The following is a 144,179-nucleotide window of genomic DNA, read 5'->3' as shown; positions in this document are numbered from 1 at the left end:
TATATTAAAATTTAAAAATAAATTAAAAGAGCACATTAACAATAATAGCATTAATTAATTTTTTCATATATTATGATTATAAATTCCTAACAGGCCCAGGCCGGCCTAACAGGCTTTTTAAAAAGCCTAAGCCTGGCCTGTTTAACTAAACAGGCCTTCAAACAGGCCTGAGCCTGTCTTTTTTGGGAAACAGGCCAGGCCAAATGCAGGCCAGGCCATAGGCCCCTGACAGGCCGCCTGGCCTGTTTTCACCCCTACCTGTGTGTCTGTCATCTAGGATTTTTCGGTCAACCTTCAGCTGAGTTAGTAAGATAACGGTCAAACGAGACTTTTCTGTTAGCTTGGGATGTGGACGTACCGTTTTAATTAGTTTGAGACACTGGATATACAAAAAATTACTTTAGAACACTGAGCGCACCTGAAAAAATAGTTCTGGGTGTTGGGCGCACGTTGGCCAGTCAAAATAATACACATCAGACGCCTACGTGTCCGTTACGTCGGTCAACCTTCTGCTGAGTCAGCAAATAACGGTTAAACTTAACTTTTCTGTTAGTCCAAGATATGGATGCACCGTTTTAATTAGTTTGGGACACCGGATGCACCGAAAATTACTTTAGGACACTGGGTGCACCTGGAAAAATAGTTCGAGGTGCTGAGCGCACCTTAACCCATTTTTAAATTATACTTTTTGACATTTACCACAAGATTTTCATTAAATAGTGTGTGCGCGCACATAATATCCTATGTTGTTTTTCCTTCCCTTTTCAAATATATACTAACCCCGGTTCTTAATATAAGACTTTACTTGATTTTTATTTTGATTCTAAATATAAGACCTCAATCTACTTTGTCTCTCATATTTATGTATTTTTTTCTAAGATAGTTCTTCTAACAATAATAGTTTTAGTCAGTACACATGATTAGTAAGGATATTTTAGGAAAGACAACACCTATTTATTATAAATAACTAACTTAACTTTTTTCCTTAATCCCTTCAAATTAGTCAACTAACTCTTATAAATATGATCGGAAATAGTATTCTCTATGCAAATTGTGAGTTTAGAAATCCTCAGCATCAAATCACAGAAGAAGCCAGTGTAGAATTTGCCTTCAACTTCATAATCGTCACCACCCACAACGCACATTTAGATTCATCTTTTGCTTCTTCTCCATCTCTACCTCTTCTTACGACTTATTAATAGATTTTTATTGGTGTAATTTATGTTGATTTTCTCTAATATATATAATATTGATATATTGACGTTGTATCTTGTTATATACTTTTTTCGTATTTAATACAATTAAATATTTGTACGCATATAAACATGTTAATAACATCGAGGTCAAATCAGAATTTTATCTAAGCATGGTAAGTAGCATTAACTATTTTATTGTATATTTTTTTGGTTTTTAATGTAAGACATAATCAACTGATTTGAGTAAATTAAGAATATTAGTTAAAATAGTTAATATGATATTTTTTTTAAACATCTTAAATATCTTCTTTAATTTTTTTCTCCATATCCTACTTAATTATTGTTGAAAGAATATCAATAAAGTTAATTTGAAAAAAAATTTGATAAGCATGTAAAATAAAATAAATCTTATATATAAGATCAATATCAACTCCTTAATTAGGTACTATATTTAAAAAAGAGGGACTTTATTTGTGTGAACTATGCATATTATATGCCTAAGCGCGCACCAATAATTTCTGCATGCGCCGATCAATTTTAGTATCAAATCTTCTCATATGTCTCATTAAATCCTGACAATAATAATTTTTTATTAAAGAACATTAATATCATCAGCAACATTAAAATTTATATACTCCTTTATTTCTTAATAAGACTTAATTAATTAATTTAAGTAGATTAATAATGTTAGTTAAATTAGTTAATATATATGTTTTTTAAAATATCCCAAACATCTTCTTTAATTTTCTCCTCTTTCTCCTACTTATTGTTGGAGCAGGAATATCAATAAGATTATTTTGGAAAAAAATTAATAAACTTATAAAATATATCTTATATATAGACAGGAACAGTATTCTTTTTCATGGATCAGGGAGAATGTGGCTTACTTTGTATAAGATACCCAAAGAAATGTGTCTAATTTTTCAAATTTTTATAAGCACAGTTCACTTCTCTTCTCTTCTATTCCATATTTCCTTTCCATTTTGTTCCTGTCTGAATCAATGTCAAGCCCCACCACTTCAACCTGCTGATGATCGAAGAAGGAGAATCCCAATGAAAAAGCCTTTAAACGGCTAATTTAATGGATCTCATATTCCCTTCAACAACAACTATATTCTAACGGCTAATCATAAGTTACTATTCATTAATATTACTTCTTTAATATAAGAATTACTTTAATATTCAATTTTATTCTGAATATAAGGCTCCAATTCACTTTGTCTTTTATATTTATTTATTTTTTTCAAAATAGTTCTTATAGTAGTTGCACATATTTTATGTTCCATCAAATTATAGTTTTAACTAATACATATGATTAGTAAGCGTATTATAAGAAGTAAGAAAGATAACACATATTTATTACAAATAACTAATTTAACATATTTTTTTAATCTATTTAAATTAATTAATTAGCTCTTATATTAAGAATGATAGATAGTATATGAATATTAGTGTCTCAGTGTCCGTTTACATGCAATTTAGCCGCTTTTATACTATGCAAAGGGCTCTCTCGTCCTTTTTATTATTTAAAGTATAACATTATACTAATTGTAAATATAAGATCTAGTTGAGAATATAATTTATTTTATAAACTAGCTCTTATATGCTCTAAAATACTACTAGAGTACTAGTTGTTACTATTATTTAATTGATGTTGGGAAGTGAATTGATGGCTCAAGCAAGCATCCATTCCTGTGATCATATTATACATAGTCGTACAGATTCCCTGATACTACCTTCGTTCTTTAATATTAAAGTTAATTGAGGGGTTAGTTTTTATCTTAGATATAAAATATCAATTCACTTAGTCTTCTAAGATTATGAATTTTCCTTCCAAAATATCCCTATTAATAATTGTATATATTAAATGGTTCTTAGAGGTAATTATAATGCACGTGATAAGTTAGAAAAGTCAATACAAATTTATTACAAATAACTAATTTAATAAAAAATTTTAATATTTTTAAATTAGTTATTCAGTTCTTTTATAAAATTAAAAGTAGTTTATTCTCAAATACACACCCATTATCCCTCTTCTTGGCCAATATATTATAGACGTGCATACCCATTTCATGTGTGATTCAACCATTTCATCCTTGACTCTTGCCCAAAAAAAAAAAAAAACTGTTTCATTATTTACATACATTTATAGGACTTTAGAAAAAGCTGGAGATAAAATTAGCATAATTATGAGACTGGTACTTCATATATAATTATGGGCTTGTTTAGAATAACAGTAAAATCTTTTAATATTAATTTTTTAATTGTGATTTATAAAATATCAGATCAATATATGAGATATATTTTATTTCAAATTATGTGCATAAGTGTTTGTGTTGCGACATATCCTACAGCATAGGTCAGTGGGTAATATAATCGAAGCAATAATGAGATTCTATGTTAAAGAAACGAAATGGGTCCCCCCTAAAAGTTCCCATTTAATTAAAATCGTTGGCCCGTTGTGTGCTACCCGTGAACTCACCCAAATTATTGAAACCACCAATGCGTATGTGACCTAATAACTAATAAGATTATTGAAGACTGACACTTGGATTTGCTGAATTAGGGAAAGAGAATCCCCTTTTGGATGAAGTGAATTCTTGAAATTGGTGGGATCCGCATATGCGCTGCCACGGGGTGCTCGCAGAAAGAAAGATGAATAGCACTTTTATTCTTTCTGCATGTGGTGTGTGGATTATAAGTGAATGAGTTGTCCCTTTTAATAGTTTAGTTCTTGAGATTTGGTTTGACTACACTTCTATTAATAACAAATGTATTTTAATTAACATAATCTTAATAGAGATGGTTATTTATAGAGAATTATGACCAACTAGTAAGAGGTGGACTAAAATGCTGAGCCACTAGGGATGTTGCCTCTCAAATGAGGTGTGTTTATGAGTTTCGCATTAATGAACCCTATAAGTATTACTCCTTCGATTTTAAATATAAGATCCCTTTCATATACTATTCCGGTTCTAAATATAAGACTATTTTCATAGTGTAAATTACACTATGAAAATAGTCTTATATTTAGGACCAAAATAGTATATGATTTACAAGTTAAATAATTGAATTCTCTTTTTTGATGAGTCAGTCTTGTAAAATTAGGCTTTTTGTTTAAACTCATGTTCACATTAGTTGGATTTGCCATGAGAATGATAATCAAAATTTAAATTGGATGTATATAGAAAACCTTTTTAAAAGAGCATCTCAAAGTTTAGATTTGGTAGAAAATTATGCTGAGATTAGTTGTAGTTTGATTTCAGTAACCAATAACAGATTTATGTTAAATACCAATCTGTCATCGTGAACCAAATAATTAGATTCTTTTTTTTTTTTGGGCAAACAAAGAATTAGATTCATATTACATGAAATTTGAGAAATAAGTCACTGTTTATATCTTATAAATATTGTTACTTGTTAATGTTTTATGTTATATGTAGATAACACACACTAACCCAAAAATAAATTCTCACAAGTCAAATAAAATTGGACATATTTTTCTGTGCATATGAGAAATATCGCACTAATACTTGTAAATAGTCTATAAAATAAATTAGCGAATTATGCTGCAAATTTGTGAAACCAACCTCATAATATTAAATATTACATAATCGTATTAAACAAAATACACTACATTACGAATTCACATATATGTACAATGCATTAACACAAATAAATTAATTTAAGGTTATCAAACCTATAAATTAAAATATTACATCTTATCCTTAATATAAGACCTTATTTAAATTTTATGTTGGTCCTAAATATAAGACCTCAATCCAATTTATCTTTCATATTTATCTATTTTTTCTTCAAGGTAGTCTTTATAATAATGATAGTTCTTAATACGCTTAATTAATAAGGATATTTTAGAAAATATAATACATATTTATTATAAATAACTGATTTAATTGGTTTCTTTAGTCTACTCAAATTAATCAACTAGCTCTTCTATTAAAAACCAGAGGTAGTATATGTCAATAATTACAGACAAGAATTTTCCTCCCTTATAAGTAGACATTGACGAAAGCTATTCAATGCAGCCAATTGACAAGGTGCTTACAATATGTCATAAACCAATGAATAACTCGAAGACCTAGATATAAGTGTGATGAGTTTTGGATTTGCGTAAAAAAAGGTAAAAACTATACACACACATATTTTTGTGTGTGTTATATATATATATATATATATTTATACACACATATATATAAAATGAAGATCCTTGAAGACGTAAGTGTTTGATGATTATGTTGGATCGGATATTGTTGGAGAACTCTTTACAACTCAAAGCAAAACCATGAAAAGGTCGAATCATAGATTACGGTGTAAGCAAGCGACATATGCATGCTTGAGAGCCTCTGTTACACTAAAGAGTTAAAGACTAAAGTTTGATGCTAATATTTTAATATTATTAGATAGATTGTGACATGTGAGAGTATTAAAGTTAGATTCAATCAAATCATATTTTAATGTTATTAAACAATTTTTTTTATTGTGATTAAGGATTTTATACGGATACACTAGCGCTGATTTTTTCATTTCATTATAATTATTAATCTCTTTGAAGGTTTTTTATCCTCATAGCTGGCTGTGTGCGTGTGTGACATTTATGTTTGACTATTGACTTGCTTGAAAAGCAGTTCAAAAGCTCCCCATATTATAGCAAAATGGTAAAGATCTTTCTTCTCATCATTCATTACGAGAAAAAAAAGTTTTTTATACAAGTTAGAATAGGCATTTAACGTCAGAAATACAGTCAGTGTAGAAATTGGCGGTATTACAAATCCGCCCTTTTACACTGGTTTCCTAACTGGTGTAGAAAATTATGACATCAAAGGCGATTATTGTACCAACCGGTATAAACATTGAATTTTTTTTTAAAGTCCACTTTTATACCGCTGGTGGTCTAAAAGTGGTTTTTTTTTTTCCTTATACTAGCTAGTTCTTTTGATGACTGAATTTGTTTTGTCACAAACAAAAGAAATTGTGAAGTTAAGAACTAATTAGTGTTAGGGTTTAGGAAAAAAGCTCACTAGGGAGAAAAAAAATGAAGGAAAATGAGTTACTAGTGGTCAACGGGGAGGAAAAAATGAATGCTAGTTCTTTTTGCAAGGATAAATTAGATCTCTGACAAGAATTTGGTCATTCAAGGTACTACAACTTGAGCTGATCATACTTGAATGACAAATACTTGTCAGAGTTTCTCATTGTCTTTAATGAACTAAATACGACGACAATGTCTCAAGCCTCAGATAGCTTATTGCAACTTTTAATGGACAAATTCAAAACTGATCTCGAACAGAAAGAGACTTATATTAGGGCTTAGGCAAATAGCTCAGTGAAAAAGTAAAACAACGATGATGATACCTACAGTGAGACTAGAATGACAAAGGCAACAAACGGTGACAATAATGGTGAGTGAAGGAAGACGACTTGAGTACTCCATGCCATCTTCACATAGCTCCAGAGGCGAGAGCGTGCCTCTCCGTATTCTAAGATCACAAAACTAAGGGCGGGAGGGCCTTATTTATAGCCAGGGCAAAATTTTGACACTGGTTGACATAGAAACTGGTGTTGAAAACTCATTTTACATTGAACACAAGATAACTGCTGTAAATTTTAAATGTTAATTGTTACCAATTCTTTTCTTTTTTTAAACTGGCCTGCCAAAAAAAAAAGACAGCATTTTTACCAGTTTTAGGATTTGTTGTTAAATATCGAAGAACTAAAAAATGTGTTACAAATAAAGGAACAACAAAATATCATTAAATATTTATATTTGGTGGGGGATGTAGAGGCCACCTTTACACAACATTTTTTTTTCAAAAAGACTACATTTTTACAATAATAAAAAAAACTAATAGTCGGAAGAGAAGGACAAGGTTTCTTTATTGGACGAAGAGGAGGTAGCAGAGGGATTGTCCATATGATCATACTCGTTGTGTTTATCATCGAGTAGGAGATTGACCTAGTTGTTGAGGGCATCAAAATGAGCCACTCTATGGGAGAGGCTGCAATCAATCACAGCTACTCTTTCAAGTAGATGATCTAGAGGAAGAGGAGGAGGAAGGTGCAACGGGAAAAGCAGGGGAGGGAGGTAGGGAGGAAGAGGAGGAAAAGATGGAGGATTGATTGGGATGGTTTTCTACCGTTTTGGCATTGTAAGGCTGCTAGTTGTAGTAGACAAAGAAGATGGAGAATGAGAAGAACAGTTGGCTTCTGAACTTAAATAGACGGTGACAGGACATGACTGGTGACTGTTCGAGTTCAGATTACTTCAGAAAAACAAAAAGGCAAGAGATTGGCTGATGCAAAGATTAAAAACATCGATTGTCTACAATTACCAATGTCATTTAATTAATATAATTCCGGTTGGGTTAACATTCAGTGTAAAAAGTAATAATGACACAGAGCATTATTATAACTGTTTGAATATTGTATTGTTATTTACAACAATGCCACCACCTTATTTATTAACTATTGGCGCAATAACCAGTATAGATTAAGTGGTATAAAAGGATGTTTTTCTAGTAGTGATTGTATGGCTTGAATGGAGTGCGTACAATGTATCCTTTTTCAAAATAAAATCAATAAAAAAACTATTTACAATTATAAATTTTAGGGTTAAGGTATAAATTTGTTCCAAAAATTTTATTTAGGAGAGTTGGGCATTTTGAAGTTTTTTTGGGTGTAAATTTACTCTAAAAGTTTAAAATTATAGCAGTTTTTTTCTCTTACTGTTAAAAAGTTAACATTGACCATTAATATTTTTAAAGACATAGAGTAAATAGCTATGATTTTAAATTTTTAAAGTAAATTTAAATAATTTTTTTTCTTTTGAATGCCCAACGGTACTCAACACTCCTGTGAACTTTAGCCCAAAATTTTATTAGCCTGGAAGACCTGAAATCGATTACGGGTGCTTTTGGGTATAAAATCCGACAAAGTATTTGACACTTTTTGGGTATAAAAATGCATCAAGTCCTTTTGGCCAAAAAAATTTTCAAATAAAAGTTTCCCATTAAATTTTCCTTCATTTTTTTAAGTTGAAGTATAGGAGACGCTATTTTTGGTCTTTAATACCACAGTTAGTTAGGAATTGACTTATTTAACTTATTCAAATTAGTTAAATAGTTTTTATATTAAGGATCAGAGGAAGTATAATGTAATTCATGACTAGGCAAGTATAAATTAATCCTTAGAAAAAAAATTTAAATCAAATTTCTTATATCTATTATGTTAAATTCTCCAATCACACATGACCATGTATTTTTGTTTGATTTCATGTGGATTTATAATTAAATACTAATATTTGAAAAATAAAATATATGATCATGTGATTGGAGAAGTTAATATATATATATATATATATATATATATAAAGAATTTGATATAAGTATTGTCCTAATTTATATTTATAATCTCTACTAAATAGTTTAAATACCCTAAAATGATTTCAGGTGAAAGGAGGACATATTAAATATTCTAAAATCATTTCAGGTGAATGGAGGACATAATAAACACAAAAGTGTGCCTACACTTTATGAGAGAGAAATTTTAGGATTTTGAGTCAGAATATTAGGCATTGATTAATTATGAGGTTTTAAATGAATGACACCTAGCACGTTAATCTTAAAAACTTAGTTGATCAATTCTCCTTCATCAACTTGTGTTGGATATTACTCCCTCCGTTCCTTATTATAAGAGACAAATAACCGAAATACGTTGATCAAAAAAACAGTTAAAATTAGTTAAGAACAATTAATGTGTAAAAAGTATAATTTTTTTCCAAAAATGCCCTCATTAATAAGGAGAGAGAGCATGAGAGAGAACAATTAAATTATTAAAAGAAAGAGAAGTGGGAGGGAGAGAGAGTGTGAGTTGGAGATAATAAATATGAGTAAAATAGTAAATCAACACAAAAAAGTAGAGACAACTTGTAAGTGTCTCTTATATATAGGAACATGTCATAAGCATCAAATGTCTCTTATAATAAGGAACGGAGGGAGTATTTAATTTTGGAAGTATGATCACCCGTAATGATATGTATATGCTAAAAAAATATATAAAAAAGATCGAAAATTATCTTTTTGTATTATCTTTTGCTTAAATATACAATGGTGTGTGGTGCACCAGATGACACTAAAGGAGGCACAATTTGAGAGGAACAGTATAATAATGGAAAAGGGAACAAAGAGAATTTTAAAAAAAAATAATTTCAAAGGAATGTGCATCCCACTTAGTTGCCTTGGTCATTTTCTTGGACTCTCTCTATTCACATCCACATGTGCACCGTTCTTTCTGATCATTATTGTCTTCCTTCTCTCAACTTTCGTCTATTTTTTCAATTATTACATTCGAGTATTAGTCTAATTAAATCATCATCAATTTTTAATTAATAATTTTCAAATAAAATATCATAAAATTTTAACGCATATTCTCTTCTGATGTTTAGTTATTATCTTTTTGAATATTTGAATATTTTATTTTTCTATTTTTGCAGCTTTTTTTAGAAACTATTTAATATTATTTCCGATCCTTAATATAAAACCTCGTTTGACTTCTATTTTGATCCTAAATATATGACTCCAATCCATTTTGTCTCTTATATTTATTTATTTTTTCTCAAAGTAGCACTTCTAATAATAGTAGTTCTAACCCATATACTTGATTAGTAAAAATATTTTATAAAAAACAACAACTATTTATTACAAATAACTAACTTTAACTTATTTTCTTAATATATTTAAATTAGTTAACTAGATCTTATATTTAAAATGAGAGGCAATATATAAAATTATTGACTTATTCAAAATTTTAGCCAGCTTGCTCCAATTAAAGAGAAATCTTTTAACATGATTTTTCTATTTACAAGGCTTCAAGAATTGGAGACTTGCATGAAGACAAATGAATAGACATTGAAACCCACAGGCATAGACCCAAAAGGCAATCTATAGTGAATTCCACTGTGGGAAACTTGGGCTACTGTCGGTACGTTGGCATCTTTAGAATGAAAGAAAAGGAGCTAAAAGCCCTGCCAACAAGACTTAGGAGGTATTTAGGTAAAAATAAAACTATAGTTTTAAAAATATTTTTACAATATACAAAATAAATACGTGGAGGAGTTTGCTTTGATTTGAGAAAAAGTACTTCTGAGAAGTGTTTTTGGAGTTACCCAAACACTCTTTTAGGAGGTATTTAGATAGAAACAAAACAACAGTTTTAAAAGTACTTTTACGATATATGATGAAATATGTAAAAGAATTTGTTTTGATTTATGAAAAAATGTTTTTGAAAAGCACTTTTATATTCATTCAAACACCTCTCTAGTTAAGTAAGAAATCAGTTTATAACTCACAAAGTCATGAGTTCGAATCTTATTATTGATGTTTATTTTACTGTGACACTTTGATAACTTTCCTATAGCAGTTTATTGAGGGTATTAGAGCCTGAAAAAGAGAGAGGCATATATGCCCAATCTATATGCACGCCAGCAATGTGGCGACAGAAAATATCATACAGCTTGCAATCCACTATTTTGATGCCCCGCAGGACCATTAAAGTTTGTTTCTGACGAAGTTTTTCGAAGTCCTAGGAATATTTGCAATTTGTCTTACAATTTTTTTGGGGGAATATATAGCTGTCAGTTGGCATTACACTAAATAAATAAAAAAAACAAAGAAATAACACAAATATTAAGCATGTTTTTTTTTTTTGCTACAAATATTAAGCATGTTTTGGTTCTTCCGATAGAACTACATCTTCTATGGCCTCATACAATTTACAGTTTTTGCCATTTTTAATGAGGTTTTTTTTTAAAAAAATTGCAAACCATTAATTCCTCATTATAAATAACAACTATATACCTAAGACGGCTCAAGTTATTACAGTTATATTTAAATCCCTTGACATTAGGTGATACAGCGGCAGACTTAATTAGTAGGATGGGGGGAAACTATTGTCTAAATTAAAATATATATTTAATCGTCATTTTAATTTATCCCAAGTCTTAAACAACTATAACATAAAATTGACTGTATCACCGAACTTTTAGACGTCTCTCTTTACAATCGACACTTCCAGATATACGCAGTCGTCAGCATCAGAAAATTGAATTATAAAGACAGCTTGCAAATGATGTGAAGGTTGAAGCTGGTAACTCTGAAGTCTTAATCAAGAGAAGAAGACAAGTAACCAATCAAAAGCCAAATGATGTCTAATGTTTTGGTCATTCCACAATTGAAGACCAATATAATTATTGAGAATTAGTGAGTTACAAGATGACCAAAATGACGTTTCAATTCATTAATTACTTTTCACATGTTTGCCGACACAATTAACACATATGTATGACTTGATGATCATTTTCATTATGACCATTATAATTTTCATGGGTTAAGATGTAAATTTTTTTTGAAAATTTTTACATAAAAATGTTGGATATCTGAAAATTCTTTTTTGAATTTAATGTCATCTTGAAAGTTTTCAAAACATAACATTTTCGTCCTAACTATTACTTAGGCCAAGTTTAATTGTTAATTGACTAAAAATACTGAGATAGTAGGTTCACGTGTTATTCACGTTATTTTTAGGTTAAGATACAAAATTTTCTTTCACAATTTTCACTCAGAAACATTAAATATCCAAAAGCTTATCTTCTTGGGTTTAATATTGCGCCAAAAATTTTCAAATCATAACAATATTGCATCAACTGTTATTTAGGTTTTTTTTTTTGGGCAAAAGAATTCTATTGAGGACAACTTTAGTAGAAATACAAATAAGGACTCAAAATATTGGAATATACGTTCCCATATATATGATGATGATGAAAAACCTGTGTCTATCGGAAAAAGTATTATACATAAAATGCCCCTCAACGTTTGAAATCAAAATCCCCAAATGAAATATTATTTCTTTTCTCCACTCCAGGAAATGTTCCTCTCAACGCTCTCTTTATTCTCTGCTGTCATGTTCGAGTTCCCATCTTGAAAGTTAGTTTTATAATCTTGCTCTTGTCGTCTGTTTACATATTGAAGATCAGATCTGTGAAATGTAGATTGAAAGATTCGGACATATATGAGACGACTTAATTTAGTGCCATTTGGTTGCAGTTTAATTTGAAACGTCTCAGGTTTAAATACCACCTGCAATAGTTAATATAATTCCTAATTAACTAATTTGAAAAGATTCAAAAATATTAAATAAATTGTTTAATGATAGTAATATATGCTATATAATTTCCCTGAAATAGTTATTATATATTATTTCATAAATCAGGTAAATTAACTTGGAGAAAACAAACAAATATAAATATTTTAAATTAATTTATTTAGCATTTTTAATCTCCTATATTTAATGAACTGAGTTTTATATCAAAAACAAAAGAGAGAATATTAATTGAATGGGTAATTAGGTTTTTGGTTGTAATCTAGGCCTTGTATAGTAATTAATTCTTGTCTTGATGGACAAATAGCTAGATGTAGAGTCGGTAATACGGGCCAACCCGCCGGTTATGAATTGGCCAGTGGCGGGCTCAAGGATCGATGGGCCGGCTCTAGAAAGACCATTTCTGGTAGGCTGATATTTTTCCAACCCAGCCCACTAGGATGGTTTGGAGGGTTAGGCTCGCCAACCCGCCACTTTTTTTTTTTTGAAATTTTTTGTGCCTTTTGTTTTCTTTTAATAAAATTTATTCTAATTCTTAAACACCTAAAATAAAATATGCATATAGAAATTATCATAAATAAAATATGAAATCCAAAGTTCCAAACATTCCAAAATACTACTATAAAGCATACATGATACATCATCCTAAATGATTGAACATATATCCCAAATTAAAACATAAGAAATTTAAATTAATAATAATACAAACACAATGTTACAAATCACCATCAAATGCTCAACCATAAGCTACCATTCAATGTTGATATAATTTAAAGAATGATATGAAGATGTGAAATTATTTGGTTAAGCTTCATAAGTAGAATCACTTTCTTTTTGCTCAACTAACTTTGCCATAAGTAAAATTCATAATACAAAGTAAAAGATATATTACATTATGGTAATTTTAAATAATAAGAATGAGATAAAGGACCAAAGAAGTAAACATAATTATATTTGAGGGAGGGAAAAAATTTTTAAAAAATAAAATAAAATAAAACGGGCCGGTCCGTCAACTTTGCGGGTTAGCTCGCCACGGGTTTGATTTTGGCAGTTACGGGCTTAAAAGATTCGTTTCAAAACGAGCTTGATTTTCATCAACCTAAACCGTCATTTCTTGGCAGGTTGGTTGGTTGAGCCCGCAAGCTCAATCCATATTACTGGTGATAGCTACATGCACTTGAGTTTTATGAATTTGTATATGGAATGGTAGAATGTCTACTTATAAACATGAAAAAAATTAATAAAATTAGTTATTTGTAATAAATATATTTTGATTTTTCTGAATTATCATATTTAACAACGTGTATTATTAGAATTACCCTTTCTAATGTAAGTATGATATGAAATGTGTGAATCATATGATACGGTGCAAGTAAGCAACATGCATGGTATAGAGCCTTTGTTACACCATATAAAGACTAAAGTTTGATGCCTACTCATATTTTTAATATTATTCTTCAATTGTAACAGGTGGGAGTATAAAAGTTAAACTCAATCAAATAACATTTTATAATTATTAAATTAATTTGACTAGTGAGTGAGTGATGGAAGGACATTACAAAGAAGAGAAAATTAGCTCCCCAAAAATTTCTTCATGGACATTTAAATTTATATAAATGCAGAAAATATTTTTAAGAAAATTGTTAGGACCTAATGTGGTTTAAATTACAATTAATCCGAATATTCGGTTTCTTAAGTGGAAAATAAATAAAAGAGAGATCCAAAAATTATGAAAAAAATTACATTTTTTTTTTGATACAAGGGAAATTTATCGCTACGATAAAATTGCACTATATTCGAAATATACCTCATATTTATGGGGAAAAAGCGGAAATCCCATCTCTTCCTTTGCTAGGCCCAATTTGAGGCTTCATGGGGTCGCTATATTGATTAGGAGGCCCATAAATGAATCCAATCGACATGGGAGGGGAACTGAAGCGATTTTTCAATTTTTAAAAATAAATGCAAATGAGACGTTTCATTTCCGGACAACGTAACGGATCGATTGAGGAAATTCGAAATTCTTCTGAATTCAAAAGTCGCTACGCACCATTGCAACGGCACTATTCTACAACGACTTTATTCGGCTTCCATATTGTTCTTGCTTTTGCTTGCTTTGGTTTCTCCACTTTCTTCAATCCTTTGATCTTCAGTGCTTGAACATCATCTTGCTCTCATAACCAGGGATTGGATTGCGTTCGACTCCAGCAACTATATCTGCGCTGCAGGACTCTCATGATTCGATTCTTGAATTCTTCTCGGTACGCAACTTTTCTCCTCTTTTGCTCTTCTGGTATTCTGTGATTTCCCCCCTGTCGCTTTCGATGCCTTCTGGCGGAACCCAGCTGCAATAGTTTTCACCTCCTTCATTGGATCCTGATCGGTAATTATTTTTCATGCTTGTATTGAAATTTGTCTTCATTTTTCCAGTGACTTGCTAAAGTTTCATTGCTCTGTATTTATATATATATATATATATATATATTCATAACTTTTTATCTTGAAGATTGGAGATTCCCGTGTCGCGTATCGTAAATCTGATCGATGGACATGCTTTCTATTTAGAAACATTTTTCCATTGCTTTTTTCCCTATCATTGTCATTTTCTTCTTGAATTTTCTCGTTCCTCCGCATGATTGTGATGTCTAATTGGAACGGGAAGAGAATAATCTAGAGTTCTAGAAAATGAAAGAGAATCCCAAGCATGATTCTGTTGTTTCTCTACGCATTTGACGTTGATTTTGGCATTGCGTTGTCGGCATATGAAGTTGAAATTGTTTGCTTTCTTCCTTGTCATATTTTTCGTTATCAAGGTGATGAATGAATGTTTTATTTAGGAAGCATAAATTTGATCTGGATTTGTACTTAATTTCCTGATCTGTTTCTGGCTGTACCTGGCTGTACATATATATGCTATTAGCCCATTACATTACATTTGTTTTAGTGATGTGAATGTTCTTATTTAGTGATGTGAATGAACTATTTAAGAAGCATAACTTGATCTGGATTGTTAAGTTAATTTCCTGATCTGTTTATGGCGATACTTGGCTATACATAGGATGGTCTCGTCTAACTCTCATTGGCATTGAAACTTAATGGAATTATTGAGCTAAGTAATTCAGCTGGTGAAATGCCATCTAATTTGTCAGCTGAATTGTAATATAGCTTATAACATGATGCTAGTAGAAAAACCGGGCACCAGTAGATTTTTGGGTGCTAGGCTCCTGATTCAAATCTTACCCCAATAGTCCTGGACATTATATGCTGTACAATAATCATTTGATGCTCGATTCTGTCGTCAAAATGAACATTGTAAAACAACTTATAGTAAAATAATAAGAAAAATGAAAATAATAATAATAACAATAACAACAACTGCTAATCCTAAAAAATAAAAACTAATCTTATGTCATTTTCCTTGGGTTGGAGGAAATCGACATTGAAGAGTTAGATTGCTGGTATATAGACATTTTTTTAGGCTTAGGCCTAAACTTTCATAAGGCTTAACCTAGTGGTGAGCCTTTCTAAATGCCTACATTTTAGTGCCTAACTTGGCTAGAAACATTACAGTAATGCCTCGTTTGGTGGCATGGAATTGGAGGGATTGGAAGTGGAAGTGGAAGTGGAATCGGAACGCAAAATTTGGGTGTTTGTTATGCTTGAAGCCACTTCCATGGAAGCGCCAATTTCATCAAATTCAAGAACTGGCAGTTCCTTGCTCCCCCTTAAGAAATCAGTTACATTTCATGGAATTGGAGAGCTCTGACCATGTTGCCCCTCCCCTTCCTATTAGCCACCTATCTCTTCTCCCTCTATCCTGGTCCACATCCACCGTAAGCTAGAGACAACTTTGTGGCAAAAACGGCTACCCATATCACTTACTATTGCACGTGGCACTCCAAATTGGCTAAAGCTAAACTTTAGAAATTTGTAAACCATGAGTGCGTCATCTTTTTAGGTCGGGATTACTTCAACCCATTGAGAGAGGTAATCTACTGTTAGGAGAATATAATTATAGCTCTGGGAGGTCGGAGTGGCCCCATGAAATCTATTCCTTAAACATTGAAAACCTCATAAAAGATATTGGGACTTTTGCTTAACCCCCAAATCTTTGGCACTTATCATATGTGTTAGTGATAGGGAGAAAAGAGAATATTTATTTCACGAAAACCAATCAGGGCATATTACAGAGTATATACTACCCTAGCCACGTCTTGTCTGACATTCTCTCTCTATAACTAACTCTAATAGTAATTTACTTAAAAGCCCTCTTTCCGTCTAAATACATATATCAATACTCCCCCTGAGAAGGATCCTTATCCACAAGGATGGTGTTACTAGGCGGTGCTGCAGACTGGAACTGAGGAAACTGTTGCTAAATGATAGAGAGGTCTTCCCAAGTGGCTTCTTCAGGCTGTGAGAATTTCCAACGAACCAGCACTTGAGTCACAGGGAGGTTATGGCACTTAATCAGCTTGCGGCCCAATATCTCCTTAGGTTCCAGCATAAAGTGGCCCTCATTATCAAGAGGTGGCAACGCAGGAGCAAGTATAGCTGCTGGATTGATATGTTTTTTAAGCAAGGACACATGGAAAACAGGATGAATCCTTGTACCATGAGGCAATTCAAGTTCATAAGGGACAACTCTGATTTTCTTCAGTACTTTATAAGGACCAAAATACCGAGCGGCTAATTTATGAAGGGACGAATTATTTAACAAGTTCCTTCTAAAAGGGTGTAGTTTAAGGTAAACCGTATCACCTTCCACAAAATGACGTTCTGATCTAGCCTTATTAGCTTGCTGGATCATCTTGTGTTGAGCTCAAAGCAAGTGTTGTTTCAAGAGTTGTAGAACCAGTTCCCTTGATAAGCAAGTACGGTCTATGAGGTCATTAGGAGAATCCCCAACAATATAGGGTAAATGGATCGGAGGTGGCATCCCATACATAGCCTCAAAGGGGCATATGCCAGTAGAGGAATAGTAGGTAGTATTATACCATAGTTTAGCCAGAGACAACCATTTCACCCACTGCTTAGGAAAATCACCAGTCATACAACGGAGATAGCACTCTAAACATCTATTCAGCACTTCGGTTTGGCCATTCGTTTGAGGGTGGCATGCAGAAGAATAATGCAGTTTAACACTGTATAAACGGAAAAGTTCTTTCCAGAATTTACCACAGAAAATTGGGTCCCTGTCAGTCACAATAGTCTTTGGAAATCCATGTAATTTCACCACATTATTAAGAAAAACCTGAGCCACTTCCATAGTTGTAAATGGGTGTTTAAGAGCCATAAAGTGCATTGCCTTAGATAAGCGATCAACAACTACTAGAATAGTGGATTTAAAATAGGATTTAGGGAGACCAATAATAAAATCCATAGAAAGATCAGTCTACACATTTTCTGAAATAGGTAAGGGTTGGAGCAGGCCAGGTGAGACAATTAATTCAGGTTTGAATCTTTGACAAACTGAACATTCACGTACAAAATTTCTGACATCTTTTTCCAAGCCTTTCCAATAGAAGAAAGAAGAAAGTCTTTTAAAAGTAGGATTCATACCAGAATGTCCACCAATGCTGTCAGCGTGGAAAAATGACAATAAATCAGTGCAAAGATTACGATTAGCTCCTACAACCAGTTTACCATTACATTCCAGTAAGTAATGCTATCATGAGAACTTAGGATGAGAAGTAGGATCTTTTTCTAAATCCTTAATTAGCTGCTGCAAGTGTTCATCAACGAGCCATGAATCTCTAACCCTTTCATATAGTGGAGAAACTGGGTTAGATAAGGCTAAGCAAGAGCCATTAGATCGCCTAGATAAAGCATCGACCACTATATTTTCACTGCCTTTTCTATATACAATATCAAAATTCAGCCCCCATAATTTATGTGGCCATTTGAATTGGTCCTGATTCAGATCACGCTGCTCCAATAAATGTTTCAAGGGTAGATGGTCAGTTTCAATTAAAAACTTGTGGTTGTACAAGTAGGACCTCCACTACTTGACAGCAAAAATAATGGCCAATAATTCACATTCATAAGCAGACAGAGGTTTCTTTTTAGAATGTAAGGCCTTGCTAGCAAAAGCTATGGTATGCCCGTTTTAAGACAAGACAACCCCCAATCTAGTACCAGAGGCACCTGTTTCTACAACAAAGGTGTCATCAAAGTTTGGTAATGTCAAGACTGGTGGAGAGGTCATAAGCTGCTTCAATTTGACAAAAGCATCACGGGCAGCAACTGTCCAATGAAAGGGAGTATCCTTCCTTAATAGCTCTGTCAAAGGTCTACTAATTGCCCCATAATTGTGAATAAACCTTCGATAGTATTCCATGAGGCCCAAAAAACTCCTCAGTTCTTTAATAGAAATCGAAACAGGCCAACAAGAAATATCCTCGAGCTTCTTTAGATCAGCCTGAACCCTTTTTGCTGAAATAATATGACCTAGATAGTCAATTTGGTTCGCAGCAAAAATACATTTGGAGGCTTTAGCAAATAAACGATGGTGCCTCAATGTCAATAAGGCAATCTCCAAGTGCTGTAAATGAGAAACCCAGTCTTTCCTATACACCAATATGTCATAAAAAAAAAACTAAGACAAGCTTCCTTACGAAAGCTTTGAATACAGAGTTCATCAGTCCTTGGAATGTGGCAGGGGCATTAGTCAGCCCAAAGGGCATCACCACAAATTCATAGAGGCCCTCATGTGTCCAAAATGTTGTTTTGGGAATACCATCTTGCTTCATTCGAATCTGATGGTAACCAAACCTTAGATCTAGTTTAGAAAAACACATAGCCCTGATCAACTCATCCAGAAGCTCCTCAATAATTGGTAGGAGAAATTTGTTTTTGATTGTAGCTTCATTTAGCTTCATGTAATCCACACAGAATCGCTAAGTACCTTCCTTCTTCTGAACTAGAACAACTGGGGCAGCAAAAGAACTAGTACTTTCCCTTATGATCCTAGTACCGAGCATTTCTTTCAACTGTCGTTTGATCTCAGTCTTTTGCAGAAGACCATAACAGATGGCCGGCAGCTAATTGGTTGATCATTTTGAAGGGGAATGGCATGATCAAATGCACGAGAAGGAGGTAATTCTTTACGTTCCACAAAAACATCCGTAAATTTGTTTAAAAGCTGAGTCAACTCATGCTGCTGAGAACCAGCCAGCGAAGAAGTAACATGCAACCCGAGTTGTAATTGAGATGAAGTTTAAAGCAGGAAGACATGTATAGCAGCTACTACATCACGATTAGACGTAATTTCCCTTGCAGGGGAGGGTGAGTAGTAACCCAACCTGTGCAATTCCACTCGGGTGCCCTTATAGTTAAACTAAAAATTTTTTAATTCCACATCCATAGAAAATCTACCAATAGTTCTCAACCATTGGGTACCCAGAATCATATCGTAACCCCCTATTCTTATTGCCAAAAAATCAGCAGAGGAAACAGAATTCCCCATTTCCCAAGAAAGATTTGGGCAATGCTTAGAGACTGTTACCTTACAAGTATCCGCTACTGTGAGACAGACAGCGCTGCGTTCTTGGGCTTTCAGCTGTAGACGCTTGACAATGGAGGCATCAAGTACATTATGGGTACTGCCCGTATCAATCACAATGATAACCTTTTGGTTTTTAATCTAACCCACCAGTTTCACAATAGAAGCCTTATCGTCTCCTTCTATGGCGTTAATCGTGCCCACAGCATCAACTTGAGCATCCCCCATGCATCCTTAAAGCAGTCTTCCTCTTCATTCACCATTAAGGTAAATAGATGGGAATCCTTACACTTATGGCTACTGGTATATTTCTCAGGGCACCAATAGCAGAGGCCTTTCATACACCTATCGTCCATCTCTTTTTTTGACAGTTGACGTGTGGGTTTAGCAGTAGATGTTACCTGGGAAGATGATGCTGCAGAAGAATTCGTAGGTTTAACGGATAACACCTACGTCTAAACTTTGGGCCTGTCCTGTGCAGAAAAGTCCAGAAAAGCCCACTGAGTAGCCTGACCTAGAGCGACGAGTCATTGCTAGGGAATGATCATGGAGTGCCTGAATGGTTGCTTCATGTAGCCGAGCAGGGGACATCGCACTGGCTAAAGAAGATGGCTTTGAGTTGAGAACAAATTTTTGGATGTCGGTACACAGTCCCCCAATGAAGAGATTAATAGCGACCTCCTCGAGAATATCCACTTCCGATAAAAGCTCATCAAATTTCCTCTCATAGTCAGCAACCGAATTGATAGACTGCTGCAGTTTCTTTAGGGCAATGGTTGGGTTCTCCTCCCTTACGTCTGCAAACTTTATTTCCATATGCTTGAAATAGTCAGCCCATGATATATACACAGTAAAGGAGCAATGGCGCATGAAGGTGTGATGCTAACACAAAGCGTGACCCTCTAGATGAATACTCAGAAGTCGAATGCGATGATCTGGCAGAGTCCTATCGACAGCAAAAAACTGGCGAACCTAATAAGCCCAACCACGAAAATCCGTGCCATCAAACTTAGGGAAATCTACTCAGCTTTGCCATGCTAAGAAAGGGATGTTTAATCCAAAAAATTGAGTAAAAGAGATTTATCTCACAGATATGTGTTTAGTTCTCAACTCACTTGTTTTGGGATTATTTCACTCCAAGTCTGTTCAGTTCAATCTCTACCATAGGCTTATAATAATTCTACCTCTCCACCACAAGAACCATAAATTGCAAATCAAAAGGACTTAGGGCTTGTAAATCTTAGTGATGGTCAAAGGAAATGGATGGAATAAAAGAGAGAGTGAAATTTGAGTACAAGCATAACAATTATTCTATCCATGCAATAAACATAAACCTTGTTGAAGAGAGAAGCCAATAATAGTAAAATTTTTGTTTTTTTTAAATCAATGAACTTCATTAATGAAAACATTGTTAAGCTTACCTAATGTGTAGTTTCAGAATGATTAATGCAAATGGTTCAATGTAACAGAAAATCACCTCATCATCAAAACATGACCATGCAAGATGAAGAGAATCAAGAGAGTTACAAGGAACATATATGTGACTACATATATTTAAGCATAGGATTCAACATTAATCAATCCAACTATAAATGTAAATCATTAACTAATGATTACAGAATCAACCAAAGTATCTCACTAAGAATTTACAAACCCTAGACCTAGTATAAATACATAGCTAGAAACTAAGATGAAAATGAAACTCCCCTTTGAAGCTCTTAGAACTCATGCCAATCATCCATCTTCAAGAGCTGGAAGAAGCCTAGCCACTCATGGTATACTGAAGCATCTCCAATGAAATTGACTCAGTGTTTCCCATGGGAGAAGGTGACAGTGGAAGATGGAGGAATTAGGGTTTGGTGAGAGAATGATGAGAGAAAAAAATGTAGATGATGGCTGTGGTTGTGAATGAATGATGTCACTTACACGAAAATAGGGTTTCTCAACCGGTAATGGGGTGTATTGGGTCGATTTATGAGAGTGTGTAGGTAAAATTTCCGAAAATGGTTCGGATCTGGGTTGCTTATTCGAGGAGTTCGCCGCGGCGAACCTTGGCCGAGAGCACTTTTGCTGAAGTAGTTGGCTGTGGCGAAACCTGGCAGAGGCGTCAATCCGTCTTGTGTGCTGGGCTTCCTTGATCTTCACTCTTGGCTCTTCTTCTTGAGTGTCCTGAAATAAAAAGAAATAGTTTGAGGCATCGATTGTCCCAGAAATCACTTAAATATAATTAGTAAATAAATATGATAATTTTGCCCTCAAATAGCACTAACTTAGAACAAGCACCCTCAATCTCAATTAAGCACAAATATCATTAAAATGAGCCAAAAAGTGTAACAAAAGTATGAAAAAAGTCATTAATTAGTATAAACGATTTGAGCTCAATCAAATTCTCCCACACTTAGACCTTTGTACTCCTGGACAAAGCTCAAATGATTCAAAAAGATACAAATGCAATGAGAAATACTAACATGCTTAAAGATGATAGTAGAAGATTAGCAGGAAATTCCCACGGAGATTGACAACGGTAAAGTAAAGACATGCTAAGAAAATAAATACTATGGACGTTTAATCTAAAAAAAAATCCCATACCTACCCTTGCTTGACCTGATTAAAAAGATTCCTAAATATGTTAAGGTCTTAAAAGAATTATGTACTCAAAAGAAGAGATTTAAACCTAATGAAAGAGTCCAATTACCCTCTAATGTGTCTGCATTGTTTAAACCCCAAATTCCTGTGAAATGTTAAGACCATGGATCTTTCACTATCCCTTGCACTATAGGAAAGGTTACTATAGGGGGAGCCCTGTTAGATCTAGGTGCAGCCATTAATGTTATGCCTAAGTCTGTGTACACCTCTCTAGGAGTCAAGACTCTTAAGTCTACTACTGTTATGCTCCAACTAGCTGATAGGACTATTAGGTATCTTGAGGGCATTATAGAAGAAATTTTAGTCCAAGTTAAGGGATTGGTTTTTCTTGCTGATTTTTATGTGCTTGACATATCTTCTGAACTTGTAAATGACACTACACTCATCCTTGGTCAATCTTTCTTAAGGACTGCTAATACCATGATTAGCATGAAAGAGGGCACCATAACAATAGAGGTGGGCGATAATAAAGCTTCTTTTAACATGTATGAAGTAATGAATCATCCTTATGAGTTGCTGTAGAGGGATTCTTATCCATGACATCTTCCTCCATATCTAAAACAACAACAGGAAACCTTTCCCCAAGGGAATCATCACTGACAATAGAGGAATCACAGTCCAACTTGGAGTCAAGGGAGGAAACAGAAAATGTATGTGGGATAGAAAGCATGCAACTAACCACAGTACAATCAAGGCATGTAACATCACCACCACATGAACAAGTAGAAAGTGTAGAGTAAAGAGATGAAAAGGAAGAAATGGATTCATTCTCATCAATAGAATCATCAGTGTAAAGATCAGAATAGAAAGAGTCATTTTGGAATTCAACTTCAGAGCAAGCATCCTCAACAGCAATGTCTATCATGTTAACCCTCAAAAGTGAATAGTCCTCATAAGGATGTTTCATTACTTCATACATGTTAAAAGAAACTTTATTATCGCCCACCTCTATTGTTATGGTGCCCTCTTTCATGCTAATCATGGTATTAGCAGTCCTTAAGAAAGATTGACCAAGGATGAGTGTAGTGTCATTTACAAGTTCAGAAGATATGTCAAGCACATAAAAATCAACAAGAAAAACCAATCCCTTAACTTGTGGACTAAAATTTCTTCTATAATACCCTCAGGATACCTAATAGTCCTATCAGCTAGTTGGAGCATAACAGTAGTAGACTTAAGAGTCTTGACTCCTAGAGAGGTGTACACAGACTTAGGCATGACATTAATAGCTGCACCCTCCCCCTATAGTAACCTTTCCTATAGTGCAAGGAATAGTGAAAGATCCAGGGTCTTAACATTTCACAGGAATTTGGGGTTTAAACAATGCAGACACATTAGAGGGTAATTGGACTCTTTCATTAGGTTTAAATCTCTTCTTTTGAGTACATAATTCTTTTAAGACCTTAACATATTTAGGAATCTTTTTAATCAGGTCAAGCAAGGGTAGGTATGGGATTTTTTTTTAGATTAAACGTCCATAGTATTTATTTTCTTAGCATGTCTTTACTTTACCGTTGTCAATCTCCGTGGGAATTTCCTGCTAATCTTCTACTATCATCTTTAAGCATGTTAGTATTTCTCATTGCATTTGTATCTTTTTGAATCATTTGAGCTTTGTCCAGGAGTACAAAGGTCTAAGTGTGGGGGAATTTGATTGAGCTCAAATCGTTTATACTAATTAATGACTTTTTTCATACTTTTGTTACACTTTTTGGCTCATTTTAATGATATTTGTGCTTAATTGAGATTGAGGGTGCTTGTTCTAAGTTAGTGCTATTTGAGGGCAAAATTATCATATTTATTTACTAATTATATTTAAGTGATTTCTGGGACAATCGATGCCTCAAACTATTTCTTTTTATTTCAGGACACTCAAGAAGAAGAGCCAAGAGTGAAGATCAAGGAAGCCCAGCACACAAGACGGATTGACGCCTCTGCCAGGTTTCGCCACAGCCAACTACTTCAGCAAAAGTGCTCTCGGCCAAGGTTCGCCGCGGCGAACTCCTCGAATAAGCAACCCAGACCCGAACCATTTTCGGAAATTTTACCTACCCACTCTCATAAATCGACCCAATACACCCCATTATCGGTTGAGAAACCCTATTTTCGTGTAAGTGACATCATTCATTCACAACCACAGCCATCATCTACATTTTTCTCTCTCATCATTCTCTCACCAAACACTGTCACCTTCTCCCATGGGAAACACTGAGTCAATTTCATTGGAGATGCTTCAGTATACCATGAGTGGCTAGGCTTCTTCCAGCTCTTGAAGATGGATGATTGGCATGAGTTCTAAGAGCTTCAAAGGGGAGTTTCAGTTTCATCTTAGTTTCTAGCTATGTATTTATACTAGGGTTTGTATTCTGTCTAACTGCAGAATGACCTAGTTCAAAACGCATAGTTTCACTAAAAATATATCCAAGCCACGACCTGGGAGCCTTCTGTCTAACTGCAGAATGACTTAGTTCAAAATGCACAATTTCACTAAATATGTATCCAAGCAGCAACTTGGGAGCATTCTACATCGCGACTTTAACTGCAGAATGACCTAGTTCAAAACACACTGTTTCACTAAAAATGCATCCAAGTCATAACCTGGGAGCATTCTACATCGCGACTTAGGAACACAGAGGCACTTCCAGTTTTGCGTTTTGACTCTTCTCCTTTTAGCCCTTTTGAACTTGTGGCTTCTTAAATGTTTTATCTTGGGCCTTTAAGCCTCCTTCAAATGCTTATAAACAAAAGCAAAGAGCTTTCTAAAAATTAAGCAAGTTAAATATCAAGGCATTTATTGATTGGATGAGATAATTGACAATCAACATAATCAAAAGGGTATAAATGCATGCAAAATGAGGGCAAAAGTGTTGTAAAACACTAGAAAATACTCAAATGTGGACGAAGATTTGGATAGATATGCCTTCCAAGCTCAAACATCTGATGCTATTTTAGGCTTCTACCGGTGCGCTAGTGTACTCCCTCGTGGAGAATTATCCTACTGATTTGGTCATTAGTACCTTTTGCACTAATATTGCTCAATGGCAATGACCCTACCTTACCGGAATATGTCTTAAAAAGTCTGATTTCAAGCTGGCAGCACGTTACTGGTTGCACTTATTTTGCAACAACATCATGCCCGTATCTCACCTTTACCAAGTCCCTAAATGCCATGCCCTTATTGTTTACCTTCTCATGGCCAACCAATGGTATCTTATGACGCCCTTTATCATTACATCAACACCTCCACCTCATCAACACCTCTACCTCATCACTAATCTTTTGTGGGTTGTCAATGCTCCTGAGGAAGACAAGGACAGGTACTTTGACATATACCCCCCTTCAAACATGACCGTATTAAGCAAACACTACCCGTGCCGTAACCATCACTTCCAACAATGGATGTTGGGCTAGTTCCAAATGTAAATGCACTAGCACCTGTGGATGTTGCTTATGATGATAAGTAGATTACTCTGGAGACCTTGTCTAAGGACCTTGTCATTGTTTCTGATAACCTTAATTCTTAAGAGTCTAAGTTGATAAGGAAATATGGTATCGGAGGACATGAGATGCCCTATATGATAACCCTATATGACAAGGATATGCGCTACAAGAGAAGGATGGATGCACTCATCACTCAACACTTGGGTTTTCAATTGCTAGTAGATGAGGACAAGGACACTGGAATAGGGACTTCTCGAGCTAGCACTTTAGGGGTTGGGCTGGTGCTGCTAATATGTAGAGCTGATTTCATTTTGTCATTGTTGTTTTATTTCTTTCCTTTTAGTTTTTAGTTTCTATGTCAGTTACTTCGGCTGGATACTTTGTTAACTTTGCAGTGTTCCTTTTCTTTGGATTGTTTTTGACTTGCATTTCCTATGACTTGAATGGTTTCAAGGCTGCTGATGGCATTGTTCTAGTTGTTTTCTTTGTGCTGTTATTGGTTACCTCTTGTGCTTGTTTTATTCATTGCTCTTTACCAAACGTTCAAAATTGAATATATTGGTATTACCAAACGTTTAGATGTCTTTCATTTCAATTCCACACTTCCAAATATACGTAATCCTTAGCATCAAACAATAGAAAGATAAAGACAACTTGCAAAATGATGTGAAGGTTGAATCTGGAAAAAAAAAACATGTAACCAATCAAAACTCACTAATTCTTAAAAGTGAGTTGGTGAGAATTGGTGAGACCAATATAATATTATTGAGAATTAGTGAGTTACAAGATGACCAAAATGAAATTACTTTTCACATGTTTGCCGACAAAAATAATACAAATATATGGCTTGATGATCATTTTCATTATGGCGATTATAATTTCTATGGGTTAAGATATAAATTTGTTTCAAAAGTTTTTACTAAGCATTAGATATCCGAAAGCTTTTTTTTTTTGGGTTTGATGTCATTTGAAAAAAGTTTTCAAATCATAGTAATTTCATCTTATATGTTATTTATGTCAAGGCTAACGGTTAATTGACCCAATGTGCTAAACTGACAGGTCCACGTGTTATTGACGGGGTTAATATATAAATTTATCCTGAAAGTTTTCACTTAGGAGCATAGAGTATTCATAATATTTTTTTGGGTTCAATAACATCACGTTGAAAGTTTTTAAATCTTATCAATGTTTTTTTTTTGGTCAAAGAATTGTTTTGGGGACAACTTTTATAGAAATACAAAGAAGGACTCAAAATATTAAAATATGCTAGCGTGTAGATCTTTGAAACTCCAGGCATTACAGTGCAAGTAAGCAACATGCATGGTATAGAGGCTGTATCACCCCATACAAAGGCTAAAGTTTGCGCCTCTATTTTTAATATAATTCTTAAATTGTGACATGTGGAAGCATAAAAGTTAAACTCAATCAAATAACGTTTTATAATTATTAAATTAATTTGACTAGTTAGTGAGTGATGGAAGGATATTTACAAAGAAGAGAAAATTACCTCGCCGACAAATTTCTTAATAAAGGTGTTTAAATCTGCATGAATAAAGAAAATATTTTTAAGAAAATTGTTAGGACCCAATTTAGCCAAAAAAAATATTTTGGTTCAAATTACAACAAATCGGAGTCCCTTTGTGTCATGGTTTTTTAAGTGAAAAAATAAAAGAGGGATCCAAATATTATGGAAAAAAAATTACTTCCATTATAATGGAAATAGTACTATAAATACCACATAGTTATTATGGGCAAAAAAAGAGGAAACCCCATCTCTTCCTTTGCCTTTGCGTGCCATAGAGTGGTTAAAACGGGCCAAGTTTATCGAGCCAGCCCTTTTAAACTCTTTTAAATGGAGAGCCGGACTTGTATTTTAGCTAGTTTAAAAAGAAATTGGACTTAAAGGGGCTAGTCCTATAGGGCTTAAAAATAAAAGGGCTAGTCCTTTAGGACCAAGGGCTAGCCCTTTTAAGCCCCTTTTTTTTATTATTATTATTATCAATATATTTATAAAGTTATAGATTAATCTTTTATGAATAAGTTTAAATTAGAAAAATATTTAGAAGAACCAATACTCAAGCTAAATAATTAAAAAGAATTAGATGTCTTGGACTTGTGGAAGAACAATTAAAATCAATCTTCAATTCTCTCAAGAATGGCAGCTGATATTCTTAACATTCTAATCACCACAATAGCTAGTAAATCTTCATTTACTATCAGTTTACATATCTTAACAAAGTGTAAAACTTTTCTTGTTCGAACAAATGTTTAGGCTTTTATTTGTACTTATAACTACTGCATAGTTTTATTTTAGATAAGGTAAATGAAGACAAAAACCTTAATATTTTTATCACTGAAGAAGAGATCACTTGTAGTAAAGAACAATCAAATATTATTGATCTTGATGATATTGATAAAGATGAAGATAAATATAATACTCCTTTGGTCCTTAATATATGACCCAATTGTTGAGTTGGTTTTGATTCTAAATATAAGACCCATTTCTCCTATTTATTAATTTTCTCTAAATTATCCCTATGGATACTCCCTCAACCATAATCAAATAGAAAAAGAAGATGGGGAATTAAGAAAGATGATTATGGTATTTTAGGAAAAATGTGTCACATTTCTTATAACTAACTAACTTACCTAATTTCCTTAATCTAATCAAATTAGTTAAATGAGTATTATATTAAGGATAAGAGGAGTAATGATGTTGATATTGTTAATCTTTAACTGCTGGGTTTTTATCTTTCTGTTTTTCGTGTTTTGTTAGATTTTGATTTTTTTTATTTTGGACAATAGTTTATTGGCATTTAATTTTTTTTATACACCATTAGTTTATTTTACTTATATTTATAATTTGAATAAAAAATCTTAGAAGTTTTGTTGTTTTATTTTTTATTTTAAAATAATTAAAAAGAATTTAAATTTTTAAAAATAACATAAAAGGGTCAGCTCTTTTAAGCCCTGAGCCTGTATGTCCAAGGGCTAGGTTTTAATAATCAGATAATTTTAAAATATGTGGGCTTTAAAGAGCCGGTCCTTTTAGGCCTTGCCCCTTCAAGAGCTAGTCTTTTAGGGCCGGACTGGCCCTTATTGATAGCTCTAGCGTGCCATGCTAACACACGAAAAGAGAAAGGCCAAAACCAAGTAGTTTCTTTTCATTTTGTTTTTCTCTTGTAAAAATACAAAGTAGTTTTCTGCGCATTTTGTATTACCAAACACAGACACACATTTTGCTAGGGCCACTTTGCTTAGGAGGTAGGAGGCCCATAAATGACTTTTGAAAATTTTTTTTCTTCAGTTTTTTAAAAATATTTATGCGGATTAGCAATTATTAAAGAACAGGACCAGACGGTCGAACCGGTTGAACTGTTAGCTGGGCTCCTCATTAACAGCTTGGTTTCGACAAAAAAACTGTTTACATGGTTGAGCCGGATTGGAACGGAGTTGAGCCGTCATTAAGTCAGAAACCGGAGTTGGATCGGGAACCGAAACGATTTTCAGAAACCTTGACGGTTTTTTAGTCTGACTAAAAAAATACTAAAAAAAGTAAAAGAAAGTAAAAAAAAATAGAAGAAAAATAAAAAATTAACCCCCTTAAATATCCTAATATATTTTTAGACTATTTATAACCATATAGTATTATTTTATTGAAAATTTCATATATCGTGATATTAAAACTGTGAGTCGCTAGTCTTTTTGTTTCGATATCTGGTCCATCTTTTAAAACAATATTTTGATTTGAATGAATTGATAATTTTTAATATCATTAAATATTTTAAACAGACATAAATTTAAATATATAAGGTTTTAATCCATTTTTAATGATTTCATTATAATTTTAGATTATTTAAATACATTTCTAAATCTAATAATTTGATATTCTTCATATATATATATATTAATTATATGTATATAATATTATTTAAATTAATTATTATGTTACTGGTCAGACTGAACAGTCCGACCGATGAATCATTACCTATTGTTCTTTCCGGTTCAACTTGCGTTCAGACTTTTAAGACATTGCAAATTAGACGTTCATTTACAGCGGACAGCGTAACTGATTGATTGAGAAATTTTGAAATTCTTTCAAATTCAGAAGTCGCTTCGCACCATTGCAACGGTACTATTCTGCAACGGCTTGATTGGGCTTCTATTAATCTATTGTTCTCTCTTTTGCTTCTCTGCTTTCTTCAATCGTGTGATCCTTGGTGGGCGAAGATCATCTTGCCTTGGTCTTCAGCTATTCTAATAACAAGGAATTGGATTGCGTTCGACTTCAGAAACGACAGCTGCACTGCACGATATTCATGATTCAATCTATATTTTGATTCTTCGATTCTTGGTACGCAGTTTTTCTTTTCTTTTGCTCTTCTGTTATTCTTTGATTTTCCCCCTTCCTCTTTGGATATCTTCTGGCGGAACCCAGTTGTTATAGTTTTCATTTGCTTCTTTGGATCCTCATTTTGGATGCGTGTACTGAAATTTGTCTTCATTTCGCCAGTGATATGCCTTATTTCTTTGCTCTGTATTTTTTATATATGTTCATAACTTGTTAGTGTCTTAGAGACTGGAGATTATCCTTGTTGCGTATTGTAAATCTAATCGGTGGGGTTTTTTTTTTTCCCCCATTTATAAACGTTTTTCCATTGCTTTTCCCTATCCATATTATTTTCGTCCTCAATTTTATCCCTCGTCCGCATCATTGTGATGTCTAATTGGAACGGGAAGAGAATAATCCATGGAGAAAATGAAAGAGAATCCCAAGCATAATCCAGGGAGAAAATGAGAGAGAATCCCAAGCATGGCTTTGTTGTTTCTGCGTGCATTTAACACTGATTGCAACATGGGCATTGCTTTGTTGGCATTGAAATTGTTTGCTTTCTTGCTTGTCATATGTTTTCGTTATCTAGGTGATGAATGAATGAACTATTTAAGAAGCAGAAATTTGATCTGAATTGGTACTTAATTCCCTGATCTGTTTCTAGCGGTAGATCGCTGTACACAGGATCTATATATATGCCATGGAATTAGTGATCTAAGTAATCTAGCCTGTGAAATGGCATCTAATTTGTCAGCTAAATTGTTTAATACAGCTTATAATATGATGCTAGTAGAAAAACTGGACACAAGTAGATTTTTGGGTTCTAGGCTCCTGATCATTTATTGATCTTACCCCCCAATAGTCCTGATTGTATGATGTAAAGTAGATATGAGAGGAACAAAGAAGAGAAGCCAAGAGATAAAAAGTAACTTCAATCATTTAGTGCTCAAGTTTGTGGTCAAAATGAAAATCCTAAAACTACTTGTAGTAAAATAATAAGAAAAATGAAAATAATAATAATAATGAGGGACAATTAATCTTTTGATTCCTCAAGTTAATCAATTATAACACAGTTCTTCAATTGTGACTTACTATGACTTAGTGTCTAAACTTTTTAACTCGTTAAAACTCAGTTCTTAATCTTTTCCAATTTAATAAATCAGTCCTTCCAATATCCTGTGTGACATGAAACACGTACAGCGATAATCAAGTTTCAAAATATTGTTGGACAGCTTAGATAAATCACAGGACAGTCCAACTATCGAAGAATAAAAAACTCTAAATCACATTATACAACTATTTCAAAAAAAGTAGCTGAAGAAAATTGATATTTAGTAAATAACTTAATATTGTTTTAAAAAAACACGAAACATGTACAGAAATAATCAAGTTTCAAAATATTGTTGGATAGTTTAGATAAATCACAGGACAGTCCAACTATTGAAGAAGACAAAACTCTAAATCACATTATACAACTACTTCAAAAAAAAAAGTAGCAGAAGAAAATTGATATTTAGTAAATAGCTAAATATTATAACTAAATAATGTTAGTATTCTCTTCGTATTATATTTTTCTTGCTTTGGACAGAGGCTCCTAGTTAGTGTGTGTACTCTTCATCCGAAAAACAAAAAAATAAATAACTAAATATTGCAACTTTACCACAAACCTTGTCAATGTTTCATAGTCTGTGACCCACTTCTTTTGAAAATATTTGCGAGAGAGGGAAAAAAACAATATTTGTCAGAATGAGAAGATTGGTCCACCTCTGCTTTCTGTTTGAAAAAAACAAAGATAAACAGAGCCAAAACTCAATACTCCAACTCTTGCATATCATAAGTGATATATTTATGCACACTCAAAATGACGAAAGAAGGGGAAGAAATCCAAGTACACATTATATATGAATGCAAGATGGGATGGCTTTGCGTTTAACAAAATAAAGCATTTTTCAAGAAATAAACAATTCAGAAACTCAACATCAACAGTGATTAGAGGTTTCCTTTCATTTGACGTCAAGTATACATCTAGTTGTAGGTTTGAGCTTTGACTTTGATTTTCCACTTCACGAATCCTTTGGGTTCGAGTCCACTCACCAATTCTAGTCTTCTCCAAGACATGACAATAAGTCTGGTCTCTAGAGAGAAATTCCTGGCTTGTTAATGAATTAGAATAGACGATATGCTCCTTTTTCCTCCTCTTGGACAAGCCATAACTCACCCGATGTGTTTCATCATAACATGACTGAATGATCTTTTTTTCTTCTCTAGTTCAAATTGTTTTAGACATATCATCTTCTACAAGGCAGAATTTATCCACCTACACGCTTACTCACCACCCATATCATATTCCATTAGCCACTTCAGCATATTTCATATAAGTCTTTTGCCACATAAGACATTAAAATCATTGATTTATTAAATTGGAAAAGATTAAGGACTGAGTTTTAGCAAGTTAAAAAATTTAGGTGTTGAGTTATAGTTGAGGGATCGAGTTACAACTGAGTTAAAACTTAAATGACTAGAAAGATTAATTTTTCCTAATAATAACAACAACTAATCTTAATTAGAAATTATAATAAATCCTAAAAAATGATAAGTCCAAATAAAATCTAAAAAATAAATGAAAAACTAATGAGATATTGCTACATCATTTCCCTTGGGTTGGAAGAACTCGTAATCGGAAAATTAGATAGCCGGGAGTAATCGATGAAGGCAGGTCTACTTGGCAGAAATCGTCCTCGATGATCCTGTAGCATTTGAATCGACACGGCCTTTCGAACGGATGAGGTAGTGGTGGATAGGACTTGCTGGAGTTTGCAACTAGTACTTATCATGCTAATTTATGCCTGACCTCACCTTGAGTGTTGTGAAAACAAAAGGAACAATGTCTTAATGGATTTAGTAAGGTGAGTAAACAAAGGGGATAAGTATAAGGTCAATAGGTTGCTGTGAATTGTATCTTTGAATAATTTGGAGTAGGCTCATGATGGATCGATTAACTGATTTATTATAATTAAATTCTGCTACAAGTAAGACTAGATCCCAATTATTTTTGGAGGTATCTCCAATCAAGCTTTGGAATAGGTCACCTGTGGTTGGTCACCTCTATCTAACCATCATTGGTATGGGTGAAGAGCGAATGAAAATTGCCAAAGAGGCTAGAGGGTTTTTCAAAAATAGCTCATTGTCTAAGGTAATGGTGCTAGGTAAACCATGAAGACTCACAATTGAATAGCTTGGTAAGATGAGAGGCATCAGTCGTCCTGCTATATGGCACGAAGCAAGCCATCTTTGAGAATCTACTAATTACAACATTAACTTGTTCAAGGCCACGATCTAAGAGAAGTCCAACAAAACATGCCATTTAGTAAGGTTGTGGCCTTCTAGATGTTGAAATGTGAGCAACTAAGAGGAGACGCTCAAGTTTCTTAACTCCCATCTATAACCTCTTGATACATGAGTCTAAAATTAGGGCACGACATATACTCATTTCTTAACCTATCAAAACCAACAATGCTAATAATCCTCAAGGTATTGAGGAGGTAGACTCGCGTGCTAAAGGACATCGGTTAGCTTGTTCTTAACCTTTGGGCAATGTCACAAAGGTCAATCCCTAAATGAACTTGACCCATTTATCATGCTTGGCGTTTAAGTGCTAGTGGGGGTTAAGAAACTCGACTGCTTGGTGGTTCGAGTGTAGGGCGAATTACTGGGGTAAGATGGGTGGACTTCTTATCATGTGTGGACTAAAAGCTTTGCGTCATTGGGCTTCTCATTGAAAAAGGCTATAGGATGGTCGTCTGGGCTAATGATGACCCAGTAACACTGTACATCAAGGATTGACCATTTGTGAAGTTAACATGTATGTTGAATAAGATCCTTTGACAAACAAAGAACAAAAAAAAAAAGAAGAAAAAGAAAAAGCAGTGGTGAATTAATGAAGGTGTCAGACCAACTCAGCATAAGGAATGTTAATTGGATTGCATTGTCGGAGCAAAGTCTAAACATTAGTGTTAGAATTTGAAGGATTGAGAGTTGAGAGAAATAAAGGGTTCAAAATATTATTAATTCTTGAATAATACGAGTATAAATGAGTCTTTAAAAGGCAAACCATAACCTAACAAGCTAATCCTAGAATTTTATCTAATCCAATCTAATCCTACTATCTCAGATTTATTCTTTTATGATATGATAATACTATAATCCTAGACAATATCCTAATATAATTCTAGATGACTGAATGATTACTAAAACATAATATTAATTAATTCCAGTATATTTTCACACTCCCCCTCAAGTTGAAGATTTGGCTTGAGCACGAGATTTAGATGTGAATTGTAGTATTCAACTTAAGTTGTAGATGACCAGTTGACTGGAAGTCGGCATTGGAGCAAGATGATCCCAATGGGGAGGCATGTGATAGCAAAAGCAACGTAAAGTGGCGTGGATATAGATGGAACCAGGAAGAGACTGCAAAGGCAAAAATCTGAATGGAAGTAGATGTACTGTGAAGGCAAGAATCTGGGACAAAACCGGATAGATTGCAAAGGCAAGAATCTAGATGAAACTGGATAGACTGCAAAAAGAAAGAATGTGGATGGAACCAGAATGATTGTGAAGGCAACAACACGTGTGACAACATGTCAGGCAAAGGTAGGTAGATGCCAAAAAGATGCAAACTGGAGGGAGAAAGTCTCTATGGCTTGAAGCTTAGGGATTTTTGAGGCAAACAATGATGAACATGACTATCCAAGAGTGATTTTGATCACGAACTCAATTCGGAAGCGACTGGAATGCATAAGCAAATAGGTGTGACTAGACTCGTTACCAAAAAAAGACTTTAGGCGACGACTTTCGGCGGTGATAAAAAAAGTCGCCGCTGAAATTCTATTTTCAGCGATGACATTTTTGTCTCCACTGAAACTTCTGGCTCAACGGCAAGAAGATTGGACACGAAAGAAGGTGGTCACGAGTTCGGACCTTGAAGAAGACACATTTAAGATGAAAATATTTGGATGATGACGTGGTGGGGAGGATTGATGTGGCAATGACGCGGAGGTGGCTGGTAATGATGTGGCACTTGTTCGATGATGAGGTGGAGGTGGCTTGTGATGATGTGGCAGCCGGCGACGATGACGTGGCGGTTGGTGGTGATGACGTGGCGTTGGTAAAACCAATTCTTCTTAGGCATCACTTTCAGCGGTGACTTTTTGAACATCTTTTTTGGTGGTGACAACAATGTCGCTGCCTAAAGTGTCTTTTAGCTACAATAAATATCGCCGCTGAAACTTCTAAAAGCCACCGCTGAAAGTGTCTTTCAGTGGTGATTTTTTTAGCCGCCGTTAAAAGTTTTCAACCACGGCTACTACGGTAACGACTTTTTAGCGGCGACTTTTATATTTTCAGTCAATTTTTTTGTAATGATTAGAGTGAGCATGTCCCTTTTTTTCCTATTTCTTTTTTCACAAAAGTTGTGAAAGAACCTGGCTTTGATACTATGTTTGAACTTGAAGAATTGAGAGTTGAGGAAAATAAGGAGTTCAAAATATGTAGACTCATATGCACTCTTATTAGGTAAACTATAACCTAACAAATTAATCCTAAAATCTTATCTAATCTTAATATTTCAGATTTATTCTTTTTAGATTATCTAATATTATAATCCTAGCCAATATCCTAATATAATTCTACATGACTGAATGATTAATAAAAACACAATATTAATTCTAGTATATTTCCGCAATTGGAAAGTTCTCAAACTTACAGTCTGCTGTAATAACAATCGTAGAGCATAGCCCATGCTAAGAAAAACTATTGTTATAAGACTCACCCGCATGTGCAAAACCACTCTCTAGATCTTCTAATGATGTAAAGTGGCCATAATAGGATTAATAAATATTTTATTTTACAAGAATATTGTTTCATTTAAACAAACATTGTTTTTTTTTCAATTGAAAGTGTACTTATTGCAAAAACAACAAAGCAAATCAAAACAAGTAAACTCTCATCACCGTTCGTCTCTTCCTAAAAAAGGTGAAGGGTACAAACATTCTATTTTAGCCCGACATTTAAACAAATGTTAAAATAAAACAAATTAAGACATTAGTTCTTAACATGCCAATATATGTATATTCTTGGCCTGACATTTAAACAATCAAATCACAGGTTTGACTGATGTTAGTTCTCGAGTTCCAATCCTTTCGATGCCTTTTTCCCCCCCTCACTCGCTTATCTTCCTGTTTCAGTCGGTGAAAACATAGAGAGAGACGGTGAGAAATTTCTGGAATCAGAGGCTTGCGCACGCATTCATGGAAGAAAGGAAAGTCTTCTTTCCGTCGCTGGTGAGTGTCAGAATCACCGCCATCATCTCCCCCTCTGCTCAAAATCTTGGGTGACTGTTTATTTCCCTTGATTTGCTTCTTCGATTGGTCTTCGTTTGTTCTATTTGTTGATTGTGGGTGAGCTGTAATGAATTCGTTTCTTCTTTCTTTCGTTTCTGCAAGTATAGTTTTGGCTGTTGTGGGTTGACATTGGAAGGAGATTGAAATTCAAATAATAAGTTGGAGAATTGGAAAAAAAAAGAAAAGAAATTGTTTTGCTAATTCCATTCGTATGCATGATAGATATTTGATAAAATGTCTATTAGGGAAATTAAAGTTAGAATGTACTAGAAAGGATTAAAGGACATAATTCCTGTTATGGATTTGAGATAATCTTGTGTGCCCACTGGGTGTTTTGATGGATGTTTGATAGAGAAGGGACTTAAATTGAAAGTGATTTTCTTAAACTATCTTGATCGTGACAAAAAATTGAGATATGTTATGTATGATTGTGATGCAAATCTTATGTAACGGTAAAATTTGGAAGTCCTATAATCTTACACTAATTGTGCTCATAGTGGAATGCCCTTGAAGTGGTTGTTTAATACTTGAAAAGGAGACCTTATGGAGTTGGGAATAAAATCTGTTGATGCTAGTTTTAAGGGAAATTATAATGTGGGTATTTTTGTTTATTTTTCTGCATTGAAGACTGATATATGCTGCACGCTTGAACAAGGAAAATGTTTGAGATAGACTTGTAATAAAATGTATGTAACAAACCATTCTAATGGAAATATTGATTTGATTATTGTTTTTCATTGTTCATAGAACAGTTTTGTTTCAATACACACACACCATAAAGCCTATGAAAGGAAATTTTAAAATAAAGCTTGTGAATATTTTGCAAAGACTTTACAAGTTTGAATTTTCAAAATATGCAAGATGAATTTTTTTAAATTGAAAGAAAAGATTTGTTATAAGATTATCGGCATGTTTTTTATTCAGAGGAACTAGGCACAAAGCGCCAGATATTTGTGACCTTTGGGTTGTGTCTGTTATTTGTAGCATTTGAGCTACGTTGGATATTCGTGACCCTCGGGCTGTGCCTACTATTCGTGACTTTTGGGTTGCGCTTGTTATTCGTAGCTTTCAAGCTACGCCGGATATTCGTGACCTTCGGATTGCACCTGTTATTCGTGGCTTTTGAGCTGCACTTGTTATTCGTTTTGTGTTAGTTCCTCTGACAGCACAAGCTTCTAGGAAAACATGTTTTCCTAATCATTTTGTTCATTGAAAACAAATTTGTTTATAAGATCTTGCTTAAACTGAATTTATAGTTATTTTCTTTAGTTTTTATTGTTGTTGAATACAAGTATGGTTATGATAAATTCATAAATAATTTTTATACGTATATCATGATATTGTTTATTTATTCTGTATTGTGAAACCTGCACGGACATACAATTGCGCACATTTAGTCCAAGTATTTTATTATATGTTTTGGAGTATTACAAAAAAGAATGACGAAGGTGTCTCGAAACTTCAATGTTTCAAGAGGTTAAAGTTGAAAATTTATACTACCTCCGGTCCTTAATATAAGACCCTTGTTTGATTTTTATTTTGGTTCTAAATATAAGACCCCAATCTACTTTGTCTCTCATATTTACTCAATTTTCTAAGATAGTCCTTTTAATAATTATAGTTCTAGTCAATATACTTATTAGCAAAGATATTTTATGAGAGACAACACCTATTTAGGACATATAACTAACTCAACTTACTTCTTTAATCTTATCAAATTAATCAACTAACTCTTATAATTAGGACTGGAGGTAGTACAAGGGTAATATAATAATGCTACTTGATATTATATTAATAGAGTGATCTTTTAGATTGAAAAGGGGAAAAATGGTAAGATTAAAAGGCTTATGAAGTGAGGACACCTTGCACCTAGTGTCAGTCATGCTTTGGTTTGTTGGGGCTTGACAGAATTTGTCAACCTGGCTTTGATACCACTGTAAGGAATTGAAAGACACGTAGCGTAAAATAACTTTAAAATTTTTTAATCCCTTGTCCGGATCTACCGATTGTGTTTAAGTCAAGTAGTAAGAGATGTTACCTACGGTATTCGAATCGTTGGTGGCTCGGGGATTCCGAAGTTCATCCCTATGCTCTCCTTTTGTTCGTGAGAAGTCGACAACTCAGATCGGCTTTCTCTACCGGTATTCACACGAACAGCGTTCCAATCACGAACGACGTGCTAGCGCCTCTTGTCCTTCTAGGGCTTTTTCGAGAATCCGTCCTCACCGTTTCTATTTTGGCCGTTTCTTATCTGCAAACCTTTTGCTCTCTCACACACCTAAAACCCTAACTCCTAAATATCAAATATATAGGATGCTATCGGTATTATGAAGGATATTGGATTTCAGAATTAATCCTAAATTAATTCCGAAATTAATACAATATCATAAATACAGTTTATATTAAATCCGTCCCACAGATTTAATTCACCTATTCATTTAATTCAAAATAAAGATATGACGGAATTATATTTGATTTATTCTAATAAATCAAATTTGAGATATTATATTATACTATATCAATCTAGAATTGATATAGATTTAATTTATCCCAATAAATCAAATCTAAGATAGCATATCAATCTAAATTTCAAATTTAAAAGTGATAGAGATTTAATTTATCCTTATAAATCAAATCTTATAAATATCTCTTATATCATATAATATATATACGCGAATTTATATATATATATATATACACGTCCACCCTAGATTATTCATTGAATCTGGACATATCTTAGATTCAATGAATCCGGACATCAGCTAAAGCAGCAACCCTTGCTCTGTTTCTAACTCGTAGGTCAACTTCGCCCTTCTTTCAGCTTCCTATTGTCCTTTGGATTAGTTCTGCCCACTGGGCTTTTGTTAGTTTTGAATAATTGCTATTATGTTCCTGCCTTGAGTAGTAACATTGTTTCTTTTTCTTATTTGGATAAGGAAGGTTATACTTCCATTGCTGGGAATGGTAGATGTTCTATTTATCGTAATGATGTTTTCTATGCTCATGGTGATTTGCATGTTGATCATTATATATTGAATTTGGAGCAACTCAATCATGGAAATATCTATAACATAACCACTAAAAGGGTCAAACCAAACGATTTGAATCCGACATACCTCTGGCACTGTTGTCTGGGCCACATAAATGAGAAATGCATTTCTAAACTCCATCAAGATGGATTTCTCAACTCATTTGATTTTGAATCATATGATACTTGCAAGTCTTGCTTGTTAGGAAAGATGACAAAGTCACCTTTCACTGGGCACAGTGAGAGGGCCACTGATTTGTTGGGCCTCATACATACAGATGTGTGTGGACCGATGAATACAAATGCCAGAGGAGGTTATTCGTACTTCATCACATTCATAGATGATTTTAGTAGATATGGGTACATCTATCTGATGAAACATAAATTCGAATCTTTTGAAGTGTTCAAGATATTTCAAAATGAAGTACAAAACCAACTTGGCAACACAATTAAAGCCCTTCGATCTGATTGGGGTGGTGGATATTTGAGCCAAGAGTTCATTGATCATCTTAGGAGTTGTGGGATAGTCTCCTAATTGACTCCTCTAGGAACACCACAATGGAATGGCGTTTCTGAACGGAGGAATCGAACACTATTAGATATGGTTTGATCCATGATGAGTCGAACAGATCTTCCACCGTCCTTTTGGGGCCATGCCCTATAGACAGCTGTGTTCACATTGAATCGTGTTCCATCTAAGGCAGTTGAAAAGACTCCGTATGAGATATGGACTGGGAGTAAACCTAGTTTGTCTTTTCTCAAGATTTGGGGATGTGAGGTCTATATTAAGCAACAAGCCTCAGATAAATTAGCGCCCAAATCCTCAAAGTGCCTTTTTGTGGGATATCCTAAGGAAATGAAGGGATACTATGTCTACAACCCAGCCGATAACAAAGTGTTTGTTGTCATAAATGGTATCTTTCTAGAACGAGAATTTATCTCTAAACGAATCAGTGGGAGCAAGGTACATCTCGAAGAAGTTCGAGAGCCACAAGACACCACAGAACTACAGATGGAAAACAGAGATAACTCACAACAAGTTGTTGAGACTCCTCAAGTCACGCAAGGTCCACGGAGATCTAATAGGACACGGCTTCAGTCTCAGAGATATGGATTTCTGATTTCTGACAATCGTGATGTGTTGCTCATTGAGCATAATGAGCTGACTACCTATCAAGAAGCTATAGTGGGACCAAACTCTGAAAAATGGCTTAATGGCATGAAGTCTGAGATGCAATCCATATACGACAATCAGGTTTGGACCTTAGTCGACCCGCCTGAAGGTATAAAAACCGTCAGGTGCAAGTGGGTTTTTAAGGAGAAAACCGACATGGATGGCAATGTAAATGTCTTCAAGGCATGACTGGTTGCAAAAGGATTTACTCAAACTCATGGTGTACACTATGATGAGACTTTTTCCCCGGTTGCAATGGCCAAGTCAATCAGAATCCTCCTTGCCATTGCAGCATATTATGACTATGAAATATGGCAGATGGACGTCAAGACAGCCTTCCTTAATGGAAAGCTCCTTGAGGATGTGTACATGACACAACCTGAAGGGTTTGTGCGTTTCGAGGACTCTGGTAAGGTGTGCAAGCTTCAAAGGTCCATTTATGGATTGAAGCAAATATCTTGGAGTTGGAATCATCGTTTGATGAAGTAGTCAAAGGGTTTGGATTTCTTCAAAATATTGATAAACTTTGTGTGTACAAGAAGGTTAGTGGGAGCACAGTTGTGTTTTTGGTACTCTATGTCGATGACATCCTACTTATTGGGAATGACATTCCTACCTTGCAGATTGTCAAGTCTTGGTTAGGAAAGTCTTTCTCAATGAAAGACTTGGGTGAAGCCACCTACATCCTAGGAATTAGGATCTATAGAGATAGATCTAAAAGACTTCTAGGACTCAGTTAGAGCACATACATAGACAAAATACTGCATAGGTTCAGTATGCAGGAATCAAAGAGGGGTTTCATACCCATGTCTCATGGTATTCACGTCAGCAAGGATTTGTGTCCTAGTACACCTGATTAGCGAGGTCGCATGAGTAAGGTTCCATATGCCTCGGCCATAAGATCTATCATGTACGCCATGTTATGTACTCGACCGGATGTCTCGTTTGCCTTAAGTATGACTAGCAATATCAACAGGACCCTGGTGAGGGCCATTGGACTGCTGTCAAGAATATCCTTAAGTACTTAAGAAGGACTAAGGACTTATTCTTGGTCTATGGTGGATTGGATGATGATGCAATTGACCAAGACGACCTTAAATCGCAATCGAGATACATATTCCTCCTGAATAATGGAGCAGTACTATAGCGGATTCTGCAACGGAAGCTGAGTATATAGTAGCATCTGATGCACCTAAGGAAGCCGTTTGGATTAGGAAGTTCATTACTGAACTTGGGGTGATACCTACCATCTCAGATCCAATAACTTTGTTCTGTGACAACAGCGGTGCCATTGCACAGGCCAAAGAGCCTAGGTCACATCAAAGGACCAAGCATATACTCAGGCGATTTCATCTCATCAGAGAAATCAACGATAGAGGTGATATAAAAATATGCAAAGTAGCAAGAGAAGACAATGTTGCTGATCCTCTAACAAAGCCGCTTGTGCAGGCAAAGCATGAGCGTCATGTTAGGTCAATGGAAATTAGACAAATTAATGATTGTACCTAGTGCAAGTGGGAGGATGTTGGAAATTGTGCCCTAGGGGCCAATCATTGTGTTATGAACATTGTTGATTTATGAATTTCTTAATTATGTTATCATATTATTTATATGTTTACTGTGATGATTATCCTTGGATAACTCATGATTTTATCCTAAATGTCCCTGGTCGGTCATCTATGTGGGAGCAGAGATGAAATAAGACCAGTATGACCTTGAAGATGTATAGAGATATAAATCAAAGTCATAGGCACACGTAAGAGTACAAGGTGTTAGACCGACCCGCTATGAGAGAGCTGCATGGGTTAAGTCATAAGCTTTTCTCATATACAAACCATGTCCCTATGCCCTTTGACCTGAGATCATTATGGATTCCTACATGAGAAACGCTCAGCTTTGACCTAGTCAAAAGTCACTTTTGATCGAGTGATCATAAGGACTATGTTTAGGCTTAGTGGTTTTTCAATCTAGGGTGGACGTGTATATATATATATATATATAAATTCGCGTATATATATATTATATGATATAAGAGATATTTATAAGATTTGATTTATAAGGATAAATTAAATTTCTATCACTTTTAAATTTGAAATTTAGATTGATATGATATCTTAGATTTGATTTATTGGGATAAATTAAATCTATATCAGTTCTAGATTGATATGGTATAATATAATATCTCAAATTTGATTTATTAGAATAAATCAAATATAATTCCGTCATATCTTTATTTTGAATTAAATGAATAGGTGAATTAAATCTGTGAGACGGATTTAATATAAACCGTATTTATTTAATTGATTTCTTATCAGATTACGCAATATATGATATTGTATTAATTTCAGAATTAATTTAGGATTAATTCTAAAATCCAATATCCTTCATAATACCGATAGCATCCTATATATTTGATATTTAGGAGTTAGGGTTTTAGGTGTGTGAGAGAGCAAAAGGTTTGCAGATAAGAAACGGCCAAAATAGAAACGGTGAGGACGGATTCTCGAAAAAGCCCTAGAAGGACAAGAGGCGCTAGCACGTCGTTCGTGATTGGAACGCTGTTCGTGTGAATACCGGTAGAGAAAGCCGATCTGAGTTGTCGACTTCTCACGAACAAAAGGAGAGCATAGGGATGAACTTCGGAATCCCCGAGCCACCAACGATTCGAATACCGTAGGTAACACCTCTTATTACTTGACTTAAACACAATCGGTAGATCCGGGCAAGGGATTAGAAAATTTTAAAGTTATTTTCCGCTACGTGTCTTTCAATTCCTTACAGTAGTATGTAAGGAATCTTTGATGAAACATAAATCCGAATCTTTCTATTGTGGTATGTTTTCTTTTCCAAGAGGTTCTGAATTATCTGCTTTGGCATAATTTTTATTGAAGTATTATTGATTGAATTTTCATTTCTTTTACACATATCTAAAACATTTATTTTGTGAAAGTATTTCTTGTTTTTTTTTATTTTCTTATTTATCTAATATATCTTTTGTGGAACAATAATTTACTATTTATCTCTCTTTTCTTTTTTTTTTTAATTTAATAACACCCCTCCTAAGTCAGTTAATTCTTTAATTATATATCATAAACCATAATGGATACTAAATTCCAAAATAAATGAATTTGAGGATGTTACATATTTTATAATACACTTTACACTATGCAGCATGCAGTACTATTTATTCCCGCGGCCATGAGGATGATTCTCGCCAGCCAAGGGTACATTTCGCTGAGGGATCAACGACCCACATCTCCTGTTGTGCAATGAAAGCTTCGGAATCTTTGATATCCTGATTCTTTTGACGGCAGTAAAAGATTCCAACACTTTGGTGTTTCGATCGATTCTTTGGCCGGTGCGAAAACGTTCCCCATTAGATGAGTAGTGAGTGTATGGCTCGGCTCATAGAGTGCCATCTTATTCCATTCTGCTATGATCAGGAGAGCCCTTTCATCTCCCTTTCAACTCATCCATCTATTGCAAGCATGTTCTGCTTCAAGAGCTCTTATTCAAGGAAAGCAGGTTCACCGACAAATAATTCTCAGTGGTTTACACCAAAACCCCTTCTTTAGAACCAAGTTAATCCAAATGTATGCTGATTGTGATGATTTGAATTCTGCTCAGATTTTGATCCATAAAATGACGCAGCCTAATGTGTTTGCATTGACTGCCTTCCTTGGATTCTACTCGAGGCACCGTTTGACAGAAGAATGCATTAGAACTTATTGCCAATTAAGATTGATGGGTATTGTACCTGATAGCTATGTGTTTCCGAAGGTGCTTAGGGCGTGTGCTCAATCATCATGCTTGGATGTGGGTGCTCAGGTGCACAAAGATGTCATTATATTTGGGTCTGAGGTTAATATACAGGTTTGTAATTTCATTATAGATATGTATTCAAAATGTGGGAACACTAAGAGTGCCAGACAGGTCTTTGATGAAATGTCTGAAAGAGACGTTTTATCTTGGAATTCAATTATCTCAGGGTACGTGGGTAACTGGTTATTTAAGCAGGCTGTGGAGATGTTAGGCTATATGAAACTGGAGGGCTGTGAGCCTGATATTGTAACTTGGAACACTATAATGGATGCTTATTGTAGGATGGGACTCTCTAACGAGGCCTACAAAATCTTCAAACAAATTAAAGATCCTAATGTCATCTCATGGACAACAATAATCTCGGGCTACACTAGTATTGGGAAGCATGAGATTGCGTTGGAGATTTTCAAAGATATGGTAAATAGTTGGACAGTTTTACCTGATGTGGATTCTCTTTCCAGCATCCTTGTATCTTGCCGGCACTCAAGGGCTTTGGAAAGGGGAAAAGAAATTCATGGTTATGGAATCAAATCGATAGCACAGGACACATTTTACAAGTCTGCTGGTGCTGCCTTGTTGACGATGTATGCCAGTTGCTGTAGAACTCGAGATGCTGAAAAGGTATTTCATATAATGGACAAATCTGATGTTGTGACGTGGAATGCCATGATATTTGGTTTCATTGAACTAGGTCTTGGACATTTGGCACTTGAATGTTTCAGAGAGATGCAAATGAGAGGAATTAAGAATGATCACACGACAATATCAACCGTATTGCCTATTTGCGATTTGAGATCTGGAAAACAGATTCACGCTTACTTCATGAAAAGCAGTTTCAATTTTGTAATTCATGTTTATAATGCTATAATTCATATGTACTCAATATGTGGATGCATTGCATATGCACATTCCGTGTTTTCTGCTATGTTAGCCAGGGACGTGGTTTCATGGAACACAATTATTGGAGGCTTTGGAATGCATGGGCTTGGCCAGACTTCTCTAGAGCTGTTGCAACAGATGGATGGTTCATGCCTTAGACCCGATTCAGTGACTTTGTCTTCTGCACTTTCAGCTTGCAGTCACTCAGGACTCGTGGATCAGGGGATTGAACTCTTCTACAGAATGACAAAAGGTTTTGGAATAACTCCCGTAATTGCCCATTATTCTTGTGTTGTTGACATGCTAGCACGTGCTGGTCGGCTTGAAGATGCTTATAATTTCATTAACAAAATGCATCTGAAACCTGACAAGCATATTTGGGGAGCTTTACTAGCTGCATGCCAAGATCACCAGAACGTTACTGTTGGTGAGCTGGCTGCAGAGCACTTGATCCGTTTGGAACCTCATGATGCTGGTCATTATGTGACACTGTCAAATATATATGCAAGGGCTGGAAGATGGGATGACGCTGAAAGAATAAGAAAGCTGATGGAAGACCATGGATCGCTGAAGCCATCGGGAAATAGTGTGATCGCCCCATAAAGTTAAAGTAGAAAGGATTAAGAGTTAGTTGAAAACTGATAACTTTCTAATTACCTTTAAAGCATAACAGTGCACTCACTGTCAAGAAATTCCCCTAGCTTGATATTTCAGCTTTAATTAGCATGATGGAGAGAATTGAAATCAGAGTTAAAAGGAAAACGCATACTACCTCCAGTCCTAATTATAAGAACTAGTTGACTAATTTGAGAAAATTAAAAAAAAAGTTAGTTAGTTATTTGTAATAATAAGTATTGTGTTTTCTAAAATATCCTTGCTAATTAAGTGTGTTGGTTAAAACAACCATTATTAGGAGGACTACCGTGAGAAAAAATGTATAAATATGAGAGACAAAATGGAGTAGAGTCTTATATTTAGGATCAAAATAAAAGTCAAACAAGGTTTATATTAAGGACCGGAGGTAGTATGATATTTATCTTAATGATTTTTCATGATAGTCACTTTTGCGTGTCCATTTTGCTGTTTATTCATTGAAAACGGTGTGCAAGAATCGTCTTATGGTTTGTCACCAGAGAGGGAGGATCGCCTGAGCTCATGTTCTATAGGCTTGTCTCTCATGGGCTTCTTGGTGGATCCAAAAAATCTACCCCAGGCCTAACTATTAATCAGTAATTACATCCCGTAGAAACTCCTGGGTTACATTCTTTCTGGCATTTTCTGTGAATTACCCAGAGAACGTAACTAAACGTGTTGATTAACACACGCAGGTCGAGCTAACGGAGGAGTATTTTTGTTGTTTTTTTTAAATGTCAAATTTTTAATTTGAGTTTGTTTTTCTCTCTGTCATTTCTAGCTTTTAAACGCTTAAACTGGGTAATAATAATTTCAGGATTTTTTTTTTGAAATTTTCCTACATTATATTTAACTACACAGATAGGGGGAGGAAAGGGGGGTTAATGACTGCATTTTGGAATGAGTTAGAGGGGGAGTCTAGGATGTTTAGGCTAAAGACGGTCAAGAATTAAAAATATCACACTCGTTATTGTAAATTAATTGCAATTTATTATCGCATATCAAGAAAAATGGCAAATTGTACAATTTTGGGAAAATTAATTTTTAGTTCTTCAACTTTTAATTCATTTACAACTCAACTTTTGACTTTTTCCTTTTCATCTTTTCTAAGAAAATGATCCTTAACAATTCAACTCACAACTGAGTCATTCTAAGTGGAAATTAATTAAGAGCTAATGTGTTTGCCACCTCAACATCTCCATCATCATCAAATAAGAGTGAAATTAAAAAAGGACTATTAAATATCTTACAAATGACTTGTAATAAAAATCAGAATCAGAGTGGTAAAGCTTCATGTGTGTGTTATTAGATTCATGATGTTGGATGAAAATGGAAGAGGTTGGTGTTGGTTCAGCCAAGCCTTCCAGTGAGAGTTTGTTTTGAATTAACAACACAGTTACTGCTAATTATGAAAGTTGGGTTGCTTTCAATCTGTCTCTATTAATATGTTCAGGTTCCCAGTCCCACGGATATGCTTCTTCCCATCGATTCATGCATTTGCCAGTTTGTTCTAACAATAGCGCAGATCTTCATGCAAACTGCCTTGTATACTCCAATCTTTGGAAAAGCCACCCCTCCCTTTCCCATTTTTTCAGTGCTGCTTCAATACTGCTACTATCTGGTTTCCTCTTTACACGTACACTAGAGCCCCGCTCCTTTGTGGCAATTTTTCTTCTCTTGAAAAATTAAAATGTCTGCCCGTAATTTCCATAGTACTCATTACAAATCCACGTCATTCTCCTTGGACGATATTATTCCTCCTAATCCTCCAATAAAGACAACTTGCAAATGATGCGAAAGTTGTAGCTGGTAATGCTAAAGTCTTAATCAACAGAAAGTAACCAATCAAAACTAAATGATGTGAAATGTTTTTTTTTTTCATTCCACATATAATTGAAGACTAATATAATATTATTGAGAATTAGGGAGTTACAAGATGACCAAAATGATGTTTCTCTTCATTAATTTTCACATGTTTGTTGACAAAATTAATACATCTATATGGCTTGATGATCATTTTCATTATGGTCATTATAGGATTGAGGTGTAAATTTGTTTCAAAATTTTTTTTACTCAGAAAAGTTGGTTATCTGAAAGGTCTTTTGGGTTCAATATCATTCTCAAAAGTTTTCAAATTGTAGTAATTTCACCCTAACCGTTATCTAGGTCAAGTTTTTCTGTTCATTGACCAAATATGCTAAATTGACAAATATTATTTTTCGGGGTTAAGATATAAAATTGTTTTGAAGGTTTTCACTTAGAAGCACAAAATATCCAAAAAAATTTTGGATTATCACCTTGAAAGTTTTCAAATCTTAACAATATTTGTTTTGGTCAAAGAATTTTTTTGTGTGCCTATCTTCTTAATATTATTCTTAAATTGTGACCTGTGGGAGTATAAAAGTTGAACTCAATCAAATAACATTTTATAATTATTAAATTAATTTGACTAGTGAGGGAGTGATGGAAGGACATTACAAATAAGAGAAAATTATCTCGAAAAATTCTTAATAAACACGTTTGAATTTATATGAATGGAGAAAATGTTTTAAAGAAAATTGTAAGGACCTAATTTGGTTCAAATTACAAAATTAAAGGGAATCCTTCTGTGACAGGATGGCTTTTTAGGCGAAAATAATAAAAGAGAGATCCAAATATTACGAAGAGAGAAATTACTTCCATTATATTCGAAATGTAAAATACCACATAGTTATGGGAAAGAAAAAGGAAATCCTATCTCTTCCTTTGCCTTTTCATGCCACGCTGAAATACCAAAATAAATAAAGGCTAAAATTTGTAAAACCACAAAGCAGTTTTCTGCACCTTTTTGTATTAAAAAAAAAAACATTTTATATATATATATATATATTGATTAGGAGGCCCATATATGATTCTTCTTCAGCCCAAAATCCAATCGACCTGAAGGCTGAAGCGATTTTTCAATATATTTTTTTAAAAAAAATGCAGACAGCGTAACAGCCGTAACTGATTGATTTGAAATTCTTTCAAATTCAGAAGCAAAATTGCAACGGCACTATTCTGCAACGGCTTAAATTCAATAAATTGGCTTCTACTAAATCTATTGTTCTCGCTTTTGCTTCTCCGCTTTCCTCAGTCGTTTGATTTTTAGTGGATGAACATCATCTTTCGTTGGTCTTCAGCTACTCTAATAACAAGGGGTATGCATGATTCGACTTCACGTTCGACTTCAGCAACAACATCTGCACTGACGATATGCATGATTCGATCTATATTTTGATTCTTCGATTCTCGGTACGCAATTTTTCTCCTCTTTTGGTCCTGGTATTCTTTGATTTTCCCCATTTCTCGTTCGATGTCTTCTAGCGGAACCCAGGTGTTATTGTTTTCATTTGCTTCGTTGGATCCTGATTGGTTATTATTTTGGATGCTTGTATTGAAATTCGTCTTTATTTCGCTAGTGATATGCCTTATTTCTTTGCTCTGTATTTTTATATATGTTCATAACTTGTTATTAGATTATCCGTGCTGCGTATTGCAATTATAATCGGTGGGTATTTTTTCCATTTGTGAGCTTTTTTCCGTTGCTTTTTCCCTATCCGTATTATTTTCGTCCTGAGATCCCTCGTCTGCATCATTGTGATGTAGAATCGGAACGGGAAGAGAATAAATCCAGGAAGAAAATGAAAGAGAATCCCAAGCATGGTTTTGTTGTTCTTGTATGCATTTAACAATGATTGCAACAGTGGCATTGCTTTGTTGGCGCATGAAATTGTGAAATTGTTTGCTTTCTTACTTGTCATATTTTTCGTTATCAAGGTGTGAATGAATGTTCTATCTAAGAAGCATAAATTTATTCAGAGTCGGTACTTAATTTCCTGATCTGTTTCTAGCTGTACTAGGCTGTACATAGGATCTATGTATATGTCATTACATTATCATCTGTTTTAGTGATGGTCTTGTCTAACTCTCTCATCGGCATCGAGGTGATCTAAGTAGTGATCTAAGTAGTTTAGCAGGTGAAATGGCTAATTTGTCAGCTAAATTTTGTAATATAACTTAAGTGAAAAAACTGGGCACAAGTAAATAAATTTTGGGTCCAAGGCTCCTGATCATTTATTGATTACCCCAATAGTCCTGACTGTATGAGAGCAACAGAGAAGAGAAGCCCATAGGAAAAAGGAGTAACTTTAATAATTTAATGCTTAAGTTTGTGGTCAAAATGAAAATCCTAAAACTACTCATAGTAAAATAATAAGAGAAATGAAAACAACAACAACAAATAATCTTAATTAGAAATAATGGTCAAAATGAAAATCCTAAAAAATAATGGTAAATCCAAATAAATTGTAAAAAACCAATGAAAAACTAATGAGATGTTGCTGCATCATAATTTCTCTTGGGCTGGAAGAACTCGCCATTGCAAAATTAGATAGCTGGTAGCCATTAATGAAGACGGGGTTTACGTGACAGAACTTCTCCTCTATGAATCCATAGCATCTGAATCAACACAATCTTTCCAACAGATGAGTTAGTGGTAGATGGGACTTGATGTGGAGTCTGTAACTAGTACTTGTCATTGCTTAATACTAACTTGTGCACATTAACATGAATGTTGTGGAAGTGAAAGAAAAAAGTTTTAACGGATTCAATAAGGTAAGCAGACAGGGGAATACGTATAAAATCAATAGGCTGTTTCAAATTGTATCCTTGCATAATTTGGAATAGAGAGGCTGTAGACCCGTTAATAGAGTCATTACAATTAAATTCTGCTACAAGACTAATTGTAAGGCATATCTAAAAAATTCTGCTACAAGACTAATTGTAAGGCATATCTCCAATCAAGCTTTGGAGTAACCATCATTGCTATGGGGTGAAAAGTGGATGAAAATTGCCAGGGAGGCTAGAGGGTCTATCAAAAATAGCTCATTATCTAAGACAATGGTACTAGGTAGACCACGAAGACTCATAATCCAATAAGGCAAAAACCATCTTTGAGAATTTGTTGAGTACAATAAGAACCCATAAATAAGAGAAAACTAACAAAACCTGTCATCTACTAAGGCTGTGTGGTCTTCTAGATGATGAAATGTTCGGCATCTAAGAGAAGGCAGTCAAGTTTCTTAACTCCTATCCATAACCTCTTGATATCCAAAATGAGGGCATGATGCATATGCATTCTTTATTTTGTCAAAACCAGTGACGCTAATACTCAAGGTATTAATGAGGTAAACTCTCCTACTAAAGGCGTCGGTTACCTTGTTAGAGTAGAGATAGTGTTTTCAGTGCTCTAAACAGATTATGGTGTACTTCTGCTTTGTGTCATTGAGGTTCAAACTAAAAAAGGCTATAGGATGGCTGGCCAATGAAACTTCCAATTCCTACACTTAAGGCATCACAAGTAACCTAGCATTTATTACAATCAGGTAACATGTGCACAGAGGCACATGATAGCTTGTCCTTTATGATTTGGATAGCTTGAGAGGTAGTAGGGATCCAACTAACCAGATGACAGTGCCATATATAAACTGTCGATAGAAGGATGCTAATCTGTGACAGCTTGAATGGCTTACAATGATTGTAGTTCTGGTTACTCTTGAATGGCTTAAACCTTGACAAGATCAAAAAATCGACCTTGTTTAGAAATAATGAACAGAGAAAGATGACTTAATTTTATAAGAAGTTTTGAAGTAGGTTGTAACATTTATTTGTTAAACTGGAAGGCATAACTAAACTATTCATAAAGTCAAATACTTGACAATTATTTTGTTGATGGCTCAGTTATCTACACACATTCTCCAGGAGCCATCTTCCCTGGGAGTATTGAGAGGATAAGAAAATCATAGGGATTGAACCTTAGAGACGACAATGTCCTTAAACTTGCTTAAGAGTCACTACTAGGTAAATTGCCATCTATTAACGTAGGTAGGGTAGCAAACTTAGAGATGATAACAAGAATTTAGTATGCATTTATGTTGGCAAGATCATAAAGCTAAAGGCATCCTAAAGGAATATGAAACATGTTTGACATAGGAGAGGGGTATGTGACACTGTTGGGTGATCGATAGAGAAACCCAAGCAGCAAAATGGGTTCTTTTCCATGTGTCATTTGGTAACGAGACAACCAAGAGGCAACTAAAATGTTTTGATGGAACTTTGTTTGCAATGATCTCTTCATTCACATCTAAATAAAGTCAAACTATCTTATTCTTTAACTTGTTGAGCTCATTAATATATGGATTTCTCTAGGAATTTGAAAAATACAAAATAAAATGAGATTTGGAAATAATACAAGTTGATTAACTAAAATCCTAGAGGAACTAGTGTCTATCTTTAAGTTATAAGAAAACTTCACAAAAAGTTGATCAAATTTTACAACAAAATCATATTATATTTCAAACATAAAACACAAGCAAATTCTTATTCATAACTTTCAATCTCCCAAAATAATTGAGTAACACTTTTAAAGAGACAAATTTCCCTAAAAATTAAAAAGTATTCTAAAGATATGCAATCTGTTGAAATTTTAAATCAAGGATATATAATAACATGATATAAAATAATATCCTTGAGGCTCTATTTAGAAGTTCATATACTTAAAGTAATATTTTATACATAAAAATAAAAATAAAAATATGTGTTTCTTGGAAGTTGAATTATAAAATTGTCTTTCCTATCAGTATTCCTCCTTTTGAAAAAGAGTGATCCTTGACCTCGTTTTTATGGGATAGAAGAATCTTTGTTATATGTGAAAATATAAAACAACCTACTAGAAAAAATATTGTTAAACTCTCTTGAAGTTTTAATTTAATCTTCACATGCTTGTTATAACAATGAAGAGACAAAAAGGTTGTAAAATATAATAAGTTTGCATTGGCAATACATCATAAAGATCACTGGCTTTATTTAAAGATAAAAGAACTTGCATAGTGGTTGGTAAACTAAGCTTAACTAATATTTTATACATAAAAATAAAAATAAGTGTTTCGTAGAAGTTGAATTATAAAATTGTCTTTCCTATGCCCTCTTGAAAAAGAGTCATCCTTGACTTTTGAGAGTTTTCATGAGATAGAAGAATCTTTGTCATATGTGAAAATATATATCAGCCTACTAAAAAATATTGTTAAACTCTTTTGAAGTTTTAATTTCATCTTCACATGCTTGTAATTTTATTATCTTCACATGCTTGCTTATAACAATAAAGAGACAAAAAAATTGTAAAATATGACAAGTTTGCATTGGCTGATAAAGATCACGGGCTTTATTTTGTTAGTATGATTTGATTTATATTGCTTTTCTTGCGTATATTATTTTTCTCTTTTTTTTTTTTTTGGTGGTATCAAAGCCATTGTAAAGGTAGAATGCTCAATAACTCTTGATTTATATTTTTATTAGGATTTATTATTTTCTTCTCTTGCATAATTAGTCATTTCTATATAGTCTTTAAACCTTAACCTCAAAACCCTATAAACTCGTCATAAAATCATTACTATGGTAGAAAAGGAAAGCTGTTACAACAAACTACCATAGTAGAAAGAAATTTGCATAATTGTTGAAATTAACATTTAAACTCGGTTCAAACTCGAACTCCGTTGCATGCAACTAAAATCATTCATTTACATCCACTGGGCCTTCGAGCCTCAGGCCTGGGTAACAAAAGACATCACATCAGTCCATTCAAATGGTTTCCAACAAAATAAATTAGAGTTTCATAAGACACTAGAAATGGCCTCTGACCAACCAAAATAAGGAGATAACATTCTCTCCAGTTTACAATAAGGCTGGGTAATTAAAATATTTCAAAAGGGGTCCTAAATGTGGCAATATACAACTAGCTATACATATACAAGGGTTAGAGGCCTAAAGCTAACCAAGCTTAAGCCTCTGCGTCTCTTCCCGATGACACACGCCTAGAACCTTCACCTGAAAACATTGTAAACCACGGGGTGAGACAAACGTCCTAGTAACCAACTTTTCCAATTCAAGGTACTACTAAATAGGTGCTCGTGAGGTGTCAAGTGGGGCAGTTCACAAGTAATATGATAAATAGCCACAACAAGTCATGCAAGTGCAATGATGCAATCCTATCAACCATATCCCTCACTTTGGGGGATTTTCAAAAGCCGAACCCGACCTATCCCTCACTATGGGGGACGTAAGGAGCCAAAAGGCCTATCCCTCACTATGGGGGACGTAAAGAGCCAACCATCATGCATTAATGGAGGCCTTACCACGTGGTAGTAACAATCAAAACTCTCACCAATTCCCAATTAATGCATTATGCTCAAACCGTAATTAAAGAGTAAATGATCATTTCACAATTAACTTCTTTCAGTGGCCTATCTTTCACAAGTTCCAGATTCAATCAATATCAATTTAAATCCTACAAGACGGTTTTCCTTTTCAATATACAACATACACTTTGAACACAGTTGTTACTCGGAGCATAAAACATAAATCCACTCACAATACCACAAAAACATGTACAAAGGATTGGAAAGTGGTTACCTCTTGCTTGAGCAAGGAATAACAAACCAACAACACAGCCCCGTGCACCAACAAGGCTCACAACTGGTCTACACAAGCACACAACCATCATGTATTAGCTTTTAACTAATAATGTGGCCAAAACAACATTTAGGGACACAAAATTCCTAACTCCAACCAAACTCTACCCAACTCAAAAGGGTATAACCACCAAGGTAAACACTCCAAAGTCATAAAAATCCGTTAAAACCTTAATTGCTTTCTAAACGTCAATTAAAATTCATAACCTCAAGGACCCACTATAGGAACCCAAACGTCTCATTTGAACAATAGAAGTCTTTATAACATTCTAAACCGATTAAACATCCAATTTAACCCTCCTTAACATGACCCAAATCACAAAACTCAAAATCAACCTCCACATTATCATCCTCAATCACAAACCTCCCATTTCCATAAACCCTAATTTCAAAACTCAAAGTTCTTCAAATCCAAGAAAACTACACTGATTGAATACTTAGACTAACCCAAAGTAATCAATTAAACTCAAAACAATCGGTTAAAAACCTCAATCCATAACAACATAGAAAACTCTAGGGTTTCACCATAAAAACATGAGGTAATGGATCCTTAGAAATACCCCCTCCAAGCCAAAAAGTCGAAACCCTAGCAGAGCCTCTCTCAGTCCTTCAGATTTTCTAATTTTCGCACATCTGACCCCTCCAACGACTATATAGGTTCGACCCCTTTCATCGCGGCGAACTAATCCCGAAAGGGATTACTCGCTTGAAAACCTGACTTCGTCGCGACGAAAGCTTCCAAGAGGAAAAGCTTGCTCACCTGAACAACTTCGCCGCGGCGTCCCTCTGATTTCACCGCGGCCAAACCTTCCCGCAAACCTTCCCGAAAGAACACTCCCCCTGGAACTCCCGGAAGGATGGTACGGACAGCCTCAAGAGAATGAGGCCTTTCTGAGACAAATGAGGGAGATGATGACAGCAGTGGTAGATGAAAGATTGAGAAAATTTGAAGAAGATTTCACAAGGAAGCATTAAGAGTCGATCAATCAAGAGGACTGAGAGAACGAGGTGACTATAGAGGCACAAGGAGAAGGAGAAAGGGGGTTTAGAGGTGGTGATCGAGTTGGAGACTTACCTCAGAGGGAGGAGTATTGAGCAGTTAGCCAGGGAGGAGATACTTCAGATGGTGTGATTTACCCTCCGCTACTGAATGACATCACCAAGGTATGGAGAGAGGTGCACCGTCATGATCCTCCACAGTTCAAGGGAAGTTTGGAACCGTCAGATGCAGAGAAGTGGATTGAGCGGATGGAGACAATCTTTACTGCTGTTCCTTGTCTTTCCCCGCTCAAGGTACAAGTGGCAGTCACTTATCTTGTGGAGCAAGGAAGGCATTGGTGGGATAGTGCAAGACCTTTTGATATATCTCAATTAGACTGGGATACCTTCAAGCGGATGTTCTATGATCATTTCTTTCCGAAGGAGTTGCGAATGGAAAAGCAATTCCTGTTCTACTCCTTGAAGCAGGGAGAGATGCATGCCCAGGCAGACAGAAGATCATTCGTTTTGGCTAGCTCAATAGTTGATGAATCCTGCAAGGCCAGAGTTGAAACAGCAATTGGTCCTGTTAGAGACATACCTTTGAGGAGATGTGTGTGAAGCTGCGGGTTGCAGCTAGAAGGATGAGAGAGGTGGTAGAGGCAAGGAGGGCTGAGAACCAAGCTAGAGCAGCCCGTTATCAGTACAGCTCTGGGAGCTTGGGTAGCTCAGGGAGAAACAGGAATCAAGGGCAGAATCAGAGGTCGAACGCTCAGAGGGGCTTTATGCAAAGGCGCCAGAATCTAAACAATCAAACTGGCGGGGGGACAAGGCTCCCGTCGAGACTCATCAGTGACCACCTCGAGTGTTACTGGACCGTGCCCCAGATGCAGGGGTAGGCATGCAATACTGGGAGTGCTTTCGATGCCACCGGTGGGGACATATTGCCAGAAACTGCCCAGAGAGTCAACCGACACCTCAAGCTGGCCGTTCTACTGTTTTGGGACGTGTCTATGCCAAGACAATTGAGGAGGCTTCTGCATCTCCAAACTTGATTCGAGGTAACATTCTACTTGAGGGGCATGTTATTTCTGCTTTATTTGACTCGGAAGTTGAGTTTGCCTGTGGTTGAGCTACCTTATGATTTGAGAGTGTCTACTCCTGCGGGAGCCACTGTCGTAACTGGAAAAACGTGTCTAGAAAGCACTTCAGTTTAAGAATCGAGATTTTACAATAGATTTGTTTTGTCTACCTCTGAAAAGGTATTGATGTGATTATTGGCATGAATTGGTTGGTGACGATTATGGTAGGTGCCTTATGTGCTGAAATGTTAGGTGGTCCAGTTTTGTTGTCTACTCAAGTAGAGAAGGCAGTGAGGAAGGGGTGCCATGCCTTCATTGTCTTCTTTTCAATTAGTAAGGATGAGGCAGGAGGAATTGAACAGATAGCTGTGGTGAGGGACTACCCTAAGGTGTTTTCAGACGAGGTTGCAGGACTACCTCCAGAGCGGGAAGTGGAGTTCTCCATAGAATTGGTTCTGGGAACCACCCCAATCTCAAAGGCTCCCTATAGAATGTCTCCTTCAGAATTGGTAGAATTGAAAAAGCAGCTAGAAGAATTGTTAGAAAAGGGACTTGTCCGACCAAGTGTGTCGCCGTGGGGATCACCGGTTTTGTTTGTGAGGAAGAAAGATGGTAGCTTGAGGCTGTGTATTGACTATCGACAATTAAACAAGGTCACAATCAAGAACAAGTACCCGTTGCCTAGAATTGATGACTTATTGGACCAATTAGTCGGAGTGTCAGTTTTCTTTAAAATTGATCTGAGATTAGGATACCATCAGTTAAGGGTACAAGCAGATGACATTTCAAAAACAACCTTTCGAACTCGTTATGGACACTATGAGTTTTTGGTGATGCCTTTTAGACTAACAAATGCTCCAGCTGTCTTTATGGACTACATGAATCGGATCTTTCGACCTTATTTGGACAGATTTGTGGTAGTGTTCATCGATGACATTCTGATGTATTCTAGAAGTGAGGAAGAACATCGAGAGCATCTTCACATTGCACTACGGATTTTGAGGGACCACCAATTGTATGCTAAGCTGTCAAAATGTGAGTTTTGGCTAAAAGAAGTGAAGTTCTTGGGTCATGTAGTGTCAACTCAGGGAGTAGCAGTGGATCCTAACAAGGTGGACGCAGTACTTAAGTGGGAAGTCCCTAAATCGGTAACTGAGGTGCGGAGTTTTGTGGGATTAGCTGGCTATTATCGAAGATTCATCCAAGGCTTTTCTCAGATTACAATGCCTAAGTTAACCAAGAAGGATCAACCGTTTATTTGGACCGAGAGATGTGAATCAGCATTCTAAGAGCTAAAGACCAGGTTGACTACAGCTCCGGTGCTTACACTTCCGATCCCTGGAGTACCGTATGTTCTTTACATCGATGCGTCACTAAAGGGTTTGGGTTGTGTGCTAATGCAGAACAATAAGGTGGTGGCATACGCTTCCAGGCAGTTGAGGCCATATGAAGAAAACTACCCAACCCATGACTTGGATCTAGCAGCAGTAGTTTTTGCACTAAAGATCTGGAGGCATTATCTGTATGGCTCCCAGTTCGAAGTCTTTCAGTGACCATAAAAGTTTGAAATATTTGGTGGATCAGAAAGAGTTGAACAACCGGCAGCGTCATTGGATGGAATTCCTGAAGGACTATGACTTTGAGACTAATGTGGTAGCAGATGCTCTGAGTAGAAAAGCAGTGCATGTGTTCTATATGAGCTTAAAGGAACAGGAATTGCTTTTCCATTCGCAACTCCTTCGGAAAGAAATGATCATAGAACATCCGCTTGAAGGTATTCCAGTCTAATTGAGATATATCAGAAGGTCTTGCACTATCCCACCAATGCCTTCCTTGCTCCACAAGATAAGTGACTGCCACTTGTACCTTGAGCGGGGAAAGACAAGGAACAGCAGTAAAGATTGTCTCCATCCGCTCAATCCACTTCTCTGCATCTGACGGTTCCAAACTTCCCTTGAACTGTGGAGAATCATGACGGTGCACCTCTCTCCATACCTTAGTCATCATTCAGTAGCAAAGGGTAAATCACTCCCTCTGAAGTATCTCCTCCCTGGCTAACTGCTCGATACTCCTCCCTCTGAGGTAAGTCTCCAACTCGATCACCACCTCTAAACCCCCTTTCTCCTTCTCCTTGTGCCTCCATAGTCACCTCATTCTCTCGGTCCTTTTGATTGATCTTGATGCTTCCTTGTGAAATCTTCTTCAAATTTTCTCAATCATCTACCACTACTGTCATCATCCCCCTCATTTCTCTCAGAAAGGCCTTGAGGCTGTCCGTTACCGGCTGGATCTGTCTGATGTATCCGTACCATCCTTCCGGGAGGTTCAGGGGGAGTGTTCTTTCGGGAAGGTTTGGCCGCGGCAAAATTAGAGGGACGCCGCGGCGAAGTTCTTCAGGTGAGAGAGTTTTTCCTCTTGGGAAGCTTTCGTTGTGGCGAAGTCAGATTAAGTTCACCGCGACGAAAGGGGTCGATATAGTCGGGTCAGATGTGCGAAAATTAGAAAAATCTGAAGATAGGGTTTCGAATTTTTGGCTTGGAGAAGGATCTAAGGATCCATTACCTCAAGTAAGTGATTTTAACCTCTAATCTACTTTCTTACTTGGAATTTCTAAGGATTTATCGTGAAACCCTAGAGTTTAATTGAGGTTTTTGACCGATTGTTTTGAGTTTAATTAATTGCTTTGGGTTAGTTTATTTAATCGGTGTAGTTTTCTTGAGTTTTGAAATTAGGGTTAGAATTGAGGTTTTTGACCAATTGTTTTGAGTAAAACTTAGTCGCGGCAAACATACCCTGAGCTATTCCTCCAACATATCTCAATTCTAACCCGAACACCAAGATCAGCATTAAATAACTAATCTATCCTCAAAATCAACCAAAAAGAAGCTATTAAAACCCGATAAAACTCAGGATGTTACATACAGGGTATCCAAAATACGAATGAGATAAATGAGATGGATGTTTGTTGTCTTAACCATTCCTTTTAGTCCCAATAAGAAGGTGGTGGGGTATTCTTTTTCTAGCAAAGTTTTCGTGTTGTTGATTCCTCAACGTAGTACTAATGGAGTAGAGTTAACCTAACCTTTTCTGTGGTATCAATAAGGTAGAATGCTCAATGGTACTCAGCTTAATTACTAACAATTTTAGCATAAATACAATGTAATTGTCATATTACAAATTTTATTATTGATGTAGCATTTTGTTCCTTTCTCATACTTAATGACCTGAAAAACACAAAATAGAATTGATTTAAAAATAATAATAATTGACAAGCAAAAACCCTAGAGCATATTAATAAACAAAATAGAATTGATTATAAAAAATGGCTGCAACCTAGAGCTAAGTACCATATTAATAAACAAAATTTCTAATCCTAAATTTTATTCTAAAAACTACATATGCTACTACTCTAACCCTAAATCTACATATGCTACTAATATAAAGGATATAATAATAAAATAAATTTAAAAATAATAAAAGTAACTCAACAAAAAATAGACAAAAAATTTTAAAAATTAATTTATAAATAGACAGAAAATAATTTGGTTAGAAATGAGATAAAAACCTCTTAAGGTGCTATTAAATAGAATGGCGAAGCCTAAGCCCCATGACACTTCTTGCACCCTAGTAAAGCTTGGCAAGCTTTATTCTTAACAGGCTAGATTTGTAAAATATACATACTCTATTTGAAATAAGACTAGATATAAGTACAAAATAAAATTAAAATAAAGACTAGATATAAGACTAGATCCTTTTGAGACAGGCCGCCTGGTTTCCACCCCTACTACACGAATGGGATCTTTATCAGGATCTCTATTAGGAAGCAATAACGCAATAAGGAAAAGTCCAATCTCTATTATTAGGAAGCAATAACGCAATAACGCAATAAGGAAAAGTCTGTTATTGGGATTTTATGTCTCACTTTCGTATTTGTAATTGATAACTTGTTGTGTGCTCTGTTGACATAGATCTACATGCTGAAGGAGTATGAAGGAGTATGATTGCATGCGTGGGAGCATTTGATTGACAGTCTAGTCTTTGGGGTGTGGTTGAATGAAGGTTTAGGAATGGCTTAAAAAAAATTACACTAAAAAGATTCTTGTTAGGTATTTGGGCCATTTGGCTCTCCAGGTGTGCAAGGCTGTTTGACAATGAAGAAACCAAACATGGCTAGTCCATTGCGAAACTCTTGGGAATCATGAACAACATATCCATTTAGGAATATCATTGATGATAGGTTATTGTGCACAAAAATTGAGTTTGCTAAAAGCACAAGGGTTAGGAACATGTTAGGGTAGCTAACTACTTAGCAAAACTCTCTCACAAGTTAGATAATTTTTGTATTTTTAATTAACCTCCACTTTAGTTCCATGCAAAAAAAAAAAAAAACTATAAGCATATGAAGAAGCAGAACATATGTAAAACATTGATAGGTGCAGAGCAATAGATATAAAACAAACATATGACCAGAGAAGAAGAGAGGAGAGAAAAACAAGAGAGAAAAAGTTACATGCTGTTAAAATGAAAGCTCTAAAACTACTTATGGTAAAATAATAAGAAAAATAATAACAAAAATTGATTGTAATTAGAAATAATGATAAATCCTAACAAATAATGGTAAATTCAAAAAAAAGTTCTAAAACTAAATGAAAGACTAATAACTTCTTTTAACATATGAAATAACTTTGCTTTACGGTTTGCTTTTGATGCTTTGTTTATGAAACTTTTAGAACAAAAATATTTTTTACTTTTCATTTTTTGAAAAATATATACGCGAAAATTATAAAAGGCGATTTTTCGTTTTATAAAAGCATATAAAATCTACAACGTCTTTCATTTTATTCAAAAAAAAAACCTGAAAATTATAAAAGCACAACTTTAAATTTGATTTTAAAATAATTATTTTAATATATTTTATTATTTAAAAATATAAAATCATCAGATTCCGTCTTTGGAGATTTAAAACTTAAAAAAAAAAAAAGTTAACTTATGTAATCTTCAATAAATATAAAAACTCTATGCAATCGACCCTGAGATTAAGAATCCAAACACCCTTTCTCTAGAAAATTCATTTCATCAGTTAATTAGATCCCTCTCTTTAGATCTGTCACCAAATTCAATTGATAATATTATTAGCCAATTAAACAGTAGTGATAAATTTATGCTAATTTTTCTCTCTATAATAATATCTTGAACGTGTACTGACTACTGAGTCCGATATTATCAACCAAGAATCCTTCCACATTAAACTGAATAAATTTTCAAGAACAACAACACACCAGAGTTGAAGAAACATAGCTTGCAGTTTGAGAGAGAAGAGAAATGGAATGAGAAAGAGAAACCATGAAGATGAGAAAGGGAAAGACGAAGAGCAACGAACCTGCCAGAGGTTGAAGACGATGAGCGGTACATGGAGGCCGGTCGGAGGTTGAAGATATAATGGAAGGCCGTTGCCAACGCCGACGATGGGACCTCGTTTGATGGATGGACGCCGCACCGATTGAGTTGAGAAATAGAGTCGTTGAGATGGGAATTGATCGGTGTTTCATTTATAGCCGTTACAGGTGTCTAGCTTTCGGTGATATAGCCGTTAGATTGTTCACAAGGATTGCCACGGCATGATGATTATTATTGGATATTTAATTTTTTTTAATTTAGACTAAAGCAATGCAATTATGTCGAAGCATTAACAGATTTGACAATTAAATTGATTTAATTTTTTAATTTTTTTTAATATTTAATATTTAATATTATATCTTTTAATTTAAATTTAGTCGGTTTTATTTTTGAATTCAGTTGATCTCCATTCTCCATACAGCTACAGTCTGTCAATTACAAAGCCTGGGTTATTTTGTGAGATTGTTATTTTTTATAGTCCTTAAATATAAATAATGCTTTTGTCGGGTCATGTAATGTCATTTTCCCCAAAAGAAAATGAGGAAAGGGTGGTTGCGGTGAAAGGATGAAAGAACAAGCAAGAACACTGGATGCGAAAGCTCGATTCTACCGATAATTTGATTCCGTTGATAAATATGAACAAGAAAGCTTTGGCTATTCTCATGCGTGCCAGAATGAGATCAAATAATTCCATCAACCCTTCTCTCTCCCCTCTGGCTGTAAGTTCCCTCTCCTAATTCCGACAATTGTGTTGATTAGCGTCGAATTCTTTTACTTTATTCTGATTCAAGGTGTATTAGAGTCTCTATTAAATCGTTTCGGCTCAAGAATTTGATTTCATTTTTTATGACGTACCTTCGAATTCAATTTTCCTTGTATTTGATGCGCAACAGAGAGATTTGAACCAAATGAAGCAGAATTCCCCGGAAAACCAGTCCGCTGGACATGCTATTCGACATGATTCAGAGAGTAAAATGCGTACTGATGACGCTGGCAATTGTGAGAGGTTCATAGTTTGAAACACTTAGAATTTTCATACGAGGACAACATTTTTAATGCAATGCTTTTGTAGCTGATTTCTTGCCTGTCATTTTCATTTGCTTTTAGAGAATTTGAACTTGTGCGCACATCAATGCATTCCGCGATTTCCATGAGCAAAACAGAAGATCTAGATACGGCACTTGATAATTTCTCTGAGGTAGCGTTTAGTAAATCAGTAAAAGATTGCAATTTTATTCCGATGTTATCAACGTTTGTTTGACTCTGATGATCTGATAACAATGTAGGGTTATGCTAATCTCTCTATTGAAAACCGCCGGAAGTTGCTGCTTGTGCTTGCCAGAGAATATGATCTGAACAGGGTACATGTTCGTGAACTAATAAAACAGTATCTTGGACTTGAACTTCCTAGTGGTGAGATTTTGGTGGATTTATACAGCAAGCTATTTGCATTGTAACTTATGAATGTTTGTAGACATTTGATTGGAATATTATGGTCTCAGTGGATAAAGCTCAAGGGAATTTCTCTGAAGAGGGCTTATTTTCTTCTTTCTACCGCATTGAACGGAATTTGAGGCATGCACTAAGGCCACTTTATGAAATTCTCTTTGACCGTCTCAACACTCACCCTGGAGGGCTGAGATTTTTATCCATTCTTCGTTCTGATATCTTATCCATTCTCACGTAAGGTTATGACCCATGTGCCATATTTTACTTATTGGATTTTTGTGGTATTTAGTTAATTTTTGGGACACTTCTCGTTTGAACGAGTCTTGTTGAATAATTGGACATGCGTCTCCACACATACATGATAATAGATTATAAATGTTTCACAGCCTTACTCTTATTGGAAATTGTGCATGTTTGTTTAATGTGATTCTTGTAATGAAAGCGGCAGCAGATATAGAAATCTTCAATTACTTATTACTTCCTTTAACTTTCAGTAAATTCAATATCAGAGAATTTATCTTGATTGTTCTACAAGCCTTTGCACTGTGATTCTTGTATGAGGTCCTTAAAATAAATTTTGGGATGTCTTAAATTGAGTGCATACAGGTTATAACTTGCTTCATTGGGAGAAAATTAAGAAAAGACGACAAAATTTTAGCTTTTCTTTCCTGAAAGTTTCAATTTGATACTTCACATATTCAATGGTATAGAGAGGAAAATATTTCATCTCTGAGAGCGCTGGATTCATATTTAAAGGAAAAACTGAGTACGTGGCTTAGTCCTGCTACCTTAGAGCTTCATCAAATTACTTGGGATGATCCTGCTTCTCTGTTGGAGAAAATTGTTGCTTATGAGGTACTTCCCCACGTGGGTTTCTTTGCATCGCTTGTCTATCTTGCTGTGCATAATCTTCAACATCATTTGTAGGCCGTGCATCCTATTAGCAACCTTCTGGATCTTAAGAGAAGGCTTGGTGTTGGCCGTCGTTGTTTTGGATATTTGCATCCAGCAATTCCTGGTCAGTGATTCTTCTAACTTTTGGTTGCTTAAACATAGCTCTCTTGTTGGCAGTACTACTGGATCCATTTAATGCAGTTTTGTTTGGAACCTCTGCAATTTATGCTATTCATACTGTTAAGTAGCTGAAATTTCACTGATATAATGAGATGATCCCTTTTAAAGTGGATTTACTACATGCATGACCATTGTGTCTTAAGATAAAGCCAATGGACTAATATTCACTGAGGAATAGGTGACAGTGTTATCTAAAGTACATGAGTCACTGATCAAGTAATAATTATTAATACTATACACCCAATAGTTGCTTATGGTCAGCATGTGCACTTGTTCTCTGATCCAGTTCTTATGTGAGGTAACATGGAAATTAAATTTGGTGTCACCGTTCTTGCATATAAATACTGACTGACTGAATGAATTTGAGTTGTTTATCATATAATGCATACATGAACTTTCAATGTATTACATTATTTGACGTGTGATTTGTTTTTCCTCAGGAGAACCCTTAATTTTCATTGAAGTTGCGCTGCTTAAGAATGTTGCTCGGACTATACAGGTTGATTTTCTTTGGACTTTATGTAACCTTCGGCAGCACATTTTCCTTCCGTCCTTCCTTCTACGTTATGTACTTTATTTTTCCCTCCCAGGAAGTTTTGTGGGATAGTCCTCCCATACCTGAAAGTGAGGCAACCTGTGCATTATTCTACTCCATTTCATCAACTCAGGTATGGCATATACTATATAAGGAACACAGTAGGATCAAGTTTAGTATATATTATGGCAAAGTTTAGTTGGATCATTCTGAGTGAAATGTGAGCTGTACCTTATTATCTGTTTTGATTTAATTTTCCCTTTGTTCATGTTTTCTGACTTGTTTTGTTTATGCTTGTGCCAAAAACCTCTGTGTTTGCTTTATTTGGTAGATGAAATCTGTTTGCTTTTCTATTTATCCCATCTGTGGCCGTTGGTCTCTTAAAAGAAAAGCGAAATACTGGAGATAGTTCCAGATATTGAGAATTTTCTTTCACATAGCTGGATGGTCTAATTCTGAGATTTTGCAGCCTGGATTATCGGGGATCAACCTAGGTGAGTTTCTCATCAAGCGTGTCATAACACTGGTGAAACGAGAGATGCCCCATATCTCTGTAAGTATTTTAACAAATTCTTGGAGCTCTGAATTTGAAGATTGTGATCGAGTAAAGTTTCTTGCTTCATAGACATTTTAATATTGCATATCTGCAGTAGAATAAAGTTTCTATTTGTATATAGCACTGTCTGTTGATTGTGTTTCTTTCTACTCTTTTTTCTTCATTTTTGGAGAGCAATTTCTACCCTTAATTTTCTTCTTCTTCTTGAGACGAAAGGTATTTTCATGAATATTTTTAGCGTAAAGATCACATCTAGGAATAAAGCACCTTTCATTCTGAATTAGAAATGTTATTCAGGGCTTCAGCCAGCCGAGGAAATCCATTATATTATTATGCAAGGGGATTGGAATGGTTGATTCACTGAAAATGGCTAAAACCTGAAGAAATTATAGAATAAATTGGCCACAGGATTTTATGGAGAAATATGCTAGTCTCAAGATGCGTGTGACTTTTTTGGTTGCATCCTTAAATTTATTACCTCATTTCTTTTCTTCTATCCAAACCAAAATTTATCGGACTAGTTGTACTCAAGGGAATACCATAAACAAAATGATATGCCAATATTTTTCAATAACAGCATAATTAACATATTGCTTTCCTCATCATAGAAGAGTAAATTCTACGACTGATATGTATGCTCAAGTCCAACAATTGTTTGAACACGTGACATTCCTTGACAAAAGATATGTCTTTTCCATTATTGTCATACTTTATATGCTAAATCATTGTCATCTTGCTTTACCATTCAATTATCAATTATTGCTTGCAGACATTTGCGACTCTCAGTCCAATCCCAGGGTTCATGCAGTGGCTTCTATCCAAGCTAGCATCGCAAACAATACTTGCTGAATCAGACACGTCAGAGTCACTGGCTGAGGGATCCAGTTCGACCTTTAGGGAGAACATACTTAAGCCAGAGGAAGAAAAAGCACTTATGAGTATATCAAAGTAACCTACATACCGTTCAATATATTTTCATTCCAAATTTACCCGACGATCAATATTTTACTATCCTTGGAGAATAGTGGATATCTGATCTGGTTGTCTTTATTGGGACGTAACTAGTACATGGCCAGTTGTGCTGTGCACAGTTCAATTTCAACTTTTAGCAGTGAGAGGGAGAAAAAATATAAGAACAAAACCCGCTGTGAAGCATGCCTGAAAGGAGACAGTGAAATGGGCTAATATAAATAGATGGACTGAATAAAGTGGAAATGAAGGGTCAAATTAATAAGGTGAATACATTGAAAAGATGCCCACCTCTACAAGCGGTCGTTACAAAATGATGGAGTTTACAATGTTGGAAATAGCTTTCGATACTGGCCCCAAACTCTCAGTCTCTCTTGATTGCATGCAATGCATGTACTAGCGAAATGCAGAGGTCCTTAGTAGCCTAAGTCAATTAATACTCATTATGGCTAATCCTTTGGGAATACTTGTTTTTGAACTCTTGCTGTTGAGGAGTTACATTTCTGGCTGTGAAGCATTCAAAATTCTTCCATGGGTTCTTTAGCTATTATCATCAAGTGAATGATAAATATTGGTGTTTGGGACGTTCTTATACTAGGTTTAATGTATTCTTAACATCTGTATGAGCTGCAGAGATATTGCCACCGGAAAAAATGGAATGGAAGTGATGTTCAACTTGCTTACTTCTACAGACCTCGAATGGACCAAATCACCAGAACTGCTGTGTGTATTACAACCGCTTCTGATGCGATTATGTGCTAGGTATCACAAACATTTTAGAGAGATTGAAAAATATGGGAATATTACAGTATTCTATGTTCATCAATTGTTTATTTATTCAGATTTTCCAAAGAATGTAAAAGAGTGTTGGATAACTTGAACTGAGTTCATCAAGTGGCGAGATAATATATTCTTTTTTATATTGTAGATACCTTCTTCGAGAGAAGAAAAGAGGAAAAGCGTTAGATTCAGTAGCAAATTTTCACTTGCAAAATGGAGCGGTATGTCATGCAAGCCCATTGAATAGTCAATCAACTTCTCAGTTCTTGGCAACTCTCTTTGTGAAACCAGTTGGTTCCTTTTAATACGTGATTTACTGTTGCATGTTTTCACATTCCTCACGGTCTTTTGACTGCGACCTGGTATGAGCTGATTTCTTTACAGACGTTTTTCCTAAAGCAGACAAACTTCTCATGAAGGGGTTCAATGTTCTAGCCAAAAGTTACTTGCGGTCCTGATCTAAATATTTTCTATTTCAAAATTTAATGAAGGATTATGAATAATTCTGATAATTTCTTAAGACATCTTTCCTGATGAAAATCCTTTAGACTCGAATATGTAGACAAAGCGCAAACCCACTCTGCTTAATTTTTAATTAGGAGATGAGATTTTTTTTTGTTTTTTTTGTTTTTGGTTGGGGGTGGGTGGGTATTGAACTTAATGATAGAAAACTTGACATGATGTGAAGAACTATTTCATTTTAAAAGCTTGTGTTACTAAGAATGCCTAGGAATAGTTTAATTTTAGTTTCTATCAGAATTAATAATTTTATGCTTCTCAATTTGGAATAGATGATTGAGAGGATAAACTGGATGGCTGATCGATCGGAAAAAGGCCTATCTCAAAGTGGAGGCATCATGGTGAACTATGTGTATAGGTAATCTTTTACCCTAGTCACCTTTTTATATAAAATGCCAGCCTACTTTGTGTCATGTTGACTAAGATAAATCATGTTACATTCTTGATCATTGAACTTCCTCTTATGTGGTGTAATTTTTTTGAAGTTTACGTATTTGAATCGTATGAATTCATGCGTGAATTTCACTCCATCGATGATTTGACCCTAATTTCAGGCTGGAGCACATAAATGAATTCGCTCATTCATATTTCAGCACTGGTGATATTCATGCTTCGAGTGATCTCCGTTGTGCTGTTGAGGTAATAACTTTTGTTGAATCTCTTTATATAAACAGCTGTGCATATGTGTGGAGGCAAAGTTCATTGATTGCATATCAGCTCACCACTATTAAGCTTGACCTTTTCCACCATTGTTCTTCTGTCTTGTTAAGTCTCTTGAATGTTATTTGCAGCCATGAGAGTCGTGGAGTGACGAGAAATTTTGATCTCTGCTTGAACAGAATATGGCGGGAACGTTTCATTTCAAGGATGGTTTAATTGCATACAAGTCTAGATTATGAAGAAGCTTGTTACTAGTAAAATTTGGTCACATCCGTCCAGAGAATAATCGGCAGCTCATTATTATCCAATCCAAGTTTCTGGTAATATGAAGGGAAACTCCATGCAACACCGAAGAATTGCTCTGTTTGTGGAAGGCACTGATCTTTCTTGCTTGGGTTAAGGTTTTATAAGATATATAAACTGGGAGTTATGTCCATCAAATAATGTAAATATATCTGACATTGGCATTTTTCAACCAAGCAGGCTATATATAGCGGTTCTTAAGAGTATTATAACATATCAATTCAGTTCGTAACACAGACATGAACTGTTCTTGCAATATATATTATATACAGAACTTGGTCTTTACAAATATGAAGCCCAACCATTTATATCTAACTGTCTTCTTCTACATGGCTATATCAATGATATAGGGACATATGGATGAGAGAACAGAGGGGGCTGTGGTAAAGCAAGGGAAAGCAAGGCATCATCATATTCCCGTTTCAGTTTCTGCAGGACTTGTTTCTGAGACATACTCTCTCATAAGCTCCTTGTTTGATTCATTCACCATCTGCAACATATAAGGACAGCAAACAATACTATGCATTCACAACTAGCAACTAAATAGATAAACTAGATTCTGGCCTAACCAGACCACTCCACTTTCATGAATAGTTACATATATATAACTCCATGCTTATTGCAGGGATGAGCAACGCGGGAGGTTCTCATCCTTGCAGTGAAATTTGAGGTGTAATTTTTAATATATAATTTTTAAATAAAAAAGATTTTTTATAGAGTGATAATTAGAAAATTATCTTTAATTTAAATTCTGCATAAATTACAACATATAAAAAATAAAATAAAAATAACATTAAATATGGACTATTCGATTTTAATTTGGACAGTCCATATCAAATACCAAGTGAATCTGAAACCATAGCCATCTTTGTATTTCTCTAATACTTCTAAATTTCATTTGAATGATTTAAAAATTATCAACTTTATTCTTTACATTCTTTGTCTTTCAAAATGGAAATAAATATAAAAAAATTCAGTCTCGTTAAATTAGATTTGAACAATTCCAGAAATTTAAAAGACCTTAAGTTACGATCAAGATACGATCGTAGACACACGAGGGTATTTCTTCATCACACTGACAAATTGACTTGGACTTATCGGCAATAAATTTTCTTTCAACAAGATCAACCTTCTAAATAACATGTACAATTTTGCAGGATTAATTAATTACCTTCACAGCAACGCGCTTTAGGTTGTCCCATTCAAAGTCCTGTTTGCAATATGCTGATCTCACCTAAAATTATACATCAAAGTCTTTAATCGGCGTTTAGCAAACGGGAATATTGAAAACCACATAATAACCAAGAGATCCACTAACCTCCAGTATGCGCAGAGCTATTCAGGTGCAAATCATCGTTGCCCAGCATTAATTTCCCATAGATTTCAATCAGCAAAAGATTATTAATCCAAATACTAAGACAAAAACATATTTTTTTTGGCATAAAACTGAATAACTTTTGTTCACAGTGGAAGAAAAATATGCAAGAGATTACAAAGAAAAACTGATTTTGGAGTAACTTGTTGATTGCAACGTTGGACTTACCTAAGTTCTTATGTCTCGATGATTCTCGCATCATGCTGGCACAGAACTTGTCACCATCATTCAAAGAGTGTCTACTCAAGAATTCCATCAATTCTTCGTATGCTTCACGATTGTAGCTCTGCTTTAGGAAATAAGCTTTGACAGATGGCATTGTTCACAAAATACAATAACAATAACAGTTCGAGCTTATCAGAGTATCATGTGATAGTAATTCAAAACTCTCTCATGAAAATTCAAAAAAAGCTATAATTCATATTTCATAACATCTAATTTTCACCAGAGATGAGCGCATGGTGTGTTACTTTTAGTGTTACTTTTAAGATGAAAGCAGGATTCTCTGGGAAATAAGGTTTTAATTTTAAACTGGGAGAATTATTTCACTCTTTGACTTTGTTTCTTTCAAAATAAAAATATCAAAATTATACATAAAACAAAATGAGATCTAATCCATCAACAGACCATTCACATCGGATCATCTTTGAGATGATGGGCTGAGAATCTAATTTTTATAAATTATGACAATTCTTACAAGAAAAAAATTACAAAAATCCAAAACTGTATGCAGTGAAGATACAACACATTAAACAATGCATGACACGGATACAGGTCCTGCTTGGAGAATGAAATAAGGAATATTAACTTACTACATAGTCAACAATTGTAGGGTTATTATTTATAGATTAAGCCATAAATTGGTTTCGAATTGAATAATAATCTTTATGAGTATATATTTTATAACAATGTTCTATAGTTTCTTTTAGAGTGTGACTGAATAAAATTACTTTTGTTTCCCCATCTTTCTTCTTTATATCTCTATTCTCTTCTCTCTCTGATTTTCGAATTCTTTCTCCCCAATAAACTCTAATGCTCCAGCTCCTATATCCCGTGGCAAAAACACAATCTCAATTTCTTTTTTAGAAGGAAAAAAAAAATTAATGTCCGTATCTTGTATGTAATATAATTCACAACTACGAAGTAACAATTCTAATAGAGCCGGAATGAACCAAACCAACTCAAATTTTAGCATGATCGCACTGGTTCATTTTAAAATGGAACAAACCCGAGCTTTAATTTTTTTTACATCTTAGAAGAAGAAAAAAATCTGATGAACTCAGCTCGTTTAATAGATAAGCCGTGCCCATCAAAAAGATGTTGTAAATATAATATTTAATATAACTAAATAAAGAAATTATGAACTTTTATCCTATGTATGCGTTTGTGTACGAAAAAATATATATTACTATGTTTCAATGATTATAATATTAATTTTCATAAAAAAGTTTACATGACTTTATATATATAATATGTGTATAAATATATATTTTCTCGATTTGTGTGTATCACATATTTTAAAAATATAACATGACATTTTATTATTATCCAAGTTCTTCACATATTTTTCATGAGCCAAATATGAAATTTTCAAGTTTGGATAATTTAGTTCGTCGAACTTTAAAATACTGATTAAGCTCGTTCATTCAATAAATGAATCAAGCCTTTTCTTTCTTTTCTTTTTTTTTTTTTGACCAAAATAAATGAATCAAGTCTATTCCAAACTTTTAAATGAGCTGGATCTAGAGGTCATCCATAAAGTTACACAATTAACTTCCATTCATGAGTATTACTGCAAGTATGGCGAGAAAAGAACCGCAAAGTCTAATATGAAACCGTTTGTGAATTTAACACATGACCAACACACACACACACACACAGACTCATGATAGCATAGTTGTTATCCAGTGGATTAGCAAAGAGATAGTATCAATGGTCAAAAACGTAAAGTTGTCAGCCATGACAAATACGTGAAGATATACGAAATAAGAAAACAGTAAAAAAGCCTTAAGGTCCATGGAGTTGGAACCTGAAGTTGTGCAGAAATAATCTTAACGGCGATGTAGGTGAAGAAATGGTGGAGGTTCTTGGCAGCCTTTGCTTCCGGTGACGCTTCTCCATATCCTGCATCATCTCACCATAGCATGTTATAATTTTACACTCTTCTCAGCACAGAAAAAAAAAAAAAAAAAGAACGAGAGAATAGAAAGCACCACTCAGAGAAAAAGACGACAAGAGAAACAGAGTAGTGACCCACCAGGTACATACATCTTCTGGCAGTGTATAGGGGTGGGTTGAGAAATCCTTCGCTTCAATGGTGAAGAAAAAGGATAAACTCTACCGTGGTGGGGTTTTATGGGATAAACACAGGGAATTTGAGAGAGAGCAAGAGTTGCAGAAGCTTCCATTGATCGCACAAACCCTTTAAGAGTTAAAGGCTTTTATTAATGGGAAGATGAAGCGGAAATCCCAAATTATCACGGTGGGTTGTGGTTTCTCCAAAACAAAAAATATCTCCAAGCTTCAATCCGTAACAGAAAATATCTCTGAGCTTATGTGGAAAAGGCAGGCACTTCTCAACGAAAGTTCATTTCATGGTGGAACCCACCATTCCTTCCTGGCATTGGAGATATTTTGTGATTTGCTACAGATCCCATTTTTATCTGCATTTTGATGGAGTGACCTTCAAATTAATTCAACCACCCACATAGTTTCTCCTTCATCTTTTTTCGTCATGGAATACTCAACGATCAAATCCCAGACATTCGCTTGCTCGACTGTACTAATCTTCATTTCTTCTACAACTTTCTTTCCATAAATTACTCAAAAAAGGGGTCAGAAAATTGATCAAAGGCCAGTTCGAGGAGCTTCAAGGTAAATGCTTAAAGCTACGCATAAGTTAATATAAAATGTTCTGCCAATATGTTCAGGATTATTCGTCAAATATAATAATCCAGCGACCTTGACCTCACAAATCAATAAGTTTTCATAGGATGATAGACAGTGACATCATTCTTTCCTTATATAGTTCTCACTTTGTTCTTTAAAACATATAAAATTTGAGGTTTTCCACTTCGAGTCACCATCCAATTGGTTTTCATGGAAGCTGCATCATTCAACTTCTCTGGCAATATAATAATCGAGCGTAACAATGATTCAAGACGGAACAAAAAGCCACAAAATATTAAACAAGAAAATAAAACAATGGAAGAATGGTTCAAACTCTTACCAAGTTCTTCTCTCCTCTGAATTACCTCATTCTGCATTTAAGCTGTAACTTCAAGTTCTCCCAAATTTTCTCATCATCGTTCCTTTTCAACTCAAAATGACCATAAAAGCAAACACCAAATTCTTGGTTTGTCTTTTGTTTCTTCCTCTGACTCTGATTCTCAGAGTCGAAGCTTACTGTAACTCTGGTTGCAAGCTTGCTTTAGCTTCGTACTACGTCTGGGAAGGCGCAAATCTCACATACATAAGCCAAATCTTCGGCCAGCAAATTTCTGAGATTCTTAAATACAATCCAACAATTCCCAATCCGGATTATGTTCGGAGCGCAACCCGAATCAACGTGCCGTTCACGTGCGATTGCTTGAACGGCGTCTTCTTAGGTCACACTTTCACTTACAAAACCCAGCCTGGGGATACGTACCGTAAAATTGCTGAGCAAGATTTTTCTAGCCTGACGACCGAGGATTGGTTGGAGAGGGTGAACATGTATGAAGCTACAGAAATACCGGTGGACGTTGGGATTAACGTCACCGTCAATTGCTCGTGCGGCGATAGGCACGTGTCGAGGGATTATGGATTGTTTCTGACGTACCCACTCCGGAGTGGCGACAACTTGCCGGATCTAGCAGCGGCTACCGGTGTGCCGGCGGGGATTATACTGGGGTATAATCCCGCATCCGATTTCAACGCGGGGAGTGGACTAGTGTTTGTGCCGGCCAAAGGTTAGCGAATTTACTTTTGGCCAGTAACTGTAAATATTTTTTTAAATTGTAATCTTTGTTCATTAATTACGAAATGAATATATGATAATAAAATATTTTAATAAGTTTATAGTATTAAAATAAAGATCTAATTTCCTTCAACACAAATTAGATCCAATGTTTTTCTATTTTTATCTTAATTTAGAGCTGATGAAAGGGAATAAATTTAAAATAATAATAATAAATTTTGGGTCAAATTAAGTGATATAATTGGGTTATTTTAAGCTAGCTAAATATTTTTGGCATGAAATAATTAAAATCCTTTGAAATGCTATATAATATATTAACAGGGTTAGATCTAATAGAAGGGGTTAGTCCCCGAAATATGGCAAATTATGTACAAATTTTCGTTAGGAGAGGTATCAACATTTAATATTCAATAGTACATAAAACAGAATTACCTCTAATAGAAGGATACATGTACATATCAAAAAAGAAAAGGCTATAATATATAATGAAGTCTCAAGAAAAAAATATAATTATTAAAAAATCTTAATAAATGAGCAATATATACTTATCGTTATTTTTTAATTTTTATATTTACACATAACTTATCATTACATATTATTTTGTTATTATTGGGATTTCTATTAATTATAAAAATTAAAAAACCATATAATTTGTTTATTATATAATTTTAAAATAAATAAAATTGTTCCAGGTCAAATAAATAAATAAAATTGTTAACAAAAATATTTGAATTACTTTACCTTTAATTTCGAAGGACTAATTTAATGATAATTATAGCTTACAACAATCTTTCTTAAAAATTGCAGAAAAGTATTTACAAAGTATATTTTATAAAATTGTAAATAAAAGAGTACTCGTTACAAATAATTATTTTGAAATAAGTTTATTATTTTTCATTAAAAAAATATAATCATCATTAAATTAATCTTGTGAGATTAAACTCTCTTGTTTTCAGACAAAAGGTCGCCTTTCATGCACTTTTTCCCTCTAACGTCATCATTTGAATAATAAGGAATATTATGGTCATTCGCCTTTTATTTATGTTTTAATATCATTTTGCCTATTCTTAAAACCCCCCGGGGGAGGTTTCTTAGGTAAAGAATTTGATTTTTTATATATTAATTATTTTATTTTATTTAAGAGAAGGAACCTTAGGGATTCTGGCATAGCATAAGCATATTCCCTCAGATAGAATTGACATTACACATTAAATAATGAGAAAAAATTAAATACTTTAATGGAAGATAATTTTTTAGTGGTGAAACAAAATGGTACACGTCAGTATCGGTCCGTTTTTGTCACTTTCTTAGGATATATCAATGGATGAATTAAAAATAAGGACCTGCTCATTACTGACTAAATTTTTATTTGTTCAAAATGGGAATAATTAATCGGATATAATTTCAGCGTATAAGAAGTCCGCACAAATAGGCATAGTTTAGGTAGGAGGAACATATTATTATGGAAACATGAAAAAAAAAACCAAAAAAAAATACAAGATAAAGTTTTTTAACAGAGAATCTTAATGCTTTTATAGGCATATGATAGGCATACTACACAATTATTGTTTGACTCAATTTTATTGAGCTTTTTTAAAAGTGAACCTCCCAACGTAATAATATCAGCAAATCAAATATTAAATTTTTTTTTTTACTACTTCGTTAAAATTTTATATTCCCTTCCTTACTTACCCCAACCAAGAAACCCCATTTTGAAGGAGCAATTATATTAATGTTATAATTTTTTTATTAATCGGACAAAATCCGGTTAAAATAACTGAGATAATTCGCTCAAAGTAGAGAGTGAGTCCCTGTTTTGTAGACCAATAACAGATTTTGGGTCATGGACCCAATGGTGAGTCCGCTCAATTGTATTCCATGGGCTGGGTCAGTGAATTGACTCAATTTTATTCCAGTTAAAACTTATGAAATTGGTCTGTTTAGAGAATTGATACTGACAGTAAATTATGCCTTTAATGAGTTTTTAGGCCCAACTCACCAAATTTTTGTATTAAAAACAAAGAGTAGAAATATAAATGACATGAAATAATCATATTTTATATGACATAATTATATTCAAATAACTAAAACATTTTACATTCAAATTCAAAACTAATTAATAGGAATAAAATAAAATGCATGGTTGAGCAACGATAACAAATGCAAAAGACTTGTAAGTAGCAAATTGGAAACAAATTACACGTTGGTTATTAAGATTCTATTTTGGTATTGTACTAGTTAAAGTAAATAGGTTGGTATATATTTGCTAAACTGGTCCAATCATTCCTCAATTTTCGCAGTCCAATATTGTGATTTTTTTTTTTTAGCCAGCCATTATTATGATTAATATAATATGAAATTAAATTCCTCTCAATAGTTCAGCCAATTTAAAAAAAAGGTTCGGCCAACCTTTATATCGTTTTTACCAGACTTGACTTGTGTTACATTTTAATGGCTAGAATTGATTTAACATTGACTTGACATTTAGGAATAATAAGTGTGAAACTCAATCTTTAAAATTACATTCACAAAGCCTTCTTTGAGATTTCTTTTACTCCAAGTGTATATATTACATATAACAATTTCTACAGCTTTAAATTCAATTGATGTCTCATGTCCTGATTTGCATTTGCAGATGACAAGGGAAGCTTTTTACCTCTACAAATGAAGTAAGTTGAAATTTATATCTCATTGTAAAAAGAAAAAAGAAAGTAATAGTTATTGAACTCTTTTAAGCTGAAAATCTATAGCTGCTACAATATTTTTCCTTCCTCTTGCAGATCAGGTGAGTGGATTCTGCGCACTGTTTCAATGCTGTCTCATGAAAATTTCATTTCTCAACATTTGAAAAGAAAAAAGAAAAACAACGGTGGGAAGTTATGAGATGAGAATCAGAAACTTTGTGGTGCTGTTTGAAATAGGAATATCTAGGGGAGCCATTGCTGGAATATGTATTGGAGCAGTTTTTGGGGTTTTACTATTGGCACTTGTCCTGTACTTTGTTCTATATAGAAGCAAGAAAGTGGAAGAAGCATCCCTTCTTCCTGCACTATCTCAAGATCAGTATCTTCATATTGGACAAGGTAAATCTCTATGCTTTTCTTCCTTGTATTGTTTGGGATACTAATAAATAAAGGCCAACACTTTGTTTGTTTCAAGCTCAAGTTTTTGGGATTGTTTTGTTGGTTTGATTCTATTATGCACTTTGAGACACTTTCAGATGTCATTCTTCGTTCAAGGAGAATACTTAGTTACAGTTTTTAGATATTTGTTATCAGGGTATTGGAAAATCTGATAGAAAAGGCCTATGAAGCTTTCACTACGTCTAATCTTTCTTCTCATGAACTTGATCAATTAACACTGAACATGTTTTTCCTAATTTAAAAGCCTAAGTTCAAAGTCTTAAATTTTGAAGTAAAATAGGATTTGATAATCTATGCATGATCAAGTCAACCTTAAATTTCAACAATGCATGACTAATTTTTCCTATGCTTCACCCCCAAAAGACCTTTGGGTGGAAGGGATGTAAGATATAAAGTATTCTTGAGGCTTGACTTGGACTTGTTAGATGATGGTTTCTTGATATTAAGCACGCAGGTCATTGAAAGTCAAAGATTAGGTTTTTTGATGTTATTGGAAAAGTCCCACCTTGGTCTAGAGATTCTGATGTAATAATGTGAAAACCTGTTTCATTCCAAGAACTTGAGATTTTAAGTAAAGGTCTATAATCAGTGAAGTGTGATGACTTTTTCGTAATATTGTTGAAACTAAGGGTTTTTTTCCTTTGAAAAAAATTGAGCTATAATTATTATGAACTCAAAGGTGAACTATTTTCTGGATTTAGTTTCAGGAAGCAGCTTGGGGAAGGCTTCAGAATCTGTTGATGTGGCTTCTCCAAGGTTGACAGGAATCACAGTGGACAAGTCAGTAGAGTTCTCATATGAGGAGCTTGCCAAAGCTACCAATGGTTTTTCTATTTCTAATAAGATTGGTCAAGGTGGCTTTGGATCTGTTTACTATGCAGAGCTTCGAAATGAGGTATGTCAATCTCTTGAATGATTATAATCCCTAAATATTGTGTATAAATCAAAGAATAATGAGTTATCTCTTTGAAGTAAAAGACATCATCCCTAGTTGCTCATGTCTCCTCTTAAAATTTCCTTCTTGTTAAAGAAAATCAGTTGAATTTTTCTTCTTTATTAACTTTTATGTAGAAAGCTGCAATTAAGAAGATGGATATGCAAGCTTCAAAAGAATTCCTTGCTGAACTCAAGGTTCTGACACATGTTCATCACTTGAACTTGGTATGAGATTTTCCCTGCTGTTTAATCTGCTAGAAATTAATGCAGAAGCATGAACATCATGCTGAATCAATTATTTTCCAAAAATATTGTGTAACTCGCACTATTTATGACATTAACAGATACATAGGAGGTAGATATAAGTAACTTAGACAGTACTTAAACATCAGATTTGGATATTTAGTCCATGACATTTCAATTCAAAAGACAAGGTTTTAGGCTTTGATTTTGGGAATTCTCGTTAAGTCATCCTATTCCTGGGATCCTATGATAAACAACTAGCAAGAAAGTCTTGTCCTTGGTATTGTTTCTCTCAATCACGTGTCATAATTGTGATTCCTTGCATGTGTACTCTATTTTTGTGCAGGTACGCTTAATAGGATATTGTGTTGAGAGCTCTTTATTTTTGGTTTATGAGTACATTGAGAATGGAAATTTAGGTCAACATTTACGTGGGTCAGGTAAAATGTTCTCTCATGATTCTGTGGTGCAAATCTACTCATACTCTCCCATGCGCATCTAACACCAGAGTTTTCTTACCTAAATAGAGAATAAATGTCATATTTGTTACCTATGCCTAACGTTAGTTACTTTAGTGTGGTGAGGCTCACTTGGTGTCTAGCTATCATAAAGTAATGGACGTTAACAACACTTAACGGGCATGACATTTTTGCTGCATTTGGGAACATTCATGTGTGTTCTTGCAACCAAGGAAGCTTTATGGTGTCAGAGATGCTCATTCATAGGTAGATCTGCACCTTAACTGCTGATTTAAAGACTCTTAACGTTTTGTCACTTTCAGGAAGAGAACCACTTTCATGGTCAACTAGAGTTCAAATTGCCCTGGATGCAGCAAGAGGACTTGAATACATCCACGAGCATACAGTTCCTGTCTACATTCATCGAGACATTAAATCAGCAAATATTTTGATTGATAAGAACTTTCGTGCAAAGGTTTGCAAACGTTTCTCATGATTCTTGATCTGAGAAACATGTCTGTTACAGAGTTTTGAAGTCCCTATGTTTCTTCATAGCTTTTGATTGAGACAAGTTTGAACAATGTTGAGTCTAACTTTTTTACAGGTTGCAGATTTTGGTCTGACAAGACTTACTGAATATGGTAGTTCTTCATTTCACACACGACTTGTTGGTACATTTGGCTATATGCCTCCAGAGTAAGATTTTTTTTCCCCCCCTTACACTTTTCATTTGGTCTAACAAGGTGCACTTAGATCTTGTTTGGTTACCATTGTTTTTTATATTTCGTGTATTAGTTACTACCTCTGGTCCTTCATATAAGATTCACTTTAATGAAAAATTTAACTTCAAAGTGAATCTTATGTTAAGGTCTGGAGGTAGTGTTACGTACTCAAAAAGATTGTTTAGGAAGATTAATCTACAAAAACTATTGTTTGTTCTACTTTATTCATAATTTACACTAAGAATCATAAGGCAGGCAGAGAGAATGTATGAAGTTTGAGAAACTGCAGAATTTGTGTGCAGATATGCGCAATACGGCGACGTTTCGGCGAAAATAGACGTATATGCTTTTGGAGTCGTGTTATATGAACTCATATCTGCCAAGGAAGCTGTTGTGAAGACAAACGACCTTGTGAACGAATCAAAAGGACTAGTTGCCTTGGTTGTCTTCCTTTGTTCTGTGTTATTAACTCACTAATACTCTCAAATCTTTTTTTGTTTTTTTTTTGCTGTTGCGTTTCTGATTATTTCCAGCTTTTGGTCGGTGAAAATATTGCAGTTTGACGAGGTTTTAGCGCAGCCAAAAGAGGAAGAACAGCTTCGTCAACTTGTTGATCCCAGCCTTGGTGCTAACTACCCCTTTGAATCAATATGCAAGGTGATGCCATTATCTTTTCTCATTAGCACTCAGTATTCAATCCTATGTCCATCCGGTACTTAATAGAAGATCTAGATAACTAATTTTTAAATATTAAAAAATTAGTTGAATTAGTTATTTGTAATAAATATATATTGTTCTTTCTAAAATATTTTTGTTAATTATATGCACCAAAATATCTCTTTCATGAAATATTTAATATGTGCAATTACTATAAGGATTACATTAGGAAAAAATAGATAAATATAAGTGACAAAGTGGATTTAAGGTCTTATCTTTATGATTAAATTGCATCTCCAACTAGTTCTTATATTAAATATTAGATGTAATGTAATATACTCCCTCTGTGGTAAATATAAGACCTTTTTTAATCCGATCTCAATTAAGAAAGTTAGTTAATGATAGTTAATAATCTTAATCTTTTCAAAAATCATACCTTTCCCCAAGCCTAACTTTATTTAATTTTATTGAAAAAGTGAAAATTTGTATAAACTCTATTTTCTCACACACTTTTACATGAAACTAATAAGAGTATATTTGGCAATGGCTAATAAATATTGTAGTGTACTCCATAAATAGATTATATACATAGAGCCAAAGGAACAATAATGAGGAAATAGTCTTATATTTAGAGTCAGATGGAGTATAAAATTTAAAAATGTACTATTTACAAATTATGAACACTACAACTTATTCCTAAATGTCAATAGTCTTATAACCTAGTGGTTTGAAGACTCTCTGTAAGTGAGAGATCATGAGTTTAATCCCACTTGTAACATCAAATTATTAGTATCTACCCTTGTAATTGGGGGGAAGGAGAGGGGGAGAGAGAGAGAGAGCTTATTCCTCAATCTCAGTGCAATACACAAGGACTCACCTAGTTAACTGTCATCATTCTGCATTGCTCATATACATACATATATTTATGTGTATGTATATTTGTATGTATGTAGTTCTCATGGTTGAGGGTAAAAAAATACGTAGAGAATATCACACACACACAAATATATAAGGTGTAATATTGAAAAGTTGATTTGCAGATGGCTCAGCTGGCGAAAGCTTGCACACATGAGAATGCTCAACTAAGGCCAAGTATGAGATCAATTGTGGTTGCACTGATGACACTTTCTTCTTCAACTGAGGAGTGGGATGTTGGCTCCTTTTATGAAACCCAAGCTATGATGCATTTCATGGCGGGAAGATAGCTTCTTCTTCATTCTAATCTATCCGGTCAATCAATACCCTAAAGTTACAGGAGGCAAATATATATATATATATATATATATATATGGGTTTTAATGGCTTCAAAGCTCCCAGATTGCATTAACAATACTCTGCTTCTATATGTTTGAGTCTTCATGTTAACGCTGAACTTACATATAGGGGATTTCTTGACGATGATAGGGTCTGAAATTTTTCAATTAAGTATATGATTCTATCGTCATCTGAATTTGTAAATAAACTAGTGTTGCCTTTCATTTATTAGTTTTGTTTTCTCCTTTATATTTTTCGGCCGGCTTCTTCTTCTTCTTTTTTAATTAGAAAACAATTTATTAAAACAAGATAAAATGATACAATACATAAATTAGGCCCCTAGCTATATATCAGAAGATAAACTCAACAACTATGATGAAACCCAATCCACTCAAAGCAAAACAAACACATATATACAAATATCGAAACTCATGAAAACATAAGACAACACATTACATATAAAACCATTGAGTAGCCTAAAGCAAGAAAATTTATATATAATTGCTTAAAAAAATACTCACACGTTGCAAGAAGTATACCAATTCTAAAGCAAATTAGGCTATAATTAATGAGAACCAGGCAAGAAAATAGCCATATCATTAAATAAATATTGGACCTATCACTTACTCCTCTGGTCCTATTTATATGGCAGAGATAGGACATTTTTAGTTCTATTTCAAGGATACTAAGAGATATAGTTGTATAATTTTTTTCTTCATTTATTATTGTGTTGATTTTGTTTACATGAGATATAACATAAATATAATATATGTTAAATAGGAATAAAGTTGAAAAGTTGTTGAATTTTAAATAAAAGTTAACAAAGTTTAAGGTTTTTCTTAGTGTATGTAAAAAATATTAAAAATTACTTATAAATAGGAATAAAGAAATAGCTTATAAGACCGATCTAAATGCGATGCCTTAAGAATTGATTATTTCACATTGGCGATGTGTCGACATGATGTTGACCGGGTTCAAGTTCCGTCTCACAGCTGATTAATTGTTTAAACTTCCTTGTTTGTTTTTTTTTTTCCTTTTTTAACATACTAACCGATTTACGAAAACTATATTACATCTCAACTAATTTAGATAAAATTAAATTAGATATTGATGTAGATTTTTTTAATTGACATTGCTTTCCTTTAGTAGGATTTGTACCCGATACCAACACCCGGACCCTGAACCAATTGTTATGGATGGATTTTATTTTCTCAGTACTTTTTTTTTTGGGGAAAATTTATCTTCTTAATACTTGATTTCATGATTTATTATTGTAATGTTGAGAATATTATATGGTTTGGGTCATTTTCATTCACGTATTCTTTTTCAAAATCTAATTTTATCCAAAATAATCGCTTAGAGTTTGGTACAAACAAAACTTTTGTAGCAAGTGAGATGTAGAAGAAATAAAATAAGGGGAAAATCTCATTTGAATTCCGGCGTGTTTGGAATAACTTTTCAAAAATAATTTTATAGAGTTCGAGGTAAATATATTGAATAAGTTTTATCTTGACAAAAATAAAAAAAATAAAAAAGCATGCACCTTAGCCAGCCACGACAATCACCCCTTCTCTGGTGACTAGCAATCAATGCTTAGACTAGTGACAAATTTTAAAGGTGCATTTGATATGAGGGATTTGGAAGAAAAAGGAGGGAAGAAGAGGGATTTTTCTCTCCTCCCCTTATTTTGGCAATCCAAAGTTGCAGAAGGGGAGGGAAAATTTCATAAAGTTTTCCTTCCCCTCCTCTTATAACTCTCCCCTCTAAAATTGGGGGGTTTAGGGAGCAAATGTGTATTTTTATCTTATTTTGACTAAACTGTTCACAATTGTTTTAAATATTTTTATCATGCTTTTTTGCCTTTTTCTTCATCACATCTCACCCAATTTATATATAGTTATATATTTATTTGCATTCATTTAACTGTCAAATTTTTTAAAAAAAGATTTTTTTCAATTAAAAATTATCAACGGAAATGTTAAATTAAAACATTAAAAGTTTAAATTGTATTCCAATGCAAAAATACTCCGACCAATATTAAGCAAAAATTGTTCACTAAAAACGTAACAGTTAACTAATTCTACTAGAAAAAATTGTTAACTAACAGTGCCATAAAAGCTAATTCTTTCAATGAGTTATGTGTGAGCGTGTGTGTATATATTAAGTTTATAGTTATAGTATTTATAATTATTATGGTACATATACTGTAAGTATGATTATAAATGATTAAATGATACTTTTATAATTTATTATTATATTTTATTAAACATTATGAAAGTAGGAATATAAAAACAACTTAAATAAACAAGGATAAACTTGTCCTTATAAAATATTTTTCCTCCCTTCCCTTCCTAAACCAAACAAGGTGATATTAAAATCCATTCCTTTTCCTTCCTTCTGATCAATCCAAATGAGGTAATATTAAAATTTCTCTCTCATCCTCTCACCTTCCATTCTTTTCATTAAAATCCCTTTCCTCTCTTTCCTTTCATTGAGCAAAACAAGAACTGGTGGGATTTCATTCCACTAACTTTTAGCTTCAATGGTTCTATAGTTACAGATTATTCTGTGTAATAAAAGATGGTGGGATTAAAATCCACCTTGACCAACTCTGCTGAAAATTGTCTAGTCGTCAATGGCTATTGGTAGCCAGCTAATTTAAGATTTGGAAATTCTAAATTGGTACCTTAGAATGATTTAAGATCCTATAAAATAAACCTTAGACTATAAAATTAGCTTGGGGGTTTGAGTCAAGATTTGGTCAAACGGTGCAATTACTATTTTAGACTTTGTGCAATGTACATAGAAATATTTCTGATTTTGATGCCATGTTTAACTTACTTGTTCAAAAAAAGTAATTATGGCATTCAGTACCGATACATTGATCTCTACTAATTTTGTGAGGCTGCCATCCACTTATATTACCTATAATAACATATATATTTTTCATGTCTATTATATATTGATTTTTGTGTGTTGTTGACGTGGACATAGATTCATGAGAGAAGAGGTCAAAATCACCCGGCATCATCATGGATTGAGATTAGCTCCCTGACAAACTCCTTTGTTTTAAATATCATTCATACTTCAATTCCTTGTCTCAAACCGAATACATTATTGTTGTTGTTGTTATTGCTATTATTATATGTTGCTACTGTCTTTTCGTTTCCTTTGACGATTATTCCAACTTTCACTACGCTAGCCCTTCTATTTCCTTTCAAGCTTTCAACACAAATCGGTAAATAATTTAAATTGAGTTATTGATAGTTATTACTTTTCTCGTTTTATTTATAAATTATTTCTAACATATTTTACACAAACCTAAAAAAATTAAATTTCATTAAATTTTATTTAAAATTTAATAAATTTTCAATTTATGCCTATTTATTATATATTATATATATATGAAAACAAAATTAACACAATAATAAATAAAAGGTAAATTCGCATATTCACATGAAAAATTTCTCTTTTCACCCTATAAATAGAACCAAAAACTCTTCTCTTTCTCTACTCTATAAATAAAATTAGAGAAGTATATAATCGTGGAGATAGAAAGACAAAAATTAAAAATATATGAAAACCTCTATCCTTACATATAAAATAATCCCCCCCGGGGGGCCCCAAATTTCTATTTACGAATCATTTTTGTTAATTTTTTTTTATATAAGGATCGTTGAATAACTATGATGAAGATAGGGATTTATGGTTATGAAAAAACTGGGTTTAAGTTATAGGCAAAATCATAGGAAAATCTCATGTAACAATTTTAATATTGGCTGGCGACATCTAGTGCAAAATGTCATAAGATAAAATAGACATATAAATGTGGCAACACCTACAAAAATAATAAAAATATGATTTGAATCGTATCTAAGAATACTATTCTTAAGAGTTATTCCACCACGTAAAGTTAAGATAAAAGGCGGTATTTTCTAAAATTAAACGAACCCTTTATGCATAAAATAGGGTGACAGAGTAACAAAAATTTAAAACTCAAGAGAAGAGAGAGAGGAGGAGAATTCGGGGATAGAATTCAACATTCTCTAACCATGCGCCACATATTGCCTTTTATAGGTAGATAATATGTAATTGTTGGGCTGCCATGTAGTGATTAAAGACAGTTTTAATTATAATTAAAATGGTGGTTTTTCAATCATGAATTAAAACATTTGAAGACCATTAAATATGGTCAATGAAATAATAAAATTGACCAATTAAAATATATAAACTCTTCTGCGGTCATTTTTAATGGTTAATTTTAAAGACTTCTTTTCTTAATCATTTTATTAACTCAAACTTACATCTTAATAAATGCTAAGGTTTTCTCAATCTTAAGTAATATAGAACTTTTTTTGACACGTTCACACGCTAAAAATCCAATAATAAATATCACAAGTTTATATATTTAGAATAGAAAGTAAGTCATGTTTCTTAACCATATTTTGCCGTATATCTCATTAGTAGTTAAATTTTTGTTTGACATTTTCTTATAATTATATTTAGAATTTATTACATTTAAGAACACATTTTAGTTAGCTTTTTATTTATATGAATTAAGTTAAAAAATTCTTATAAATAGAGAGCATGAATGAATTTGAATCCGCAAGAATGAACAAACCATTTATTTATTATCCTAGCCTTCCCCAGAGAGGAGTTATTCACTCACACACTCCTTTCGTGGGGAATAGATGCCAGTAAAGCCAATGCTCTTTGACAGACCATTTTATTTAGGGTAAATGTACATTAGCATTTTAATTTAGATTAATTTAGTATTCTAATTTTATTTATGATATATCTGTCATCTTAAAAATCAAAGTGCTAGATGTAATTAAAAACATAATATCAGAACAGTGAACGCACCAAGAAAATGACACTAAAATACTGGATTGTAAAATATTACCTCCAATTCAAGTGTTAGGTAACTAATATATGAATATTAAAAAAATTAGTTAAACTAATTATTTGTAATAAATACATGTTTTCTTTCCAAAAACACCCATACTTTAATGGAAACTCCTTAAAATATTGAGTTATTATAAAAATTACTTGGAAGCACAATAAACAAATGTTGAAGATAAAATCGATTGATATTTTATATTTAGGATACAATTAAATATTTCACTAGCTCCTAGATTAAAAATCAAAGGCAGTAAGACGAGGATAGTTACTTTTATTTTTTTATATACGAAGAGCATAAAAGGGAATGTTGAGAATTGATGGCATTAATGGGATAAAGGAAAGAAGGCATGAAATATTTGACAAAAAATTACAATAAGATCTTAAAAAAAAAATAATTATTAAAAGGTTTTAATAACAATCTAAACAGCTTATAATTATAAGTTTTATAATAAAAAATAATAATTTCTGAAACTTATTTTGTAATTTTTTTTTTAAAATCTCATTGTAATTCTTTTGATATTAAATCTTTAAACCAAAAAAAGGAGAAAACCGTCGACAGGCATGTTTCACTGTTTCGGAATTGGGGCAGTTGTCCACGTGTCTCACTCCCACGCTCTCTACGCTTCTCTTACGCGGATTCCCCATGGCACTTCTTTGCTTTCGCTGTCGCCAGTTCATCCTCCTGACGTGGACCCCTTACCCCATACGGCTATACCTCATTCGCCCGTGGCCCCCACGCTCTGTCATTGCGCGCTTACGCCACGCTTCTTTCCCCCTCCACAGACTCATAAATTATTCCTTTCAATCCTGGGCACTATTCAATAAGATCCCGTTTATGGAGTAGAAACAATGTATTATGATTAGGACCTAATGTAGTATAGAATAAAAATAGCTGATTTGCAAAAAAGATTAAAAATTAATCAAATTAGTTAAAAAATCCTTATTTATTCAGAGAATTCCTCTGGAACCATTTGGGTTCTGAATGATGAGCATCGTGATGATTTTGTTGTGAAATTTGAATTATTCATATTTAATATAAACGGTGTAATTTTTTTTGTTTTTTAAATTTTTCTCTTTTGATTTGTGTAAAATCCTTAATTGTTATTTTTTTTACAAAAAGTAATTTTTAATTCAGAAATTATTAGTTAAAAATTTAAACTGTTTAAAGTGTATTTAGATAGTGTAGATCTCATAAGCACTATAATACTCATAATTGTAATAATCACCAAAACTAGTTCGGGTGATTAATATAGTGGCACTAATGGAGAAAAAAATTAAAAAAAAATTGGTTAAAATTTGTATCTTATACATAGCACATTATTTATCCAAATTAATCCACAAGCCAACGAAAAAAGTAACCGTTGATACCCACTTGGCAACTTGCCGACGCAGAAATGTATGCTATGACTTTTATAACTACGAGGAGTCCACAACAAGAATAGGTTAACGTTGATTATTATGGAGCTTAAATTGTACTCCTACGATGTTTCACATAGAACCTAATTATTGAGTTGATTTTGATTTTAAATATAAGACCTATTTTTCATATTTATTAATTTTTTCTAAATTACTTATATGAATACTTCCTCAACCATAATCAAGTAGAAGAAGGAGAGGAAAAATTAAGGAAAATGATTATGGTGTTTTAGGAAAAATATGTCATATTTCTTATAATTAACTAATTTACCTAATTTTTTTAATCTAATCAAATTAGTTAAATAGATCTTATATTAAGGACCAGATGAGTAGTATTTTTTTAATCTCTAAGAAATGTTCACCAATCCATTTTAACGTTACTTGTTACGTATTAATTAAATTTTAAGTACTTTTTGACAAAATCAGATGCAGGCTTATAAGTAAAATGGAGAGAATAGTACTTATACATGCAGTTCACCAGCTGCAACAACCAAACCAACATAGCCATTCTCTTCCTTCTCTTCCAAACCATCGAATATCTGTGAGTTTATCTGGTTTTTTGTTCTTTTCTTTGTTTATGTTTCCTACTTTAATAATGTGTCTGTAAGAGTGTTTCGTGTGTCCTACGTTGGAGTCACTTGATGACAAGTTAGCAGTCGAATCATCGTCTTCCTCCTTCTGGTTTTTGAAGAGACATATACTTAAACTATACACCCTTAACTTCATTGAACTTTTCATCTCCTAATCTGGATTTATTTCCCCTGCCGACTTGTGTTCGACAAGCAGAAAGTACGATCCTTTTTTTTATCCTTCCTCTATCATCCACTTTTTCTTTTCATTTTGCTTCCTTCTCATGATCTTTTTCTTGTCTGCTGATCTGTCATGATTCTTTCTCTTAAAAAGTAATACACTTCATTCAAGTCCTTAGCACGGTGATAAATTTGGTCTTTGATTTTGAATAGGCTCAGTTTGTTATTGAACTTTTTGTTGGCTTGCAGGAAGCTGAGAGAAGGTGACTCCATTTGGTAGAAGAGAAAAATGGCGACACTGGGAGATATTGGGCTTGCAGCTGGAATAAATATTCTGAGCGCATTTTTGTTCTTTGTGTTATTTGCTATCTTGAGAGTTCAACCTTTGAATGACAGAGTCTACTTCCCAAAATGGTATATCAGAGGTTTAAGATCAGATCCTGCAATTGGAGGAGTATTTGTTCGCAAGTTTGTCAATTTAGACTGGAGATCCTATGCCAAGTTTCTCAATTGGATGCCACAGGCTCTTAAAATGCCTGAACCTGAACTCATTGATCATGCTGGTTTGGACTCTGCTGTTTACTTGCGCATTTATTTGATCGGGTAAGAATCAATGCAATGAGTGACATAATGAATATGTAATTCTTGTTTGTTGCAAAAAAATAAGGATTCTTTGTGGAATTCTACGTAGGAAAACGTATTTGTACTATTTAGCTGATATTGTTGTTCTTGTGCAGGCTTAAAATATTCGTTCCCATAGCTTTTCTAGCATGGGCAGTTCTGGTACCTGTAAATTGGACAAGTAATGGCTTAGAGTCAGCCGATGTAACAAATGTAACTTCAAGCGATATTGATAAACTCTCAATTTCAAACGTTGAAGACAGATCAAAAAGGTCTAATAAACCCAAGTGCTTGCTATTCAATTTCACTTCTTGATGTTATTCATTAAATTCTTCACTCTTATCCTAATTTGCTAGTGAGTTTAGTTAGTGAGGTTTTGTTCTGTATCTCAGGTTTTGGGGACATATAGTGATGGCTTATGGCTTTACCTTTTGGACATGCTATGTTTTGTACAAGGAGTATGGGAAAGTTGCCTCCATGAGGTTGCAGTTTCTCGCTGCAGAAAAACGTCGCCCCGATCAGTTTACAGTAAGTTTGATTCAAATCAAATCATCGTTTCCATCATCCATACACAGAAATAGCTCAAAAGGGCTCTCTAATCTCTCTTCATGTTCATAATGAGATAGTCATATGAGATTATCCATCATGTGGATTTATCTTCTCATAAAAAGGTATTCTTCCCAGGTGCTTGTTAGAAATATACCACCAGATCCTGATGAATCTGTGAGCGAGCTTGTGGAACACTTTTTTCTGGTCAATCATCCTAATCACTATCTCACTCACCAGGTTGGTTTCTGCTTTATTATGAATTCATTTTCATATAATGAAATGGAAACAAAATTAGACAATCAAGTACCAATGCAGAAGCAAATTATCTTTGAGGGAGCCAAATGATAAGGGTAATGTTTTGGATGACCAAAACGAAACTTTACTCTTACGTGGGGAAAAAACTTGATTACTCTTTGGTATTTTATTTTTCCATGAGAATGTTGAGGGAAGGTGGATGAGTCAAAGCACTTTCATTGAAACATTTCTGCAGGTTGTTTATGATGCAAACAAACTTGCAAAGATGGTGAAGAAGAAGAAGAAGTTGCAGAATTGGCTAGTCTATTATCAAAATAAACTTGAAAGAACTTCTATAAGACCCACTATGAAGGTATTTTCATTTGATCTAAATGTCTTCAAACTTGGATTTAAGGCTACTACTAGGTGCTAATTCAGAAACCTCCCTTTTTCTCCCTCTCACATGTTTTGACTAGACTGGTTGTCTTGGTCTTTGCGGAAATAAAGTGGATGCCATTGAATATCACACCACTAAAATTGATGAACTCCTGAAAAAAGTAAGTACCTTGTTTCTCTATCCACTTATTTGGAAGTTTTATCACTCTGTCCCTGTGAACAACGCATGAAAGAACATGAAAACTATTCGTACATGCAAATAAAATATTGATTTTAGAGAGTTTATGTTATAGTAGAGTTTGGTACTTGACATAGTTTTGAGAATTTTTGTTTTTCCATTCTTACATCAGCAGGATTATCCTTCCTTGGTTTGTTTGTATTGTTTACTTAGGAACAGACATTGATAAATCTGAAAAGATTTCTTCAACACATTGTCTTTTGGGGTTCTATATATCATTATTATGAACAATGAACCAGAAATCAATGTACCACATTCATTAGCCATTAAATAAAACACTGCATTGAGAAAACATTAGTCATAAATTAAATCATGAAAATATGAAACTTCACTACCAGATCAACAATATAACTTGTTTTTCTGATAATGGTCAGAGCGATTGAAATAGATTACTTGTTGCAGATAGCAATAGAGAGGGACAAAGTTACAAATGACCCGAAATCCATCACGCCAGCTTCATTTGTTTCTTTCAAAACTAGATGGGGTGCTGCTGTTTGTGCACAAACACAACAAACCAGAAACCCAACAATGTGGCTCACTGAGTGGGCCCCGGAGCCACGAGATGTGTATTGGCCAAACTTGGCAATCCCTTATGTTTCCCTCAGAGTCAGGAGGCTCATCATAGCTGTTGCATTCTTCTTTCTCACTTTCTTCTTTATGATTCCCATTGCAATTGTTCAATCCATTGCAAGTATTGAAGGCATCCAGAAATCAGCACGTTGGCTGTTACCACTTGTAGAAATGTAAGTGTCTTCTCTTTTGTTGTGCTACAGAGCTTAGAAGTTAACTCTGGCTTGACCTTGGTGCAGTCTGTTTTCATCTCTGAAGCTCAAGCCTGGCTAGGCCCTGACCAGGGTCAAGTTGGACAATCCAAATCTTTTGAAATTGAAGTTTCTGAAGTTTCTGAAGTTATACTCCACATTTACCTTTCTTTATACATACAGCGCAAAATTTATCTATAACTGGAAGTACTGGTTACTTTCTCCAGAAAACTTTTAGAACTCTCACTTCATAGGATCCGAATTTAAGGTCAGATTAGTATAATTGGTGACTCTTAAACCCAAGTTTGGTCCTGTTTAAAAGAAGACTTACTTTTGACTGATTTTTCGGGCTAATTAAACCGGACTAAAGACTGATTCAACAATTTGTTTTTATTGAATCAACCAGCATAATCTAGTTATCATTTACCTACCTTAGTGTACTTCATTGTGCAGACCCTTCATCAAGTCATTCATCCAAGGCTTCTTGCCTGGTATCATATTGAAGCTTTTTCTGCTCTTTGTGCCAACAATATTGTTAATAATGGCAAAGCTCGAAGGCTTTGTGTCTCTATCATCTCTTGAGAGAAGAGCAGCTTCCAGATACTATATTTTTAACTTAGTTAATGTATTTTTTGTGAGCATACTCACTGGAGCAGCATTTCAGCAATTGAAAGCTTTTATGCACCAACCAGCCAATACGTAAGTCATTTTAGACTTCATTCAGTACTGTTTAATCTACTCACATTTTGCTTTGAATCATAATCAAATTCTATATCAGATTCATGTTTTCTGTGCAATTAAGTTTACAAGTTTATCCTATTTAGTAAAATTTAAACACGTAATCAGTATAATTACATAAACAAATTTTATGTATATGTGCTCAAAAATTTGTTTAACTTGATGTTCTAAAGTAGATTATATTTTCCTCTCCTAAAAAGTCCCATAACTAATTTTTATTAGGAAATTGCTTGAGTTTTATAATCCTGCACACATTTCCTCTAGTTTCAATATACTACTCTGACCACCCTTATTTAATGAACTTTTTGTTATGCTTGTTGGCAGATACCCTGAGACAATTGGAGATGCAATTCCAATAAAAGCAACGTTCTTCATTTCCTACATAATGGTTGATGGATGGGCTGGTATAGCTGCAGAGATCCTGATGCTGAAGCCACTGATATTTTATCACTTGAAGAACTTCTTTCTGGTGAAGACTGAGAAGGACAGGGAAGAGGCCATGGATCCAGGGAGCATCGGCTTCCATGCCCGAGAACCTCGTATTCAACTCTACTTTCTGCTTGGTCTGGTCTATGCTGCTGTCACACCTGTTGTTCTCCCTTTCATCATAGTTTTCTTTGCACTGGCCTATGTTGTGTTCCGTCATCAGGTAAAAACCGGAAATGATCCTGATCTTATTATTATTTCTATTGAAGTTTGATATTTTGTTCATTTTAACCGAAACAATCTTGTGCTGTTAAGAGTATGATTTCTTTATACCTTGAATAATAATAACCTGTAAAGGGGTTACTGTTGTGAATTTTCCGGGATTGTGTAGCTTTTAACTACTGCAGAAAAGCATAGTTGCTTCTGCATAGTAAGTTCAAATGTGCATAATTCTAACAATTATATATCATTCTGCAAATCTTCTCTCTCTCTCTCTCTCTCTCTCTCTCTGTGCGTGTGTTTATGTATAACCTGGAGATTGATCCTACATTCTTATTGCAGATCATTAACGTTTATAATCAAGAGTACGAGAGTGGTGCAGCATTCTGGCCTTATGTCCATTTACGTGTCATAGTTGCATTGATAGTCTCACATATAGTTCTGATGGGACTATTAAGCACCAAGAAAGCTGCTACATCAACCCCATTTCTCATTGCTCTCCCAATACTAACTATTTCGTTCCATTATTACTGCAAAGGCCGTTTTGAATCTGCCTTTGTCAAATATCCCTTGCAGGTATGTCAATTTATCATTTGTTGCGTTTTATCTTACATGACCTCAACTATAATCTTAAAAAGTGTCTTTATTCAAACGTCTGACGTAAACATGTCTGTTCTTTTTAATGTTTGCTTTTAAAAATATGACACAGGAGGCAACAATGAAAGATACACTAGAGAAAGCAACAGAACCAAATATGAATTTGGAAGGTTACCTCAAGCATGCCTATGAGAATCCAGTTTTCAAGGCCAGCATGGAAGATGATGATGAAGAAATAAGTGCTGAAAAGTGGGAAACTGACTGTGTTCCTGTGCCCACAAAACGCCAATCCCGAAGGAATACTCCAGTGCCAAGCAAAACTGGATCCGGAAACATTCCAGATCTTCCATCACCTTGAAATCAGTGGCATAGATAAAGGATGATCATTTCATTGTATAAATACTAACTTCTTCATCATCATCATCATTCCTCATATAAGGACGGCTCCGCAGATATAATGAACTCAACAATGTACAGGTCCTTCCAGCAATATATAAAGCAGAATTTGGCTTTTTGTTATTAATTTGATATTGTAAAGTTTTCAGTATTAGTGTAAGGGTATGATGTCGTTTTGTTTCACTCGGGTACTATATTCCCCTTTTTTGGGGTAATATATCAGACTGTGATTGGTAGCACGGTTGCTGCTTTTTAAAGAAATACTACCTCCGATCCTAATTATAAGACCCAATTGACTAATTTGAGGAGATTAATGAAGTAAGTTAAGTTAGTTATTTGTAACAAATAAGTGTTGTCATTCCTAAAATATCCTTGCTAATTAAGTGTGTTGGTTAGAACTATCATTATTAGAAGGACTATCTTGGGAAAAATGCATAAATATGAGAGACAAAATGGATTGGGGTCTTATAATTAGGACCAAACTAAAAGTCAAACGGGGTCTTATATTAAGGACCGGAGGTAGTACTTTTTATTAATTTGTATCAACCTCACTGAGGAATTATATTATGTAATATCTGAATGTTGTAAATTACACAAAATGATTGTACATAGGACTTACCTTAACCTAATTTCCACTAAAGACCAAACAAGCATGAATATTCCTATGATTCGAATACACATCAATTCGCAGGCCCAGCTGTTATCCGCTAAATTCAAATGGATTTGAGGTTGAATCATATCATTTTTATCTCTGTTCTTTCACGAAGTAAAGAGTTGTTACTGGCTAAATTTCTGGCTTTCTTTGAGATTCAAGATTTTCAGTGAAAAGCAGTTCCCAATGTATTGGCATGGCAAGCAAAGAGTTGTTTATTAAAATGGACGGACACAATCGGCTTAATGCAGTTTGGGACAAACTTGAGACAATCTGCATTAATTTACCCTCTTGTTAAGCTTCAAAATTTAAAGCTTCATGACCATGTTGGCCCGCTGCTGCAATAGACAGAAATGGGCAAATTGCTTTCTCTTTGGCTCCAACATGCAACGGAGATTACCTTCACGGTTCACACGCTGATATGTAACAGCATTTTTGGCAGTGTTAGCTTTATATCACATATCTTTACATAATGTGGATTATGAATCCACATGCAAAATTTATAAGGCAATAGTACAGGGTCTTGGCACTACACTAATACTAAGAATTTTTCCCAAGGAAATAGTTAGACTGCCTTATTATGAATCAGCGAGAATAAATTCAAATAAATATAATGTACTACTTTCGATCCTTAATATAAAATCCAGTTGAGTAATTTCAAGAGATTAGGAAAGTTAACAAATTATTTAGTTATAGTATATGTTACATGATCTCTCTAAAATATTTATGTGTATCATTAGATTATATATCAATTTATATGTAAGACAAATTAGTTTGGAGAAAAATAATAAACATAAATATTTTAAAGTAACTTTATTAATCTTTCCAAATTAATCAATGGGGTCCTATATTAAAAGCCGAAGGTAGTATTAAATTATTTTACAATGAATCAATAAGAACTAAAGTGTTCTTATGGAAAAAAAAAAAAATAGTAGATAAAGTTCTTGTCATGGTATTATCCACTCCAAAATTCCTTTGATGAATTTCTTTCATTTTCTTGCATTATGTGATCAGGCGGCAGTGAATATTATTTTAGAATATATCACATATTGGATGAACTTTTTTATGAAACTTATCTCTGCTATGTTTATACACCTATTCATAATTTGTTTAATCTACAAATACTCAACAAGTCTTCTAGAAAATTTTATGGATACTAAGTGAGGTTAGGAATCCTGCCTTAGAAATTAGTTATTGAGGTGGAAAAATCAGAGCATCACATGAATCCTCAATGTGCAGTCCCCGTCATTTTGCCTCCCTATGAGAATTGACGTTCAACAACTACTCTCCATGACACTTCATTTGGCTTCCTCATTAATTAGAACCTTCCATCAACTATAACAGTTTGCAAATAACTCATATCTGAACTACCAACCACTCGCCATAATACCAATTGATAGACCAGGTGGAACAGGCAACTCTTCCGCAAAAGATAATTATTGAGGTAGGAAAACCAATCCACTTAGATGCCCTCAAATCATTATTACAATTTACCGTGGGATTTAAACATTGTCTGCCACATTAATCTCTATCAGAATCTCTCTTGTACTTCCCTGTCAAGTAAACAACTATCCCCACAGTGACAAAATAAGTGATTTTACAATACAGTACTCATAAATTTAGTAATTCATGCTTAGAGTGAATGATTGGGAAATGGGGAAAAGGAAAACAAAAGAATCGGCAGATTGAAAATAGACAGCAGTATGCAGAAGAGATCATTTAAATAGAAGTAAAACCAAAAGCAATTAATTTCTTCTGTATTTATATTTCTAGTGAGAAATAGCAAGAAATTAACAAATGAATCAATGAATAAAAGAATAAATGAACAACTGACATGCATGTCAGATGATGCCGACTTTAAACATAGGAATGGACAATCGATGCTCAGACATAAGCATGACGGAACCTCACTCTGGACTCTACCCATCCTCTTTGCCTAGCCCTGAGCTCCCACAGAGCAGTTATTCTCATCTGATCATCCAGTGTTCCTTCAGCTCTTTCCCTAGCTTCCTCACATGTATCCATCCCTGAATTGCACTTGTCAGCCTCCTTTTGATACTGTGATGCTAATTTCTTAGCTTCTAAGAGTGCCATATCAGCATGCCGATGTTTTTCACAAGCTTTTGCTTCCTTCAACTTCATTTCTTCTGACAGCAGGCCTATGAAACTCTTCTGCATGTCTTCACTCATCATTGGGTTTTCCTTCATGCAATCTACACTGCATATATCGAGACATAATTACTTTTTAACCCCGGTGTGGGGGGGGGGGGGGGAAGAAAAACTGCCCATGGATGAAGGGCCAAAGAAATTGACCAATTGGGTAACACCATCATTGGCATCTTTCAATGACAGATCCACATAATTATAAAATACATCATCTTTGATGCTCAACCATGACAAATAATGGAATTGGGTTGTTTTCAAAGCATTCATTTGAATCCACACTAAAAAATTAATTCTATGACAATGTTTCCAAGTTAAATACTGCTGTTTTTTTAACCCCCAAGAAAATACTGTAGTTGGGTACTTTCGTGTCAGTCCCACCTGAGAACTTGGCGTTAACTAATAAGAGAAACTCAATCACATAAATCATGCACTTAGGATTACTTCAACTGAATCAACTATTATGAGTGCCGATTGCTAAACATGACAAATAATTAACAATCGGAAACCCTCCCATGATAAAGTACAATTCTGCAATACACCCTTCAACATGGAAGAATAAGATTAATCATCTCAGGATTCTTCAACTTGTGTCAGATCAGACGTCCACGGCAGATACTAACGTTGGAGTATGTATTATTATCTCTTCATATCACTATGGGCTCACGCTGATGCTAACTCCACAAAAAATACAAGGAAGAAAAACTAACCAGTAATGGAATTGTTGCTCAAACCTGAAGTTGAAAAACAGGCAGACACCGTGTTAAGCTGACACTTCACATACATAAGCAAAAGGTAAGAAATAAATAAGCAAGCAATTGGCAATAAATTCGTACAAGAATCAATATCTACAAACACAGCACCGAGTTCATATTCTCCATTGTGGTCAATGAGTTGTGAAATTGACTAATTGATTGCACTTATTTCTGGAGATTAATCACACTTCTCATGATGTTTCACGAAGTACAGTAAACAACCCATGTCTTATATGACATCTACCAATTCCGCATTTCAGAGGGCAATTCCATGTCACTGCAGTTTTGTTGCTGAGCGTAGACAAATATGTTCTACGACCGTTGATTTGAGGAGATGGCGTTTTCGTTTTACAAGGTTTTTCACAAGCACAGGGATTTTTCCCTGACCATGTTACAAGCCAAAGTAACCATAGTAGATCTCTCGATTAACTCAATAAATGGATGTGAATTCAAAGAAGCAGCTTCAGGAAACGGAGAGGTACCTTCAGGGAGAGAAATAAGGGGTTGAAAGGAGCAATCACAGGGGCAAAGCGGACAAGACGAAGAGGCGGCGTGACGAACAGTGGCGTTCAAGCCCTCGCTAAGTTGCCAATACATTGGTCGTCCCGCTATGTAAACAATGAGACACAGAGCCAGAATCCACATCACCAATCTCAACCTTCTTTGCTGCATCGTGTTCATCTCTCACTCTTGCCGCCCAAAAGTGGGGGAAAAAAGACACGATCTTCAATCTTGATTCTTCACTTACAATGCTTTGTGGCTTGCTCCAAGCCTCAAACTGTCCCTGCAACCTGCATGGCTTCGTGTGACTATTTGGCAGCCCGTCATGTTGATCGTGGAGCTAGCAGCTACATGAAACGACATGGTATAAAGTGCGAGGATTACCCTTTTTTTTTTTTTTTTTTCCCTTTTTGCCATGTAAGTAGTGGTTTTTTTTTGGGAAAATGACAACAAAATACCACCTCGATTTCAAAAAGACAAATAAGGCACATGAATAAGCAAAATGACAAATAGGGCATTGGGTACCAATTTGGAATATAGATTTTTGGCTAAAAGACCGAAATGCCCTTCTTATGTTTGAAACCTGAGGAGATGGAGAAAAGGCGGAAACCGGCTCCTCGGCGAAAACAACACCCCCAGTCGACGAAACAGGAACTGCTTCCACTCAGCGAAAGCAACCCCCCACACTCGATGAAAGCAACCCCCCACTAAGTGAAATAGGAACTGGAACTACCTCCCCCAGTCGGCGAAAGCAACCCGCCGACCCGACGAGAGCAACCCGCCAAAACAGAAAGTGCCCCCACTCAGCGAAACCAAATCGAAGGTCCTCTAGTAACCAAAAAGCGTTCTCTAAAATCACATTGCCGCCGTCGCTTTCGAAACTAAACAGGTAGGGAACTTGAATATTGTTGTTCATAAAGCATTTTCGATGGGTCCCCGAAGCTTAAAATGTAATTATGCAGTGATGCTCTTTGTGGTTCCGTCTTTGTTGTTCCCATAGAAGTTGTTGTAGGACGAAAGAAGTTGTTTCCATGTTATTGCTCATGTGTTTGGTTGTGTACACATTTGGAAATGATTGTGATTGATAGTGTTTAATCCATTTTGGGTGGCCTTTAATTGGAACAGAGGATTGCTTTTGTTGTGGGGATTGTTTTATTTTGATTTGAAGGAAAAGAACAAAATGGAAAGGATAGTTTTGTCGGTGTTATTTGACTTTTCTAAAAAGAGTATAGCTTTCTATGTGGAGAGGGTGGGATTTTAAGGAAGTTGAATTTAGTAAAATTTGGTCTGCATGCGCGGCAATGATAAAGTTACTTTCATTTTCATTGAATGGTTTAGGCTGAAAAGTTTGTCCTTGCGTGGGTAAAATTTGCAAAGGTTATCCTGATGTAGTAATTTAGAAAGCAGTAATTCTATTAGCTGAGTAGTAAATTTGATGAAGTAAGTAGTAAATAGTACTAGTGGGTTTGGTATTGAAATAACAACTATTGGTATGAGAACGACTAAATTTTTGTTGGCAATGATTACATTTGTTAACTGATATGTTAATGAAATTTACAACATTAATTAGAGTAATTGACTACATTCGGCAATGGAAAAGAATAGATTTGGTATGGGAATAACATGTTGTGATGCAAATTCAATTGAGTGGACAATGATATTGAGGTGATATATTAATGAAATTTACTACATTTGGTAATTGATTGGACAATAGTTGAGGTGATATGTTAATGAAATTTACTATATTTATTAGTGTAATTTACTACATTAGTCAATGAAAGTAACCAGATTTGTTATGGAAATAACAACATTGTCGTGATGCAAATTCATTTGACTGTGCAATGGTTTTGTAGGTGATATGTTAATGATATTTACTACATTTATTAGTTGAATTTACTACATAAGTCAATGAAAGTGACCAGATTTGTTATGGGAATAACAATATTGTCGTGATGCAAATTCATTTGACTGTGCAATGGTTTTGTAGGTGATATGTTAATGAAATTTACTACATTTATTAGTGGAATTTACTACATTAGTCAATGAAAGTGACCAGATTTGTTATGGGAATAATAACATTGTCGTGATGCAAATTCATTTGACTGTGCAATAGTTTTGTAGGTGATATGTTAATAAAATTTACTACATTTATTAGTGGAATTTACTATATTAGTCAATGAAACTGACCAGATTTGTTATGGGAATAACAACATTGTCGTGATGCAAATTCATTTGACTGTGCAATGGTTTTGTAGGTGATATGTTAATGAAATTTACTACATTTATTAGTGGAATTTACTACATTAGTCAATGAAAGTGACCAGATTTATTATGGGAATAATAATATTGTCGTGATGCAAATTCATTTGACTGTGCAATGGTTTTGTAGGTGATATGTTAATAAAATTTACTACATTTATTAGTGGAATTTACTACATTAGTCAATGAAAGTGACCAGATTTGTTATGGGAATAACAACATTGTTGTGATGCAAATTCATTTGATTGTGCAATGGTTTTGTAGGTGATATGTTATTGAAATTTACTACATTTGTTAGTGGATTTGACTACACTTGTTAATTGAGTGGACAATGGTATTTTGTTGATATGTTAATAAAATTTACTATATTTGTTAGTGTAATTGACCACATTTGTTGATGGAATTGACGACATTGTTGTGAAAGAAATATATTATTATGAATGACTAACAAGTGGTGTCATTGCAGCAGGGAAAATGGAATTACAAGTACAAGTAGAAGGAGAAGGAGAGGGAAGTGGACAAGTGAAGAATGGGTACATGCTGTTTCTCCATGAATTTAAGGCGGGCAAAGAGTTTAGGAATAGGAGAGAAGAAGTTAGGGAGGGAGCAAAGGCATGGAGGGAGCTGCCACCGGAGGAGAGGAAGAAGTATAATGATAAAGTGAACAAACCAAAGAAGCAAGGGACGAAGAAGAAGCGGATGAAAAAAGTTGCTTTTAGCACCCGTTGCTCAGTTCAGCAATACAAGTCATTGGTGGAATTTATAAATAGCAATGACAGATTGAAAGCCAAGGTACAAAGTTTGGGATTTGCAAGTTTGCTTGACATGGGATGTGAGAGACTCCCTCGTGACCTCATAGTACGCATGCTTCGAGCATATGATCCGCCTACTCATCAATTTACAATAAGGGGGAAGATCAAGGAAATTGATGCAGAAGATGTTGCGGAGTTGTTGGATGTACCCCACATAGGGGAAAAGTTAAGAACGGATGTGAATGATGATGATGAAACATATAAGAGGTTGAAGAATGAATATGGTAAAGTCTCTTTTACCAAGATACTCAAGAACATTAAATTTGGGGAGAATGAAGAGAATTTTGAGTTCTTGTTCATGCTGTACACACTTGGGAGTTTTCTAGCTCCTACCTCACAAACAACAGTGAGTGACAAGCTAGTAAGGGTGATGTGTTGTACTATGAATGAATTTCACCGATTTGATTGGGCCACATACATTGTGAACAACTTGTGGAAAGAGATGGAAGATTATGTTGAAGTGTATAGAAACATAGGGAAAGACAATGATGAAAGGAGTTGCAATGTCGGAGGATGCATCTACCTCTTATTGGTATGTATTTATTACCATTGTTTTTTTGTTATATGTTTGAATGGAGTGATGATAAAGTTAATAATTTGATGTTGCAGTTATATCTTGCTGAGCACTTCCCATTATCTAAATCTGTTAGAGATGGGTCAATAAGTGCTATTCAATTCTGGACTGATGAGAGGATAAAGGAGATGACAAAGAAAGAAAGGCAGAGCAATAGAGGCCTATTGTATAAGGAGAAGGGCTCAAAAGTTAGGGTTGGAGATGAGGAGAGAACAAGGAGAAGTGTCGCTGACTTACACCCGGTGTGTGCTTTACTTGGTAATTTCAATGTGCATTAACAAGATAAAGTGTTTGATCTTTTTTAATAATGTGATGCAGGAGTTGCAGAGCTTACATCAAAAGTTGATGGCTGTAATTGATTTAAGCTACAAGAGACTTGTTAGTGCAGTAGAGGACGAGCTACATAAGGTGCACATAACGATGGAGGAAAATCGTACTGTGGTAGATGAGGGCCCTAGTGAAGTTGGAGATGAATATAAGGAAGAAGATGAAGCTGATGATGGTGATGATGATAACGAGGGAGGTGATGATGAAAATGAGGGAGATGATGATGATGGACAGGACTCAGGACACGTACCTCATCATGGAGATGACTCGGATGAGGCCGACATGATTGATGTTGAGGAAGAAGGAATACAAGTAGGAAATATGGATTCCCCTGATGTTTCCCCCATGGACAAGAATGCACAGCCCAGGAGATCACAGAGGGAGGTGAAGTCGGCCATAAATTCTCCATGGATTTTGACAATGCTTGTTAAGAGGAAAAAGAGGAATATGGAGGAAAAGGACAAGTTTTTGACATGATATCCCGTATGTGTTCAAGGCAGGAGGGTGACATGTAAGTTACTATTCGCATGACTGTGAATGATATTACTTATCGGTTGTTTACTGATTAACTACACACATAATGATACTAGGAACACATTTTTAGGCCTTTAGTTAAAATATCTGATGAGGATATCACTCGAGATTAGCTAAGGACACTTGGAGGAATTGAGAGAATTGGTAACCGGGTAAGTTAGTATTGTGATCTTGGGCTGAGTACTATAACTTTATATTTGATGCTCATGTATACCTGTGCGAAAAACTAAAATTTACTTGTAAACAGCTTTTGTCAGTTGTGTGCAAGACTTTACTGGCTGATATGAAGAGCGAAGGAGAAGTCAAGCGACACATATTTGATGCTGACTTTATGGTAAGGTTACTAAGATGTTTACAAAATAATTACTGCTACATGACTAATCATTCAATGCTGCAGGCAATACTAGCTGCGAACCCATCTCAGTGGGATGCTAGAAAACGAGAAAAGCAGTTTCTGCCTGAATATGTCGGTTACAACATAGGAGACTGTGACTTGATATTTGGACCTACACTTGTTGGTGCTCACTGGTTTTGTCTTGTGCTTGAGCCTAAGACAATGAATTTCTATGTGCTGGACTCAATGAAGCCAAGTTTTCCTGCGAAGAAGAGTAAGAAGAAAGGTGCAGCTGGTGATGATATGATGACTGTGGTGACCGGATGTGTAAGGATATTGTTACTGTTCTTGTGTAACATGCTGTTTGTTTACCAAATTATTTACAAATGCAAGTATGTGTTGTGCAGAGGGATCGATTTTATGACATGATTGAGATAGTAAAGCCCAATACCATTAGAAAGAAGCAGATAGTGACATTATTTGGGCCCTTGTTCCTCAATAAAACAATCTGTGAGTGGTATTACTTGTTGATGTAATAATGTATGAATGCTACTTCATGTTTCACTCATGGACATTGTTGCCATGTGCAGGCGAGACTGTGGCGTTCATGTTTTAATATGGTTGAGCAAATGTGAGCCCGGTGTGACGCTTGACTACAGTGAAGAACATGTTGCTGATTTCTGACGAAACCCAATGTGGTGGCTTGTTAATCATGAGCTCAATTCAAGGCGCGAAAAAGCATTGAAATTGTTGTCATCCGCAGAACCCACACCGAGGAAAAAGCAGCGTGCATCACGGCACTAAATTGTGCTGTCTAAGTTTAATGATGTCTTAGTTAAAGTTATGTATGTAAGGGGATTTGCAAACTGTTTTCAGGGAATGTAAAGGCGCCTCATTTTCAAATAATGTTAAACCATTTTCCCATAGTGTTACTACACATGTGACGAGATTTACAACTGTTGAAGTGAATTTGACCACTTTTTCAAGGGGTTTGACAACCTGTTTTGAGAGGCAGGGCAACTTTTCTCAACAAAAACACAAATACCACACTGAGTTTGACAAAACACATAGCAATAACAACTTTTACAGTGAGTGTTACTAGTTGTTCAGTGGGTTTTCCAACCGTATGTTTATTGGGCTGGGCAACTTTGGTCCTAAAACGATACAACTCGACAGTGAATTTTGCAAAACACATGGAGGGATTTACAACTTTCATAGTGAGTTTTACAACTTCTGTAATGGGTATTGCAACCTTCTGTTTTTCTCTGGGCAACCTTCCTTTCAGAAACCATACAATTTCATGCTGAGTTTGACAAAACACATAGTGGGAATAACAACTTTTACAGTCAGTGTTACTCCTTGTACAGTGGGTTTTGCATCCCTACGTTTAATGGGCTGGGCAACTTTGGTTTCAAAACCATACAACTCGGCGGTGAATTTTGCAAAATATATAGTGGGAATAACAACTTTTACAGTTAGTGTTACTACTTGTACAGTGGGTTTTGCAGCTTTATGTTTACTGGGCTGGGCAACTTTGGTTTTAAAACCATACAACTCGGCGGTGAATTTTGCAAAACACATAGTGGGAATAACAACTTTTACAGTCAGTGTCACTACTTGTACAGTGGGTTTTGCAGCCTTATGTTTACTGGGTTGGGCAACTTTGGTTTTAAAACCATACAACTCGGCGGTGAATTTTGCAAAACACATAGTGGGATTTACAACTCTCACAGTGAGATTTACTACTTATATATTGGGTTTTGCAGCCTTATGTTTATTGGGCTGGGCAACTTTGGTTTTAAAATCATACAACTCGGTGATGAATTTTGCAAAACATAGTGGTATTTACAACTTTCTCAGTGCTATTTACTACTTTTATACTGGGTTTTGCAACCTTTTGGCGGGCTGGGCAGATTTTTTGCCATGAACAATACAATTTGATGCTGAATTTTACTAAAAACCAGCAGTAATATGACAGCAGATACATTACATATATTCAAATGACTGCACCTCAAGTACATCACGGTAAACATTGAACCATTAACTTTCATACTAACTACACGTGCAATGGAATTTACCATTCACGCAACAGTATTTACTAAAAACCAGCAGCAATATGACAGCAGATACATTACATATATTCAAATGACTGCACCTCAAGTACAGCACGGTAAACATTGAACCATAACTTTCATACTAACTACACGTGCAATGGAATTTACCATTCACGCAACAGTATTTACCAAAAACCAGCAGCAATATGACAGCAGATACATTACATATATTCAAATGAATGCACCTCAAGTACAGCACGGTAAACATTGAACCATAACTTTCATACTAACTACACGTGCAATGGAATTTACCATTCACGCAACAGTATTTACCAAAAACCAGTAGCAATATGACAGCAGATACAGTATTTATGACATGATTGAGCCATTAACTTCTATACTAACTACACGTGCAATGGAATTTACCATTCACGCAATAGTATTTACACCAAAAAATCACCCTATCTATTGACATCTAACTTCAACTTGGGTTTGGATTCTTGCATGTTCTTCTTGTGTGCCCAACTTGTTGGCATGTGCTACAATGGTAGATCTTTCTATTTTGAAACTGTGACTCTCGTCTTTTTATTTTAGGCCTTCCTGGTGGTCGATTAGTCAAAGGCGGTGCCAAGAATACTTGACTTGCTATATTTTTCACCCAGTAATTGTTAGGATTTGGCATGTCTACTGTCACCACTGGAATCATAGTCCTGCCATAAATCTTTTGCTGTGATGTAATCTTGTAGTATTCATCAACAAAATTATACACATTGCAATTCACAGCCTTAATAGCTGCATAGGCATGGGGACATGGAATGCCTGACATTTGCTAAGCTACACAGGTACATTCGCCTAGACCAGGATCAACATGTACAGCTCCTTTTGCTGTATGGACACACACCCTACCTCCTCCATAAGGTACGCTCAACATGCATGCTGATCTAGCAACATTGTCCACCAATTTTGCATCTATGTTTGGGCCCACACCATTTTTCCAATTACTCATTGCTATGCTTGCTGCATACATCTTCTTTGCCACTTTCTCACAATGCTCATGTATAAGTTGGGCAACATTATATCGTCTCTCTTTCAACATCCAAGTATTGAATGACTCAGTAAGGTTTGTTGTGATGTTATCCCACCGTTTAAATGGGAATTTACTTAAGGCCCACCTTTCAACATCACCATGATTAAGAAGCCACTCAAATAATTGTGGATTGAACTTTCTCATGTTATCCATTGCACCATCAAACTCGGTGTCAAGCCTTGCATATGCAATGGCATCTAGGTATTGCAGTCCCTCCTCCCTTGCTTTCCCACTAGTCTTCCTCTTTCCTCTATTTAATTTAATCATTTGTGCACTGAAGTTTTTCTTAACATGTCTGTAATAGTATGCATGCCTCTCACCACCAAATATTGCTTGCACAGCACCTTTTATTGCATTGTGTCCATCTGACACAATTGTCAATTCCATCAACCCAACTATCTCCTTAATCATGTATAAGAACCATGTCCAATCCTCAAGTGTCTCTCCCTTTACAATAGCAATCGCAAAAGGTAACAATTCATTGTCAGCATCATAAGCAGAGGCCGACAGTAATGTCCCCTTATACGGTGCACTTAAATGACATCCATCAATGTACAGTACATGTCTAGCACCAGCTATAAAGCCTTCTATACAACACCCATATGCTATGAATGCACACTCAAATGTGTTATTAGTATTACCCACCCATTTGGCCACAGTTTTGTTATTTGTTTCCTTCAACTGTTCACATATCCATGGAATAAGCATATAAGACTGGTCAGGCCTGCCATGTATGTCCTCTAAAGCTTTTTGCTTCGCCCTGTATGCTTGTTTATATGTCAACTTCACACCATAATCTCTTTCCAAAGTCTTCCTTATATCATTTGGACGCCTGTCTATGTGATCATTTACCTCATCAGTGATGATTGATGCTGTCAAGCTAGCTGAACCACAATGTTCCACACGAAGATTGTCTTATGCATTATGAACATGCTCATTTATGAATGTTGCCACACGTAAAAAAGGAGTACTCTTTCTACCCACTCTTGCACTTGTCCTCCACAGACAACCTTCAACACTACATTTCACATACATTTTTTCCCTACAATTTTTCACATACTTGTACTCAAACTTGTTTGCAATACTGAACTTATGTACTTTCTTTTTGAAATCTTCTGCATTTGCAAAAGTCTGGTTCCGTCCTAACAACAATTCCTTCCATTTCAAAGAATTCATCTCCGGCAAAGGTGTAGGTGCACTCACTACTCCGTATGGCAGGCTTACATTAGGTCTTTCACTGCCTCCAGAACTTGTACTTTCCAAAGCATTTCCTTCTAACGTAGGCTCATCACTCTGTTCTGACAGTCCTACCATTCTTGAGATCCTGCATTTATAATTACCACTGTTGTTAAGAGATTTACTACAATATTACAACAATTATCAACTTTCATAACCACAAAAAAATTTTTTTCTCACTTACGTTTCTGGATAACCCATTCCTTCCTCCACATTGTCATTACCTTTATGTGCTATATAAATATGTGCATTACGGTCATTATATTCAAATAGATTATCAACTTCACCATCATCTATAAGATCTACCAATACCCTCTCATCAAAACTCAAAGTGTATTTAATATCACAGCCATGACAATCCATGCTGAACCATTCTCCTATCCTTGCCCTCAAATCTTCAAGTTTTGTACCCTCATTTATTACTCTTACTCTGACAGTCCCACCACAGTATTTAACTTCGCCATCGTCATTTTCTACAAACTTCCCATCTACGTGAAAATAACAAGCAAGTCTTTTTGAAGATGTTGATACAATGTTACAAGACATCACCACTTGCTAACCTGCAGGAAACAACATTAAATAAAAAAAATTAACTTCTCCGCCAATTAGTTTTCATCAACGTACGTGACACCTAAAACACACACAAAGAGAGAAACTTTTCTTCTATTCGCAACTTTATTAGAGGGTTTCACAACTCCATTATTGATTTTAACAACGTTCACCACCTGAACGCAAACTTCACGCCTACGTAATTGCTTACCACCTTTTTTGATTTCCGCTACGTCATTCGAAATAATGAATATAAAGTATAAAACCTCATCTCCAACACACCCGTCCCCACCATTACGCCATAAAGCAGACACAAAAAAGAACTACCCAAACCCCACCATCACGTAATGCGACATGTTCACTCTCTCTCTTGCTACAAACCCTCTTGCCCACAACCAAAATCTATTAAATCAGCAATCCCAACAAAATGGTGATGCGGAGGAGTAAGATTATACCATTTCCAAATACTACCGACTTAAACTTACCTTTTTTCAGCTTTAATGTGTTGCTCCAGTATTCCTCTTTCCTTCTTCATGTGCAGCTCAACCAGTGCTCCATGTTTATTTTCGTTTCAGTTTCGCTTCCTTTTACCTCACTAATAAGGGCATTTCAGTCTTTTGGCCAAAAATCTGAATTCCAGATTGGTACCCAGTGTCCTATTTGTCATTTTGTTTATTCAAATGCCTTATTTGTCTTTTTGAAATTCAGGTGGTATTTTGTTGTCATTTTCCCTTTTTTTTTGGGGGGGGCACATATGTAGTTTAACCCTTCACTAAATGTTTATTTGGCCGAAGAAATTATTTGATCATTGTCATGGATTAATCACTAAAATAATAGGTAAAACTTTTTGTTTATAAAAATTAGACAAAAATATATATTTACTGGTACCATTTCAGTCATTGATTCATTTAAAAAAAAAAAACAAATATGAGCAGGACTGGATCGTACAAATCTGTTTGCTCAGTTAAGGCGTAAATTTATTTTGAAATTTTTTTTGATATTACCCTTTTTTTTATTGCCCCAAAAATTTAAAATCACATCAATTTTACTCCTCATTGTTGAAAATATTAAGCATCATTGTTACTATTTTAACAGTTGGAAAATTCCTGCTTTTTTGGCCATATGCAAATAAGCGAACTTTTTTTTTTTTGGTGGAAAAAGAAGCACTTTCTTTTTAAAGGAGTGTTTTATTAGTACAACTCAATCATACACTTGAATTATTTTTGCAACATTAATGAATTGGTTGTGTTTTTACACGATCGTGCAAATTCCTAACTTCTCTCCATACGTCCCCTACCTGATGACTAGGTATGCGTCCAACACCCGAATTTTCTCTACATATCAACTCAACAACACTAAACCCTTCTAGTCAACGATCCCTCATCCACCCTCAACTTCAGTATCTAAAAGACTAAAAGTTGCTAAGGAAAGCTCGTTGCTTGCCATGGAAAGAAGCAAAGCAAATAAAAAATTGAATAAGTTAACTTGGTTGTATAATATAAAACTCATGAACATTGGCAGATCTCAAAGTCGATTCCCATTTCTTCCTTTTTCCCTGATTCCTTTCTCAATATATGCAGTGTTGAGACAATTTCTTGAAATTGTGGGTGAGAGTTGTGACCGGTGAAAAATATTGTGATGGTCCCATGTATGTCAATGAAACTCCAGCCAGGAATTTTTCTCAAGCCAAGAGATCTCATATGGGTCCATGCCTCTCCTACACCTTCCCAGTTGTTTGTTGAAGCATAACCATGTGCTAGCTGCACATAATTTCCCGCATTCATGGGCCTTAACATGAGAACATCTTTAGCAATCATCTCAACAAGTTTATTGTTTCCAGTTACCCGACAAGCATCGAGGAGTATTCCTAAAACATCAAGCACAGGCTCAGGGAATGTCTTCTTGTACAAGTCATATGCCTCTTCTACTCGCCCAGCTCGACTAAGGAGATCGACCACACAAGCGTGGTGTTCTAGATTAGGTGTGATCCCAAAGTCTTCTGTCATTGATTGGTATATGTTCAAACCCTGGTCAATAAGTCCATTATGGCTACAAGATGATAAAACTGAGAGGAAAATGACATTGTTTGGTTTCATGCCACTTCTCAGGAATTCAGAGTATAGAGTCAGTGCCGTCTCTCCTTTGCCGTGATAACCATATCCTGCAATTATGGCACCCCATGAGACTAAATCCTGACACGGCATCTTGTTGAAACAATTTTGTGCAGCATCCAAGTGGCCACACTTGGAGTACATGTCTACCAAAGCCGTGTCAACCAAAATACATGAACTTAAGCTATTTCTTATAATGAAACTATGCATCCATTTACCAAAATGAAGTGCTCCTATGGAAGCACAACCTTGAAGAAGAGAGACAATAGTTATTGAATCTGGTATTTGACAATGAGTCCTCATTTCATTGAAAAGAAGCAAAGCCTTACATATATGGCCGTTTTGAGTGCATCCAGCAATTATAGCATTCCAGGAAACCAAATCCCTTTTGCTCATATTATCAAACACAATAAAACTCTGATTCAATTTACCACACTTGGCATACATGGTCACAAGGGAGTTCTGAGCAGTGATATCTAAAGTCAATTCTTGCCTTAATACATAACTATGAATTGAGATTCCCAAATCAAAAGATCCCGATTGTGCACAAGCAGTAATGACACTTGCAATAGTAGCAGTGGATGGCTTGACCTGGAATTTTAACATTTGGCGGAAGATGGCCAGTGCCTTATCAGCAGACTCATTCTGCACAAGGCCAGAGATCATTGCTGTCCACAAAACTACATCCTTGTCAGAGCTCCTTTCAAAAATTCGAAACGCATTATCAATGTTCTTACCTTTAAAGTACATAACAATCAAGGCTGTTTCTACATGTGCATCAAGGTCAAATCCAGCTCTTAGAATCTGGCAATGCACAGACCTACCCAGTTTCAACTCACCCATTGATGCAGCCACAGACAACACCGACCCAAAAGTCTGCTGATCAGGCTTCATACCCACTGCCCACATTGTCTTTAGAAGTTGTAATACTTCACATAGATTTCCTATCTGAGCATAAATTGATATCAAGGAATTCCATGAAACAAGGTCCTTTTCACCCATATACTCAAATATTTTCCTAGAGTCTTCAATGCTTCCACATCTTCCATATACACTTAGAAAAGAATTTGACAGTGTTATATCGGACATAAATCCATAAAATATTGCACAACCATGCCAACACCGCAAATGGGCAAGGACTGAAACTCCAGACAGAATGGTCAAAAGAGTAACCGAACTGGGTTGAATTCCCTGTTGACGCATGTCATTAAACAAGGCATAAGCCATTTCAAGATTACCCTCCCAAGAATAGCATCCAATAACACTGGTCCAAGGAACGACATTCCTCTCAGGCATAAAGTCAAAAACTTTGCGAGCAGTATTTGTGCATCCAAATTTCACATAGAAATTAACCAACGACGAAGCAATATAGGCATCAAAAGACAAACCTTTAACGGCGATGCATTGATGCAGGGAACGCCCAAGGGAGAAAAGGTTCAGAAAGGTGCAAGCTTTGAGCAGACTTGGGAAGGTGTACGCATCTGAAGGGACATGGTTCCTAAGCATAGAGGCATATGTGAGAAGAACTTCACTGTGAGCACCTTGGGATGAAAGGCGGTTGATAGTGGCATTGAAAGACTTGGAGACGGATGAAGCTGATGACTCCAGAAACCTCGACAATGGAGGTTTGAGCTTGTTCATGTCATATTACTCGTCATCATATACTCTAGTTATACAGGCGGGTAACAGCAACTGTAAACCAAAAAATGCGGTATATTTGCTATAATCCTCAATAGAGAACCAAAAATATTTTTCCCTTCAATTTTCAGAGTCCCAAATCCTTCGTTAGAGTAGTGTGAATCTAAAAAGGAACCAGGATAAATAAAATATTTCAGATGGTGTAATGATTAATAAGGATAATATTAAAATACATGTGAATCTATTGAGAACAACATATTGAAATAAAATAAATTTTTTTCCATAAATTAATTGGGACGCTATTCACTCACCGCTGTACGCCCAAATGTATAACTCACTCCCACTAGGCCACACTCGTAAAAACTCTCACTCTTTAATCCCCTACTACCCAAAACAACAACTCTGTCATTCCCTGTTCCCAAACTTCTTAAAAACTATAAAGTTACGTTGATAGAATCTTTCATTCGATCTTCTTAATAATAACCAACCACTAACCATAATTACTGACACTCAAGAATAAACCAAACTTCCTTAAATCAATTAAGGACCATCTCAAATAACTCAATGAAAACATTCAATAACCCAATTTCACGACAAAACAACAAATTATATAAGGAAGATCTTGGGTTCCACCTTCCTCACATGGGATATGACATAAAATTTTATTAATAATAAAAACCATAATTAATTAACATTTTCAACAAGAATCCAACAAAACATAAGAGAATGCCTCAAATTACTCAACAAACATAACCAAAACCCATTACACAATGTGATTTAGGGAATTAAGAAGATCTTAGCTTCAAATTTGCACATACAAAATGTCATATTGAGTTTGATCAACGAATCACCACAACTGATTAGCAATTTCAACAAGAATACACTGAAGCCTAGAAAATATCACCTTCTTCCTTTTATACGAGCATCAAGATTTCTTTTATTAACCCAAACTTCACCACCATGATATACATACATACATATACACAAAAACAATACGTGTTCATCTTTCAATAATCTTAATCTAACCAAATTCTTCTTCTACACATTTACACAAACACCTTATGTGCATCAAGATCACATTCACAAAACATACATCAACATAGTCTTTAAAATTACCTCAATCCAATTTTTCACAAATTTCCTCATGAAATATAACAAGCAGTATCAATTCAACCTCATACTTCTGAAAATTGAACAAAAATACTGTAAACTACCTATTCAAATAACCCTTCTCATCAAAAGCTTCACTTAAGAAAAATTCCCAAATCCCACAGTTACTTCGGATGCCAATCTACAAGGAAGAAAAGAATTTCAATTTTATACTCATTACACCATAACAAACAAAAAGAAGAAAGGTTAACACTCTTGCCCACACACACAAAGAGCATCGTACAAAGAAGAACTAGGAATAGATTCAATCCACCATACATAACAGCAAGGGGAGAACTTTTCAAGCATACCTATACTCCAAAAGATCTCTCTAGAGGAAGAAGAGAAAGAGGCAAAGCTCCACACCTACAAACGTACATCACGACGGCAAGCAAAACAGGGGAAGGAGAAGGGAAGTTCACTGTCCATGATACCCACATCAACTGGAAATGGAACGTCAAGGAACATACATGCCGGGGGTTGAAAAGGACTAGACGGAGGGGGCGGCAACGCACAACATACGGTAACGTTTGTGCCATTAAGCCACCAGCTCACACTAGGCAAGGTTCCATAGCAAATGGTAACATACAAAAAAGTAATCAACTATCCCATTTGTCTCTCACAAACTCTCTCATTTAACTTATTATACACACACACATTTTTTTTCAGGGTCATCGCAAATATATCATGCCGGTCAAAAAAAAAATCACAAATATATCATATTTTATTTCTAGGCCTTTACAAAAGTTGCCTTGCAGAGGGTAAAGGATACTACTACCTTGTAAAAGCAAAAATCTGCACAACAAGGAGAAGAGTTTTCCAAACAAGTTTATGAATTTCGTCTGCAAATATATCCACATCCACAGCAATGAAATATAAACCCCAAGCCCAGCAGAACCACATTCAGCCAATTAAAATCATCACCACAGCATGTTCACCAAAAATAAATCATCTCCGCGGCCGATTTACGTCAAACTGCGGGAGAGAAAAAAAAGGGAAAAATGATATTGAGGTCCCATGCAACACAAAATACTACAAAAAAGCCCTAGAAATTTTGGTAATGATTCTCAAGTCTCAAAGGGACTTGAGTGTAATTTGGTGAATTGTAAAAGGACGCCTTTACCCCTGGTGAGATGCACCCACACTAACTGAAAGCTGTCCTGTTTTTCAGTCTGAAAATCAGCACTCCATATACAGGAAGTAAAAAGAAAAAAACCCAAACTTCATTCTGCTTCTTCCCTCATTCCCATCTGAAAATCTCATCCACTCCATTAATGTCAATTATTGGCCAAAAATCGCTTGTGTTCTTAGTTTGGTGTGTGTTTAATCATTCAAGTTGGGGTTTTATTATAGGTGGGTATGGTGATTATGGGTGTTCTGTTTTTGGGTATATTGTGGGTGGATTGAAAGTGGGCTTGCTCTGTCTGGGCATAGTTCAGGGGGAATTGATGAGAAAGATGAAAGTTGGTGTGGTTAGAAACCCTTACTGCGAAATAGGAAAATATGTTGTCAATATAGGCCGCGACAGTTGTCAATATAGTTCCTTAACTTGTCAATAATAACATCATTGTACAGATTAACATTAACTGATTGTTTAAATTTTTTACACAAAGGCCATGACCTTCTTTACTCTTGACTCATTGGTAAAGGTCACAAAAAGAGGAAGAAGAGGCAACAAAGAAGGGTGAGTAGTTACATGAGGCAAAAGAAAAAAAAAAGGGGGGAAAAAAGCCACTTTGATCCTAGACAAATGATCACAAAAGAATTTTTTTGTAAATAGAAGTGACATAAATTTTTTTTGTAGATGTCACAACACACACAAATAATTAGTTTGATACTGGATACATGCATTTTATAACCCATTAAAAAAAAACATATAGTTGCATATATCCAGTATCAAACTAATTATTTGTGTGTGTTGTGACATCTACAAAAAAAAATTTATGTCACTTCTATTTACAAAAAAATACTTTTGCCATCATTTGTCTAGGATCAAAGTGGCCTTTTTTTCCTTTTTTTTTTTTCCTTTGCCTCATGTAACTACTCACCCTTTTTTGTTGCCTCTTCTTCCTCTTTTTGTGACCTCTACCAATGAGTCAAGGGTACAGACGATCATGGCCTTTGTGTAAAAAATTTTAAATATCAGTTAATGTAAATCTATACAATGATGTTACTATTGACAAGTCAAGGAGCTATATTGACAACTGTCGTGACCCATATTAACAACATATTTTCCTATTTCGCAGTAAGAGTTTCTACCACACTAACCTTCATGTTTCTCATCAATTCGCCCTGAACCATGCCCAGATAAAGCAAGCCCACTTTCAATCCACCCACAATATACCTAGAAACAGAACACCTATAATCACCCTACCCACCTATAATAAAACCCCAACTTGAATGACCAAACACACATCAAACCAAAAATACAAGCGATTTTTGCCAATGATTGACATTAATGGAGTGGATGAGATTTTCAAATGGGAATGGGAGAAGAAGCAGAATGAAATTTGGGTTTTTTCCCTCTTGCTTCCTGCATATGGAGTGTCAATTTTCAAACTAAAAAATAGGGCACCTTTCAGTTAGTGTGAGTGCATCTCACCAGGGGCAGAAACGTCTTTTTACAATTCACCAAGTTGCTCTCAAGTCCCTTTGGGATTTCAGAATCATTACCAAATTTCCTGGAACCTTTTTGTAGTATTTTGTGTGTTGCATGGGACCTTAGTGTCATTTTTCCAAAAAAAAAAAAAATCATATCCACATCCACAGGTGATAGTGATCGCTAGCAGTGATAGTTAGTAGATAGTAGGTAATAAGAGAAGGAAATTTCTCAAAACATGTAAAAATTGTTTTGATTTTTTAGTTTTTACAAGCATATTACTGTTTTTTGTTTTTTGTTTTAAATAATCAACTAACAACAAATTACTAAACAAGAAACCCAACATACCCTTGATATTTTTGGCCAAAGAAAGTGTTGGATAATAAAAAATGGCACTCTTCGTCTTTGAACCTCTTCCAAAGTTGTCGTAGATTTTAGAAGCTTAATTATTAGAAATTGGACTACCTTTAGCGATATGAACTCTGAGTTCTTTCAGAAGCAAGGAAGGGATTGGTTGGCCTGGAATTTGACCTACAGGGGTATGAAATGGGCTACTTCTTTTGGTGTAGCTTGCTGGCTTTTATGACAATGGAGGAATAAGAGGTTATTTGAAGTGGGGTTTTGTGTTTCTAAAGAACCAAGTAGAGTGGTGAATGGATTTGTTAAAGAAATATTGAAAGCCAATACGGAGTATGGTGGTTTGGAGAGAGTTTGGCTTATGAAAAATGTCAAATGGCAACAACCTAAGGAGGGGTGGATTTCCTCCCCCAAACATAGGTATCCTCTTACTAGAGGCAATCCTATTCGAAGTACTATTAGACACTAAATGTGAATACCTCTTTCAGCGAGGATTCAAACTTTAATTCATCACTTTGTGAGGGATTAGTCCCTTTCATTAAATCCAGTCTTTATTGGTCGAGGGGTAGATTAAATTGAATGTGAATAGAGCCTGTAAGGGGCAATTGGGCTTTGCTGGACTAGGGGGTGGAGAAAGGGTTTTGTAAGGAAGCTGGGTATTTATTCTGCCATCAAAGCTGAAATTTGAGGGATTGTAGCCGCTTTACAGCCTGCCAAAGAAATAAAGGTTAGGCACCCTCGAGTTGAGCGCGACCCGGTGGCTGTAGTTAATCTGCTGAGGAAGTTATCGGATGTGGAAGAGGGTTTTTCGAGTTTATTGGAAACTGTAAAATTTGTTTATATTCTTTTGTTCATGTTAGAGTTGTTCATGTGTATAGAAAAGGAAATTGTAGGGCTGATAGTTTAACTAATCTTAGTTTAGACTTGGATAAGGTGGTGAAGTTTTTTGATAAAACACACCTGAGCAAGTGAAACCACATTTATACAATGATTTTCTAGGAATTAGCTTCCCTCGTGTTGTTTTGCTACAATAAATCGGGCTTTTAAACTCGTATCATTCACCCTAAAAAAAAAAAAATACTGATCACCACTGCTAGAATTTACTATTATTCTTCACCTTAATGTTTTGATTTGAATATTTCGACCTTTTTCAGCTAGCTGTTCCAATAGCAACGCCACCTGTCAGTGCTACATTTTGACCTATTATTGATATTTTCTTATGCATATGTGTGTTTAATTATATTAAATAAAGAATAAAGAAAATTTCATTAAGGTCTCACAAAGGACAAAATACTGCAAAAAGGTCCTTAAAAATTTGATAATTGCTCTGAAATCCCAAAAAGACTTGGCTATAATAACAAAAAAGTTGAAAAAAACCTTGTTGCTCCTAGTAACTTAAACCAAAAAACAAAGCACTAAAAAGAGAGTTGTTAATATAGGCTGTGATAGTTGTCAATATTACTGCTTCACTTGTCAATTTATCTGTTATTGTAAGTTTAAAAAAACGTGATTTCAAATTATATGATGAAACGTAATATTAATATATCTTATGGACTAATACTTTTTGATGATAATGTGATATAATATCATTATTAAAAGTCAATTATCACTCATGAAATAGTGAAGAGTTAATCAACGACAAGTGATTTCATAATTTCATATGAGTGATAATTGACTTTAATAATGATATTATATTACATTATCATCAAAAAGTATTAGTCCATAGGATATGTGTCACATCTCAATTTTTAGGTCTAGGAACCCTGGAAGTAGCCTCAAGAAGGTAGGCTACTAAGTCTCTTTTAAGCAGAAGTCTCAAAGATGAGAAAGAAAGTCAAAACAGTTTCAGGGACTAAATTGTAAAATAAAAGTTTTTAGGAGCTCAAGTATAATCAAGGCTAAAGGCTCCAGTAAAATCTCAAGGGCCTAGAAAGAGAAAAGATAGTAGAAACAAACCAAGGGTTAAGTTAGAAATCTTAAAAGAGATTGTTGTATGAAGTTAAGTCCAAGCAGGGACTGAACTGTAAATTCAGAAAGTTACAGCCAATAGAGGTAAAAATAGCAAGTAAACAGAAAATTCTAAGAAAATCTCAGAAAATGGGAAATAATATTCTAAGATTCTTTTGTAAAGAGAAATGATGAAAATACCCTTGAGGCAGCTTAAATGAAATTTATGAAGTTATGACAGGTAAAAAGTATACTGTTTGAGGTAATTATTTAAAATAGCAAGAGACCTAAAAAATGTACGCAAAAATAAAGTTAAATGATTGAAAGATTGTACTAATTTATAAAATTAGTCTTGCAACCGAAAGGCCAGTGGAATGGCTTTAATAAGTTAAAGAGCTGATTATGCTGATAAAAGGGCATTTTAGTAAATGACTTTTATGCAAGGCTTAAAGGAAGTGTTATGGCCTGAGAAAATTCATAGATTTTCTCTAAGGGTGGAAGGAATTTTTTGTCTAAATAGAATAATTTTCAAAGCTCCAAAAAGCCAGAAAGAAATCCCAAAAAACAAGAGCCAAGTAAATTAAGAAAAATACCTAAGGATAAAACAAAAGTCATGATGGCTTATTAATGCATCATGTAAGGCAATCATGACACATGTGAAGGCATTAAATAGGAGAGAAGGGGTAGTGGAATGAGATAAAACTGATGTGACAAATATATCAGGGCTCTAGGAGACCGGAATTGAAAAAGGGGACAGGAAAAGTGCACTAATAAAGTATAAAGCTACACTTGCTTTTTACTTGGCCTATATTGTGCCATCTGTCAAGTAAGGAATGGAGAAGATTTTGATTTCTAAAATCTATTTCTTTTTTATTTAAATAAAGGGAAGAGAAAATGCAAGAAGAAATCCTAGCATGACATATCATCATCGTAATTTCCTTGAACTTGAATATCAATTAGTTAATATTTGGCTTATAGACAGCCATCAAGCCCCCTTCATCTTCGACCAAATTGAAAAACTCTAGGGGAAACTCTTGCCATGTGGATTCTTGAAGAACAACCGAGAGAAAGTTACTTCCTTTGATCAACCAAGCTTAGATCTGAGGTTATTAGGTTGTTTTATGTTGTTCCTTGCCTTGATTCCTTGGTTTATACGGTTGGAAAGTTTGGTTTCCCTTAGGATTTGGTACTGGCCGAAATGTATAATATTAGGAGGTGGAATTTTTGATGTTATATTTAGTTAAAATACTTTGATTCAAGGTTGTTTCAAGTTGTTTTAAGTTGTTATTGAAAAGATTTCATGGTTGGTTTACTAGGGGTATGGTTCGGTCAAGATGAGAACTATAACCTAGGATGTGATTTTGATGATTCTAAGGCTTGTAATGGGTTTAAAATGAAAAATGGTGTAAGATAAACCTAAAGAACAAGCATTGGAAGCATTGGAATTAAAGTTGGAATTTTTGGATTTCATGACCTCCTTTTCAACCAACACCAGTTCTTGGGAAAGGAGTTGGATTTTCATTAATCTAAGTGGATATTTGGATTCCCTGGGTAAAATTGTGGAGGATTAGCTTAAGAGAATAATTTTTACAAAGCTAGAACATTAATCCAAAATTAAGAGAAAATGGTTAAGTTCAAGAAGGTTAGTCTTAAACTTTATTTAATCTCTTAGTCCTAATAGATTGTATGATCAATGTGACTATGTTTAGGACCTTGGAACATCCAAGAGGATGTTTGGTGATATTGACCGAATGCCCACATGGTTGGAAAGTCAAGGGAGTTAAAGGAAAAATAAGAGAAAAGTTTGAGGTGCAAGGTAGTGAACTTACCCTTTATATGCTTGATGTGGTATACTTTTGTGTTGTGTTGTTTTGTTGATATTTGTATGATATTGTGACATGATGATTGTTGCTGGAAATACTATTTTTAATATGTTTCCATGGCCATGCATTTTTATACTAAGCATAAAGCATGGTAGCATGTCACTAATTAACTTAAGTTTATGGAAAACTACATACCATATACTAGCATCCATCTTGTGCATGTATGTGGTAACGTTTGCTACTGAGATTCCCCCGAATCTCACCCCTGTCTAACCAACCATTTAGATCAATCAATGATGGGCAATAATGGCAAGAGAAACAAGGAGAAGAAAGTGGAGGATTTGATGTTAATGAATGAGATTAATGTTCAATGTACAATTCTCCTACATTGTAAATTGTGTTCATGGATGCCATCAATGCAATGTATGTGTTTGGAATGTTCATGACATGAATGAAAGTGCATGAGCATGAATGGGAAAGATCAAACCCAAGTTATGTCTACCGAAAAAATAAAAAGAATTAAAGTAAAGAGTGGTTAAGGGATGAAACGTAGGTTCTAAAGTAGTTAGTTTCAAGCTCCAATTTAACCAATGAAATGAATGAGTTAAGCTACAAAATTTCGCAAACTTATAGTACACATCCCAAGCTTTAAAATGAGAGGTAGATCACCTTAATTGGATGTGTACACAAGGAGCTATGAATTTCCAAAGTTAAGGCACAGAATCTTAAAGTTCCAGATTTTACCAAATGAACAGTAATATTTATTAATTATATTGTACGAATTGGCCAAAGATAAGTCTAATTGGATTTTTTTTCTTAAAGAACATTGAAAGAGCTTTCCGTAGAATTTTGAAACACCTCCATACGATTTTTCTAGAATTAGTGATGATTTTTTAAAATTGGACCTGAAATCCGGAAAACATATATTGAACAGTAAAAATCATAAAATCAGCGTTTTTATAAAATTTTTAAGCTCAAGATCATTCAAAGTGGTTCGAAATGGCTCTAAATGGATTCTAAAGTATAATATAAGTAAGGTGTGACAATATGTCAATATCACTTGTCATCATATTGAAATCACATTTTTCCAAACTTAATATTAGCAGATAAATTAACAAGTGAAGTAACAATATTGAGAATAACTATCGCAATCTACACTGACAACTATCACGGCCTATATTAGCAACTTTTATTTTTCAGCATTTTTTTTTGGCTAAGTTACTAGGGGCAACAAAGTCTTTTAAAGTTTTTCATTGCAGTCAAGTCTCTTTGGGACTTCAAAGCAATTATCAGATTTTCAGAGACCTTTTTGTAGTATTTTGTTTTCGGTGGGACCTCAATGCAATTTTTCCAAAAAAATATTAATGGCAAGTTATTAAAGACATGACTCTTGTTCAGCATACACAGACTAATTTTGCCAGATGTATATAAATAAAATCAAATTCAATCACATTACAACTTATATACAAATACAAGAAGCTGATTGTTAGCATATTTTTTATTTGTATGCATGTTGATAATAAATCAATTTTGTTTTATCATTTTATTTTTTTAAAAAACATTTGTTATCATCATTCCTATAAGTTCTTGTTAATAAATTATGAGCATAAAAACTAATTTGTACCGTTATTGTTCTCAAATGGTCTCTTTTGACAGTGCCTTTGGAAAGCCTCGATAAGGAATATCTATACTTAATATAAAAAAAAGGATATTTTTTTCAATCAAATCGAAATGATTGGCCCCCTTAAGTTTGTAAGCTAGTTCTGCCTCTATGTGAGGAAACTGCATATAGATCAAAGAATGAAAGCCCTAGACTTGATACATCTGAAAATTTCCAATGAAAAAGCAATGAGAAGGAGAACTACAAGAATGGCCACAGACACCAAATTCAATTTGCCACCACTTTCACTTTGATAATTAATGCCTTCCAATATGTTATTTGCTATGATTATTGCAACTATGGCATACCCCATAATCTTATGGCATATCCTCCACCACTTGATGTATCCCTCTTTCTTTGTTCTCACAAAAATGGAAAGCATCTGTTTCATAGTATTAATAATTTATTAGAACAATCTCAATATAATAAACTAAATAGGCAAACCAATCATGGAAATATGCATGATAATGGTAGAGTTTTTTTTAATATAAGATTTGTTTTACTAAAGAAATGTTTCTTAAAAATAAAATAGTATGGGGAAAAGAATCAAAAGAAGGGCCTGCTGTTTTTAGACCCCAACACTGCAAACAAAGTCATTATAACATTTGTTGAATTTGATAGGGATAGCTCTTCTAATAACTTTTTCTTCAGTTATAAAGTTTGAATCCTCGACCTTATTGAAAGAGAAAGAGCAAATAATTCTTCTATCAATTAAGCATATTCATAATGATGATCAGACCAAATATTTGAATCTGTCAACTTATACATTGCGAGCCAAAAGAAATCTACTAAACCAAAATATGACAGAAGATCAGAAAATAGGATGGAGAGGTCACTAACTTGAAGGCTTAGGAAAGTGAAGACAATGATAGTGAGAATACGTTGAGTTTTGGAAGAATAATGTTTAGAGGAAGTTCCAAGCAACATGCCAACACACCACCCCACAGTGCCTACAAGGTATCCCACGGTCTGAAGCAGCGTGTGAACTGTGTACCATTCATCGCACTGCATTGGGTATCTTCTGCAGTATCTTGCAACTATCACCCCACTCACTATCAGAGTTCCCCAACCTATGAAGCTCAGAATCCATTGAACCTGCAATTAACAACCTTAATTATAACCTTATCGATATAGTAGCTCCAGCTCTTAATATAAAGCTAACTGGAAATTGAATTTGGTCCTAAATATATGACCTCAATTCATTTTGTCCCTCTAAATTTGTAATTCATTTTTTAAAATATTCCCATTGATTACACATGTCAAGAGATTTTCATCTAAGGAAAGTCATAATTAAAAGGGTAATTTAGAAAAACCAACTCATATTTGTTACAAATAGTTAACATAACTAATTTTCTAATCTATCCAAATTAGTAAGTACTAGAGGTAGTACTACATCTTTGGTCCTTAATATAAGAACTGGATAACTAATTTAAGAAAATTAAAAAAAATTAGTTGAATTGGTTGATTATAACAAATGTGTGTTGACTTCCTTAAACTACTCTTTTCAATCATGTGCATTGGAATTATCTCTTGGTAAAAACCCCTTACAATCAAGAGGGATACTTTAGAGAAAGCATTACAAATTTGAGAGACAAAGTAGATTGAAGTTTTATATTTATGACCAAATTTAATCTCCTAATAACTAGCTCTTACCTCTGATTCTTCATATAAGAGCTAGTTTGACATTTAATTTGATCCTAAATATAAGACCTTAATACACTTTGTCTCTTATATTTATCTATTTTTTTCTAAGGTAATCCTTGTATTAGTTGTACATATTAAAGATTTCATCAAATTATAGTTCTAGCTAATGCACATGATTAACGAGGATATTTTATGAAAGATAACACGTATTTATTATAAATAACTAACTTAACTAATTTTTTTAATATACTTATATTAATCAACTAGTTTTTATATTAAAAATTGAAAGTAGTATTAAATTAATACCGGAGGCAGTATAATCTTTACTAGATGAGCAGTTTATGAATCAACATATCAAATTTTAGGATCTAGCTAATGCAATGAACTTTACAGATTAGGCAGAAACATTGCCTAGACATAACAAATTTAGGGAACTATTATGCCCTCCATTTCACAAGAGAGTTCATTAGGTGAGGGCACTTTTTATGTGAAACTTTTCCTGAACTTTATTACAGTTAGTGTTATGAGTTTATTCAATTAAGAAATTATAAAAACTGGCTTGTTTCAGGTCAAAAAAATTATGAGGGCAAAGTTGGCTTCAAGTCAAGAAACTATGAGTATCGAGTTATTTCGAATAAAAAAAATATAAATTGGATTGTTTTGAATGAATAATTGAGGAAAAATGTGCCAGGACCACTAATTTACTCTCTTTATTTCTAAATATAGGAGTTAGATAATTAATTTATAAATATTAAAAAATTAGTTAAACTAATTATTTAATTTATAATAAATATGTGTTAGTTAATTTCCTTAAAATACTCTATTTAATCATTACCCCCATTGATGGAAATCCTCTTTAATTTATACAATCAATAGCGATAGTGTTGAAAAAAATGTTTATAAATTTGGAAAGAAAGATGGATTGATTGAGGTTTTAGGACCAAAATATACTTTTTAACTAGCTCTTATATTTAGAATCCAAATAAGTATTGAATAAAGATTTTCTATGAAACAAAAGAATAATGTTGTGAAGAACTTACATTTTGAAGGTGGCGTTGGTGATGAGGGAAGGGAGAATTATGAGCTTTTTGTGAGATTGAATCTGTAGTTTTTGGAGTTTCTGGGCTCTGAAGAACAGACGCATTCATCTGCACCTCCATGTCTCTGCTTTGGGAGTCAGCTTTCCTGAGAATTTTTCTTTCATTTTGAGGAAGAAGAAGACGAACATGTTGCCCAGAAGATGATGAAGCAGTTCCAGTTTGAACAGCACAGCAGAGAAAGAAGAAGACAACAAATACACTAGCAAGAATAATAAGGCGATAACAGTATGCCATATTATTGTATCTGTTAATTAAACGTGACTTATATGTCACTTTCACAACTTTCAGAAGCAACAAAAATAAAAATCTCAATTCACAAAAATAATTGAGGAATACACTGTTGATGGGATTATAAATGATCATCCCTTGATCAGCTGCCTTATGTATATGATTTTAGAGATACTGTTCTTTGCTTCTCTAGCTCAAAAGGGGGAAAAAAACAACAAGAAGAAAAGCAAGTCTGATCTTAAGCATATTATTAATTAACGTTAATGCAGATTTTAAATCATGATATAATGATGTGCATATTTTTGTTTTAGGGGATGCTTTTTGTCTGTTAAGCATATGTGCTTTCCTTATGGAACTAGGGAATATAATTCAGACTTTGCTTTAGTGAGACAGTCAGATTATATATATTCTCTCCATCATCTTTAACTAATATTTTATCTTTTCTTGATGATCTCTACTGTATGAAAATTTTCTGGAAAATATTGATGGTAAATTGATACTACCTCCGGTCTTTAATATAAGACCTTGTTTGGCTTTTATTTTAGGAGGTGTCTGGCAACCTCCAAACCATAGTTTCAGAAGTACTTTTTTGCAAAATGAGACAAATTCCTCCACATATTTACTTCATAAACGACAAAAACACTTCTAAAACCATAGTTTGGTTTCTATCCAAACACCCACTTAATCCTAAATATAAGACTCCAATCTACTTTATCTCCAATATTTATGCATTTTTTTCAAAATAGTCTTTTTAACAATAGTAATTCTAACCAATACATTTGATTAGCAAGGATATTTTAGAAAAAACAATACCTATTTATGACAAATAACTAATTTAATTTTTTTTCTTAATCTCTTCAAATTAGTCAATTAGCTTTTATAATTAGGACAGAAGGTAGCACTATCCATGTGAATTGTAGCTATCTATGACCTTTTCCCTCTAAACAGCGATAAAATAGAAAATGGCCATGTGCACGCGTGCGTGTACAGTACACCTTGCCATGTTAGCATTAGATTCGTTCGTAATTACAATTTTTTTTTTTAATTTGGGCCAAAGTTCATAATTGCAACTTGATTGTAGCCGAGATTTTCCTTTTCCCTAAAGTACGGATTTGGTCCCGCAAGTTTGTGCAATGTTTTAGTTTGATACCTCAACTATAAATTAATTTTTTTAATATAATTCGATAAAGAAGTACCTTGGAGATCAATTTTACCTTAAGAAATAATAATTTTAATTATATGAAATGGTAATAACTTATATGCCATCTCTAGTCCTTAATCAGTCTGTTTGAATTTACTTAAAAATGAGTTATAAGCTACTTATGGATCAAAAGCCAAATTGAACAATTTTTGTTGTATTTGATTTCACTTTTGGCCAATCTTATTTTTGAGCCAAAAAGCAATTTATTTTTCACAATTGGCATAAGCTGATAAAAGCTATTTTTGAATTTTAAAATCATGCTTATTGGTTTCGGAAAGAGAAAGCAAAGGAGAGATGATGGAGAACGACTAGATTTGGGAGGAAAAATTAGTCAGACTAACATGAGAAAATGAAAAAAAAAAAAACAGGAATCTGATAAAATTTATTCTTATGCTTATTTTATGGTATAATATATTAGTCTTTGATTTAAAGTATTAATGTTTTCGGACAATTAACTTTTTATCTCATATAATCGTGTTGCTTATGAATTAGAAAACTTCTTAAATTAATCAAAATTTTTAAATTAATGCTTTTTTAAGAATAATTTTAATTTTAATATTTCACAATAAATCATGTTTAGCTTGTTAAATTTATTTTTCATTTTATATTTTACTTAAATAATTTCTTATAATATTTCAAAAAAATTTTAATATATTTTATTCATTAAATACAAAAACACATAAAACTTACTTATGAATTATGCAAAAGCAGCCTTTTGAAATTAAAAAAATATTTTTGCCTTTATATTTATATTGTTCTTATACTTCTCTCTATGTATTTCTTGTACTTCCTAATCAGTTTTCAGTTATTTATTTTTAATATTATTTTTTATTTTGTATTTACCTAAATTGTGCAGAGTATATTATCTAATTACTCATGAAATATTGTTTAGCTCAAAAATTTTACATTACTATCATTTCTAATTTAAATACATTTTATTCAATAAATATAAATTCTTCTTATTATAATAATTTAAAATTATTATATTTTGTAAATTCATATTTTTAATCATTGTCTATTTTAATAAAAATCATACCCATTTTAGTCATTCTACAAACTGTAACTTATTCAATCATAATCCAAACAATATTTTTTACTTTACAAACTAATTTTTATAAAAACTAATTCAAAAATGAATCACATTATACAATCTAACTTTTACCAATCTCACTTTTTTAAAAGTCAGCTTCAAGATAAATTATTTTTTCTACCATCAATCCAAACAAACCCAATATAAGAGTTGAATAACTAATTTGAAAATATTAAACAAATTAGTTAAGCTGGTTATTTATTACAAATGTGTGTTGATTTATCTAAACTATATTCTTTAATCATCTATATTAAATAATTAGAATTATCTCTTAGTAAGAATCCCTAACAATATTTTGAAAAAAAGATGTGAGACAACATGGTTTAACAACCAGCCGTAGTAAGAAAGAGAGAGAGAGAGATATTTAAGACCCACCTAACATATGTGACCCATCAAATTTATTATATTTTTTTCTCTGTACGGATGTTTGGTTTACCTAAAAAAAACACATGAAAAAAGTGTTTCCATATAAATTGAAATAAAATTTTGTTCACATACTTATCTTATATATCATAAAATTATTTTTAAAACTATGATTTAATTTTGTAATATCTTCCAGCGTTTGAAAAGAGTATTCTCCCAATTTGTATGTGTTTGCATGTTACTCCAGTAACAATCCTTTTCCAACAAAATTGGATTCCAGTTTTGGACTACGGTCTAGGCAATAATGGGCTTAAATTCAAACAACATCACTTCGAAACAACGTAAGGCCCGGTAGCTGGCCTACTACGCGTTTCATGAATTTTGCATTTTATTTAATTTTCAGTAATACTTTTATCACTGCATGCGGTAAGAAATTACATAATATATACTCCATCCGATTCTTGATATAAAAGTAATTAGTTAATTTAGAAATATTAATAAAATTAAATAAATTAGTTAATTATAACAAATATATCCTTAAAATACTCCTATTAAGTAATTATAAGTTAGTTAAATTAATTTTAAAAAATGATAAATATGAGTAGTTCTGACAAGATTTTTAATCCATTGACTAAGTAACTCTGGCTTGTGAGCTCAATTAATCTTTATTGTTCGTAGAGGATCTTCTTGATCCTACTAAAGAAAAAAATAATGCTTCTGGTTTTGGTTCCTTTTTTTCACTCTTCCTAGCTTTTATTTTTTTTTATTAATTTCAAATTTCAAAAGAATTAAAGATGAGGGGTTTGTGTGGCTCATTACTTGTTGTTAATATTAGATTCACCGGAGGAGACGGGATCGGGATAGACCCGTTCCGGTGGATAGGAACGGGATAAAGATTTTATCCTGTGTCCCATCCCATCCCGCTTCCCTTTTTTTAAAAAAATACTATAATTTTTTATATGAATTTATTTACATTATAATGCTTATTTTTTATTAGGCTTCTAAAGATAAAAATATCATAAAAAAATATTATGTAGAAAGCTCAATTATATAATATAAAAAAGATATAAAAATAACACTGTAAAAAAAATACAGGAAAAAACACTATATAATGTCTTTATGAATTATTTTATTGAGAAATGAGATTTTGTTAAGATAATACTATAACTTAAGATCTGTTCCATAAAAATAACCCCGTCTCATGTCCGGTCACTATTCCTATCCCGTCCCGTACCTGTCCAGTCCTGAAATTTTTTTTGTTCCTGTCCCGTCTCGTACCTGACCAGGACGGGACGACTGGGATGGGATAAATTGAACACCCCTAATTAATATATTCAAATGAGATCTATCATTCAATGGCTCGGTCTATTTAATTACGTCTATCTCTATTCGAAATTAATAAAAAATTAACATTTCAAATATAAAAATTAATTATCCAAACAAACTCAATGCCACCGTAAAGCATATTCTTCCCATGATATATTAAGCTGAGGTTAACCGATCCAAACACTAATTTAATTTGAAATATATTTTTATCCCAATCAACGCTCGAAGCTTACACATAAAATTTACCTTTACATGAGGATTTACCGAATTGCACAAAATTTATTGAAGGACATTACCGGAACTTGAAAAGACCTCTTCTTAATACATAATTATAAAACTATTTTTAAAATGATAACCATGGTAGAAAAAGAATTGAGTTAGAGTGTTAAAATACTACTATGGTTATAAAGAGTTTGACTTAATTCGAAAACATCCCAAGTGGCTCAGGATACTTAAAACACCCATGGGTTTAACAACATGTAGAACAAGGCCTCATGGCACAGTAACCGCCCACAAGCCCAACATAATATTCATCCCACAAAGACTTAGGGCACAAGAAACATAGGGTGTCTAACCCAGCCCACAAGTCATGCACATAAGAGTATTACATACAGCAGAGTCTTATGGCCTTCAGCCATTTTAACAGCATTCCATCAAATACAGTCATCCAAACAAAAGAAAGTATATGTCAACACAGTTGTGGGTCCTAAGATGGCAATATACATAACATTACATGCCTAAACCAGAAGAGGACTGCTAGGCTATGCTCGCCTAGGCCTCTGGTTGCTTCCCTTCGAGCCGAGCCAAACTAAATGGTTCTCCTGAAAAACATTGATGGAATAGCGGGATGAGAGGTAAAGTCCCAGTAACCAAGTATTAATTTATGATATATACAAGTAGGATGGTAAGTTGGTGAAGTAGTGCTTAAATATAGTTTAAGAATTAAATGATACTTTAATAGATACAATCACATAAGAGTATATCTCTCCATCCACAACACAATTCATATAAAAGTACATATATGCAACAACACAATAAAATATGCCCTCCCATCACCTTGCTCCTCCTTGTGACTCCTTGACAAGGACCCGGGCTTTCTGTGCTGAGTAACCTGGCCAAAGGTCACCTCACTCACATCAAGCAACGGGCCCCCTCCTGTACCTACACCGCCCAAGAATGGACTATGGTGCAAGAAGTGTCTACCCAAAAATTCGTTCTCAATTCCGGGCCAAAGAAAAGGAAGAACTACAGGGGTCTAACAATGAGGCCAAACACTAGGATCAATAGTGTAGGCATGCCGCGCGGGCTTCAAGAACAATTATCCTCCACATAACAAAATCCCAACCTCCACATATGAACCCCATGCATAGTCACAATATAAATCAAAATATCATCATCTTCAAAGTAAGATGATAAAATTTCAAATAAAGTATAACACATTTTCATTTTATTTAATAACATAATATTAGTATATTAAATTCAGTACTACAAGAAAACATAATTTCTAATAAAACACAACGCAAGCATAATTATATCAACATACTTCCCACTTCACCAAAATTTGTCATATAATAAAATATATATTCTATTCACAGGTATACTTTTACAAATTAACTTAAGAAAATAAAAACATAATAAACACCTTACAATCCAAAGCGTGTATATAAAATAAATTAACCCCGGTTACCTCTACTCCAAGCTCAACCTCATAGCTTGAGAAATAAGAGCACAAATTACAAACTCCGAAGTACAAGATAATCTACAAATAATATAGATACAATTTAATATACATACAAATAATTAACTTAAATTACATAGAATTTATTATTATTAATATTTATACATATATTTACTATCCAAAAATTCTTACTTCAAATAACATTTTTTTTCTCTACCAAATAACTCATTTAAATTATAAATATTTATAAGATATTGTTTTTTATCTAATATTATAAGAATCTCAATTTATAACTTAAATTTCCAGTTTCAAAATTTTTCTAATAATATAGTCCTAACTTATTTTACATTTTAAACCGATTAAAATATCAATAATATATTAAGTAACCCAAATAAGTTATTTAAATTAAATTTAATTGGTAAAAACATTCTATATATCTTGAATAATACATTTTTCAACTAAAATCTTAGTTTAAAATTCTCAAAACAATCAATAAACAAATATAAATCGATTAAAATTTTAATAATATATCGAACAACCCAAATAAATTATTTAACCTATTTTTAATCGGTATAAATATGATATATATCATAAATGACAGATTTTTCAACAAATAAATTTAATTTTAAATACCACAGACAATAAATAGACAAATCTAAACCGGTTAAAATTAACTACTTATTTATCTCTAAATTTCTACAGTCATATATTGTCAAAAATCATTACTTACTCTGTACCCAGCTCACAAAATTTTCTCTAAACATTGTAGTAATACTACTAATATAAAGTTCTAAATATATAGAAAATATTCATAAAAGAAATCTAATAGAAAGAAGTATTTTTATGTACCTAAATGATCCCCAAATGCTAGCATGTACTTGCAGAACTCTTCACTGACTCTCTTGTTCTTTTCTTCCTGCATCTCTCACCCTCTCTTTCTCTTCTCTACATAACACTCACACTCTTCTATTTATCCTTTAACATACTAACCATCCTTCCTCAATTTTCTTCTCTCATTTATTATCCTTCCCCATTTTCCTCTTCCCTCTTTAATTTCCAGCTTCAAATTCTTCCTTTCGTCAATGGTCTTCCCCCATGATTCTTCTCCCTCTTAATAACCCCCAGCTTTTCCACCGAAAGTTGGTGGAAAGCTGGGTCAATTTTTTTAAAATATTAATAAAATATTATTATTTAATAATAATAAAATATTATTTTACATTATTTAATTATTTTTTTAATAATAATTTAAAATTTTTTTATAATAGTATTTAGGATGTTACAGAACTAGTTTCAATGCTCGTCACTTTAATAACCACCATAGGCTCATCATATCTGAATCATTCATATCTCATTTAGATGATCCAGATTTGATTTCTTTTTTATTTTTATTTATTTAAAATAACTATTTTAATATGTATAAAATCTTAAATAAAGATAATCTCTTAACTATTATTCTTTCAAAATATATTTTTTATTTAAAAATAATTAATTAATTAAATTTTAAATCTAAACCGTTCAAATCAGATATAGATGATCCAGATTTGATAAGTTTAGGGTACTCATCAAGGTAATGAGTATTGAAATTAGTTCCAGATATTACCGGCCTATGGAATAGATTCTATTCTAGGTATGCTTGTCATAACACAATTAATTACGTAAAACAATCTACGCTCACAATTAAAATTTACTTTAAAATCTAAACAAAATTTTGCACGATTTAATTTAAAATGAGATTTAAATTTTTCACATAAAATCTAAATAGAAAAATATGAGGCTGCATTTCATTGCAGAGCATGATACTCTATGTGGTCTAGTTCCATTGCACGTCTGTTGACTTTAAAATGAGGTTACAATCTAGGAAGGGTGACTTTTCTTTGTATCCAATCAAATGATTTTCCTCTTAAATGATTGATCATCAGCATCATGAACCTAGACTTTCCCAGGAAAAAGCAATCCTTGAGATTCCAGTTTCCTCTGGTATAAAAAATGCCTCACAGGCTCACACTCCTCTGCAACAATCCCAACACACAGAACTTGATTAGTTCATTCACATCCATAGCCATAATGATGATGATGATGATGATGAACAATCTCTTACAAACCCTAATCATCGCCCTTATTGCAGCACTGATCATATCCATCTCAGATGCTTCTTCAGCTTCTTCATCATCATCATCATCATCTGCAGAAAACGACATTGCAGGGTTCGAAACGACGAAAGAGGAAGAAGAAGCTTTAAACAACGTTGGAGTGAGGCGATTCCTTGTTCAGCGGAAGAATATGGGAGGAAGCTCTTACTATAATTACAACATGAATTGCGACAAATTTCCCAGAGTTTGTCGTTTAAAGGGAAAATATGATAATGGAGGGCCAGATTGCTGCAAGAACAAGTGTGTGAATTTGAAGAGTGATAAGATGAACTGTGGGATGTGTGGGAGAAAGTGCAAGTACAATGAGATTTGTTGTAAGGGAAAGTGTGTGAATGCTTCATTCGACAGAAGAAACTGTGGAGGATGCAATAAGAAGTGCAACAAGGGAGAGTTCTGCGTTTATGGAATGTGCAACTACGCATAAATAGTACTACTGAAGATCACATCTTTAATTTCAACTTTAATCATATTCTATGTTAATTCTTTACTCAAATCAATAATGAAGTTGTCTTGTTTTTTTTTATTCTAATTTTTGTTTGATTGGCAAGCTCCTGCTTGCTAGTCAGGTTCGAACCTTGATTGTGCTCTGTGCATGGTACCCATGATTTTCTTTTTGGTGAAATAATCATATGGTAAAACTTTGCATGCAAATTAAAATATGTAGAATTACAACGAGGTCCTGAAAAAAAATAATTATCAGTAAGTCCCAATAATAAGTGAATAGCACTTATTACTTTGAAACTCGTTATTGCATGCTGCTTTGTTGTTACTGAAATTTTTAGTAATTATGCTCCTTACCTAAGACTTCATGACAATTCTCCCATTAAAATATGCGAGGCACGCACATCCCATGTTCATGAATAAATATAAGCACAGAGTACTCATCCTAATTTGAACAATCCAAATTAATTTTGGATTGTCTAGATTCAATTTAAGCTTTGTATGTTTTAAACTATTTTTTATTTTAATAAATATAGAATTTAAATAATGATAATTTTATAACTGAAACTTTTTTAAAAAGTAAATTTGTCATTGAAAAAAAAAATATAAATTAAAATTTTTTTGCCTATACCATCAAATATTATACTCCGAATGGTTCAAATGACAACAATAAATAACATTGCTTATTGTTGTAATGAGCAAAGGGTTAATAAAAATGCTTATGCCGGTATACTTTTCGTTTTTTTAAGAAAATCAAGAATCCCATCACCACTAAACTTTTTCTTAGTACGAATAAAGAGTATGTCCTCCTAACAGTAATCAAGTTTACTTCGTTGGCAAAATAAATTAAGTTTGCTTCCGGCATGAGAAAATCATATATTCTTTCCATTTCTATTTGTAAAAGTTTAACTAATTAGACTAAGAAAATTAATTCAAATTAGTGCATGTTCTTAAAATTATTTAATACTATACCATACTTTTTTGACCGGCAATAATATATACATCCTACTTATACTAACGGTAACATTGAAAAAATTATTTGTTTCACATATTTTGCAAATGACTTACAAATAAAAGTATGAAAAGTTTCTAGAAGATGACTTAAATATATATTATTATATATATGAAAGGGGGCTTTAAATTAGATAAATTAGTTTTGCCAATAAAACATATAGAAAGAAAAAATAATTATACTATTATAAAATGATTAAATAAAAGAGAGATTCGAAGCATCAAATTAACGGAGAAGAAATGTAATTATTTTGTTCTTGAAAATATGTATGTTTATTCTCCCTTTTTTTTTTCGCCAACGATGTATGTTTATGCTTTTGGTCCAAGTTTTTCTTTTTAAAAAATAGATTTAATTAAGTTTTAGAGTAAAGTACTCTAACTTCTCTTGTATTTTGTTCTTATTATATAGATCTTCTCTTTATTTTGAAAACATACACTTAGGTCCAAATCATTAATTTCATTAAAAATATTTTAAAAAGATGTCTTTTTAATTAAAATTTATGTTGCAATACTTTTTATTTACTAATTTATCCTTCATAATACTAAATCTCTAAATTTTTACAAACACTATTTTGAAAATTTTAAATTTTTTACCTTAATTTTTTCCTTTTTACAAATAGTTATTTTTTTAATGTTTTTATCAAATTAATCAGGACAAAAAATTAAGTAATTCACTTGATGTAAACATAAAAAATTGAATGAAAATTTGATTAATTCTTTAAATAAATATATAATCAATCAAATAGGTTATAAATATTTACAACAACCTTTTTTAAAATTTTAAATTTTAAATTTAAATGATTTATATAATTTCTCACACTCAAATAAGCATTTAAAACATCTTCCATCGATTTAAAAGAAACCTAAATAAATAAGGTTCAATATTTCATGAAAAATTAAAATTATATAGTTCTATAATATAATTAAAATTAATAACTAATAAATTTTACAGCATATAAAAAATTTTGAAAATATTTGTATTATAATTATTTTTTTGTTGTATTAAAAGTTATTTTTTTATAAATGTTATTTAAACATTTATATTAAGGAGAGATATTTTGGTCAAAATAAAATTTTAAAAGTCAAACTTAACGGTCAACTAATGATTGGATGGATGGAAGGAGATTTGTGTAATATACATTTTAATCTTAAAGAAAATTTATACTACCTCCGGTCCTAATTATAAGACCTAGTTGACTAATTTGAGGAGATTAAGGAAAGAAGTTAAGTTAGTTATTTGTAATAAATATGTGTTATTTTTCCTAAAATATCCTTACCAATTAACTATATTGGCTAGAACTATAATTATTAGAAGAACTACCTTAGGAAAAAATGTATAAATATGAGAGACAAAGTGGATTGAGGTCTTATATTTAGGACCAAAATAAAAGTCAAATAGGGTCTTATATTAAGGACTGGAGGTAGTATGCATTTTCAAAATAGAGAAAAGCTTTTTACAATTTACATAAAATAAAAAGGTAGTTAATGTATTTTACTTTAGATTTTAATATGAACTCGATCGTAGCAAGTCACATTACCTTAAAAAAACGAATTATATTTTTTAAAATGTGCAGACCAAATAGTTGACACATGAATATGTATTTTAAACCAAAAACCTTCATTTACATGACGGAAAAAATATATCTCTAGCTCTCTTAATTAAATTTCTTGATATGATATCACCAATCGAGAAATGATATGCCTGAAAACGCAACATCGGTCTTAATGTATACAAATATTACAAGATTTAAGTTTTTGTTTAAAGTACCACCTCCGGTTCTAAAAACCTTATTTGTATACTACAAATAAGGTCTTATAATTAGGATCAAAGGTAGTATATGAGTGGTCAAAAGGAAACCTATTTCTTAATTTTTAAAAATATTCACTTGGCCTCGATCCGATCTCGCTTCTTTTCCAGAGTTCATAAATGTTTGTTTCTGAGCCAGTGCAAGCATGTGCTAAGAAGAGGCACAAAATATTATATCTTCCAATTTACTCTTATCTGCAAGTGAATATAACGGATCATATGATAGAATTATAATTACTTTCACAAAGAAATCAGATAGATCTTTATAATATATTTTGTTTGAATCTGTGAGTTACGTACCTGTTACTTGTTATTCAATTCATTAATGTGAATATATATCATTATTATTGGAACTTGGCTTAGCTTGTTATGCGCTATAACTATATGGTAAGAAGATAAATTTGTTTAGTTAATCATATATTTCCATTTTATTAATTACAAAAAGTAATAAAATGAGCGAGATATACTTTTAATCTTTATATATGGGGTTGCTTTCAAGTATTTGTTATACCTTTAGTTATGCCTTTCCCTTGTATTAATTAACTAATAATGTGGAGGTAAGAAGAAAAAAAGTATAATGCATCATTTTCAGTTCATTCCTCATGAATTGTTGATGTTGGAGGGAACAAATAAAAATGTGAGATTGTATAAACAAATAATTCCAATTATAAAGTGTCTATGTAGAATTAAAATGAATGTGACAATTCATCGATAGAAAAATACTTAGGTACTCTCAGAGTACCAACTCATCTGTGCTCTATCCAATCAAAATGTTCCAACTGGCATTGTTTATTTTGAGGTGCATGTCAGCGTACTGTTTTTTTATTATTTTATTGTTTCAGAAATTAAAAAAAGAAAACTAGGGTCCTAGAAGTAGCATCAGAAGTTGAAGAATGAACAAGGAGAAGCTAATGGTGTAAAACTCCTTCCCTCTAAACATAAAGAGCTTAGCATATAACCAACTACTATGATAAAAAAGAAAAATTGTTATACTTGCTATCATAGGAGGAAAAAAAAACAAGTAAACATTTTAATACTGACAATTAAATTGTGGGTAGAAACCCAAGCAAGTTGCATGCAACCAAAGATCTTTCATTCATTCATTCAATCAATTCATTCTATTAGGCCTCCGAGCCTCAAGCTTAAGCAAATAAGAAATTGCACAAAAGCTCATCCAACTATCCACAAGGATATAAATTTCAAAATTTTGTACAATAACAAGAACGGCCTTTGGCCAACAGAATAGAGAGTCAACATCTCCAGCTCACAAATGTGTTATGTCAACCAAAATATTTTCAAAATGACCCTATGTGTGGCAATATACAACTATCAATACACCTACACAAGCTAGAGGTATTACTGCTAAAAATAGCTCAAGCCTCAGTGTCCCTCCCTGGAGGCGCACGCTTAGAACCTTCACCTAAAAACATTATAAACCACGGGGTAAGACAAAAGTCCCAGTAACGAACCTTTCCAATTCAGAGTACAAACTAATAGATACTCGTGAGATGTCAAGTGAGGCAATTTAATAAGTAATAATATAAACGATAGCTACAACAAATCATGCAAGTGCAATGATGCGACCCATTACCAAATCTCTCACTTTGGGGGATTTTCAAGAGCCAAACTCGGCCTATTTCTTACTATGGGGGACATAAGGAGCCAAAAGGCATATCCCTCACTATGGGGAACGTAAAAAGCCAACTATCATGCATTAATGGAGGCCTTACCACGTGGTAGTAACAATCAAGTTTCTCACCAAATCCCAATATATGTATCATGCTCAAACATCTTTACCAAAGAGTAAATATACCATTTCACATATGGCTTCAATTAGTGGCATATCTTTCAGAAATTTCCCAATACATTCAGTATTATACAAAACCCCACAAGACAAATTTCTTTTTCAATATACAAACTACCTTTAGAACACCATATATTACTTGGAGCACGAAAACATAAATCCACTCATAGTACCATAATAGCATATACAAAGGATTGGAAAGTGGTTACCTCTCGCTTGAGCAAGGAATACAAACCACCAACGATGCCCCGTGCACCAATAAGAATCACAACTAATCTACACAAGCACACAACCACCATATATTAGCTTTCAAACTAATAATGTGGCCAAACCAACATTTGAGGACTCAAAATTCTCAACCTCAACCAAAACTCTACTCAACTCAAAAGGGTATAATCATCAAGACAACACTCCAAAAACCACAAGAGATCATTATCATTCTAGTTCCCCTTCCAAACATCAATTGAATTCATAACCTCAAAGACTCACTATAGGAATTCAACACCTAAACATCCAATTAGAACAACAACATTCTAAACCGATTAAACATCCAATTTAACCCTCCTTAGCATAATCCAATTCACAAAACTCAATTTCAGCCACTACATTATTATCCTCAATCATAAATCTCCATTTTTACAAACCCTAAATTCTCAAAATTTCAAAATCTCCAAATCCAAGAAAACTACACCGATTAAACACTTAAACTAATCCATAGCAATCATTTATACTCAAAACAATCGGTCAAAAACCTCAATTCCATCAGAAAGTAGAAAGCCCTAGAGTTCCCCTACAAAATCCTCAAAAATCCCAAGAGAAAGAATAGATTAGAGGCTAAATTCACTTACTTGAGGTAAAAGACCCTTAGAAACACCTTCTCCAAGCCAAAACACCAAAACCCTAGCAGAGCACCACTTCCCTCCTTCAGATTTTCAATTTTCGCACAACTGAACACCTCCAGCGTATTTATAGATTCTGCACTTCGCTGCGGCAAACCCAATACTTGGCCGCGGTGAACTAATCCCGAGAGGGTTTTAGTCGCTTGAAAACAAGACTTCGCCACGATGAGACATTCCTGAGAGGAACTCTCATTCGCCCAGAAAACCTTTGCCGCTGTGAGACCTTCCCGAGAGGGAAACCTCGCTCGCCTAAACAACTTCGCCACGACGTCCCTTTGACTTCTTTGGGGCCAAACCTTCCCAAAACGACACTCCCTCTGGAACTCCCTGGTTTGCCACGGCGAACAAATCCTGAGAGGGATTTGTTCACCTATTCTTCCAATTCACTTAATCCCAAACCAGACATCAAGATTCAAGTTTAATCACTAAACTATCTTTAAAATCAACCAAAAAGGGTTACCAAAACTCAAGACGTTACAAATGGGCTATGGAGGAATATATGGAAATGGAAGGACCCTAGAAGTATCCAAGTTTTTTTGCGGATAGCTGCACATGACAAAATTCTTACTGCTCCAAGAAGTAGAATCATGGGCGCAAATCCAGTTTTTCAAAGATGCAAGAATGCCGAGGAAGATATTATGCACGTATTAAGGGATTGTGCTGAAGCAAAGAATGTTTGGGAGCAGTGTAGAGGTTCTACAATAGAAGTAGAGTTTTATAGTTTGCAAAAAAAAAAAAAAAGAATGGTTTAAGTGGAATTTAACCAGGGATGACAGCAAGTGGAACATTTGGTGTGGGGTGGTTTGCTGGAATCTCTGAAATTGGAGTAACAAGCAACTTTTTGATGATGGATTCACAATGCCAAAATGATCCCACTTTTGGCAATTATGCAAGGGAAATAATTAAAACAGTGAGTCATAGTGAAGGATTGAAAGTGGGAAGGAGTTTAGTGAACACTTGTTGGAAGGTTCCAAGGGAGGGCCGATTGAAGTTGCATGTTGATGGGACATCCAAGGGAGCTGTGGGCTTAGCAGGATGTGGCGGGCTGATCCGTGGAAGTGATGGAAGATAGATAAAAGGATTCTCTAGATAGCTAGGATCCTGCTCAGCTGTCAAAGCTGACATGTGGGAAGTTGTCACAAGTTTGAAACTTGCTAATAGTTTGAAGGTAAATAGATTAATTTTGGAATGTGATCCTATTTCTGTTATACATATCCGAGAGTCACTTAAGGAAGGTAATGATGTTTGATTTGTTAAAAATCGTGAGCAAAGAATTACTTTCTTTACAGCAGGTTAGTTTTTTACATGTGTATAGGGAAGGCAATATGTGTGCTGATTCCAGTTTTGATCAAGAGGAGGTGGTTGTTTTTTATGATGAACCTCCCAAGACAGGTTAGAAATTTCTGGTACAAAGATTTTGTGATTTTGAGTTAATCTGATTGGGCTGGGCCCCGTATTTTCATCAGCACAAAAAAATCTCAGACTGGCCCTCTCTTCCTTCTTTCTCGTACTCTCTCTCTTCTCTCTTTCAGAACCACCGTTGAAGCGTCCTCAATCGATCTCTCCCTAATTTGCTCCAAGTGCCGCCGGCTATGAAAGATTAAAAACACACCGTAGAAGGACGCAGCGTCAAAGCCTATGAAGTCCTTCATCTCTCTTTGTTTTCTTCTAAAATGTCAATGACGGTGGTGATGTTAACAACGGCGCTGGAGAAGGAAGTGTTGCTCTTCAATTTCTTCTCATTCACGCTGAAGGACATAAGCCTGTGATTTTTTAAATATTTTTTTCGGGTGAATCTGTGTTAATTTTGTGCTTCTTTAAGTTATTAGGAGAAAAAAGTCAAAATTTTCATTTTCTAGTCGCTAATGAAAGATGCCGCCGCCGTCACCAGCATTTGAGAGAAAAATGAGGCAATGAAGGGAAGGGAGTTACGGGGATAAAGGAGCGAAGGATGGAGAAGGATTGAGAAGGAGGAGAAAAGGGGTAATAATGGAAATCAGTAAATCACAGTACCCTATGAATCTTTATTTTTCAAAAAACAATAAATTAATAAAAATAAGTAGCTTACACGTGGGATCTTTCTGAGCTGTGACATTCTTATTGGGTAGAGTATTGATGAGCTGGTATCTTGGGAGTACCCAAGTATTTTTCCTATCTGTTGTGCTAGTTTTGTAAGTATAATAAGTAGAGCGGGAATATGGATTGGAGCCCACAGGCCAACCCGTCGACCTGCCATAAAAGAGCGGGTTAGGGTTGGCATTTTGCCAACTCGTCAAAATGCAGACTGTTCTAACTCGCACCGCATAACCCGCGGGCTGTGGCAGGTTAGCCCGTGGGTTGGCGGGTTGATCCTCCTAACCTGTCACTTTTTTAAAAAAAAAAATTCATATAAATAATATATTATTTATTTGAAATTTTTACTTATCTCATTTACATCTTAATTTTCACGTTACATAATACATATGTAAACAATAAATATTTTTAAAAAATAAGCATACCATATTTGTAGCAAAAATTTAATAACTACAATCAAATATAAGATAATATTTATTACAAAAAAAAGTATTTTAGAAAAATATGGTGAATGAACTTTAAAAAAAGTTAGATAAATGCACTTCTAATTTATTAAGAGATAGTGTTTTGTATCAAACATGACATTTGTGTAAAAAAATTATAAAATTTATCACTTGATAAGTTAATGTTGAATGTTAGTTATGTAAAATATTTGTAATACATTGTTTTATATTTATATTGACTATTTTAAATGTGGTTAAATATAATTTATATTTGTGATTACTTTTGAAATTTTGGATCACCATTTATTAGTTTAAAAAATTAAATAAACATAAGATTTAAAAATTGAGAATTAAAAAAAAATGGCGGGCTAACAGGTTAGGGTTGGGATTTTTCCAGCCCACTAAAATGTGAGCTGCTCCAGCCCGCACCGCATAACCCGCGGGTTGTGGCGGGCTGGCCCGTATTCCCAGCTATAATAATAAGCTGCCTCCACATTGCAATCCACGTGTTTATCTACCTGGCATCCACGCATGTGAGCTTCATGAGGAGTTAATGTAAAATATATTTTTTCCTTAGTTATTTATAACAGAAAATCATATGTTGTTTCGGCGATTGAACAAGGAAAAACATATATGTATATATATACTTTCTCCGTTACTTATTATAAGATCTAATTTTTTAAATAGATCTATCTCTTTTTATAAAATCCTCTTTGAATTTGTCTAAGTATTTAATGCATTATTACCTATTGTACCTCTAATTTTGATGTATTTAATACATTTTCGTTCTTCATTTATCTCACTATTACTTTCTCATATTTACCTATTTATATATAGGGTATAATTGAAAAAAAACTGCATTTGCTACATATTAATTGTTTTTAACTAATTTTAACTGTTTTTTAAACAGTATAATTTAGTTAAAAAGATCTTATAATAAGAAACAGGGGGAGTATATATTAAAATCATTTGCATTTCCCACTTGTCGTGGTTCTTCTTCCAAGTTTTCCACCTGTCGTAGTAGAAGTTGAGTCTTCAGGCATGCCTAACTTCGTTTTCGCCACATTATTTGGCCGTTGGAATTAGACTATTATATATATTCTTCTCCGTAGCATGAGACATATTCCCTCCGTCCTTAATAACATAAGAGCTCATTTAATGTTTATTTTGATTATAAATATAAGATCTCAATTCACTTTATTTCTCATATTTATCTACTTTTTTAAAGTAGTCCTTATAATAATAATAGCTCTAGTTAATACACTTGATTAGTAAGGATATTTTAATAATGACAACACATATTTATTACAAATAACTAACTTAGATAGTTTTTTTAATCTAATCAAATTAGTCAACTAGTTCTTATACTAATAAGGATCGGATGTAGTATTATTAAGTACTATTACATCATCTGGGTCTTGTGCTTATATATATATATATATATATATATATATATATAGAATCTGATTAAGACATAAGCCACATACTTATCACTTATTAGGAAGATCAAATACAACTTGTAATATACTTCCTCCGGTCCTTAATATAAGACCATATTTGACTTTTATTTTGATCCTAAATATAAGATCCCAATCCACTTTGTCTCTTATATTTACTCAATTTTTTCAAGATAATCCCTCTAATAATTATAGTTCTAGTTAATACACTTGATTAGTAAGGATATTTTAGGAAAGACAACACCTATTTAGGACAAATAACTAACTCAACTTACTTCTTTAATCCTCATATTAGTTAACTGGCTCTTATAATTAGAACCGAAGGTAATATTATACAAATTAATGATGTCGGTTTATATATGTTTGAATTCCCCCAGCTAAACTAACACTATTCATTGCTTCTGGCTGCGGATAGAATCACTCCTTTCAGAAACAATACATATCCGAAAAAGTAGAATATCAATAATTCCGCATTCTGAGGAGGATGCGGAAAAAAAGGGGCTGGACTGATCAAGTTATTAGGGGTAAGGGGTTTAGAGTTTGTAGTGTGGAAGGAATTAACATATACTACCTCCGGTCCTAATTATAAGACCCAGTTGACTAATTGAGGAGATTAAGGAAAGAGTTAGTAGTTATTTTGTAAAAATATGTGTTGTTTTTCCTAAAATATCCTTACTAATTAACTATATTGGCTAGAACTATAATTATTAGAAGGACTACCTTAGGAAAAATGCATAATATGAGAGACAAAGTGGATTAGGGTCTATATTTAGGACCAAAATAAAAGTCAACAGGGTCTTATATTAAAAACCGAGGTAGTATGTCTGAATGTGTTGAAAGATAGCCAAAACAAACAACAAACAAAAACAATCAAACAAAGTCAAAACTGGGGAACCTTGGTCCGTGGTTTCAGTTGGCAAAAGGTCAAACTCTCTTACCAAAGGGAGGGGGTTGATCTTGGGAAGTGCCACTTTGTTGGGCATGGAAAGCCTGCCTTACACAACCTGCATTTGCCCAATCTAAACTTATTCAGGCTTTTCATGGGCAAGGTTGAGTAACAGGCTGCATTTTTAACCTGTTCATTTTCAGACTGGGCATCGGGCAAAGATCCTACCCTATCTAGCCCTGCCCATATGCAGCCCTAATATATAGAAATAGAAATAATTATACCATTATAAAATGATTAAAAAAAGAGAGATTCGAAATATCAAATTAATAGAGAAGAAACGTAATTATTTTGTTCTTGAAAATATGCATGTTGATGCTCCTTTTTTTTTTTTTGCCAACGATGTATGTTTATGCTCTTGGTCCAATTTTTTTAAAAAAATAAATTTAATTAGGTTTTAAAGTAAAACATTCTAACCTCCTTTATATTTGTTCTAATTATATAGATCTTTCTTTTATTTTTAAAACATATATTTAGGTCTAAACCATTAATTCATTAAGAATATTTAAAAATATATCTTTTTAATTAAACTTTATGTTGCGATACTTTTTATTTACTAATTTATCCTTCATAATACTAAATCTCTAAATTTTACAAAAATTATTTTGAAAAATTTAAATTTTTTTACTTTAATTTTTTTCTTTTTACAAATAGTTATTTTTTAATGTTTTTATCACATTAGGACAAAAAAATTAAGTAATTTAATTGATGTAAACATAAAAAATTGAATGAAAATTTGATTAATTCTTTAAATAAATATATAATCAATCAAATAGGTTACAAATATTTACAAAAAATTTTTTCTAAAATTTTAAATTTTAAATTTTAAATTAAATTATATATAATTATCACACTCAAATAAGTATTTAAATATCTTCCATCGATTTAAAAGAAACCTAAATAAATAAGGTTCACTATTTCATGAAAAATTAAAATTATATGGTTCTATAATATAATTAAAATTAATAACTAAAAATTTATGGCATATGAAAAAGTTTGAAAATATATGTATTGTAATTTTTTTGTCATATCAAAAATTATTTTTTTTATAGATAAACGTTTAAATAACATTTTTATTAAGGAGGGATATTTTGGTCAAAATAAAATTTTAAAAGTCAAACTTAATGGTCAACTATGATTAGATGGATAAAAAGAGATTTGTGTAATATACATTTAATCTTAAAGAAAGTTCATATGTATTTTCAAAATAGAAAGGTTTTTACAATTTACATAAAATAAAAGGGTGGTCAATATATTTTATTTTAGGTATGAACTCGCTCGTAGCAAGTCACATTACCTTAAAAAAACGAATTATACTTTTTTAAAATGTGC

At 34.0% G+C, this 144,179-nt stretch overlaps 9 protein-coding genes across 20 annotated transcripts; 5 read left to right on the top strand and 4 right to left on the bottom strand.

The window, feature by feature from the left end:
* Positions 1 to 30,051: 30,051 nt before the first annotated feature.
* Positions 30,052 to 46,288, top strand: LOC114721355 (pentatricopeptide repeat-containing protein At5g39350-like). Of its 4 annotated transcripts, XM_028907174.1 has the most exons (3): positions 30,052 to 30,313; positions 36,538 to 36,633; positions 44,067 to 46,288. In XM_028907174.1, the coding sequence occupies exon 3, from the start codon at positions 44,331 to 44,333 to the stop codon at positions 46,197 to 46,199; it is 1,869 nt and encodes a 622-aa protein (XP_028763007.1). In that variant the 5' UTR covers positions 30,052 to 30,313; positions 36,538 to 36,633; positions 44,067 to 44,330; the 3' UTR covers positions 46,200 to 46,288. The 4 variants fall into 4 exon arrangements, with proteins under 4 accessions (XP_028763007.1, XP_028763010.1, XP_028763009.1 ...); XM_028907177.1 differs by lacking the exon at positions 36,538 to 36,633; XM_028907176.1 differs by lacking the exon at positions 30,052 to 30,313 and having other exon boundaries at positions 36,623 to 36,683.
* Positions 46,289 to 49,363: 3,075 nt separating this feature from the next.
* Positions 49,364 to 69,366, top strand: LOC114721367 (malonyl-CoA decarboxylase, mitochondrial). Of its 7 annotated transcripts, XM_028907188.1 has the most exons (18): positions 60,831 to 60,878; positions 62,208 to 62,399; positions 62,767 to 62,951; positions 63,126 to 63,238; positions 63,340 to 63,430; positions 63,519 to 63,645; positions 63,735 to 63,915; positions 64,392 to 64,536; positions 64,609 to 64,699; positions 65,196 to 65,254; positions 65,346 to 65,423; positions 65,760 to 65,843; positions 66,616 to 66,794; positions 67,449 to 67,577; positions 67,744 to 67,816; positions 68,387 to 68,472; positions 68,669 to 68,753; positions 68,954 to 69,366. In XM_028907188.1, the coding sequence occupies exons 3-18, from the start codon at positions 62,823 to 62,825 to the stop codon at positions 69,011 to 69,013; spliced, it is 1,710 nt and encodes a 569-aa protein (XP_028763021.1). In that variant the 5' UTR covers positions 60,831 to 60,878; positions 62,208 to 62,399; positions 62,767 to 62,822; the 3' UTR covers positions 69,014 to 69,366. The 7 variants fall into 7 exon arrangements, with proteins under 7 accessions (XP_028763022.1, XP_028763021.1, XP_028763023.1 ...); XM_028907189.1 differs by lacking the exons at positions 60,831 to 60,878; positions 62,208 to 62,399 and adding an exon at positions 49,364 to 49,502; XM_028907190.1 differs by lacking the exon at positions 60,831 to 60,878 and having other exon boundaries at positions 62,115 to 62,399; positions 68,669 to 68,748.
* On the bottom strand, positions 69,307 to 73,703 carry LOC114721369 (chaperonin-like RBCX protein 1, chloroplastic). Its single transcript, XM_028907194.1, has 7 exons — positions 73,682 to 73,703; positions 72,710 to 72,874; positions 72,482 to 72,576; positions 70,621 to 70,738; positions 70,396 to 70,412; positions 70,249 to 70,311; positions 69,307 to 69,567 (listed from the first exon to the last, which is right to left on the bottom strand). The coding sequence occupies exons 2-7, from the start codon at positions 72,858 to 72,860 to the stop codon at positions 69,487 to 69,489; spliced, it is 525 nt and encodes a 174-aa protein (XP_028763027.1). The 5' UTR covers positions 72,861 to 72,874; positions 73,682 to 73,703; the 3' UTR covers positions 69,307 to 69,486.
* Positions 73,704 to 73,745: 42 nt separating this feature from the next.
* Positions 73,746 to 81,797, top strand: LOC114721366 (chitin elicitor receptor kinase 1-like). The gene is made up of 11 exons (XM_028907186.1): positions 73,746 to 74,402; positions 77,046 to 77,079; positions 77,342 to 77,493; positions 78,255 to 78,448; positions 78,625 to 78,714; positions 79,079 to 79,172; positions 79,514 to 79,665; positions 79,795 to 79,886; positions 80,215 to 80,353; positions 80,471 to 80,569; positions 81,610 to 81,797. Exons 1-11 carry the CDS (start codon positions 73,778 to 73,780, stop codon positions 81,772 to 81,774), a joined length of 1,836 nt encoding a protein of 611 aa, XP_028763019.1. The 5' UTR covers positions 73,746 to 73,777; the 3' UTR covers positions 81,775 to 81,797.
* A 6,802-nt stretch (positions 81,798 to 88,599) lies between these two features.
* LOC114721354 (calcium permeable stress-gated cation channel 1) lies at positions 88,600 to 94,322 on the top strand. 2 transcript variants are annotated; one of them, XM_028907171.1, is made up of 12 exons: positions 88,600 to 88,682; positions 89,140 to 89,493; positions 89,628 to 89,783; positions 89,904 to 90,039; positions 90,196 to 90,297; positions 90,551 to 90,667; positions 90,771 to 90,851; positions 91,331 to 91,671; positions 92,143 to 92,388; positions 92,752 to 93,076; positions 93,415 to 93,648; positions 93,782 to 94,322. In XM_028907171.1, exons 2-12 carry the CDS (start codon positions 89,180 to 89,182, stop codon positions 94,025 to 94,027), a joined length of 2,298 nt encoding a protein of 765 aa, XP_028763004.1. In that variant the 5' UTR covers positions 88,600 to 88,682; positions 89,140 to 89,179; the 3' UTR covers positions 94,028 to 94,322. The 2 variants fall into 2 exon arrangements, with proteins under 2 accessions (XP_028763004.1, XP_028763005.1); XM_028907172.1 differs by lacking the exon at positions 88,600 to 88,682 and adding an exon at positions 88,883 to 88,930.
* Positions 94,323 to 96,472: 2,150 nt separating this feature from the next.
* LOC114721365 (uncharacterized) lies at positions 96,473 to 98,307 on the bottom strand. Its single transcript, XM_028907185.1, has 3 exons — positions 98,118 to 98,307; positions 97,591 to 97,614; positions 96,473 to 96,930 (listed from the first exon to the last, which is right to left on the bottom strand). The coding sequence occupies exons 1-3, from the start codon at positions 98,305 to 98,307 to the stop codon at positions 96,602 to 96,604; spliced, it is 543 nt and encodes a 180-aa protein (XP_028763018.1). The 3' UTR covers positions 96,473 to 96,601.
* A 7,552-nt stretch (positions 98,308 to 105,859) lies between these two features.
* On the bottom strand, positions 105,860 to 107,293 carry LOC114721364 (uncharacterized). The gene is made up of 2 exons (XM_028907184.1): positions 107,089 to 107,293; positions 105,860 to 107,001 (listed from the first exon to the last, which is right to left on the bottom strand). The coding sequence occupies exons 1-2, from the start codon at positions 107,291 to 107,293 to the stop codon at positions 105,860 to 105,862; spliced, it is 1,347 nt and encodes a 448-aa protein (XP_028763017.1).
* A 1,816-nt stretch (positions 107,294 to 109,109) lies between these two features.
* Positions 109,110 to 112,817, bottom strand: LOC114721356 (pentatricopeptide repeat-containing protein At4g04370-like). Of its 2 annotated transcripts, none has more exons than XM_028907178.1 (2): positions 112,768 to 112,817; positions 109,110 to 111,705 (listed from the first exon to the last, which is right to left on the bottom strand). In XM_028907178.1, the coding sequence occupies exon 2, from the start codon at positions 111,652 to 111,654 to the stop codon at positions 109,408 to 109,410; it is 2,247 nt and encodes a 748-aa protein (XP_028763011.1). In that variant the 5' UTR covers positions 111,655 to 111,705; positions 112,768 to 112,817; the 3' UTR covers positions 109,110 to 109,407. The 2 variants fall into 2 exon arrangements, with proteins under 2 accessions (XP_028763011.1, XP_028763012.1); XM_028907179.1 differs by lacking the exon at positions 112,768 to 112,817 and having other exon boundaries at positions 109,110 to 111,277; positions 111,402 to 111,480.
* Positions 112,818 to 131,802: 18,985 nt separating this feature from the next.
* On the top strand, positions 131,803 to 132,390 carry LOC114721363 (stigma-specific STIG1-like protein 3). The gene has a single exon (XM_028907182.1). It carries the CDS (start codon positions 131,803 to 131,805, stop codon positions 132,388 to 132,390), a length of 588 nt encoding a protein of 195 aa, XP_028763015.1.
* Positions 132,391 to 144,179: the final 11,789 nt, after the last annotated feature.

The sequence above is a fragment of the Neltuma alba genome, unplaced genomic scaffold (genome assembly GCF_004799145.2).
Source record: "Neltuma alba isolate B1F8T4 unplaced genomic scaffold, ASM479914v2 tig00012032_pilon, whole genome shotgun sequence".
Taxonomy (NCBI): Eukaryota; Viridiplantae; Streptophyta; class Magnoliopsida; order Fabales; family Fabaceae; genus Neltuma; species Neltuma alba.
The sequence above is the reverse complement of the archived record's forward strand: the minus strand, read 5'-3'. Positions and strand labels throughout refer to the sequence as shown.

Bases quoted from the DNA above. Each gene is read 5' to 3' on its own strand.
- LOC114721355 (XM_028907177.1), top strand. From the start codon at position 44,331: ATGATCAGGAGAGCCCTTTCATCTCCCTTTCAACTCATCCATCTATTG.
- LOC114721367 (XM_028907189.1), top strand. From the start codon at position 62,823: ATGCGAAAGCTCGATTCTACCGATAATTTGATTCCGTTGATAAATATG. The intron at 62,952-63,125 runs GTAAGTTCCCTC...GATGCGCAACAG, and splicing joins CTTCTCTCTCCCCTCTGGCT to AGAGATTTGAACCAAATGAA. The intron at 63,646-63,734 runs GTGAGATTTTGG...TTATGGTCTCAG, and splicing joins TGGACTTGAACTTCCTAGTG to TGGATAAAGCTCAAGGGAAT.
- LOC114721369 (XM_028907194.1), bottom strand. From the start codon at position 72,860: ATGGAAGCTTCTGCAACTCTTGCTCTCTCTCAAATTCCCTGTGTTTAT. The intron at 72,577-72,709 runs GTGGGTCACTAC...GAGATGATGCAG, and splicing joins CCAGAAGATGTATGTACCTG to GATATGGAGAAGCGTCACCG. The intron at 69,568-70,248 runs GTAATTAATTAA...TATATGTTGCAG, and splicing joins TAAAGCGCGTTGCTGTGAAG to ATGGTGAATGAATCAAACAA.
- LOC114721366 (XM_028907186.1), top strand. From the start codon at position 73,778: ATGACCATAAAAGCAAACACCAAATTCTTGGTTTGTCTTTTGTTTCTT. The intron at 79,666-79,794 runs GTTTGCAAACGT...ACTTTTTTACAG, and splicing joins ATAAGAACTTTCGTGCAAAG to GTTGCAGATTTTGGTCTGAC. The intron at 79,887-80,214 runs GTAAGATTTTTT...ATTTGTGTGCAG, and splicing joins TTTGGCTATATGCCTCCAGA to ATATGCGCAATACGGCGACG.
- LOC114721354 (XM_028907171.1), top strand. From the start codon at position 89,180: ATGGCGACACTGGGAGATATTGGGCTTGCAGCTGGAATAAATATTCTG. The intron at 90,668-90,770 runs GTATTTTCATTT...TGTTTTGACTAG, and splicing joins CTATAAGACCCACTATGAAG to ACTGGTTGTCTTGGTCTTTG. The intron at 93,649-93,781 runs GTATGTCAATTT...AATATGACACAG, and splicing joins TTGTCAAATATCCCTTGCAG to GAGGCAACAATGAAAGATAC.
- LOC114721365 (XM_028907185.1), bottom strand. From the start codon at position 98,307: ATGCAGCAAAGAAGGTTGAGATTGGTGATGTGGATTCTGGCTCTGTGT. The intron at 97,615-98,117 runs GTACCTCTCCGT...TTTCAACTTCAG, and splicing joins CCTTATTTCTCTCCCTGAAG to GTTTGAGCAACAATTCCATT. The intron at 96,931-97,590 runs GTTAGTTTTTCT...TATGCAGTGTAG, and splicing joins GAGCAACAATTCCATTACTG to ATTGCATGAAGGAAAACCCA.
- LOC114721364 (XM_028907184.1), bottom strand. From the start codon at position 107,293: ATGAATTCTTTGAAATGGAAGGAATTGTTGTTAGGACGGAACCAGACT. The intron at 107,002-107,088 runs GTACTCCTTTTT...ATTGTGGTTCAG, and splicing joins TGCAAGAGTGGGTAGAAAGA to CTAGCTTGACAGCATCAATC.
- LOC114721356 (XM_028907178.1), bottom strand. From the start codon at position 111,654: ATGAACAAGCTCAAACCTCCATTGTCGAGGTTTCTGGAGTCATCAGCT.
- LOC114721363 (XM_028907182.1), top strand. From the start codon at position 131,803: ATGCCTCACAGGCTCACACTCCTCTGCAACAATCCCAACACACAGAAC.